The sequence below is a fragment of the Carica papaya genome, chromosome 2 (assembly GCF_054855325.1).
Source record: "Carica papaya isolate Zhongbai chromosome 2, ASM5485532v1, whole genome shotgun sequence".
Lineage (NCBI taxonomy): Eukaryota > Viridiplantae > Streptophyta > Magnoliopsida > Brassicales > Caricaceae > Carica > Carica papaya.
Window position 1 is genome coordinate 31509952 of NC_142310.1, and position 121882 is coordinate 31631833.

Sequence of the window (121882 nt, forward strand, 5' to 3'; positions counted from 1 at the left end):
ATAAGAACTGGTGACATTAGAATGACAAGCTAACTACTGACAATTTTTAAACCAGTAATTTCACAGATACCATCCATTATACGCTTTTTTGAAACACAGTTCGTTATTTATAACAGAATGAACGAGCTTCAGACATATGGATGGAGAAGATATCATGCGTGAACAGAACTTTTTAGAAATAAAACTTCCACTACTTCTGACAAGGCTGAAAGACACAAGATCCCTCCATGATCTTGTCAACAATTTTTAAGTACTGAATGAAGCTTTTCTTGTTTTAACTCCCAATATTCTTCATGAAACTAATAATATTAATATAAAAAAATGACAACAACAATAATACTATTAAATCCTTGGTTACAGCTAAGTGTTTATAAAAGAAGGAAGAAAACTACAGATGCACCCAAGTTTTTTAGCTGAATTATATCAATAAATATACTGAAAAGGGTTAAGCTCCGCATTCGTCTCTTTTTCTATGTTTTGAGGGGGTTGAAAACCCCTCACTGGGCTTGAAATTTTTGGATTTATTCTCTTTATTCTTGGATTTTAGTCACAGTCTCGCCAACGAGGAGGAGTTGGACCTCATAGCTTCTGTAGACAGGTAGCAACTCACTGCTCCCAGTGCGTTGTGAATGCATTCTCGTTTCTATCAAAGAAAAAATGCTATTGTATCCTTATTCTATTAATGTGATACCACCTAGATCTGCAACTTAGCCTCCTAAGGGTTATGCAACTTCCTCCTTTTGCACTCCAGATTGGAAAAGCTTAAAGTGAAATCCACCAAAGATGAGAATATGCAATAACCCCACCTCTAAGTTCAAAAAGTGATGCAGGCTTTCTTAAATTCCTAAATAATCACTGAATGTTTCTGTCTCTCAAGGTTTATAACATGCTGAATGAAACCTAACCAAGTTTAGCCCACCGCCAAAATTATTAGGTCCTCCAGCCAAAATGAGCTCTCGAGACTCAACTCTTAAGGGCGTCTTTCTCAAGAGTTTCTCCCTACTGATAACACTGGAAACTCCTCTTGACCTTGTCATAGAACTTGTAATATGCTAAGAGTAGAGCAAGTGCTGACTACATTTATCATACAAGTACCAAATATATAAAAAATTTAATTATTTCAGACCATCAAACTAGCTTAACTTGAAATATTTTGCAAGTCAGCTTCATCTCACAATTTTAGATCCAGCAAAATGAGAACCATTTGAAGGTTAAAGAGACATAATTTGACAAGTATTCCACTCTAAATGCTTGGTGTAACAACATTCTGAAACTGAAATACATTTGAATCCTCCATACACCACCCTAATTGTTCAGAAAAAACAAAAAATATAAAGGTAAGAACAACTCCTCTCAAAAACTATAATACCGTCAGTCCTCCACAAACGTCCAAAATTATTCAGAAAAAGAAAGGAAGCGAAGAGACTTAACATCAAGTGGAAACTAGGAAAGAAAGTATAGCTGAAGCTTGTTAGAAAAAATATGAACGCAAGCGAGATAAACAAGTCCAACAAATCAAGAACTTAATGCTAACAATGCATTAAAACTGTTACCGAAATGCAGATAGAAGCTATCACTCTTCGATCACCTAAAAGCATTCAGTACACGTTCAAGAAAGTATCTTTAACAAATAAATTTCCAACAATATTTCCAGTACATGACATAGAAGAATTAGAACCGATTTCCCAACCATGCAATGCAATGAGAATAATTAAAGATAAGCTAACTTTAATTTCCAGAAGAAAAAGGAATTCTCGATAGATCTACAGAATGCTTCTTAATATACAAAATAAAGACTTTTTTTTTTTGAAATAAAATACAAAATAAAGATTAAGCTCTCCGAAAACAAATCGCGTAAATTGATAGCACCATTACCGTCCAATTGTGAGTCTTGGCCAATCGCCGGGACAGTGCATGAATGCAGTAAGCAACATCTGCTCGGGGCCGAATCGCTGATGTGGCCAACAAGATTTCTAAAGCAGGATCAAATGAAGAGAAAAAAGATCAGAAAATCTCATATATCTCCTTCAATTATTCAAGACCCAGAGAACAAATTTCGATCTTTGTCATTAAAATTTAAAATTTTAGAAAAGAAAAGAAAAAGAATCACTCACTTCTGAGGTGCCTTTCTTTGGGCGGGCACTCAACATGGTTCGTAGCTTTAACTATCGCCACATCCAAATCCTAATTATAGAACATCGAATCAAAGAAAACCCACCAAAAGATTAATTCAAAAAAAATTTAAAATCAAATCTATAATATACAGTTGTCGAAAAACTAAGGATTTGAGTCGTTTTAGATACATAGACATATATCGATAAAACAGAGATAAAAAGAAAGGAAAAAAGAAAATAAACAAATGAGAAGAAATGAAGGGTACTGCGTAATCGCTGTTGACATGGGCAAGGCCGACTTTGGTGGTGTCCTTGAGGGCGCCATAGGCTTTCCTCCACGTCTGTAGCGTTCCCATCTGTACCCGCAAACCGCTCAGATCGGTCTCGTCTGTGTCTTTCTCTCTCACTTTCTTGGACCAAAAAAGAAAGAAAAAAAAAAAAAAAAGAAGAATAGTTGGGGGTTGGTTAGTTGTTTGTTTCTTGGGATTGATACGTGGTTTCGAGGCCTTGATTTTCTCTGTACAAAGTCTGCGAGATAGAGAGAGAGAGAAGAGCGATTGAATTTTGATCAACTCGAGGGAGAGAGAAGAGGATAGATAGATACTCTTCTTCTATTGCCAAATATAGGCTGTTATTTGTTCTTCTTGTTGCGATCTTTTGTGTGTTTATTTTTATTTTTTATATTTTATATTTTGGTTTAGTTTTGATTCTTTCTTTCGGTTGAGGATTTGTGACCTGAAGCCTTTTGGCGGCCCCCTTCTGACCCTGTTGTTTCACTTTTTTATTATTCTATTTTTTAAAAAAAAAAATTAGGAGCATTATTTCTTTTAATTATTAGATATATTATTTTTCAATAATCAGATATATATATATATATTTTTTTTTTGCTTAAACATAGATTTATTCCATAATCATGTAATATACTTGCAATTATCAATTAAAATACAAATACCATTTTCAATAAATAAGGTTGGGATAAAGTATTTTTTGTAGAAAAGATACCCAGTAATAATGTATTAAGATTTAAAATCTCACTCGGATAAAAGGGTTTTTATTAGTAGAAAATATAAGATTTAAAATTTCCACTAATTTGTTAATGTTACCGTAAACAATTAATAGTTAATATTTGAGAATAAATTTTACGAGATTTACCTATAAAGAAAACTATATGTTACTCTCACATAACTATTTATATAAATTTAAATTTTCATTTACCTACGTTAGAAGGAAAAGAAAGTTAGGAAAAATAAAATTAAGTAAAGAAAAATGGGAGTAAAATTAATTAATTAATATTTATTGAGTAATTTAATGGGGATAATATTATTACAGAGCCAACATAATCATTCAACTTTTTGAAGAAAATTAGACCAATCAACCATTACTAGGAGAAATGAAGAATGCCATTTCATTTTAATGGTTGAAAACTGAAATTTACTGACAGTTTTATGTTAATTTACTTACATAAATTAGTGAGAGTGATTATGAATGTTAATCGTAAAAGAATTCTTTCTCTTTCTAATATATATATATATATATATATTTCTGGAACGGTGTTTTTAATATTTCTTAAAGAGTTGAGAGAGCAGGCCACCTCGATTTATACATATCATCACATGAAGCAAAAATACAGAAGTTAGCTGGCAACCTACCAAGCAAGAATAATCTGGAAACCATACAAAGTTGTGTTGACAATGTGTCCCACTTTATTTTCAATGTTATGAATTATATTCATCAGAATTCAGAGGCTGTGAATTTCACATTCAACCCACAATATTTTTCAAACTAAACAAGCATATATATATATATATATATATATATATATATATTCAAAGTTCAACTGGAACTTCCCATTTAGAGAGAAAGAGAAAGAAGCAATAATCTGTGAGTTCACATTCAAAAACATAAATGCTAATCAGGAAATGTATATACTAAGAAAATGAAAATACTTCCTTTTACGAAAAGGAATCAGAATTTTTTTTTTGGGTGGAGGATTTCCTGTACATCGTCCCCCTTTATTTTACTTTCCCCTGAACAATTATAATAAACTAATTTATATACATAACATGTAACCTCAAATGCATGATTAGGCTTTTTTTGTTGTAGTGGGGAACAAAGCAATTAAACAATGCTGTTCTTTTCTTTGAGGAGCAGTTTTACTTTTACCCTATTGGTAAAAGTTTCTTACTAGTATGATGAGCAATTCACATACATTAAATTAATAAGTTTCATTTAAATAGAGGAGGGAATCCCACCAAAATAGAATTTACCCATTCATTTTGAAAATTATTTTCCTCTAATTTTGGAAGTTATTTATTTAGTTGTACATTTTAACTAGTTTATTTATTTATTTTTCTAGAAAAAAGATAAAAAAAAAAAAAAAAAAAAAAAAGTCTACAATCATTTTAGCAATGTTTTCACATAGATGTTCGGTTGATTTTAACTGTTGAAGAGTGTATTCAGGCATAATAGACGGCGTTACAATGACAACACACGACGTTCGTGAAATGATGAAGTAGTCAACTACAAGATACAAAAAAAGAAAATCAGTCAAATCACGCATGAATCATTTTAATGTTGTGTTGGGCTCTCACACTTTTGTAATTTTATTCTTTTAAGCCAAACAAACAGCAGCCATCAGACTTGGCTGCGCTCTCAAAATTCAAATGGTTGAATACTGTACACATACTACACACAGCTAAAGACCAAATACAAATACTATTGTCAATTCACAATATATATATATATATATTTAATAGCTGATTCTGCTCAAATATACCAAGAAACTGTGCTTTTCAAGGTTGGGTTGATTTTAAGGGAAAGAAAGAGTAGGCAACTTACCAGTAGCTATGGTCGTTAAAAACTCAATTTCAATAGTGTACTCTACAGCAGCCTCATCATATGCTGCTTTCCTGTATCAAAGAAAAAGAAATCTTAAAAAACAATGGTAGTTGGGAGCTCAACTAGTGATCTGATCTGTGAGCTCTCTAAAAGCCAACTCATTCCCCATCAATCTCTGCAGAATTCCCAAGTCTTTCTAAAGCCATATATACTAAACATGCATTAATAATTAGGCAATATTACCAGTGCTATACTAGGTAAGTTGTTGAGGAGCACCAACTCCAAGTGCAGCTTAAGCTTCCTAGATAATATGGTCAGTACCACCAGAGAAGCCTTGGAGGCGGGAGGGTGGAAGAACAGAGATTTCAGGTTGAATTCCATACTCTGAAAAGAATCCGATTCTAAATGGTTTCACTACTGTCTCTAACGATAACTGTATAGCTTGTGGACATCCTCTTTTTTCTTAAACATAGTTTGTGAACACCTTATTGTTTAAGGCCACTTTTGGTATACCGAGTAGGGTGGGATAACAGAACTTTACCCCTGCCCTGCTCAGGGTTTGGAACTTAAAAATAAGAGTGGGTGGAGTAGACCCTTATCCTATTCCCACTAGATATGAACCTTATTGGGATGAACAAAGCCTTCCTCATTTGCTTAGGGTAAGCTTATCCACCAACCCCTCAAAAATTTTAGTTTACTCCTTTTCTACTCTGTTTCACAAAGCATCCATCATTTGTCAAAGACCAAATTGGCAAATCCATTGGAGTTCTCACCAGAAAACTATAAACTTGGTCATCAACCACCAAATCATCTCCTTAATTACTTTTTCACCCAACTCCCTCTTCATCTTGCTGCCCATTGCACAACCATGCTCTTAAACCTACCATCTCTCGGTCTCAAACTTCACCGTGCTCCATCACCATCACGGAAACCCACAACTCCATCTTTAGATCCTTACCCATACTCACCAAAAAGCCTCCAGCTTGGCCCCTGACTCCCACCAGTACAGCTCCACTGTCATGCCATAGCTTCCTCAACAATCTCGATTTATGGCAATTTTGTATTTCTTGTTGTTATGCCAAGGATTTCAAAACCTTGAATTGATGGAAAATATTGCTTCAGGATTTGTACAATGGATTTGGGGATGATAGGATTAGTTGCAAACTTCTGCTGTGGAAAGGGAGGAGAAGATAATAATATTTTTAGATTGATTTAGTTCATTTATTATTGCGAGTATCTTAATATATTTTATTTGTTCTACATTTAAACTTTTCTAAAGCTATTTTTCCATTTTATTATTATATTAGTTCTACTGGTGTTCTCTAAATATATTGGTTAAAAGGCATTATTGACATTTTCTAGTATGTGCTTGGTGTATCACCGGATGCATAAGTAGAGTAAATATTGGTTACTCGCTTGCTTACTTCGTGTCACAAACTCTATGATGAGTAGCTTACCTCCTAATTCAGCTATCTAGCACTGTACTGCTTAAAATGGCAAACATAGCCCAATTATAAACGGAGCACACAGCTACAAGAATAATCTTATAAATGAGCATCAGTATCTTGCATCACAAAGTCTGAAATTTAAAACCTTGGCACCGAGGTACAAACCTGAAGTGATTAGACAACAAGAACGGTGAATTCTCGTAGTGAACTTTTAACATGTTAGATTAATGATAATCGGTACCTTACACCCCACCTATGATGTGGTTGATGACTAGAATTTCCTCTCTTTCTCTAATCGCAAAAACAAATAAATGGGCTACCTAATTAGAGTTTAAAGTAGAAATCTAAATGTAGGATTATGGGGAATCAATTGGACCCTACTCAATGGCTCGTAAATCAAAATATAACGTAGATAACTACTCAACTGTCAATATTAGAAATGTCTATAAGCTCATAACACTAATGGATCACAAATAATTAGGCTTTTCATCCATATCATATAGAGAATCACCATACGTACTTAGCATATCAAGAAACCTACTTTTATTGTCTGCCAAAGATAAAAAAGATAATAACTCTAAGGTTACATTTGGTACCTGGAAGGTAGTGGGTATGATATGATTGGGTAAGGTAGTTAGATTAGGTAGAATACATTTCCCATGGGTATAGATAAGAATTTAATAATATAAATCTTTTTCGTAAGTCATATTAATAATGCTGGTGGTAATGGTAATAACAGTTATAGTGACCAACATAGAAGACAAAGATGAGTGGCAACTATAAACTTTCAGAATAATCTCACTTGGTGAATCTTTATTCCATTTATGATGTGTTTATACATGAGTTGCAAGGGAAAGTCCACCTTGAAGGGGAACTCGTTTGAAATAAAATCTGGAAGCAAACAGAATATTGATATACCGTTTTATTCCCCCTCAATCTAAGCGTAAATGTATCCAAAGATTGGCTCTCAATTAGTGAAAACATCTCATGGTAAGGATTTTGGGAAAGACATCTACCAATCGTCCTTGACTCCGGAAATGATGGTCTTGTAGTTGACCAGACCGGACTTTCTCATGATCGAAGTGAATATCCAGCTCAATACTTATCCATCTCAATACATTTTGAATGGGTATGTTGAAGTGGAATAAAAGTTATGTATCTAGCATTAATATTGTCACACTAATTGGTAGGTTTAGCCTCCAAAATAAATTCTGAATCCAAGTTAAATCAATTACAGCAAAGGCAACTTATATAGTAGCAAGGGAGCATGTTAGATACGACTGAAGGCCATGATTTATAGTAGTTCCTCGAAACATATGTCAAAATGCATTTAACAGCATGGAGGCCATGATTCTCCCAGGATCATGCATATGTTGACATGTTTAATTGACAGCAAAACAGAGTTCTACGCGAGTGAAAGTTAAGTACTGCAATGTCCCTGATTCTACATAGCTTATTCAAACCAAATAAAATACTAACCACTCGCTAGGCATGCCAAGAAAATGAAAAAAAAAATTCATGATCAAGCACATGCTCGAGTGCTCCATCTAAAGTCTGTATTATACAATGACTATGACGTGGCAATAGTGATAGCGACGGAGATGGTAGCAGCTGTGGGAATTATGTGGAGCAAGCCACAATGGAGGCGATAGTTGCAGCTGTTGCTACAACAACAACATTAATAGCAGTAACAGTAGCATGGTAAGTGACAATGGCAACAACAATGATGATGACAATAATGAAAATGATAAAACGGTAGTGGTGGTAACGGTGGTGGTGACTCCAGTAGCGGAGGTGCTAATGGCAGCAGCGGCAGTGGTGAAGGTAGAACAGATAGTGGTGACAACAGCAGCGATACTAGTGATAGTAGTGGCAGCAACAATAATGGTAGTGGCAGCAGTGGCAATATGGTAGCTGCGATGATGATGACAGTGAGATAGAAAAGGTGGCAATGGTGAAGGCAACAAGGGTGGTGGCTGTAGTATTATGGATGGAATTGATAATAATGGTGATGGCTACAGCTGTTCTGCTGATAGCATTAGCGGCAGTGGCAACAATAGGAGTGATGGTTGTAGTATTGGGTGTAGAAGAGACATTAGTGATGGTGATGATAGTGGTTATGATGGTGGCGGTAGTGGCAGATGCAGAAACAATAAGAACAGCAATGGCAGCAACTGCAGGTTGTAGTATTCTTATTAAGGAATAAATATAGAAACAAAAAATTTAAAAAGGAATTTTAGTCTTTTTAAGAAGCACTGTGCTGAATGAATACACCTCCCATACAACGAATAACAGTCCACCGTAGAACAAGTAGTATGTTACACTATACATAAGAAATTATCTCCTAAATTGACATTGGATACCTTATCTACATAATGTACCAAACCTAGCCTAAAGTCTAAATAATTTTTCAACATGGACTAGACGGGAAAAAGGTAAATAACTCATTTACATAGCAAGGGAGTAACTTGAAATTGGCTTTTTTCAGATTACAGCAGACATTACCTTAGAGTAAAAGTTAAAGAATAACTTAAGCATAAACTGACCACTTGAACTATGCATATAAAATGTAAACACAAAATCTGTATATAGTCTGGCAATTACCTGGAACATCCAGATGCTGATAAAATTGTAACTTGTAACATCATCTTAGAGGTACGTCATCCTGTAAGTTGGATATTCTATACAGCTGTGTACAATAGATTTGGTTCGGCCTGGAAAATGTATTCACATAAGCAGGTCCTCCAGTAACTGCATGCTGAATGGTAACTTTATTACTCCAGCAGCCACTAGTAGTGATAAAGTCCAAATTGGTAGAATCCATTGAAATACAACCATCAAAATTTGTTTCCCTACAGGATTGTAAACCATCAAATGGAAAAAATATCAACTGGAGTTCAGAAGCAGGCAGATGCAAGTTGCATCTTGATTGAACAGTTATCAAATTTAACTCTGATTTAGTGAAGCTTCAAAGGTGCGTCTCAATTTTGGTGACAAGTAATGTGAACGAGCAACAGAACTTTAGGCCACTTTGGAACAAATGAACAGAAAATTTTCACTTTAGGAGTTGACAAGCCGAACTCGTAGACTTCTCTACCTATCACAAGAAATAGACCTTTTGTATATTTACAATGACTATATTCTGACAAACTATCTTTCTCAGTTACCGCATAATTAAAGGTGACTTCAAGAACTACATTAGGAAATTGATGAAACTGATGATTCTGAGTAAATAACAGTTATGTCAAGAGGAATGATGGTTTTCCCATTTCTACCTCTTTACCTAAATGAAGGGAAAAATTCTTTGAAATGAAAAACAAAAAACAAAAAAGAAACTTCACATTCGTGAAAACTAATAAAACCTGCATTATATCAGTTTGTGATACACTGTAATCAGGAAAAACTCTTAAAAATGCCTCTCCAAGATCTAATTTGAACCCTCAATGATACTCCTGCATGCTAAACTCTATAGAAAACCTCCCATAGAAGAACGCTAAAAACTGTTGAATTGCAAAATGCATAAGCACTTAACCTCAGGAATCCTGAAAAAGTGATTTCTGACCTTCGGTGTAATCCTCAAAGTGATAAGAGGAATCCAAATATGCTAAATTGATATATAAAAGAATTATCAGTCAACAATTCTGTAGAGTGAGCAAATGACCCTAGACACAAATGACCAAAATATAGCAAAAAAAGTAAATCTTAATATATATCAACATTACCACTTCCACAATTCCAAAATAGCAAGAGAACCAAAAATGAAAAGGAAAAGGAACAATACCAGAGGAGCGAAACCGCGCTTCAGTTCGACTGCTAAGCCATTCTCCAGTTTCTCTGATTTTCTTCTCAATCTCCCCTTCAAATTTATCGCCTCCAGTCGGCAAAATCCCATCAAACACCGTGTTCCTTTTCCTCAATTCCCTAAAGAAGCAATGTGAACAAACCAACCTTATAAATTCGAAAGCAACATTAATTACATACAAGATCCAATGTTATTCGCTCATTCCCAGTCTATAGACGAACCATTTGCCACACAGAAAAATCCATAACCAAAGGAAAAAAGAAACAAAAAAAGCATTACTACGGACTTGGGGAAAAGAAAGCGAAGCGTATGTTAAGCATGGAAACGAAGACAAACCCAGGGTCAGTGTCGCGGTAGGAGCCAGCGCCAATGGCGCGTTCTATTTGAATGATGGAAGAGTTTGGCGAATTATAGGACTGCGACTGTAAGTGCGGTGGTTGTGGTTTGTTTCTTGTTCTGAGTTTTGGTCTCTTTGCAGGTTTTGAGGTAGGAAGTCGAGGACTAGGAGTCTCTTCTGCTAGAGACGCAAAAGTTGTGGGTTTAGTTGTGGAAAAGAAGGAAATGCAAGGCATTGTGTGTCTCTCTACGGTTTGCTTTCCTCTGGTTGCTCTTCTCCCCTCTGCAAGATAAACGATTCAGTCAGTAGTCGATGACTGGGAGAGCCTACACGTGGAAAATAATATCAGAGCACAAAAATATCTATAAAGATAGATTTTATTTCCTCTTTAAAAGGAATTCCATTGCTTAAGGGCAAAAGGGTAAAATACTAATTATGTATATTTTTTTACATAAAAATAATATATATTTTATTTATTAAGTGATATGTAAATTTTAATTATAAAAATATTTTAAATAAAAATATAAAAATAATAATCTAACTTGAATTAAAAAATAAATATTCAAAAAATAATTAATAACTTATATATTTTATTTTACGAATATATAAATATCTCGTTTAAACCGAACTTATTAGTTTCACCAAATTTTTAGATCAAAATAGATTTAATATCTAACAAAAATTATGTTCAATATTTATAGAACAACTAATATAAAAATATATCCGAATTGAAAATAAATTTTGTTAACATTTTTATCCTTTTATCGCCATATTCTTGGCTATCTAGGCACAGTAAAATGCATTAAAGTTTATAAACCATTACACTTTACAATTGACAATCAAGTAAACTGCTTGAATTCTTTCATTTTGTAAAGTAGAAAATGAAAGAGAAAAAACCAATTGTACCTCGGGTGTAACTAGCATGTCAAGAACATTAATAATGTTTGTACACCCTCAGCAACTACCATCGAAAGATATAACTTTCAACCTCACATCACGGGTTAATACATTCAACTCTATAATCATTTTCAAATTATTCAAGTCATTTACTCCATGATTAGCCTCATCATGTAGGTAAAGTCCTCAGCAACCGAAGTGCTCGTCTCCACTGTGGCCTCTCTGATAGAACGATCCTCCTCAGCACTGGCACTGCTCCTGCAGCTATAATTGCCAAATGGTTCTCACTGTCCATGCTCATGTTATACAATATAGCCAAGGCAGCTTCTACAGCCCTCTCACTCCCTTGTTCGAGAAGCTTCACGAGTGCAAATATACCCCCCTCTGCGGCAACAGCATGAGTGAGATCCACCACCTCTTCGGATATTAATCTGTTGAGCTCCACTGCAGCAGCTTCCTGTGCTTCTGGCAAGAATGAGGACTTTATCTGCTCAATAAGTCTTGGAATTGTCTCATAACGAGTTACCTCTATGTTGACTGGACTCTCAGAGTTGAGGTCAGGACTGGACAGAGATCTTAGTTTAACTAGACAAGCAGCAACCCAGTCCTTGTTATGGAGCGGGATGTTCGACTTGAGAATTTTCCGGAGCAAATTAGTTAAATGAGGAAAACTTGTGGTCCGGCAAAATTGCTCAGAATCAAGCAGTTTTATTAGCAACCTTGATGCCGCAGAGATAGCAAGACCAGCTTCTTCAACTTCAAGGGCATACTTTTCCGGTTGCTGGGCTTCTATATCGGATTCCATGTCTGGAAAAAAAATGTTAAGATACATTGTAAAAGTTCACACATCACAAATAACCAGGGGTAATCAGATTTCTATTAGCAGGCCGGAGATAAAGATGAATTGTCCAAATAAAGATAAGCTCACACAGGAACTGTGGTTTAGCCACCATATATATATATGTAGAAGAACTTTAAATTTGTCAAACAATCCCCACCTACACGAAGAAAAACTAAAAACAAAATGAAGAAAAAAATTATGTTCACTGGCATGGGCAAAAATAGAAATGGCAATCCAACATATCCAAGCATGAGTAACCAAATATGTATTTTCATGTGGTTGCTTATCTATCCCTGGCTATTTTTGGCGATAGGAAATGAAACTTATTTGAAGTTGAATAGGACAAGGCCTTTTAAAGGAAAGAGAGAAATTACGCAATTGGTTCCCAATCCAACAGATCCAAGCATGAGTAACTTATTTGAAATGAAACTTATCATGTAGTTGCATATCTATCCAAGCATATGTATTTTCATGTAGTTGCTTATCTATCCCTGACTATTTTTGGCTATAGGAAATGAAACTTATTTGAAGTTGAATAGGACAAGGGTTTTTAAAGGAAAGAGAGAAATTATGCAATTGGTTCCTATACCTGTAAAGACCTTCTGTTGGAAAACAGCATCTAAACCAGATGCAACCTCCTCTGAAATGATAGCATCCATGCTTGGGTCAACAACTGACACAAACTCAAGGATGGAAGTTGCTTTTCTTTGCAGATTTGGGGAAGCAATCTTCATAATCTTGACAAGTTGAGCAAGGAATGCAGAGTCCCGCACATCTTTCCTAAACCAATAAACAGTCAACATTTTAAACTTTTAAAGAGTAAATCTGTAGAATCACCATTGCACTACTTAATCATGTGGCCAGATCACACATGAAAGATGAAATAGCATGGTGCATGCATACAAGATAAGGCCTCCCCTCAAAAGGAAGAAAACCCAATTAAAATTTGCACTTGTTGCGTTAATTTGAGAGTTCCTGTAGGGAAAAAAGTCATCTATATTCTAGCCTAAATCTGGAAATTCTTTCCCTCTGACTATAGCCAATTAGTTCCTCTTCTCTTCCAGTAAAATGGGAGCAAAAAAAGAGACAACAGCTAGGGAAGTATAAGTGTCTGACAAGACTTCAACACCTTGCATAAACACAGAGAGGAAATAAAGTCATCTATTTCGTAGGAGGAGGAGCGGGAAAGGCTAGGGGTATTTTTGCAAAATCGCACTCGTGTCTGAGTTGTCATTCTCTTTTCTGTTTTAGTAGTTAAAGCAGGGATTCTGTTTCCTAGCAGTATAAATAGGGATTAGCTAGTGGATCGAGTAAGCAAATTCATTCTCAAAAAATAATGCCAAAAACTCAGCAACTCAGAGAACTCCCAGAATTTTCTCACTTGTCTCTACTTTCACCTTCACCTCATCTATTGTCCCTCTTCTACTCTTCCTATCCATCTCCATCAAGAGTTAATGACTAAGGCTCTTGACAAAGTGGCACCAAAGATTTGAGGTTCGGAGAAAACACAAGCTATTGTGGTGCCGGTTACAGGTAGTAAAGGTAAAATTCCTGCCTTGGATCAACAGGAAATGCAGCAGATTGATGAAACAGTTAAGGAAATGGATCAACGACTCAATAACTCATGGTCTAGATGTACAAAGTCCAGTGATAGAACCAGTTTGGCTTTGAGCAAATCATGGAAATGGTGCAGGGAAATGCATGAAACTGTGAGACAAATGCTCAGGTAAGTCCTTGTGTTCCAAAGAATGATAGAGGAATTCATGCTATGCCTAAGGCTCAGGAGGCCGGGGACAGCAGTAATCCAGATCAATCATGGACATGTGTTCCTCACTTAGCACCTAAGGTCGAAATTCCCGCTTCCTACAGCAAGAATCCACAATCTTGGATTCGAAGGTGAGTTTAATTATTTCTATGTCCAAATCGTTTCAGACGATCTAAGAGTGGAGAACGCCTATTTATTTTCAGGGGATACTGCTGATTTTTGCTTTCAAGGCTGGATAACTGGTAACTAGGAACAGGAGTCGGATGTGTTTGTAGTGGAATCATGTAGATGATTTGGTGGGTCCAGTCGTCTCGATTATAGAAGAATTTAATAAGTTGGTGCAAGTAAGATCAGTGATTGATTACCAAGAGCAGTTTGAGAATCTGCGAGCTGATAATCCAACTCTTACAGAGAAGTATCTCCAGTTTTATTAGTGGTTTTAAGGCGGAGGTAAGGCCTATGATCAAAGTTTTGAAGCTTGGCGCTATTGCAGGAGCAACCATAGTGGCAATGTCCAAAATTCAATCCTTTACGGGTATGGGATAGCATACTCCTTCATTCAAGTACAGTCCAGCTACTAATTGGCTTGTCTAGAACGACAAAAGAGTCAACGGGTGTTACCTTTCAAAGGTAACCAAAACAAGGAGATAGAAGATAGAAAATTTTCTAAGTCTGTTTTAGGTGTGGTGACAAATATTTTCCAGGTCATTAATGTCAACAGAATGACAACTCACACACATAAGTGCAATTTTACAAAAATACCCTTAGCCTTTCACATGCAACATGGGACACGCACTTGTACTTTTAGAAACACGTGCAACATGGGTATATCAAAGTTACAGTCTGAGAAATATAGCACATGAGCATGTATTACTCTGGTCCCAAGTAGAACATTTAGATGAGAGATTAACTTATTCAATTTGCTTGCCTTTAAATTCTTTTGCTTTTCAAGTTATTCAATTTTCTTGCATTTCAATTTTTTTGCTTTTCAACTTATTCAATTTTCTTGCCTTTCTCTCTGCTTGCTTAATCCATAGCAACTGTTAAAATATATATATATATATATATATATTTAAATAACAACTATAGCAACTGTTGAAATGTAAGTCAAAAAATTTTGGTTTTCCTACAAGCTAGAGCTTTTGGAATAATTAGTCATCCAATTCAATTATTTCATAGCAACACCAATTACAACCCCCCCATGAAAAACAGAAATTAGACAAAGAAAAAAGTACTGACATACGAAAAGATGCTAAAAGAAGAGGATTAAAGGGTGTGGAAAGGACCTGGAAATGCCTTTTGATGTTGAAGTGGATATTTCAGTCTTATCCTCATCTAATACAATAGAATCATCACGGTTTTTCGCTGCCTCTAGCCCTCTTTTACATCCATTTACAGGTCCTTCATAAAACTGGAAAGAATTAAAATACTTGATAAGTCAATAAAAAAATGTATGTTCTTACTATATCCAGAACGAGAGGAACAACAAACCTTCGATCTCATTTCCCTAGTAGGGTCTAAGATCCGAGCAAGTATATCCAAGGTCTGCAACCATCATGAAAATTTTTATACCAAATTATCCCTCTTGTTTTGAAATATACCCGTTCAGACGTCATCTGAAAATTTTGATGGGAAAAAGAAGCTATACAAGACCTTTTCCATTACATCTTCAGATATCTCTGCACGCTTTAGGATATTAACTAGAGGATGGATGACATCTGCAGCTTCAATTATCTGGCAAACGACATGACTGCACAAGAAAGTCAAGCACAGATGACATAAATTAAGTTCAGAAATTATCTCGGCATGGGATAACCTGGAAATTACATGCATACGCATTTGTATGCATCATGCATTAACATGCACATGCACATGCACATAAACACTCGTAAATGACAGCATTACATGTATTGAATAGCTACTTCACAGAAAAATGCTGAAAAATAAGGCTCTTCAGAGATCCTTCACAGACAATGCTCTTTTACAAACTGCAGCAAATGGGAACAGCAGAAAATAGAGAGACAAGCTTGTCCCTAAATCCAGACAGTGATCTAAGAAATTATATCCATGATAAAGATTAAGCAAACAGAAGAACTAGACCACTATAAACTTCCTCCTCCCCCACTACCCCTTTCTGCTTCGATCCAACCAGAAGGCCAGATGAGACTGTTGCATCAGCATCAAAAACCACAATACTCCTATCTGGTTCAAGAATATTCATAGTTATTGATTGGAAAATTATCATCTTTCCAAGAGGAACATCATAGGAGTTCTTGTTGATAAAAAGCATTACAAAGGAACGGAAAGGAAAAATATTGGGGCTTTCCTCACTTTTCTTTTGAAGCCAAAAGACCGTCACACACTTGTGGCTGGTGATGTTGAAATAGACTTAAAAAAAAGGGGGATGGTAATACCTGATGGATAACCTCTCCAAAGCCCGTGTAACATGCAATATTACAGCATCATTACTATGGTCCAAGAGCCGAACCAAATGCTCGATAGCCCCAGCTTCTTTGAATGAAACTCGCATATGTTCATTGATAGACGCATCAGCAATTGATTCTGCGGCTCTTGATATCGCAACCTCATCTTCCAGTCCAAGAATTAAAACTAGTCGAGCCACACCATCCATCCACGGCAAAAGGGTACGCCGCTGAACAGTTGGCAATTCAGATTTCTGTTTTTTTTCATCTTCCAATTCTATAGCTCCAATACGTGCAAGAAATTGTTGCTGTGTTCGTCCAACTATTGCTTTCATCTTGGCTTCTTCCATGTGCATATTCTCATCAACATTCAGCCCAAGAAGCAACTCAGAAGCACCAAATCTGGAAGGACCTTTTGAAGTCTGCTCGATCTCAGTGCCATCAGGTAAGCTGGGCCAAGAATGCAAACCAGGTTTGTAGGAACTATAAGCAGCACCACCAATTATTGGCACAGGAACCAGACCCTCCTCTATGACAAGAATGCGATAAAATTTATCATTTGCAAGTTCCAGTAATGCATTTCTAGCTTCCTTTCTTATCACTTTAGATCCTTCCAAGTCAGTTTTTAAGAACTTTGCCTGCAGACAGCACTCAAGCTAGTGAATATGCTAGAATATGAAAATCAACAATCTAAACAGGCATTTCACATTATCAGATCCAATAGAAGAGCATTTCAACGCAAATCCATTTGAATCTCAACCATGACTCGGAGCCAATGAAGGAATTGGTTCCCAAAAGTACTATGATAAGCTCAATTACGTGCTTCTACATAGGGCAGTTAAAGACTTGCAGCCTTAGTATGACCATGACCTCAAACTGCAAGATTTAGCACCAGAAATTCCCATATAACATCGAATTAACAAGGAGGAAAAAATATCCTTGATAAGACATAGATGATAGCTAATGCCTACAGAAAAGAAGCTATATGACAAGAAAAAGTAACTAATCAGATTAGTCAAACACACATTTCAAAAGAGAATTTCTAAGAATTTTGCTAGATGCCACACTTCAAGCATACAACAACAACTAATCAGATTAGTAACAGGGTGGCAATAAAACTTCCATGCACATCAACCTCAAAATACATTGCCTACAAGAATTTTTTGATAAAAAAATTACAAAGAAAACAAGCTTTTAAACCCCTATAGGTTCACCATTGCAGAGTCCCTCCGCCCAACTCATGCACGCGCCATCCAATTAAAAAAGCAGTTGAAACGCACATCTCCTCTTAAAGAAGGTTCTGCGTTAACACCTAACAGTTTCCAACTGACATATTATCATCCATATTATGAGTATGCTACTTCATTCAAAACTAATGAAAACTGCATCTAACTAAGCTTGAAGTTGATAAGTGACTACTTTTTATTAAAGACGAAGAGGTAATTTCCACTTCCAATTCCCATACATGACAAAGATTGTACTAATGAAAACTGCATCCAAATAAAGTTTGAAGTTGATAAGCAACTACTTTTTATTAAGAGAAAGAGGTTACTTCAACTTTGGATTCCCATACATAACAACAATGATGAGAGCTTTTATTATAAACCATTTTGAATCTATAGAATCTTTTTGGGAAGACTTCTTGCTTACATGGAAAAAATTAACAGTATAAACCTCAATCAGTGAAGTGTCACTGTTGATCGAAAGCAAAAAGGAGGCTCTGTGAATGAGAGAACTTAGAGAGAGAAAGTTGATGAGAGAGAGGGACAGCAAAACAGAGAAAGGTTATGCAACAGCCTCTATTTTGCTGTTTTCTGAAAGGCAGTGTTTTTGGAGAAAGAAGAAGTGCGTTTCTTTTATTTCTTGCTTATTTATATATAGGAATGCAAATTGAAGCAGATTACGTCAACTAACCGATCAAATCAGATAACCCGAAATCTATGCATACACGTTGCATGGTGTTTTTCATATCCTACCATGAAACAACTTCACGGTAGATATTTTGAACTAAAATTGAAACTCAACAGAAAAAAAAAACATTAAATTTAACACTCCCCCTTAATGATTTTTTCACCAATCCCCACATTTCCACGCAATTCTTCAAATTTAACTTTAGACAGGGCCCTTGTTAGAATGTCCGCAAGCTGATCATCAGTGGAGCAATGTATCAGCTTGATTTCTTGATTCCTCTCAACCTCACGTATAGCATGATACTTAACGTTGATGTGTTTAGTTCTCCCGTGCATTACAGGATTTTTCGCAATGGCAATTGCAGACTTATTGTCTACATACAACACTGTAGGTGTTTGTTTGTCCAGCTTTACATCATTGAACACTTTCCTCAACCAAATTGTTTGGTTAGCTGCTGTAGCTGTAGCTACATACTCAACCTCAGCTGTGGACTGTGCCACAGTATCCTGTTTCTTAGACGCCCATGAGAAAGCACTGGAGCCTAGTTTAAACAAGTACCCAGTTGTACTACGTGCATCTTCCACGCTTCCTGCCCAATCACTGTCACTGTAGCCGACCAATCCACCCTCAGCTCTTGCTTTGAATTGAACACCAAAGTTCCAGGTTCCTTTCAAGTACCTCAGCACATGTTTAGCAGCTTGTAAGTGTGATTCCCTCGGTGAGGCCATGTACCTTGAAAGCAAACTCACTGCAAATAGAATGTCTGGTCTAGTAGCCGTGAGATACAGAAGGCTCCCAATCAGACTTCTGTAATTCCCCTCATCAACTTTGCTACCTTTCTCGTCCTTTGACAACTTCAGGTTGGATATCAGTGGTGTAGACACTAATTTACAGTGATCCATGTTGAATTTATTTAGGATTTCTTTAGCATACTTGCCTTGTGAAAGAAAAATACCCAAGCTGCTTTGATGAATCTCCATTCCCAGGAAGTAGGTAGCCTCTCCAAGATCAGACATCTCAAATTCATTTTCCAATTTCAGCTTGAACTCTATCATTTTTCTTTTGTTGCTGCCTGTTACTAGTATATCATCAACATATACTGCAGTAATAAGTCTGTCTTCATCTTTATTCACATACAATATAGTTTCTGTCATGCTTTTCTCAAACCCATAGTGAAGTAAATATGTATTTAACTTATCATACCAGGCTCGTGGAGCCTGTTTGAGGCTGTATAGGGCCTTGTGAAGAAGATAGACGTGTCTCTCCTTTCCAGGTTGAATGAACCCCGGTGGCTGCTCAATATAAATTTCTTCATTCAGCTTGCCATTCAAAAAGGCTGATTTCACATCCAAATGCATCACACTCCAACTAAACTGAGCTGTCATGACCAGAATGAGTCTAATTGTTTCATATCTGGCCACAAGAGCAAAAGTTTCTGTGTAGTCGATTCCTAGAAGCTGGGAGTACCCCTTTGCCACAAGCCGTGCCTTGTGCTTGTTTGTTGTCCCGTCCGGATTCAGTTTCACCTTGAACACCCACTTTACTCCAATAGACTTTCTGTCTGCACTTGATTTTACCAGAGACCAGGTATTGTTTTTCTCGATCATCCTGATTTCCTCTTCCATAGCAAGTTTCCACTCTTGCTGCTAAAGTGCTTCCTCAACAGAGGAAGGTTCTTTTGAAGCAAAGCTGCACCTCTCATAGATGTCAGCTAAACTTTTCATTTTTGTTCTCCCTTCTGCTTCACCTTCTTCATCTTCTTCATCTTGTTCCTCAGCCTGAGTTGGGTTTAATACTGATATAAATTTCTTTCCTTCTTCCACTGTCACACAGTCTGGTTCGACTTTCTGCTTCTCCCAATTCTAATAGTTGTTTTCGTCCACTGTTATATTTCTTCGAATCATGAGCTTGTTGGTTTTCAGGCTTAGAATTCGATATGCTTTTGCTTCAGTACTGTAACCCAAAAATACTCTCAATTCAGCCTTCACTTCTAGCTTAGATCTCCTGTCATCCGAGACATGGCAGTAGCACACCGAGCCAAACACCTTTAGATACTTAGTCGATGGTTTGATGCCACTCCAGGCCTCCGCCGGTGTCATCTGCTTCACAACCTTTGTAGGCAACATGTTGAGCAGGAACACGGCAGTGTTCACTGCCTCAGCCCACAAGGCTTTAGGCAGGTGCTTGTCAGCAAGCATGCTTCTTGCCATTGAGGAGAATATGGTGTTGTGAGCTGCCTTTTGATCCCATTCTCAGAACAGAAATCATTGAATTTGCTAGAATTGAATTCAAGGCCATTATCCGTCCTTAGGCACCTCAGTACACTGTCACTTTCCTTCTCTACAATAGCCTTAAACTTCTTGAATTCACCAAAAATTTGAGCTTTATTCTGCAAGAAATAAACCCAAATCATTCTGGAAAAATCATCTATGAACAAGCCAAAATACCTGCATCCACTCATGGATTTTTCTGTCATTGGACCACAGATGTCAGAATGGATAAGTGTCAGCTTCTCTTTTGCTCTCCAATCTGCTTGCGAAGGAAAGGAATTCTTTGCCATTTTTCCCATCTGACATGCACCACATACTGACTCAGTGACTGCAATATTTAGGAAGTCCTTGGTTATGCCACCCTTCTGCAGTTGTTGTAGCCCAGCCGCATGAAAATACCCAAGGTGCCTGTGCCACTTTTCACCTTCTGTTACAGAGGCAACACTGGCCCTCTCGATTACTTCTCTGAGCTTCAAGGAGTAGACTTGATCCTTCCTTTGGATGAAAGCGATCAAGTGATCCTCATGATCATATATTCTGCAGCAGTTATCCTTGAATCCGACCGAGTAGTCTCGATCAGTCATCTGATTCACACTCAGAAGATTCTATGAGAGGGTACGAACAAAATTCACATTAGTGATAAGCTTCCTACCTTCCCTGGTTTCAATGGCTATGTTGCCTTTGCCCTTAATGGTTTCCAGCATACCATTTCCAAGTCGAACCTGGCCTGAGATTGTTTTGTCAAGTGACACGAACAAGCCCTCATCCTTGCACATGTGGGAGGTGCACCCACTGTCCACCACCCAGAGAGTAGCATCCTCCACTGGCAGCTTACTCAGCGCAACGAGAATTGTGTCACTTTGCTCACAGGACACCTTGGTGACATTGGCTTGCTGTTGTTCCTGCTTTGGCTGTGATCCTTCCTGCTTCTGTTTCTGTCTACAGAATTTCTCCTTATGACCAAGCCTTTTGCAGAAATTGCACCGAATGGTTTTCTTTCCCTTGTACCAGCACTCATTTTCAGAATGACTTGTTAAGGAACAGATACTGCACTGAGAATATTTCTTTTGTTTACTGAAATTTTGATTTTCAGTTTGATTCCATTCACTCCTTCTCCCTTGATTCTGTGTTGAAGAGCTGTCTTTGATCTGAGTTGAAATTAAGGCTCCCTCAGTATGTTGTCGAACATGCATATTTACCCGTTGCTCACTAGATTAAAGCTTGTTTATCAGCTCAGCCGAGGAGATAGACTCAATATCTGCAAGCTCCTCCAAGGCTGAGATTTTATACTCGAATTTGGGGGGCAAGCTGATAAGAATCTGCTCTATTACCCTTGATTCCGGAAAATCCTCCCCAAGCAGTCTCATTTTGTTTACCACATCCGAGAGTTTGGATGCATAGTCTTTCCCTGATTCATTTTCCTGCATTCTGAGTAATGCAAATTCACTCTTCAGTCTCAAGATTTTTACCTTCCTACTTCTGACCCCCCCATCAAACTCTTCCTTAAGTTTCTCCCAAGCAGCCTTTGGTTTCTTGGCCTTGTCTTCCTCGTGCCTTCTGATTTAGTTTAGAGTGGCAGTGTCCCCTGGTGGAGGAGGATCACTGTCATCCATAATAACATCCCACAGACTTATGACTTTCAGATGAGCTCTCATTTTGATTGCCCATACATGGTAGTTTTCTCCGTTGAAGTTGGGAGGGGGGGGGGGGGGGGGGGGGGGTTCCAATGGATGTCATCGAGTTTTTCAAGGGTATGTTGGTTTACCGGTCCCTTAAGATAAGGGCTCTGATACCACTTGTTGATCGAAAGCAAAAAGGAAGCTCTGTAAATGAGAGAACTTAGAGAGAGAAAGTTGATGAGAGAGAGGGACAGCAAAACAGAGCAAGGTTATGCAACAGCCTCTGCTTTGCTGTTTTCTGAAAGGCAGTGTTTTTGGAGAAAGAAGAAGTGTGTTTCTTTTATTTCTTGCTTGTGTATATATAGGAATGCAAATTGAAGCAGATTACGTCAATTAACCGATCAAATCAGATAGCCCGAAATCCATGCATACACGTTGCATGGTGTTTTTCGTACCCTACCATGAAACAACTTCACAGTAGATATTTTGAACTAAAATTGAAACTCAACTGAAAAAAAAAAAAAAAACATTAAATTTAACAGTCACTATGATAAAACAATGTTCAAAGTAAATATGGACTCTATTCAACAAGTTATGAGTATAAATTTGGTGGAAGTTAACTTGCAACTTATTAAAAGATATAGCATTGACAGAGGGGTCCAAAATCCTTACCAATTTTGGAATAACACCTGCTTCAACCATTACTTTGTGATTAGAGTGGCTCAGTGCCAAATTTGCTATAACCCCCCCTGCAGCTTCCTTAACTTTTATGTCTTCATCATCCAGGAACTTGATGAGTAAAAGCAATCTATCTTCACTGGCAATTTTCATTCTAAGCTTCTCATCTACTGACAAATTCCACAAAGTACAAATACTTTGCTCCTTTACCTGAGAAAAGCAAGTTCAACATATGCATCAATTTCCTACAACCAAGGGATACAGGAAAAGAAATTCTAAAGGTGAAATACCTCTAGTATACCTCAGAAGTCAGAGAAGGGCGATTCAGCAAACCCATTATCTCTTCAACTGCTCCACTTTCTGCTACTGAAACTCTATACAAATTGACAGAAGATATTGCCCGTAAGAGGCCTGCAGCCGCTTCACATGTAGCAGTGGAGTCTGACTTCAGAAGGTTTATGGTGAGATTTAAGCAGCCATGAAACTGCATAATGTTATCAATGCACTTCTTCCCACCAAAGGAATACTTCCATAGAGCCACTATTCCCTGTTCTCTATCAAGAGGATCCTGGTCTAACCCAAGCATCCGAACAAACACGGCCACATAACTGTCACCAAAAGTAGATGAGCTACCATCCTCAGTATCCTGAAATTAGAGCGAAAGGCTGCATCATTATGTAAATTTTACGTGTAAAAATAGGAGTATTTCTTATCCTTATAAGAGAAAAGAGTAAAAGAATAAGGTAAAGAAAATAGCAACGAGTATATAGGAAAATGTACATAGTTAATCAAATAAAAGTATCTCAAAGAACAAGAGCAAGAAACTCAATCGATTCCGTGTCGAATAAGCATATCATTTATCCACTTAGGAAACGTCTAGATATGCAAACCTATAAGATAATTACCTAGTCCTTTCAAAAAACTTTGTCAACGTGGCCATTGCTTGACTTCAATATATTCTTGACTTCCATACATTGATTAACAGTAAAAGCAACATCCAGAAAACAAAATAAAGAACAGAGAAGGCTATAGCAGGATAGAAAAAAAAAAAAACACCCAATAAGCACTTACAGGAGTTGCAGATTCTTGTTTGTTGGCATTAATGGCGCCACCACCATCACTACTGACCCTTGTGAGGACTGTACGAAGAGAGTATGATTTGGACTTGAAAACATTTCCACGATGATAAGGAAAATGACTCTGGTGAAAATTTATCGAATACGGAGAGGCTGTTGGTTTTCTTGTGGTGGTTTTCCTGGGGTTGGCAGCTATAAGCTCGACCTGGGTGCTTGGGATTATGTGTTGAACGAAGCAAGGAAGCTTAATGATGCTTACACAAGTTGGAATTGCTGAGGCCGCGACCATTTTTGTGGCCGAAAAATCAGAAGAGAAATTGAATTCGAACGCAGAGTTGTTGGTTTCCTTTTCCTCGAATGAATTTTTATGGTTTTACAGCAGATATAGTGTTTAAGTTTTAATCGAAAACAGGAATTGAAATTCAAAGACAAAACAGGGTTGTCGAGTACTGCGAAGATGGAGAGGACTAAGGATTCTGCTGCAGGCAGTGTTCTGTGCAGACCGTCTGGATTTTTTTTTCTTTTTTTTCTATATTACCAAATTATGTGGAATGGGCCGGGATGCAAGTCTAGAAAGATCTGGATTCTTGAAGCTTTCTATCTTGCTTGTGAATTCTTCAAAAAGTAAAATTATAATGTATAACAATTTCGATCAGGTAAACTAATTACCATTACAACAAATTTAGGCTTTCAATTTTAAGAAAAAGTGTTTTTAACTTTTGGACTATACCTTTTCAACAAAGTAATTAATTATGATTTACTTAAGACTGTTTAAGTAGATAAAATATTTTAAAAAATTTTAATTTTTTTTATATTTACATATTTGTTTCTGATGTAGTTAATAGGTGGGATTTTCACATTAATATTAAAGTTGTATTTTTTTTTTTTCAATTTTAATCGTAAAGTTTTCCATTTCAACATATTATTTCATTTGTTCAGGCGCAGAACTGACATAATTCAAGAAGACTATATTAAATTATTCCAAGAAAATTTCAATTTTCATATACAAATATTAAATTTTTATATTTTTACCTCTAAATTCCATGTCCATAAACACTAGATTTTACAAACGTAGTTAGCAGCAGACAAGCGTACCACAAAACCGTAATTAACAAAACCAAGAGAGTTAATTATATTACTCATAGTGAGGTGATCTTTGGGACAATTATGCCACGTGGTGCTCCTAAATAAATTGCAATTTAATAAACTACGGAAATTCATTTCTCCTCCAAGAACGTATGCCATGAAAAAGTAGTGAAAAAACTAGATAAGGAAGGCAAAAAACCCAGAGCTCAAAGATGAGCTGCTATTTCGGCCTCCAACTCCAAATCCCAAAAGCTTTACCTTCTCCTTCACCTTCTCAAACTAAAGCTCCTCTGTGTCTCACATCCAAAGACAAGCCAACTCTCCACATCAAGCCTAATAAGGTAACTGAACCTCCCCTTTAAACTTTCAAAGCTAAAAATTTATGGGCACCCATGGATTTTAGATTTCACATCTGGGTTTTCGTTATAACAGGAACCTCCAAGGATCAGCCTAAACTCAATTCACTTCTATGATGCAAAAAAATGCAGCTTGGCAATTCAAGTTGGTGCACTTCTGGCCACCGTAAGACTAAGCAATACCTTATTTTTATGTTTGGTGTTTTATTTAAAAGACAAAATAGAATTCAAGGTATCATCTTAAGATTGTGTATCTTACAAGAGTTTTTCTTCACATTTTGATCAGCAACCAGCCTTGGCAGTTACGGGTGTAAATCATGAGCAAGATCTCCTTACTGTTGTGATACAGCTGGGGATTGTGGCTTTTGGGTACTTCATCATCGCGCCAGTAAGTTTTAATTGCTTGAAAATTTTGTTTGTTGAAAATTTCTGTAATTGAGTTTGGTTAGTGTGTGATTTGGGTTTTTGTTTTTCGGGTGAATTATAGCCAATCATAATGAATTGGCTAAGGATAAGATGGTACAGGAGAAACCTCTTGGAGATGTATTTGCAATTCATGTTTGTCTTCATGTTCTTTCCTGGGTAAGTACCTAACCTTAACTTCTTCTCCATTGCTTATTTTAAATTTGAACAAGTAAAAGAAAAGCTTATCTAAATTTTTCTTAATTTTTAAAAAATAAAATATATATTAAAACTAAAGTGCAATAACTTCTAAAAAGCTTCAGGGTTTAAAGTGCATTTAAGCTTTAAAATTTAAACATAATGAGTTGTAATTTTTATCAACCATTGCTGTACGCAGTTTACTGGTTTGGGCACCATTTCTGAACTTCAGGAAGTTTCCACGAGATCCATCCATGAAGTACCCTTGGGACACACCTAAAGACCCTTCACAAATCAAAAATGCATATCTGAAGTATCCCTTTGCTGAACCTGAAGATTATTCATGAAATTCTACACAATTCCAATTGTTCCTCCTCCTGGGAGTCTCATTAAGATTGCCCTTAGGCAGGATACTGCTTGTATAAAAATTAAACATGTGCCTTTCACATACAAAACTGATATCCATGATAACACCAATTCAATGCATAGCTTTTATCTTTTGTCACCTGCTACTATGATGTCCATAACTACTAGATCAAGTAAATAAGATTCTCACCCTTTATTCTTTAATTGATCTGAATGTTCTGAATCTAAAACCAAGTGAAGCAACGCACAACACCATAGAACTTCTCAAAGGACCTGCATCAAACTGAACCACAAGATTCATTCTTCAGAAGCTTAAAACAAAGAACAGAGTGAAACTTGATGAGTTTCTTTGACACTTTGTCAGTACTTTTATTTGAAAATTTATTTCTCACGAGATTCAAATTGATTTCACCATCCACATATCCTTCGCATCTACAAAATTCATCAAATTATATAAATATCTAATACACTTGACAATTAAGCGAGCTTGTCGCATGATTGTCCTCATCCTTATTTTCTCAAAGAGAGAATATGCCTTTTTTTCAATAAATTTAACACCCTGTATTCTGATACTATGAGTCATTCCACCATGTCCCTAAATACTGTCACTAAAAAGACTTGTCTTCCCCATTTTGGTCAGAGTCAAAAGTTCAAAATGGAGGAAAGCTACTATCTAAAAACAAACTGATGATTTCAGTTGCCGATTGGATTGAATATCATTCTCACTAAGACTGACTGAAAAGCACAGAAAGTTTCTTCAAATCCAAGGACTCCATGTTCGGGGAAGACAAGAGAGCAGCACCGACAGCCAATGCAATGGCCAGAAAGGCCATGCTTTTCATGCATCCATTGCCGCGTGATAATTTGCCCAATACCAGTTTACAATACTTGTCCGCATCTCTGTAGACTGCTTGATCAGTAGAATCAGCTCCACCAACCATCTCTTTCTCATTCTATATGCAAAAATTACAATCAAGACAGAGCGGTAAATGTATTTTCATAACTAATTAAATCTGTAAAATATCTAATACCTTGCGCCTGAAATTCTTTATAGTTTCCCTCAGAGGTTCCAGTGGAGATAGTTTGTTGGAGTGGACCTTCCACTCCTCTGAAAGTTTCTTCAAAATAACAACACTAGCTTCTATATTGTCCCGATAAACCTTGTCCTATTCAAATCAGGTTGAACACCAGAAAGCTAAATTAGTAAACACTAATGGAGCCTAAAAGGGGAAGAATGCATGATTAAAGCAACAGTAGCTCACCCATAGCTTGCAGCAATCAGCATTTTGGATTAAACACCAGATGGCAATCCCAGCTGCTTCCTTGGATAACTCAGGAATGCCTATGGAAAATAGCTAAATCTCAACCCAAGCTCTAAATTTTAAAATATAGTTTTCCAGGTCAGAGAAAAGAAGAAAAGAGAGAAATGAAGAAGATAAGAGAGAGAGAGTCTGCATCTAGTATGTATACTTTCTCCAGCTGCTTTGATGGCAAAACTGAATATCTGCTGTGAAACTTGCTTCATTGCTTTGCTTCCAGGAGAGCCAGCAAGAGCAACTTCTTTGAGTGTAGGATAAATAGCTTCAAACCTTTCAGTTGCCTGCATGACAACCATACCAAAAGAGTAAAAACGCATATATCATACGCCTTTAACTTCTACTGCAAATGCCCTTGTGACAGTAACCCACCTTCACTCTAGCTGAAGATGCAGGGAAAGTAACTCGCATTAGTATCTCAAATGAAGAAGGAGAAATCAAACGTTCCCCCTTCCTAACAGCACCATTTACCAAAATTGTTCGAGCTTTCGGGCTGGACAAGATCCTGAAAATTGATGAGACAAAATGAATATTGAGAAATTAAACAATTTTAAGCAAGAAAAGTAAAATAAAATTATGAGGAGCCTTCTACCTCTCAACTAGCTGCAAAATAAGATCCCTAGACTGCGGATTGCAACTTTTCTCACCGATTGTGGGCAATAGGTTATGCGCCCATGAGTATAACCCCACTGCTAGGTCTCCTTGGGATGCCTACAGAAGCAGTTTTCAGTCGATCAATTGGGAAGGAAATCTATGAAAAATGAACAGAGGGCTGTATGAAATTGCTAATGTTAACCTGAGCCATCATCCATATAATAACTGGAAGCTTATCCTGTCCCCGATACTTTGGAGCTTCCCTAAGTGTTGGCAATACACTAACTAAGGCATCAGGTTTTCGTCGCAATACCATTGCTAAAACCACAAATATAGCAACCTGCAATTTAATAATACCAAAACGTACAATTTAATAATGCCAACTAAATAAATTCACAAGAAAAAAATAACTTTAAATTCAATATCAATTCATAATGCCAGAAAGCTTCAACAGAAAGCATGCTAAAAGTTTGTCTTATGGGAAAAAAAAACAGATAACCACCTTAGTTTCACAATTTAATGATTCCAGCACAGATGATGGATATAAAGGCATGCAAACAGAAATAGAAACAAGGAATTTATCACTATCCCTGTCCAAAGCTAAACCAAAGAAGATCCTTAGTACTTCATATAAAATCTTGAATCCTCAATGACTTCATTTTATTGAAAGAAGAGGTTACAAACATACGATGCAAGAAGAATGCTCCGGTAGAGAGATATGATAAAATTACAAGCCAAGGAGGAACTGTAACCAAATAGGTTAACCCGAACCTCCTTGGAATTTAGGGAGAGAGTAAGAAAGAATATATCCTTTTCCCAATTTCCATTTCCTATTGTTCTAGATTTTGAATTGAGAGTATATTTTTTAGTAAAGTCTTGATTTTTCAGACTGCCCTACTTCATACCTTTTTTCTATATTCCGATAATTGATACAGAAATGCTCCAATGAAACACGTGATTGTCAAAACTTAACTAAAGGTCTTTTCATTAGCTATTGCCTCTTTTTACAGCCAATATACAAATACTACTTTGATTAATTTATTTTTTCCTGTAGAAACTCTGATTAAATTATAATACAACCTTGGTTATAAACTGGGTAATGCATACATCTACATATCTATAGAGATAACCTTATCTTATTTCTCAGCTAAACCAGTATCAATATTTTCATGTTATATTATCATTACATCATGTCCAAGCCATTCTCACCACTATAAAGGAACCATCATAGACATGTTAGTAGCACATGAATAAGATCATTGTAGATGCAAAATGGTTAGGATAGTGATTTACATACACAAACAGCTTACTAGACTGAACAAAGGAGCCAAATGTTCACAATAAGAAGAAACCTCGTTAAAGCGATACTCCCATGGTGAACAAAAAGAAGTGACTTTACGTTTGTTGAACAACACATTCAGAAAAATTAAAGATACTCCAAGTCAAAGCTGCAAAATTGAGCAAAACATAGAGAAAATAACAGAATGGGCAGTCAAAATGTGAAATCACCTTAGATTTTGAAGATGCTTGCTGCACACCCTTTTTAGAGCCCTTACCACCAGTTTGTTGGCTTGCCAGGTCTAAAATAGTGCTGTCTAAACACCATAGTACAAAAGAACCGAGTGCCTCAATCGAATGTTGATTGATCCAATCAACTGATGTCTTATAAACAGCATCAGAAATATGAGAAAGTGGAATCTGTTGAAAATCATATCAAGTGATCAGCCAGAATAAATCGAGAGGACGAAGGGCAGAGAAAAAGCAAAAACCAGGTATTTCAAGATTTTCTCCGAAAAGAGAGAGAGAGAGAGAGAGACGGAAAAAAAAACTAAGGTTAATTGGTCAAACAATTGAAACTCAAAACAAAAGGCTTTCTTTAAAGGTGTAAAAAACAGAAAGTAAAAGTTGACCATCAGAAACCACCCAAAATCAATTCATGGAATTATGGACGCGGGGAGGGGGGGATGATGGAGGTAGACGGAAGGAATGGAATTACACGAGGTATTAGTTGTTGGAGATGAGAAATGGAGGCCAAAAATTAACCTTTCATTCTCCCTCTATTATTAATCATGTAATCCCCAAATTTGGATCAAATGAAAAAGAAATAATATATTAACCCATTAAAAAGGCCAACTATGCTTCCTACACTTGTAAAATTGTAAAAGAAGTAGAGTTTTCCCTTTTTTTCACCCAATGACCAAACAATAAATAAAGTTCTCTACATTTATTTTCTCTTGCAAATTTTCTAATATTCAAACAAGAGGAAAGGAAATAATACATATCTTCCTTTCACCATCCTCATTTCTTTTCTTTTGTCTTCCCCTCAAATTCCATAAGTACCTATATGAAATGATCTACCTGCTTTTCTTCATCTCCTTTTCCATTTCTCTTCCATCTCTCTCTCTTTTTCAGGAGCAAAAAACCCAATTCAACATAGCCAATCATTATCCCGAGCCAGCTGGAGTTCCAAAAAGCAAGTACTTTTGCACCATACTTCAGGACAGGAAATTTTCCCCTCACCAAAGATAAGTAAATTGCACGATAGTCTCCAAAACGAGTTCGTGTCAGAAAAATATAATGCACTCTTTAATGAATTTCATCACCAACAATAGAAATAACTTGACAGTGAAAAAAATCATCAACGACAACATTGAACAAATATGATGCAGATGCATGATTCATGGTGCATTATAATTTCAACTTCAGTGGATAATTGATCATTATCTTCTCAATTAATAGTAAGGTTTGTGTATAAACATGCATAGCTCATCATAATGCAGAAGTTAAACAACAAAAGACATCTGCATTGACTATAATGCAATTTAAAAAAATCAAATATCTCTTATAACAACTCACATCGGCCATTTTCGCTAAGGTGCTCTCCCTGAAAATCTTTAACCATGGAAATTGCGACGCGGGTACCCCAGAGAACGCCCTCCCGAAGTAATCCGCAAACCTCATCAGCTGTATCTCCTGCTGGTCCCCATAGGATCCCTGCTCGGAAAAAGAGAATAAAGATTGGTACATCAATTAACAATTAAACCATGCAATTAGCAATTCAATTTCCACCTAAAACAAACAGATCAACCCAAAACGTATTTCTATACTCACAGAAACTTCGGCTAGGAAAGCCGCGAGATCAGTTATATCGATCTTCGCAGCCGCCTCGGCGACAGTCACCTTGGGCTTCTTCGGCTTCTTAGTTTTAACCTTCTTGACCTCTCCTTCCTTCCCATCTTCCTTTCCGGCTGCAATCTCTGCGTCGCTGTCGTCGTCGTCGTCGTCGTCGTCGTCGTCGTAGTCACGGGATCGACGACGCGATCTCGGCGGAGCAACACTTTTTGGATCGGAGGCGGCGGCTGCTCTCTGCGCCTCGAGGATCCGGCGGCGGCGGTCCTCGGCCTTCTGGTCGAGCGAATGGAAGACATTTTCGCCATTGGCTAGGTTTCCATTAGGGAGGAGCTTGGCGTTGGCGGAATTAGCAGCGGAGGCATCAGGCTTGGGCTTCCTCTGGCGCTTGGCGTAGGTTACCTTTTGCCATCCATGGTCGCTGGTGTGAGTCTGAGTGTTGTTGCTCTCCACGTTGCTTTCCGTTGATTCCACGGGCTCCATCGGTGATTTGATTTCGGTCTCCTATCTCTTTCAGGTTTCGATTTTTTTTCTGCTTCTCCGGGTTTTAAGAGAGGAGAGAAAAGGGGGAGGGGGAGCAAAAAGAAAAAGGCAAAATAGAAGAAAAGAGAAGGATCCAAAAGAGTTTGACTTGTAAGAATTGAGTACGGAATTACCAAAACTGTTCTCTTGTCTTCTCTTGTTTTTGTGATAATGTTGGGAGTTGGGAGGAGGGTTAGAAAGGAATTTCAGCTTGTTCCCAATAATAACCGGATTCACCTACTAACTGTCAAATATCTATCCACCATTTTTTTTTAATTTTTTTCAACTTTTAAAAAATAGTCAATTTTTTAGTTTTTGTTAATGTTATCTATTTTTTTTAATAATTAACAAATATTTAAATTTAATCATAATACTAAAATTCTTCTCCTACCATATATAAATGCTCAAAATTCTATTTGTATCTTTTTAAAAAAATCAAATTTAATCTTTTACGATATATCCAATTAATATTGTTTAAAGTCTTAATATAACCAATTATGTATCAAGTGACAAACTATCTCATTAAAAATTGTTAGTGTCATGTTAGTGTCCACGTCACTATAACTATAAACTTTGTAATTTGTTGAACAAAGCATCCACATCAGTAACTTTATATGAAGTGATGGATCACTTGACAAATTACTTATTACATCAATAATATTCGAACGACGTTAACTATATTTAATAAATAAATAAAATTTTGTTTAGTTTTAAAATTATAAAATAAAATTTGAACTAAAAAATAGTTTAAGATAAAGTTTGAATATTGTTACATAGCATATGAAAAAATTTGACATCTTAATTAAATTTAAATATTTATTACTATTAAAAGATTAAATAGTATTAACTGAATCTAATAAAAATATAAATTTTGACTATTTTTTTAAAAGTAAAAAGAGAATTTTGAGTGAAAAAAGAATTTAAAAGATAGTAGAAAAAATTATTTGTTTTAACACGAGTAGATAATATTGTTATTTTTGAAATTAATAAAAATAATATTTAAAACTAAAAAAAAAGTTTACGAAAAATGAGAAAAAATTTGAGTATTTTAGTTTTAACGAATTTTGATATTAATGAAGACAATGTTTTTTTCATTTGCATTTTTTAAATTCGGTTTTCAATGACTCTAATTTTGTCCTATAATATTATGCATTGTATTTGGACCTTTTTTTGAGTATGCACTTCTACTCCATTTTATTTAGCAAAAAAAATAATAATAATAGAACCAAAATTTATTATTATTCTCATTATTATTATTACTACTACTATTATTATTATTATCAATTTGCTCTGATATATTGTGACAAATTCCATTTTAATCTTTTGTGGTTTGTGATTTTTTCATTTTAAAACGCTGTTTTTTTCGATAAACATCTCAAACATGGCCTGAACAAAATCAAAGCCTAGTTCCAAAGCCTGCTTAAATCTGGCCCAGAATAGGAGGATCGGCCCTTTAGCTTCCCGAAAGCAGCGCCATTTTGAAGCAGCACTTTCGTCTATTCCTTCTGCTCGAGAGAACGACAGAGAGAGACGGGGTGCAGAGAAGCAAAGAAAGAAAGAGAGGAGCGAGAGAGGAAGAGTGAGACAAGAGCAAGGTACGAGCGGGAGAGAGAAGAAGCACTTCCTGTAGGCAGTTTGACGAACAGACAGACACCTATGCGCAACCACGGGAGAGCCTGAAATGTACGAGCAGAGACAGACGCGTGAGAGGAAGAAGGCTTGCTGCGATTGGTTCAAGAAGAAAAACAGAGCTGCGTCTAGAAAAAGAGGCGAGGAAGGAGAAAAAATAGAAGAAAAGGGAGGAAGGAATTTCGGGTTGAGGTTAGTGAGAGAACTAGAGACTTTGAGGCAGAGTTAAAAGAGAGGGGAGGAGTGGACGGAGAGAGTAAAAGAGAGGGTATAATTTTTGGGGGACTAGGGTTTTGTAGAGAGAGAGAGAGAGAGAGAGAGAGAGTTCGTCAGAGAAGATCAGAAGAATAAGAGAGTAGGCAAATCAGAGAAAGAGGGCGAAAATAGAGGTGATTTGGAGTAGTAGTAACAAAAGGAAAGAGACGGTTCTAATTCCAGAAACCTTAGGCAGAAGGAGATTACTTCAGGTTCGTGAAAGAGGAGCTTCATAGTCTGCTCACCATTTGAAAGTCTATATTTTCTCCTCAGGTAATCTCTTCAAGTCCAAATATTATAAAATGAGGATATGTACAAACTTGAGCTTCTATTGATGATGAATTTGGATTGAGTTATTGGCTGAAACTGGCGCTGTGTCTAACTTCCCTATTTGAAAATTTGAAAACAAAATATTCTGTGTTTTAATGTTGCTGAGATAACGTGAGTTTCAAATAGACATGCATACGGATTAGTCTTCTAGTGTAGGATTCAGTTTTGGGCTTTCTGTTTGGGATATATTGAACAAGTGCCGAGGACTGGACTAACCATATTTTTTCAGTAATATGTGTTAGCTCTTTTACTCCAGTTGCATCCATTATAGTGTAGACAATATTGGATGTGTACAAGCATAATTTTTTAGACATTTAGAAGATCTCAATATGCTGTGAACGGCAAATGTGGTTGTGGACAATGAATTTTTTCTTTCCCTAGAGAATTGCTCTTAGAAATTGGGTATAAGATCTTTTAGAGCTGAGCCGTGAGTGACCATGGAAAACCATGTTGACATGGAACTGTAATATTGAGGGTCATTTAGGATCTGAGAGAAGGATGTTTGCTTGAAGTTTGCTAACCCAACTTGATAGTTTCTACCATGCTTTCCTTTAAATTCTTGCACTATTTAGGAAAGGATGTTCAGTTTCTGTTTGGATTATGAAGGTTGTTTACACTTATGTATGTCTTAATCGGCTAACTTTATTTGAACCTTGTGTTGATGTTATGAAAATTCTTGAAGTATCATTTCATGATGATCTAAAATGGAACATGGAGATGTTCTTTTTAATCAGTTAAGTTTTGAATCAGATAGGTATAACCTTGGGAGTTTAGTTTGATAAAATTCCATTGTCATTTTATGCTTTGGATAAAGTGTTTAACTCTAAACTAAAAGGAAAGGAGAACACTTTTTGGTCTGTTGTCTTGACACTAGTTTTGTTGAATATTGTAATTAAATTGCTTTAGTAATTGGTTAGTTGACAAGGTATCATGTACTCAAAAGTTTAGAGTCCTTCCCATCAAGTTTTCCCTGAGATATATCATCATGCAGTAAGCCTAAGGCTATATGTTGTGAGATAATAAATATCTTAATTTTGTAGAATAATTAATTCTAAGTATCTTACTAGGGTTATATATATATAATTTATTTAGTTATAAATTAATTATAATATTATAGGCTGTGGGATTGTATTTAGTTATGAATTAATTATGTAATTAGTAGGCTGTGGAACTGTATTCTATTTGTATTTTTATTGGTTGCTAGTTTTTGTTCTCAGTTTTTAGTGTGGGAGGTTAGTAGAAACTGGAGGGAAGCTGATGTGGTAGGCAGCTTTGGAAGTAACTTCCAGATAACTGCTTCCTCTGCAGATTTAAAATCTGCTACTGTCCTTGTATAGAAAAATTTATCAATAAATTGAGTACTTAAAATTCTAGTAGGTCATTGGATTCTCTTTTAACGAGCCCATACATGTTGGATAATAAATATCTTAACTTTGGAGAATAATTAATCATAAGCATCTCAATAGTATATAAATATATATATATATATAGAGTTGCAAATTAATTATAAAATTAGTTAGGCTGTTGGATTGTATTTAGTTATAAATTAATTACATAATTTAGGCTGCGGAAATTGGATTCTATTTGTAGTTTTAGGTTGTCGGTTTGTGCTTTCAGTTTTTAGTGTGGGAGGTTAGTGGGGAGAAACTATGGGGACGCAGATGTAGTAGGCAGTTCTGGAATTAACTTCCAGATAGCTGTTTCCTCTGCAGAGTTAAAAAACTGCTGCTATCCTTGTAAATGCTCAGTTTTTATGCAGAAAATTTATCAAAAAGTTTCTTGAATACTTTAACTCTAGGAGATCGTTGGATTCTCTCTTAACGAGTTCATACATTTAGATTAAAATATACAAAAGAAGAAGAATACAAAAACAACCTTTGACACCTATTGATTTTTGGGTTAGCCTTCCCATAGCGACATCCGAAAATTGGGACCGTAACAATTTGTTGTTAGAGTCAGAAGTTATGGGAGATTTGCAGTTTATGTTTGAATTTTTTCTCAAAACTTTCCAGGAAGATCATGAAAACGATTGTTTAAAGTGGAAATATCTGGCTGGTTGGTTGGAAGAATTGTCTTCTGGCCGACCAGGTCTGCGCATTCAAGGAAAAGGGTCCTTGCAGGGAGAACCAGTGGATACTAGAGGCTGAAGTAAGGGACCTTTGGGGAAACACGAGTTTGTTTTCACTTTTACATAGTACTACAGTAATTGTTATTTGGATGTATGTGGTTTTGCTTTCTTTCCTCTTTGGCCCTGTAAATAGGGTTAAAATTGAATTTTAGTGGAATCAATAGTGAATGATCCTTCACACTCTTGCATTTTAGTTAGGGAATTAATAAATTGCATGCAAGTTACAGTTTGACTAATTAGTCTATGCCACATGATAGGTGTCTCGCAGCTTTCTAGCTTGTACAATTTTGAACCTAAAATTTCTAATTAGGAGTAATGCTTAATTTTGGTGTTGATCCTACTTCAAATAGGATCAGTGATGAATCAAAAGAACCAGAAAAAAAAAAAAAAAAGCAGATCTTAAGAATACTATATTTTGCCAATCCTCACCTTGTGTCACTGATTGTGGCATATATAAACTCATATTTTTTATTATTAGGGAGGAACTTTGGGCTTGGGGTTTTTTAAGAGATAGATGCTCTTTTGCAGAGATTATTCTGCTTACTATTTGGTGATTGGTTTGGAAGGAGAGAAATAGAAAGGCTTTTGAGGGGTTGGATATGGTTAATGGTTTTGATATTCTAAAAAATAGATGGGCGAGGACCCTAGAATTTTTGTTGCTGGGCCACTCAACTGCAGTCATGGAGAATTTTTTTGCTTTGTTTATCTCAAGCTGACTGGTTTGTATATATTTGTACATGGGGTGCACCCCTTTTTTTGGTGCTTATGGTAATACAGCTCACACTTTTATCTTAAAAAAAAAAAAACTTGAGTTTATATGTGTGTGTTTAATTGACTACTCTTATGTCCTTAAAAAGGGGCATTTTAGTCATGTTTTAAGCCGTACGGTAGGATTGACATTCTGGAAAACTGTTTAAGGCATGTAGTGTTGGCATTTTAGTCTCTAATATTCTAGACATGTTTGTATATGCTAAATGAATTTCTCTATTCATTGAAGCATGTTGGTAGATTTGTTCAAGTTCTACTATCTCTGTACCATGGCCAAATATATATTTAGCAAAGAGAAAAAAGACACAAACATGGAATGGAGAACAGTTTTATTTTATTTGTACATTTATGTAAATTTAATTTCCCATTTCCTCATAGTTTGCGAACACAATTATTAGTAAATTTTTATTTGGAGATAAATGTCATGGTCACACACCTCACATAGTTAGGCTACTAATAAATTCATTCTAATCAAACCTAAATTAGTTAGTCTACACCATAAGACAGGCGGTTTACATGTTCCAATCTAATAAATTTTCGACCCTAAGTCTCTAATTATGACAAATGTATGACTTTGCATCTAATCTTGTCTCAAATAGGATTAGTGGTGACACCTAATTTTAAGGCTATTTTCCAAACTTTGTTGTGTCAAGGTTGTGATAATCTCATGGTAGCGATATCTTCAATTTTTGATGGCATTTTGCCACGTGGTCACTACACTCTATTTAAAATTTTACCTAGTTTTAAAAGATAAAAAACTTGTTAAAAACTCTCTTCTCCCCCTCTGCCTCCTGTGTCTTTCAACCAAAATCTTGTGAATACGCTCTGTTTTAAGTTTCACTCGAACTCATTTTAAATTTAATCTATGTGGTAGACATTTTATCAACTTCTGATGACATGACTGGCACATGGTGATAAGATGTCTATAAATTTATTTACTTTAATATTAACTGATAAGTTTACTGTCAGACTGATTTAGAATAAAATCAAAGGGTCTGAGATTTAATTACAGTAATTGAAAGGTCATAGACCAAATTGAAAAAAATGTCCAAAGTTACATACTTATTACGATTAACCCGTCCGAAATATGAAAGTAAGATGATAGACATCTTCAACGTATGTTAAACAATGTATTAAGATCAGAAATGAACTTGTTAATTGTGTTGTGTATTCAGATAAAATCCAAAATAAGTTTTTGGATTTAATTGAGGCCATCTTTCGGTCTAAGCCCCCAAGACCGACTGTGTTTATGTGGGTCATAATGTCCATCTCCAGAATCAGCCCCAAATTGACACTAGATTAAATAAATATGAAAAAGAAAGCTGGTAGAATCTCATATAAACCCTAGGCCTAAGATTGAAAACCACAAGGGTTATTCATTGTTCCAGAATTTTATCTCACCATTGCTTTCAATATTACCTGTAATTAGACTTTTGTTGTTTAAGTGTTATGTAGTATTTTTAACACTTTCCACACTACCTCTAATGTTCTGTTCCTCCTCATTTCTTTCCATTTTTTTGTCCTCCTTACCATCTTGGTCATTCTCAGATTGCTTCCCTTGCCATTCATGTTCTCTTCTTTCATTCATCGCTTTAGATGGCAACATTTGGAGCCTTCACGGCTGAGCCTCTCTCTGCTCTTTCCTCCACCATTACATTCATTTATAAGGATTCTTTCATTTACTTTTAGTTTTTTGTGTGAATAAATCAGAGGCTAGAGTATTGAATTTTGGTTCCTGTTGAGAGAGGGAGATACGGGTTGCTTGTGAATTGTTTCTTTTTGAAGGATAGTGTTGGTTAGTCATTTTACTCTCTACACATTTTGTGTGTTAGCTTTCAGCAGACACCAGTTGCTTTCAAAATGATCCTGAAATTCTTTTTTCTTTTCCTTAACTTGTAGTTTGTTTAGTTGATTATAATGTCTCTTAGTTGAGGCCAATAACATGGTTACTTTCTTGTTGCATGTTGTTATATGATTCTCATTTAATTGCAGTGATACCAATGGATATGTGAGGATGTTGTTAACAATATAACTGGTGGCTTCTTGTTGATGTTGTTTTTCGATTCTCATTTGATTAACGGATGCTAATGACTATGGGAAAATGTTGTTAACAGTGCATTCAGTTGATTTAGTTCTTTAATATCATGTGAGATTGCTGGGTTTGACTACTAAATTCCTAACCGGATTTTGTTAATTGCTTTGTGGTTTCGTCACTTAAATGGAGGATCTATTTTGTATATGGATTATATACTGAACTTTACAAATGATTTTTGTTGATCTTGAAGTCTGTTTCTCATCAATATTTCACTGAATTGGTCTTTTTTGCTATATGTATCTGTTTCTGTTGGAATTTACTAACAGTGTTTTGTATGTATCATGGAATATGAAAGTAGTACTTTAAGCATGCTCGATTTTGGTCGATGATTTTTGTTTAGAATAATTGTTCCTATTTTACTGTTTTCTTTTTAATTTTCATTTTTTTATCTGGATTAGGTGGAGTATTCATGAGTATATTGTTAATTCTATATCAATTTCAAGAATGAGTTTATTTGTTCTGTTTGTTTGGCTGGAACTCGTATTTTTTTCTCATGTTAGCTTGTATAGGCCTGCTCATATGATTTTTTTAATTATCATTTTGAATATTGGCTGATTTCTGTGTCAAAGCGTGGTTATCTGAGGAGAATTGATGATCTGATTCAGTTTATTAGGATGGAGGTGTTCATTGACTGTTGAACTGTAAATTCTGAATTACTCTAAAATTGCTTGACACCCGTGTATTTTTTTTCTAATTACGTATACCAATATGCACTCTGTTGTGATTGTTGATTGCAATTATTGATTGCTTTTGGCAATTGAAAAGTGCAGCTTTTTGTAGAGGAGACTTTCGATCCAAAGCTTGACTGTCCAAGCTTCTATTCATAGTTTTGTTTTTATTTTATTTTTGAATATATCCCCTTCTCTGTAACTGACAATTCTGGTCAATTTGTACTGAGGCCTTGAAGCCACTTGATGACCATTTAACACTGCAAAGATGCATTTAAATAGGACTTTCCTACACGATCTAATTTAGGATTTACTTGGTAACACCCTTTTATTCTGGGTTAATTTTCCTTATTCAACGTCTGTGTACAATCAGTTGTAATCTTGGTGTTCTAACCCTACCATCAACTGGGTCAATGGTGACTCTACAACAAATGTAATTTCTTTTGTACAAATTGTTGGTATCTTTTAATTAATGTGAGAATGCTACGATATGAACAGAGTTTCAGCTGGAAAAAGCCTGAATGGAGCCCTGGCCCAATTGAAATTTTCATTGTTAGGCTAAATAAGCAGGTATTTAGCTCAATTTGGTTTGGCTTGGCTCTTGATTACTCCCAAACTAAATTGTTTCTCTCTCTTCTGCAGTTGCATTCTTTTTGCTTTATTTCTTGTATATGCCAGCTCTTTGTTTGAAATTTGATCTATATTCTTATTTTATCTTTTTTTTTTATAAATAAAATGCAATCTGTTCTTCTGATAGCAAGGGGGAAAACCCATTTAATATTTAGAAAAGCCCTTTCATTTTGTGCCTTTTTGTCTGAGTAGTGTTTGTTCAGCTTTATGTTGCTGGTAATTTGAATCTTAAGCTTCCCCCATCTCTCTTGCCTTTCTTGCTCATATTTGAGTGTGCTTTCTCCTTTTGTTAGTTTCCTTTAACTCTGATGTTTATATGTTCCATATCAATAGTTGCAGTTTTTGTTTTTATTTTCTTTCCTTTGTGAATAAATGGATCAGAATTGGGTTTCTAAAGGTTCAATGTAATTTATACATTTCTCCGGAGTATTTTTATTTATCTAGTTTGATTAGATAGAACTCTCTCTCTCTCTCTCTCTCTCTCTCTCTCTCTCTCTCTCTCTCTCTCTCTCTGTGCTGGTACTTAATTGTACACTCATTCTTATTACCAAGAAAAGAAATTCTATGCTAATCTATTATAGTTTTGGACTTTTTTGATTGGTTTTAGGCAGTTACTGAAGATTTTGTGTAGCATATGGTAAATTTGACAGCAGCTTTGAAATTGTAAATTTCCTTTTTCCCCATCATGTTTCACTTCAATTTCTTTGACCTGACTTCTCTGGGTTTTTTATTTCCCCAGGTTAAAAAGATGCCTCGAAGGCCAATAAGTGCTAACAGATTGTTGAGATCTAAGCCTTTAACCTTCTCTCCCTTTGCACGTTCTCTTGCTTATGCCGTCTCTGCTTACTTGATCAAGCAGCAATTATCTAATTCTATAGCGTACAGGAGATCTGCCCAAAAATCCATTGGTAAGTTCTTTTTTATCTAAGGAAGCATTTAATTTTGCATTCTATCTGCTTTAAATTTATGGTGCTTGCATGATCTAATAATTGCTTTCCATCCTTTTAAGATAATGGATTCACCAAGGAATCTTTTGAAGAGAAGAATGAACAGTATGAATCATCAGAGGAAGAAGAGTTTGAAGTAAGTATTTGCTTTAGTGGCATAAATATTTTGTAGTCAAGATTTGCTTTATCAAATTAACATTTAGTCATTTTACATTATATTTTTTTATTTTTAGCTTCTATTTTACTGTGAATTTTGTTTTTGTTATTTCAAGGAAATTGTTCAAGCAGACTTTGAGTTTTTTGATCCAAAACCCGACGATTTTCATGGTGTGAAGATCTTGTTGCAGACATATCTTGACAATGAGGAATGGAATTTGAGTGGTTTTGTGGATTTGATATTGGGACAGACCACAGTCGGGACTGTTGTTAAAGTAGAGGATGATGAAGATGATGGACTCTTCTCTGTCATTACAGCTCTTAACTTGGCGAGATATAAGGCAAGTAGTGTAAAACATTGTTTTGTCTATTTGCAATGGTCAGCACACTGTTGATTAACTTTACATGTAGGCCTTTGGCAGTTCAAATTCGTAATTATAATTAATGGTGGTGACAATTTGAACTACGTGGTGCTGAGGATTCGTTAATTTCGGGAGAGTCAAGATTGGTGTAATTTTGGTATAGTCCAAATGATTTTATAAGTTTCAAAGTGGGAAAAGTTTGATGACGTCTTTATCACAGTTTGCCAATTCTAGAGTTACCTAAGCTACAAACAATCAACATTACATGTAATAGCTCAATGTTTTTCTTTTGGAAATAAATGTAATAGCACAATGTTATTTGTAGAAATCTCAGATGTCAATTCCCACCAGTGTAGCAGGGTGGAGAATCTTCCCATAGATCCTGATTGTCTTACCCTGGATCTCCCCTAAGGAGTATTGACAAGTGAGGATGCTAAATGAATTTTGTGCTGTGGCCCTCCTTTTTATCTAGGCATGAAATCTTTGATCATTGGTAACTTCTGGTTATTGCACTGACTATGATGTACCAATTTTCATCTGTCTTTTGTTTCACTTGTAACGGCAGATTAACAAGAATTTTGTTTTTACCAGGATCATAAATGTATTATCCAGCTGAAGGATTTCCTCTTAAAGATGTGCCACGATAAGTATGTAATTGGTGAGTTGAGATTGCTTTTGGGAGAGGAAGGGCAGAATGTTGGCCTGTTGGTTTCTCAGCGTGTGCTGAACCTGCCGCCTCAGCTTTTGCCTCCTATTTATGATGGACTTTTTGATGAAATTTCATGGGCTACTGAAGATGAGGTTAGATGTTATTGCTTTAAATTAGTGAACTTGAGAAAAATATCTAGTTTTTATATAGAATTAACTAAATTTCTATTTTTTCACCTCATGAAGCCAACAGAAGAGCTCCGAAATTCCTTCTGCTTCAAATATTATATTCTAGTCAGTAAAATTTACAAGGTATATTATTGTACCATTATTATACTATTATTGTGCTTCCATTACATGGTTTCTATATGACCTACAGTTTACTTCATTAATTTCCCACTTCCTCTATCCCTAATACCATGCAAAAATGCAGCTTAAGAATGAAAACTCGAAAAAAAGGTCAAGTGGGTCAACTGATGAGGAAATAATATATATTAAACAAGAAGATGAAATTTTTCACCAGGTATTTGTTGTCCATCAGCTGTAATTCAGGTATTCAATATCTTCTCACTTTCTTATTCTCCCTCTTTTCTGATGGCTCTCTTTTTCCTAATACATTCAGCTTAGTCTCTGGTCCTTCATTTTTCCCTTGCATATTCACCAGGTTACAACTCATGAGGCAAGTATCTTCCTTTTCTCGGAATACAATGTTCAGATTAATTCTAACTCAGCTCCACTAGTCTATCTAGTCATTTCTCTTCTTCCTCTTTTCCCTTCATAAATATATTTTAGTGAGGAACATTAACATTTGAGGCTGCAACACTTAATCAACACATGTGGATCTCTCCTCTCTCTTTTGCGTAGAGCATCTTGAGAAATCGAAAACTTTCATTAGGATCTTTTTAACTTTTGTTGCAATTGATGCAACTTACGGCTAAAAGTCTTACAGTCAGGATTCTTGCTCATATATTTAGTGGGTGTTTGGATGGGCTTTTTTTTGCTTTATTAGTACATGGAGCTACTATCTCGAAGGAGCTTTAAACTTGTAGTGCTTTAAGTTGAGAAAATATTCAGATAGATGATTTTTTTCCAGCTTTTACACTATGGGTAGAAATTGGTAAAGGAGAGGAGAGGATAGGATAGGAAAGAAAAGAAGAGAGTGATTTTTAAATGAAAGAGAAGTGAAATTGATTTTTTTGCTTGGATAAGAAAAAATTGAAAAAGTATAGAAAAGTGAATGAATGTTGTAGTATTTTTTTGATTTAGCGTAATAAAAGAAGTAAAATGATTAGTTAGTTATAAGGAAATAATTGATAATGCTACTTATTATGAAAAGTCAACTAATTAAGAACAAAAAGAAGCTTTTTCTTTTCAAATTTTTAAATCCTTTACTTTTCAATTATTTTCTCTCAATTTGGAAGAATTAAAAAAATGAGAGTTTTTAAGGGAAAGGGAAGGTTGCTTGGATGCTCAACGTTACTTTGTTTCCTCTATTAATTATTATTTTTAGGGGCAAACTACAGTTTATAATTTTGTGGTTTTCCAGATTCAGTGTGTCTTTTTTCAACAATTTCAGTACATTTGGTTTTATCATCAATATAACACCGTTATAATGGACAGGTGGATGATGTGGATTTAAAAAATTTTTCACACATGAACAGCAAAGTTCTTTTTTTCTTTGAGAGGTAAGATTAGAATATTCAAGACCACTAAGGAAGTGCAACCTGTCTGTAAAATATTTAGAGGTCAATCGAAGTATCAATAAGGCTTTCAAGATCTTTTGCTAAAATACCTTGTTTACATGAACAGCTTAGTTAATCTTTTAAAAACTTCGAACCACGAGATATTGAACTGTAATTTGCCTTTTTTTTCCCAATCAAAGTAAGTCAAAGGATGGTGAACATGATTCCTTTATTTTCCTTTCACTTCTTTCAATCTAAACATTCTGTTACACTAATAAGATGTTAGATGTTTGATAAAACTAGAGTTTTGTACTAAAATTTTGATAAAATGATTGAAGAAGAGAATTAGGAACTCTTAACTGTAAAGGTAAATCTAATATCTTGCATTTCTTATGGGTATTTATTTAAAAAATTTGGGTCTAAGGAGCTTTTAGTTTTTCATTTAAAACCCTAAAAATAAAGAGCTGGTCTTGACAGCTTTTGTTTTTTTGTCTCTGTGTCCAAACACCTTAAGATTTTTTTACCAAGAACAAAGAGCCTATCTAAACACCCTCTTAGACTTGAGATCCTGTCAATTGGATTCTGTGTTACTAAGCCCATTTTACCTGATTACTAAGTTGCATTAGGTAATCTTTATTTTTCGTCCTTTTTATTTTCTATGTTTAATGATGAAACAGAGTAACTGTCCATGAGTCTGATTCCAATGAAGTTCCTATTTTTTGTGAAGTAAAAAGAAAAAGGAAGAAATGCTGCACATGGGCATAATTGCTGTTTGACAACCATTATTGACATCCATTATGAAACTTTTTTGGGGTTCATGATAGCTAAAGGAAAAAATCCTGCTGAATTTTTTACTTGAGTTCTCACAATTATATCTTGTTGAAATAGTACCTTTTTGGATGTTTGAATTAGTGCTTCCTTAACAGTATGGATTTTGTCAATTCCTCCTTTTATAGTCTTTTGTCCTTTATTGCTCCGGAAGCTTCTTTCAGTTATACTGCCATGTCTTCTGGTTAATGCTGTGTTAATCCTTTTTTGTTCAATAGAAGATAGACTTTCATGACAGAGTATTGTTTTTCTGGTTTTCGATAATATTGCAGCTGCGAAATTACCGGTTAATGGGATTAGTCATGGCCATAGAGGCAGATAAGATTCCTTCATTCCGGCAGCAGTTGAAGTCTTTTATAGATGAATCCTTAAACCCATGAAAGGGCAACAGGTTTAATGAATGATCCTAACCCTAGTTCTAACATTAACATTTTTGCAAAATCTTGTACATTAACTAAGTCCTCAAAAATTTCATGCAGGCGTTCTTGTGATTATTATGATTTCCTTGTGCTAATGGATGGATTACCTGTTTCAGAAGTATGAAGTTTTGTTACGCGGCAAGAATATTTCCTCGACTACAGACAGGGTTTAAATTAACAGGTTACATATGCTGCAGGATATTGTTTTTCCTTTAAGTTCTATATGGCTATTAGAAAGGTACTGCATTTTTTTATTGAAAAAATTCTTATTATCTTCTCCTGGGTTTTATTCTTTGAAATTTTGTCTAAATGGGTTGAATGATGTATTCGGAATTATTTCACAATTTTGTACCATAGACAATGATAATTATCCCAAAGACTTTCTTTTTTTTTTTTTTCTTTTCCTGAGAAGAATCCACAAGTGTGAGTTTACAGTTCAGCATCAATTATTGAATTTCCAGGCACCTGGTGTTTTCTTTTCGGGGGGAGGGCATTTATGTTGTAGTTGCATTGAGAAATATGGATGCCAGGCTAAGTCCATTAACACCAGTACATCCAAATTCATGACACAAGAACAGGAGAACTCACCATGATTCCACTTTAGAATATAGAATTCTAAAATGACTTTTAGTCTGCTGCACATTTATTTTCCAAATAAATTTTGACTTCGTATGAAAGAATAAGCAGAGCGAATTCAGTATTAACCGGGTCAGGCTTGGATGAAAAACGATTCAGAAAGTGAATTGAGGCCCAATTTAGGGTTTGTCGTTTGTGTTTTCAAATAAAATTTAAACAGAAAACTGAAAGAAAAGAGAAAGGATTGCAGTGGACCTGATGTTGAGGAGGTGAAGCAATAATTCCAAAAGCTGTTAATGGTGTTCTTAAGCCACGTGAAGGCATGTTGCTTCAACATCATCAGTTTCGATCCAAGTTATCAACATTATCCCATTCCCTCATCTTCCTTATCCACAAAAAATACATACATATATATATATATATATATTATTATCATCATAAGATAATAATAGTAAAAAAAAAAAAAAAAATCCGAATATAGCATTTAAAAAATTCAATTAAAAAAATTACCCATTATTTGACTCTCATTAATTAAAAATCCAGCTTCACTTGAATAATTCAGAGTTCAGTTAATGGTTGAAGTCAATAATAAATTTAATTGGCGAATTGATCTTTCAAGAGGGGGAGTAAATGAAGTGAAGTATAGTTGAAATGAAAAGGTCAAACATGTATCTTGAGTAGAATTACGTGATGGGTTGAGATTTTAGAGGTGTAGCCAGAATGATAATTGCTTAGATCATCATTAATCTGAAATTCGGAAAATCACATGGCGATGGAAGGTAAGAAGAAGCTGCGTTGAGGATAAACAAATAAATACTCTCCGCTGTCTCTATCTTAATTCTTTAACTACATACAACCTGCTTCGCCAACATCAACAAAAATTTGCATGTCGGACCCACCTGCTACAACCCCAATTAGCCATGTGATTTTCTTCCTTCATTCCTTCAAATTTGCGGCTTAAAAACACTATTTATATGTACATATATTATATGTGTGCGTAAGAGGAATTGGAACATTATAATGATGCACATGGGTGTGGTGGAGACTAAGATTTCACTGCGTCCTCGTGTGGGTCCTTCTTTATCATATGCATGCGCCCAAAAAAAGTAGTCCATAATTACCATTACCTCTTCTCTTCCAACTAATCCTCTCCTTTCATACTTGTATAATTCCATCATTCCATTTTAATCTTTTTTAAAAAAAAAATAAAAATAAAAAATTATTGAAAGTAATTCCTTTTTACCTATTAAATTTAATAAATACAAAATTACGTTATAAATTTTGGGATAACTTTAATTTTATTCATTTTTCCTTTCGTGCAAAATTAAAAATAAATCTTAAATTGCCATTATATATTGACAACTTGTGAGACGAGAATTTTAAGCCTACAATTTTACAGAGCACGAGGGCGTGCCATGATTCAATATATAATAATTAATTGGTGTACTGAATAATAATTTTAATTGTATTCAAGATAATAATATATTGACTCATAAAATCATAAAATTACTAAAAATTCCTACTTACCGAAATGAAAACAATAATTATTTTCCCTGACTACGTGAATCGGAGGGTGTTCCTTTCTACTTAGTTATGTTTAATTTCTAGGTTGAGTTGGATTTACATTATAGTTTTATAGAAAAATAATAAAAAAAAAGTAAATAAAAATAAAATCATAATTTAAAGCCAATTCAAATAATTTGGTGTTCTCCTAATTTCTTACTTTTTAAAAAAAAAATAAAAATTATGTTAATTTTTTTTAAAAAAATATTTTTTATTTATTTATCTATAAACATTATGATGACTTTACGAACGAAATTCAATTTAACTCGTTATAATCCACCGACATATTATAAAATAAGTCTTAAATTTTAAATCTGGCCAAATAAAACATATAGGGAACGATCACTACCGATCTGTAATAAATATATATATAAAGTTGTAATTTTGAAGTACAATACAAGTATATTAAACTAAACTACTGTACTAACGGTTTTTTCATTTCTTACTCAATAATTTAACATAACTTTATAATTATTAAACTAAAATATGTATGAGGTGGACACACATATGCAACAAAAATACGAATCGTGATTAAACACAACAAAAGCAAACATCAAATTAACAATAAAACTGAATACACTTATCTATCCACCCAACTAATATTTATAAAAGTAGTAGTTTTACTTGGGGGAAAAAAAAAAAAAAATAGATGAGCAAAACAATGTAGCGGATTTGATTAGACAAACACAAGCATGGAAAAGTTGAATGGGATTGAAGAGAAAGAGGGGAAGTGAAGGAGGAGATTCATGAATCTAATTATTTCACAAAAGAAAATTAAATAATAACACTAAAACATTTATTTACTCTCTCTTTAAGCAACTAAATAAATATTTTACTCACCCACAAATCTATTTTTTTAATTTAAAAAACTAAAGATTATAGATTGTACAAATCCTTTTTTTTTTTTTTTTTTTTTTAAGAAGAGTCAGAAATTAATTTAATAACCATTGAATTAAAAGATATTAGACAATTAATTTATTTAAAAGAAAGAGAAGAAGAAGAAGCAGGAGGGGAAGAGTGGTGAAATTATAATTGGAAGGAAGGCACGGTAAAAAATGTAGGATTTGAAGTTTGAACAAAACAAAATCATCATTTTGAGAAAGCTAAAAAGTTGATTATTAAGAGATAAGTGTTATTTTTAACTTAAATCAATTATGAATGTTTCAACCAAATTACACGTGCAGTTTTTTGATATTTCTAAATATTAAGTTATTATTATTTTGCAAACTAATATTTAACTTGACAATCCATTAGAATTACTGCTAGTGGGTTATTGGGTCAGTCCAATTCCCAAAAAATATATTTAATTATTGAATAATCTGAAAATTATCATTTTTATTTTGTAATTAAATAAAACTTTGAATAAAACAAAATAAAATAACCAAATTAAAAAATATATATATTTTGCGAAACAGAGATTAACAATCTGTCATAATGCGGGAATGCAGTCAACACTTGTACCTCAGCAGATAACGGTGGGGTCCGCTTCCATTCCATTTCCACCCAAGATAAAAGGCAAAATCATTTGGCGCGTGCCACCACTCTCCGCTCTCCAGAGTACGGCACTGCGCAGTGCCAACCTGTGTCCTCCTGTCCTTGTTAATATTTCAGAATTCAATTCCACTCTCGCCCAGCAGTTCTGCTATCACACGCGCCGCAGTTTTTCTATAGGGTTAAACCGTCCCCATCCATCCATCGTTTATCCTCCCTACTTTGCTGTGTACGTTTATAATAAGATTTAAAAGTATTTAAATGTCCCTTCAATTATTAGAAAATACATCAAATTCTACATAATTGTCTTTTTTTTTTCCTCCAAAATTTCCTCTTTAACTTCTAAAAAGATTACAAGATTCTTTTTATGTATATATATTCTATACTTATACGAGTTTTGATTAATATATTTGAGAAAATCTATTTTTAATATATCTAATCAAAAAAATAATTACGAAAACGTTCAAATTACTTCACTTGTGAAAATTTTGTTTATCTTTCTTTAACTTCTTTGTATCTCTAATCTCTTAGTATATATATCTCTCATAAACATATTACGATTCTTATAAACTACGAATTTGAATAATTTAATAATAATAAATAAAATAGAAAACTTACTTGGTGATGACACGAGCACTATGAATAAAGAAAGCTCATGTAAATGAGGAAGACATGTGCGATGAGAGCAATGTGTATATAAGCACTATTAGAGCACATACAAGATACTACTTGCAAAGAAGAAGAAAGCGCGTTTAAAAAAAAATAATAATAATAATAACTTATTTTTCTCTGATATTGATAGTGAAGTAATTAGTTGACAAGTAAATTAATGAATAATAAGATTATAAAACTCAAAATATTACAATGTTGTCAAGCGAATGGGTACGTAGCACAATAGATTTTTCCAACATCTTCTGTAAGAAACATTCTAAATCATGTCATTAGCTGAGGTTCGACCCATATGCTCCACTAGGTAGGTTTGTTTTTGTAATAGCTAAAAGAGTGCGATACTCCAAAATTGCATCACAATAATTTGGTGTGTAAGTACACATTCTAATAAATGTTTTAAAACTTATGTAGTTTTGGTAAAGATTGATGTGATTAATTAAATGGGTTCATTATCTCTAGTGTCATTTATAGCACCAAGTCTACTTGGTTTCAAGTCTTATTTTGGAAGTACTTACATAGATACTGTCTGCTCTAATCCCATGTCAACCAACTTTATAATTAAAATCAATACATACACCCATGTCCTGTAGCTATATCATTAACTCAATACTTACAACCCAGTACACTTCAAAAGTTATATATTTATATGGACATATAGTACTGAACACTGATAAGGCAAAAGCAAGAATCCTCATACCTATATTACATATATAGATATTTGTAAGTAATTAGTGTGTGTGTGTGTGTGTGTGTGTATATATGTATATGTATGTATGTATCTTCCAAATTATCCATCAACTTTTGCTTTTTGTGGTCTGCTAACCCACCCAACTCATGAGGATTTAACTGTCCTCCCCCCTGTCTTGTATTTTCGAATTATTATTTTTGTTTTAAATTTTTAAAAAGGATATTTTAAATTTCAAAAACTTTTTAAGTACAATTATTTGGCACCATCTCCTCTCTTTCAATTACTCGCCCGCCACGGACAGTACCACTCAGTTGCAACGACGACACGAGTTTTAAAAGGAGTAATTTATGCCTTGCAAATATTCCAATTCACCATCTTAAATTTGAAAAAAAATAAAAAAAAAGAATTATTGATTTATTATACTAAAAAAATTATATATATGTATATATAAATAGTTGGATTAACATTTAATCAAGAATGATTTAATTAACAATTTTCAGGTGTGTACGATTATAAAAATGCATAATTGTCTGTTGATACGCTTACATCAAAGTATTCGAGGTGTATTATATATGATTTTTATTACTAATAGTTAGTATTAATTTACTAAGTAATCGCCTGTCCATATCGTTATTCGCCGGCTTAGGCATTCATGATATTTTAATTATATAATTAAAAAATTAATAGGGTCATATTCGATTAATATTTTTCTAAAATTATATTCTTAAATCCTATCATGCACCGATATTAACAACTTAATTTTTTATTTTGTTTGCAGTAATACGTGACTCATCGAGATAAACCACCTTTTTTATTTATTAATTTGTATTATTTAATCTTAAAGCTACCCCCACGAGGCTGCCAACTTCCTGTAACGTAAATAAAATTAAATTACCCTCTAAAATCATTAATTATATTAGTAATTCACAATTATACTAAACAACCGAGTTTTATTTCGTGATTATCTGAATTTTAGTTTAAAATAAATCAAAATTTAAGAATTCAAAAAAAAAAAAGATTTAATACGTATTATTTTTTTTCCTTATATAACGGCTGCTGGTAAAAATAAAAAATAAAAGGTCCAAAAAAAAAACTTGTGTCGGTAAAAGGGAGCCGAACGGCCTCCAAGGTGGGGATGGGGCCCAAACAAAACGGGGGATCTGAACACGTGTAAATATCACATGGTAGGTGGGGCCCAAGAACAGCAAAAACGCAGTATGGTGGTACTTATGCAGGAGTGGGGCCCGATACACGTGTAAAAATCACGTGGTGCCGTGGTCGTGTCAGTTCAGTTGGGGAGGGGGGGGGCCTTTTTGTGCTCCCTGCTACTACGTAGTGCGCGAGGATAGGTGGGGCCTACTTGAAAGAGAACGTGACGCTTCTATCTTTTTTTATTTAATTAAAAAATTATTTAGGTTTTTTAGGATTACAAGGCGAGAATGGCCGTTGTTAACGGCGTCAAGCAATTAGAAGCTGAGTGGTTTTGCAGAAAGCAATTAGAGCTGAGTGGTTTCGCAGAAAGAAATTGGGTTTGGACGTTGACGGCGGGGTCAATCGGTCTCCTTCATGTGGGGCAGGGCTGACATTTGATTTAATCATTTATTCCACGCGCCTTTTACACGCGATATTTCGCCTATTTTGCCAAAGCATGCCGCAGGCATCACCCAATACTTCATTCCATCTCTGTTTTCCTTTTGTCATCTTTTTTTTTTTTTTTTTCCCAATTAAATCAATCAATTTCCCACTAAGGAAATTATAGCACTTAAATTTTGATTAAAAGGGTTACAAATTGAAGGAAATATACATGTATATATATATATGTATGTATACGTGTATGCATAGGATATTAGGAATCCGTAGTTTGTTAATTACGAAATTAATCAATAATCATCATGGTATGTGTTTGATATATAAAAGTGTCATCGACTAGCGTGTACATGTGATGTGAACTAATAATTGATATCAAACATGATTTTTACTTTATATCATATGGTTTACAAATACTCCAACTCCGTGACCTAATTAACCAAACGAGATTCGATTCCCCTTTATAAATATATATATATATATAGTTAAAAGATTTCATGGCTCGAAAAAAAAAAAGTTATTTAATTAAACAGTATTCTAAGTTATAAAATTTAGATTTTAATCATTTAAAACTAAAAAATTAAAATTATATAGTTCAATATGTAAATATTTTCTCAAAAATAAATATACAACAGATTTCCTCTGTCTATCGTACCTCTCATCCATTGCTAATATTATAATGATAGCAATTTTAGCTTACATTTGTATTAATTAATTAATTTGTGATAATACGAATAAAGAAATTTACATATAATGACATATATATATATATATTAAACCAAAACAGTAAATACCAATCATATGATATTACAATATTAGCGAAATAATATTTGATAATTGGTAAATCAATTGAGTACATTACATATATTTTGACCCAAATTCATTTGTTTTAAAAAATTATATATATATATAAATATATTCTTTTGAAATCGTAAGTGGACGGGGTACGTCTCAAGTTAATTTGGACGCGTATTTAATCTTTTTTTTTTTTTTTTTTTCTCTTGAAAGGTGGATATGAATATAATTGGTAGTCACTTTCTTAATCTCTCAAATTCCAAATTATTTTATTCTTTATCAAAATGCTTATAAAGAAAATTATGCGCTATTACTATTATTCTTTTAGCTAGTGCCCTGACATCTAATTATATATACATATACATATATATATTTTTAAATATGTTATGGTTTTTGGATAAGTAAATTTTTTATCTATTTATTATGATGATAATATTAAGATTCGTAACTTATATTATTAGCGAATTTAATCTATTTATTTTTGTGATAAGAATATAATTATTTTTTATAAGGATAAATCTTTCGATTTTATTAAAAATATTTTTTCTATTTTATTATTATTGATTTATATATCAATTATTAAAGTCCAATGAAAAATTATAAATTAAATAAATTGAAAAATTAAATATAAAATATGATTATGGTCAGAAATTATATTAAAGATCGGTGGGACAGGAATAGATTTCCATGGTGTAATTTGATGCGTACAACTTATCGTTAAATGATATTTTTAGTTAATTAAAAACTTAAGTAAGTTGCTTTTTGTTTGATTAACTACTAAATCTTCATTATTTTTACTTAACAATTAGATTATCGTCTCCAGCTTTATTAATTTAAATATCTATTACACCATTTAGTTGGATGATGATCATACAACTACATATATATATATATATATATAAAAACATATTAAGCATTTCAAATTCAAAAAACTTTTGTGGTTTTAGTAATAAATAAATAAATAAGAATAAAAAGAAGTCCCAAAATTGTCGTGTAAATGGTTCTACTGTTGGGCCGAAATTATGCACGGTGGTGGTCAACGATCATACTTATACCAAAAGTATGCAATTAATGAATTTCTATTATTAAATAATACCAATATTTCATAAATAAGTTTATATTATTATTATTGCTTGGGTCAAATGCTTGGACTTTCTTGTTTCTTTTTTTTTTTTTTAAAAAATATTAATTAAATGCCATAAAGTAAAGTGAAGAAACGAGTGATGTGGATAACCATTAACATCCACGTCCAACCCAAAATTTAAGTAAAATAAAATTAAAAAAAAAAAAAGAGACTCAATTATTGTGTATAATTCTTTAAAAGAAAAATATTTTGGATTTTGATAAAAAATTGATCCTAATTTTATATTTACAAATTACAACCATAAGAAGAATTTTTAAATTTGAGAAATAAATGGATGGTTATGGGTCTCATCAACCCAGTAGATTAAAAAAATTAAAATGAAAAATATAAATAATAAAACTCGTAAAGGACATTAAATTTGAGACTCTTATTATTATTATTACTCACCCAGCTAATTTTTAATTACTGTCTGATTTTGTTTTTATAACCTTTCCTGTCAATAAAACAGTGCGATTAGTGAACCTACGAACTAAGCTGATCCCTAAATTCAGCTCTACTAATTATATTTTACTTAAAAGATTCTTAAATATTAAATTTTACGTAATAATTAACATTACTCGTTTCCTTTATTTTTATTTATTTTTTTTTTAAAAAATATATATATATTTTTGCATCTTATCTGTTTGAGCTGTAGTTGTTGTTGGTAGCCTCAGATGTTCCATTGAAGCTCGCGCCCCATCACGAGCGTTTTCTCTCTGATTATTATGTTTTTTTTTTATATTTAAAATTTATGTTTAAATTTTTTATTCTCTTTCTCCGATCGTCAAGTGTTTGTAGTGGTGAAAAACCAAGCAAAGCTCTCCAATCCCCACCCCTCCCCCCCTCCCCAATGCCCAGATTCTTCACTCTCTCTCTCTCTCACTACTCCTTGATTTTTCAACACCTATCCAAACTTTTTAACCGCAAATCTCAACATCCAGATCCCTAACACCGCCATAACATTGGAGGAAGGACCATAATGAAGAGAGACCATCACCATCTCCATCTCCATCCCCATACCCATCCCCATCCCCATCCCCAACCCGACCCTTCATCCTCTTCTTGTCTCGCCGGAAAGTCCACCATGTGGGGATCCGGAGATGAGCCGCCGGACGATGGCGGCATGGATGAGTTGCTCGCTGTGCTTGGCTACAAGGTCAGAACTTCGGACATGGCAGATGTCGCCCAAAAGCTCGAACAGCTGGAGGAGATGATGGGTAGTGTTCAGGTCGACGGCCTCTCTCATCTCGCAACCGACACCGTTCATTACAATCCGTCAGAGTTGTCTAGTTTCCTCGAGAGTATGTTAACGGAGCTTAACCCTCCTTCTACTTCCGCTTTGGATCCCATGTTGTCTGTTCCATCCATTGACGATTCGTTCCTTGCTCCTGCTGAGTCGTCTACTATCACCTCCATCGATTTTGGGGCTCCACCGTGTAATCCGTCCCGGGTTTTCGATGAGTCCTCTTCTTCCGATTACGATCTCAAAGTAATTCCGGGTAAGGCTCTCTGTTCTCAAACGCAGGCCCATTTGGATTCCTTATCGTCCAATCAAGGTAGCAGCAATAAGCGCTTGAAACCCTCGTCAGCCGCCCCAACCTCAGAAGCATTTTCGTCCTCGTCGATGCCATCTTTTGGGATTCCCGCCACTGCTGAATCAACTCGCCCGGTTGTCCTGGTGGATTCGCAAGAGAACGGGATTCGTCTCGTGCACGCGTTGATGGCCTGCGCCGAAGCCGTTCAGCGTAACAACCTCAATCTAGCGGAGGCGCTAGTGAAGCAGATCGGTTTCCTGGCTATTTCTCAAGCTGGGGCTATGAGGAAGGTGGCCACTTACTTCGCGGAGGCTCTCGCTCGCCGGATTTACAGGCTGTACCCGCAAAACCCACTTGACCATTCTCTCTCCGATATTCTTCAGATGCACTTCTACGAGACCTGCCCTTACCTCAAGTTCGCTCACTTCACTGCTAACCAAGCGATTCTCGAGGCTTTTGAGGGCAAGAAGCGTGTGCACGTGATTGATTTCTCGATGAATCAGGGCATGCAGTGGCCGGCTTTGATGCAAGCTCTCGCCCTTCGACCCGGTGGTCCACCCGCTTTCCGCCTCACTGGCATCGGGCCACCCACCCAAGATAACTCTGACCATCTTCAGGAAGTCGGCTGGAAGTTGGCTCAGTTGGCGGAGACGATTCACGTTCAGTTTGAGTACAGAGGATTTGTGGCAAATAGCTTGGCGGATTTGGATGCATCGATGCTTGAACTAAGGCCGGGTGAGGAGTCGGTGGCCGTCAACTCAGTGTTCGAGTTGCACAAACTCTTGGCTCGACCTGGGGCGATTGAGAAGGTTTTATCGGTGGTGAAGCAAATGAAACCGGAGATTGTTACCATCGTCGAGCAAGAGGCGAGCCACAACGGGCCGGTTTTCTTGGACCGGTTCACCGAGTCTTTGCACTACTACTCGACTCTGTTCGACTCGTTGGAAGGATCGGTGAGCAACCAAGACAAGGTGATGTCGGAGGTGTACTTGGGGAAGCAGATTTGCAACGTGGTGGCATGCGAAGGCGTTGACAGAACCGAGCGGCACGAGACACTAGCTCAGTGGCGGAGCCGCCTGGGATCGGCCGGGTTCGCGCCCGTGCACCTAGGGTCAAACGCGTTCAAGCAAGCAAGCATGTTGTTGGCTCTGTTCGCGGGAGGCGATGGATACAGAGTGGAAGAGAACAATGGGTGTCTGATGCTGGGGTGGCACACGCGTCCACTGATCGCCACCTCGGCTTGGAAACTGGGGGGGAAACCCGTCGTGGGTAACTGAGTTGACTCGGGAGTGAGTTGAATTGATTCGGTTGGTGCCCTACCAAACCCTAGTGGGGGGTTGGCTGTCAATGTGCTCGTCTGAGCTGGGTGGCTGGGTGAGGCTGAGACCCACCACTCCCAAGCCTGTCTCTACCAATTTTCTTTTCTTTTTCTAATTTATTATTATTATTATTATTTTTTTAAAAAAATTTCTGATGTAGCTTTTCTTATTTAGGAATTTTTCTCGGATCTTTTGGGCTCGGTTGGAATCTTTTGTAATTTTCGGGGTGAATGAGAGAGAAATATCAATGTGCATTTTATATATATATATATATATAAATATAAAAATATATATATAAATAGTTTTTGCTGCAAATGAAATGGTTTTTTTTTTTCTTTAATGTAAATTTATGCATTGTTTTAATTAAAAAAAAAATACATCTGCAAGAAAATACGACTTCGTAGTAAATATTAATTAATTTTTTATAATAATGAAATGTTGATTTTTTTTATTAAAAGGCGGCATTGCAACACTAACCAACAAAAATTGGGAGAGAAGGCCACTAATTTCTACGCCTCAAATTTCTAGTTTACATATTTTTCCTTTTTAAGTACTTTCCATATATATATATATATATTTCTTTTAATAATTAATATAATATTAATTTTAATCGAAACTTCAATTATTATTTTAAATTAAAATTAAAATAGTGGCATAACTGAATTTCGATTTAGTTTCCACACCTCACTTGATCCCAAATCTCCACATTTACTTGAATAAAATTACTGATTTTTTTTTCTAAAAATCTCCAAATTTACTTTTAAAAGAGAAAAAAAAAAAAATACACACACTTTATGTTTGATTGAAATTTCACATTATAATCTTTCACACATTTTTGTCTTTAACTTTTTTTACATATCAGTATATGATTGTGGTTAATATATATCTAAACTGTTGGGTTTAATACCGTAATAAAAAAAAATATATATTTTGAACTATCATTGATAACTAATAAATACTAAATCAAAGAAAAAAATTATTTTATTTCATATGCATTTATTGTCTTGATTCAACAATATTGGTCTTTACTATTTTTATATATAAATTGAATTGATTATATAAAAAATTAAACGGATAAATATGAAGAAAATTTTTTTTACCACGTATGAATGACGAAGGTATATAAATATATTTGTTCATATAAAATAAGGTGGAGAAACAATTGCTTTGGGAGCTTTGAAATTATTAGTAGTTGGAAATAATGTGTTAGTTGTCAAAGAAACTAAGTATCATTTTTTTTTTTTTGCCCATAAAATTTGAGTGGATAAATTTAACTTTTAAGCGTAATTACCTAGCATTAATTTAAGTATTAGTAATTGTATTTAGTTTAATAAATGAGTCTCTTTGTTATTTTAATACATAATTGAATACAATCAGTACTTAAAAATATATTGTATTGTTATTAGCAGGTAAATTATTATTATTATTTTAACCAAAATTTAGTAAATAAATATATATATATATTTTTCCGGTTATTCAACTTTCAACATATAACAGATTAAGAGTTCTTCATTTAAATTTGAGGTCTTTAGGCTTCATTTGTCCTAAAGACTTGTTTATGAGTCAATCATCAAAAATTTTTTGAACTAGAATTGAATTGGCCTAGACGACACTTTTGATGAGACGAACATGATATAAGTGTTACTGATAATTTTTTTCTTTTTCAACTCAATTTTTAGTCAAACTTTTTAATTTTAATGTAACTTATTAGGTTAGGATTTTTTGTTAGTGAAATTCAATTCTAAATGGAAATTAAATTTTTTACATAAAAACGTTTATTGAGAGTTATAAAAAAATGTAAAAAAATATATCACCATCAAGCATCTTAAGATGAGAATAAGAATAAAATCTAAAAACGACACTAATCTAAGCTTTAAATTATACACACACACACACACACACATATATATATATATATATTAATGTAGTTGTCATTTAATTACGACGTTCCGCGCATGGAATATTGGGGAAGAAAAATTTACACCTTCCTAATTTTGATTTTCTTTAAAGAAAAATCTTTGTTCACTCACTAGAAATAGCATCCCTTTTCATTTTCATTTTTTAAGTGGAGAAAAAGATGCTACTTTCTTCGACCTTAATGCTTTGTATTTTACTCGCACGCACACACACACATATATATATATATATATACATACACACACACCAGGATTCTCTTCTTTTTCTTTTTTCTCAGCTTCGGGTGTTTTCTGAGATCTTTTTTTTTTTCTTCTTCTTCTTCTTTCTTAAAAAGGAATTAGCAATCAAAATAATTTAATTAATTAATTGTAGGAAGATTTGCATCAACTTTGCCTATAATTGGCAACTGCAGAATAATATATATAAACACAGACATCAAGTTTTAGTGAGTGGCAACATTCAAAATGGGTTGGAAGAGTAGAACCCACTGAGTTTTGGTGGATTCCAAATCAAAAATTGCATGTCTTTTGCATCAATTTGATCCCAATCGGATCAAATTCTTTTTTAAATGCTTCTAAGAGAAAAGAAATTTGCTAAAAAAAAAAAAAAAACCCAATGAAATTAAGAAATGACGAAGAATGCGTGACAGACGACAGAATGGACCCAGATCTCCTCTGCTTCATCATCTTCTTCACCATGCATAATAAAAGAAAGATCCAAACGACACAGAGAAAGATTGCTCAGGATTTGTCAACACAGAAGGCAGACATCAAATATTAAATGCACACAGACAGCAAAGAATGAGATATAAAGGAAAAGTTTAATACGCCCATCCTTTCATAATAATTTTCTCTATTAAATAAACAAAAAACCCTCTTCTTTTACAGTAATATAATTCCATATATATATACATATATAAATTATCGTAGGTTTATTCAAACCAAGTGATGGGTTTTTCTTTATACTCCCAAAATTTGAAATCTTCCGCATCAAATTGATGTTAACAACGAAGAAAACTATTTTTCGTTCAACTATTATTATTATCACTAATTATGATTAGATTTAGTTAATACAACAAGTTGGCACGGTTAAGAAATGAATAGGGATTATTACTTGACTAATTAAGTGTATTAAGCAATTATATCACATCACATTCCAAGCCCTGATCTTGGTCTTGACATTCTTAATCATCTTTTTAGAATTTATTTTTTTGGTTCAAAAGAGAAAAGGAAATGATTTTATTTAAAAATAATTTCTGGGTCCACCGTGGGTTTGCAATGTTTTTCAAGCATTAAAAGAAGGCAAAGTCAAAGTAAAATTGCAGAGAATTATTTTTATTTTCGGCAAACATTCTTTTATTGATTTATACGGTTTTTGTGAAGGGCAGTCATTGTTAAACAGGATTTGTGTCGGGACTTAATAATGAATTAATAAATACAACATGTGTAATTGTGTGTGTATATATATATATATGGGAGTGAGTCATGAATAGTGGTATTATATAGACAAAAGGATGGTTGTTGCCATAATTCTATAGCAAATTTTAATAATTTCGAAACAAAAAATGAAGGGTTAATAACCAATGACAAAGAAAATAATATACATATACATATACATATACATATATATGTGTGTGTGTGTGTGTGTTTTGTCCAATGAATAAGTCCTGATAGACTACATCTAGCTTCAATGAATTCGACATTGTCAACAGCTAGTCAGACCATGTCAATCTACATGAACATTTCACATTTCACATTTTCCTTCTCTTCTTTTAATGTTTTGGAAGTAGAGTTTAGATAGTCGGTGCATATATAATTAATATTGTATTTTAATTTTAAATATATTTTTATTATAAATTAGTTCTTAAATTTTTAAAATTATTTCAAAAATTTGATACTAATAAATTTTGAATGGAAAAAGCATATATAATTTGGAACTCAGTTTAAAAAGAAGATATAGACCCATAACAACGAATTTCTTTTCAAAAAAAAAAAAAAAAAAGACCACAAAAAATGTTCAATAGCAACTTCAATATATTAATTAAATTAACTATGAATCTACTAATGAAAATTCGTATAAGATTAATTTTTATTATATCATAGTAAAGTTTCCATAATCTATTAATAATTAAACATAAAGTTTGTAATAAATTTCGTAAAATTTCTAACTTCGTTCAAAATTATCATTTTTAACCTTAAATAAGTTTCTTGTCGAGAGAATATTGCTTTCGTATGTTTTTAACCTAAAGATTTCTCGGGTATAGTTTCGAAATCAATTATTAAGTAATTTTATTGTTAGTTCCTAAAATTAACCCATAGTTTATTATTATTATTATTATTTTTTTTTGGGGCCTCAATTCAACTTTTCTAAAACTTTTAATGGGAAAAGAAAAAGTGGGTGAAGAATATTTAGTAGAAATAGAATATGGATAGGTGGTGTTATTGGGTTACTTTGGTTGGAATAAAGAGAAGGATTCATTAGAAAGTTGGCGGATCCCAATTTAGAAAATAGGGTAAATGCTCTATTGCCTTTTGATGCCTACTCCTACTCTTACTCTCACTTTTTATGCTTACATTATAAGTGTGGTGGGGAAATCCATATTCAAAATTTTCAATTTAATCTAAGCAAATATATATCATTCAAATAAATGATTGTGATTGGAAACCCCAACAAAAAAAAAAATCAATTTAAAAATTATTTTGAAATTAATTTTTAGTATTATCAAAAGAATAAAAATTATAAAAAATATAATATAAAAAAGTTTGGTAGAGTTTCTCTTTCATAATTTATTATGTATCAATGCTAATTAAGAAAAAAAAAAAAAAGAAGAAGAGAGGATTTAGGTAGTAAACTATTTATATTGATTATCTTTTTTCGTTTGTCCTTTCACTTTTTTATATTCGATACTAAAAATATCGTCAACATATATTCTAATTTTTATTTATCTTTCAAAGATTTTTTTTTTTTAATTTTAGTTCAAGATTTCAAGTTGAGACTTAATGCAATGAACTGCAGAATATTTATTGATTGAAAAGAATAAAAAAAAAGATGCAATGAGTTACCAACATTGCTATACTTTAATATATATATGAAATATAAATAAATAAATAAATTCAAAATAAAAAATTACATTCTAACAGTTTATATATAAAAAATAGTGAATCTATTAAAATTAATAAGTTATTATAAGTATTGTTGCCCTCATTTATCATTCAACTGTATAAATTTAGACATATACGTAAAATTATAATCTAACATGTTATCATCTAATGTACTATATAAATTAAAAAAAAAAATGAATGAATAAGTAATGACGAAAAAAAACTGGGGTAACTCATATATCAGAATTGAGATTGTCAGTATCAACTAGTCCTACAGTAAAGACTGTGTGTGAATACCCATTGCAATTATGCAATAACTCATATATCAGAACTGGGGTTGCAAGAATGAATATATAATATAGATGGTATGGTGGCTTCATTACAAAAGGAGTCAGGGTTTGGAGCCATTATTAGAAACTCAGAGGGGTTGTGTCGACAATCTTCACGGGTAGATTTCCAGAGTGTTGCTCACATTTTCTTGCAGAACTGCTTGGCTATCGATGTTCTCTGCAATTTATTCTCAACAAGGTTCTGGATGCTGGGGTGATGGAGATGGATCCACTCTTAGTTTACAAAGCATTAATCTCTATTGACGAAGATCAGTCCGAGTTTTGTTTCATTGTAGATGGCTATAGGATGATGTTACAAGCAATATCATATGTATCTATTAGATGAGTGAGCAGGTAGAATAATAAAGTAGCATACTATATCAGAAGATGTACTTAATTTGCTTAATGATTAATGAAAGTGACCAATTTAAAAAAAAAAAGTAACGACGAAAAGAATAAAACTTATAAATATTAAGAAACTCACGTGAAAATCCTTACTTACAAAATAAATTGTGTGAGGAGTCTTGTAAGAAGAAGAATAAAGACCTCTAGTTTTGATCTTGTAGTCATGGCCGGAAGTAACATGCCTAGTCACGAAAGAAAAATATTAATTAATTGAATTAACACTATAAATGAATCAAAAATCTCGTTAAATATCTATAAACATGATAGTTTGAGAAGTCAGAATATTAAAGTAATCAAGTATGAAATTATTTTATTTTCATAGAGAAAATTTGAAGCTACACTTGAAAGATGGGTTCATGTTATAGATCATAAATTTGAACATACGAGGGTTCACATACTCTCAACTTCTTTAGAACGAAGTATTTTAAGTGTACACGAACTTTGTTTAGTACATATTTCACTCTAGTTGGCAAAGTTAGCAAATAGGCATAAAAAATAAATTTTAAAAATACGTATTTAATTAAGTTAAACGTTAATATTCATATTTCTCTTTTCAGTATTTATTAAAAAAATTTATATATATAAAAAAAACATAAATTAAAACATATACGAAAATAACAATATGCAGAGCACTTTATAGAAAAAACTTAGACTCTTTAAAAAAAAAAAAAAAATTGCACAAAATCACAAGAAATCCCTATTTTTGAGAAACTCTTTCTCTTTTTTTTGCATGCCATTTCCTTCGTTTCTATTAAATTCTGACTTCTATTTCCCTTTTTTTCCATTTTACAATTTATTTGTTCATTGTTCTTAAGCTGAGAATATATTTTAAGGTGTACCTTGAGCCCATCTTTCATTGGGTGTATCTGAAAATTGTTGTGTTAATTAATGGAACCCTAAAATAATGAGTCCATGTTCCTAACTACAAGTATGTGAAAAAGCAATTTTCAATGATTTTACCATTGGTTAGGTGGTCAAGTGTTCAGTATACATTTTAAGGTGAGGATATGATAATTTGATCTGAATCCAAAAGAGATGATGATGGGCTCTGCAATTGAAAAGTCCAACCCAGTATGTCTCTCCCAGTGCTCTCAATTCCACAATTTTTTAATTCCAAAACAGACATATATATTTCTGTATATTTATATGTAGTGTCTATATAGATATTTCAAAAAATAATAAGCCCTTGAAGTGATTATGTATTCATTTGAAATGTCAATGGCCCAAAATTAAATTATGTGGGTCTGGGCTTTTGTTTTAAAAAGATAAATTGTGAAGCTTCTCTATTTATGCTGAGTGAGTGAAGTTCATTCTAACTAAAGAAACAAATGTTAAATTCTTTTAATTAAAATAGTTACAACGAAATAAAAATCGAACTAGTCTTTTCTTTCTATTAAAAAAATAAATTAATTGAATAACTGAATCTGACATCAAATATGGAGGATGTGAAAAAAAAAAAAAAAAAAAAAATCAAAACAGGAGGTGTTTCAGAAATGTTTGGCCAAAATAGAGAGAAGATAAGGTGGCTATAAAACTTGTATGTATCTGGACTTGATAAACGAAACAAACAGCTGTGGAAAAGAAGCAAACAAACCGACTGAGTTGAGAAATGAAATGTCGTTTTAATGGCCCTCCCAAAAAGAGAAAAGAAGAAGAGAGATGGAGATACACGCTTCTTCCATCTCTGTAAAAAGATGATGAAGATTTAGAGATAATCCATCCTTTTCACACACCCACCACCGTACCTCTCGGTACACATTTCCGATACTCTTGCCCCCACCACCATTACACTCTTACAACTTTTTGATTTTCATAAAATTTATTTTTCTAAATCCCAAAAGATCAGGGCAAACTACGAATTCAGAACAACGCCGTTACCATGGATGGTTTGTGGGGTGGTAGAAATCTCATTATTTTCTCTGAATTTCAACTGGAATTGCATGATTTTTTTTTTTTGGCATTTATTGGATTTTGTTTCTGAAAAGCTTATGTTGCAATCACTTATAGACGCAATCTCATGACATATCCTTTAACAGAGCACGTGGCAATCATCAGAACAACACCGCTAGTGAAGTAGAGTCACTTTTATGGGCGCCCACTTTGCATACGCTGCTCATTTGGTTTGTGATCTTCACCTTGCAGAACCGGAAAAGAAGAATCCGATCAAAGCCGTGGGAGTATACTCTACTTGCGGCCTTGGACCGACCAGTTCTCCCTTTTCCAGTTCATATTCATCAACCCAGGTCCTTCCCAACTTCATCATTGAGATAATGGCTTATCATGATAATTGTTTGACCCACAAATGTACTTAATTGGGCCTCTTCAAATAACTATGAAAGACCTTGTGCTTATTCATCCAATAAATCTCTAATTCTTTGATAAAAGATATGCTGATGGTGAAGGTAGATGAGAATAAGTCAAACTAAGGGAGAGAGAGAAATAGACATAACATATGTAATATGTAGTCTCCTGTTCCATGTGTATAGATATGATGGAACCCATTAGAGAAGAAAGCTAAATTTCATTGGAAAAAGCAAGTGGATTATTTGTCTAGACAAATGGGTAATCAAAAGTACAATTAGATTACAAGAATCAAGGGCCTGGTTTTACGCAGATCACCTACCTCAACTTACTGGTAGGAACCCACAAATTCTCTCACATTGATACTTTCTCTCAAAACAAACACCCGAGTCCCCACTAAATTACTAAAATGGCTCTTCTAGACTAATACCGCAGCTCAAAAGCAATTTCATTGTCACACAAATATTATTTAATATTCAAATTCCCAGATGGGTTCCAATTTTTGTGGCTCAATTCATACTTCAAAGCATACTAGCCTTCCCACCTGCCATAATCTCCATGTCCAGAAATTTCCCGAGTTGCCACTTGCCAAATTGTGCAAGAAAAAAAAATCATCAAAATATGATCAAAGAAGAAATTTTATTGCAAGCCAAGCCAACCGGCTCGGTGGAATTTGAAGTTTATTCATAAAGAACAACAGAGGTTCTTTCTCTTCTAATCATAATAAAGTAAAGTCTTAAGTGACATTACCAATAGTAGTCTTTAACATGACTAATCAAAGAAGGGTAACAAAAGAAACAAATTCAACAATGGCATGATGATTCCAATAGAACAAAACAATGTTCCATTTAGTGGGAAGAGATCTTAAGATTCAGGGACTTGTTAATCCATGACTTCCAGCTACCTGCTCCCTTTCGGGAAGTAATGGCCGCACTCGATCTACCATCGTCTTCCAGTTTCTGTGTCTGTGGCTTCTTGCAGAGCATGAAATTACGAGCTCCGTGAGATCCGATTGCGTCCCAGGGGCTAAGTGCTGCAAATCGGATACCAAAACGAAGTTGAAATAAATCCAACATAAATTCACTTGTAAAATCTAAATTAACAGTTCTGATCAGATTTGGATTATCATTAGAATGAAGTTAAAACCCAACGGGAAATCCTAAGCACGCAAAACGAAGATAAAGGCTGAATTGTGTGAAGAATTTAACCTAAACCCGAGATGGATTTGGATTTGCAGCTACCAACAAATCACAAGCTGACAAAGGCCGAGCAAATAAATTAGACAGACAATCGAGAGGGGTCTGGCATTATCTAACCTTCAGATCCGGCATTGGGGCAGTAAAGCAGGAAATCATTGAGATCAGAGCCGAGAATCGGAAGCCTCCCCTCGCGTGCGTAGGACTTCAAGGCGGTGTCAATAACAGCTGCAACAAGCTCCTCCTCGCTAACCACGAAGCGGATCGGTCCTGCACTTCCCAGCACATTGATGCTGATGAGGAGCCTATTGCCCTTGGCGTTTTGGTTCTTCTTCTGCTTGTTGTACAGCAACATCTCCACAGTATTCAAAACCCAAATTCCCAAAACCGACAAATCTTAATCCCTCTTCCCGACAACGAAGAAGATATCAAGAATAACAACAAAGAAACGACTCGCAAAAGAAAGCCAAGAATTGTACAGAGGAGGAATCTTGAATGAAAGAATGACGAGAACAAAAAATCAGGAGCGGGTCGGTTCAGTTTACGGGTCGACGCCGAGGCAGCGGTAGTACCAGCCTTCCTTGCAGGATCCGAAAGCGAAAGCAGAAGCTGCAGATAGAGGAAGAAGAGCGCTCACCCTTGTTTTACAAAGGGAGAGCATGAAATTACTACTACTCAAGGTTGTTTCCACCATTCACAACAGCAACAAGGATATATCGAAATCTGGAGGCCAGAAAAGAAGAGAAAAAAAGACTCAATTTTCTCTCGGATCTTCGTTTTCTCGGAATCTAGAGAGAGATTTCTCGGTAAAAAAAAAAAAAAAGAAACAGAGGGGATTAGGTAGGGGGGGGGGGGGGGGGGGAGAGAGCTTTGAAAGCCTGGGTCTTGTGATTTGTGAGAGGAGAAAGATGAAGTATTTAAACGAATGGAGGACGGAGAGAGAGAAGTAACCGAGGCTGTTAGAATTAGGGTTTATTTCCGTGTTGCGGTTAAAATGGAGGAAATTGTGCGGCGAGTGACTCTCTCTCAACCCTACACTAACACGGCTCTGTGTTTCCCCACCGAAGGGAACGTGTTTCGTAAGTATCATCCCGTTTAATTTTAGAGATTTATTTGTTATAATTTGATTTAATAATTTTAATTACTAATTTTAAAAAACCGAGTATCTAGTCAATTAAAGACGACACGTGGGGAAGTTGTCTGCTTCTTTCGTAAGTTTATTCAAATTAAATATTTGCCAATTTACTTTCCTATTTGATTTTCATACTCTCTAACTTTTCTGGTCAAGTGCTCGCGTTACTTTAACCGAGTAACAAATTTGTATATTTATTTGTTTGTAAATTTATATCTTTCTTTATAAATATATATGTATAGTTTTTATATTAACTTATATTAATTGTTTAATGATTTTTTTTTTCCCTATATATTTTTGAACTTATTTTACGCTACTAGTTTTTATGGGAAGACTATATATTGTTTTTCTTTTAACCGAGAGAAAATTGTAGTTATATTTATTATAAAATATAAATGATATCATTATATGCATTATTAGAATTAGGGGTAATCATTTAATTCAAATTAGATACATATAAAAATGGTGATCACATGAGAACGAACGAATAATAGAATTATTTAATAATAAAAAATTATTTTATTTTGTAGAGAAATCATATTTTTTTAATGATCATATCATTATAAACTGGAACGATTTTATTCTTAATTTTTAAGTTTAATGATAAGATTTGAACATTAAAATAATTTATATTTGAATGAAATATATAATTTTTTATTATTTTATTATATTTTTGAATCATATTTTTATTACGTCGATAGTGTTTAAAATTAAGTACGTAAATAAATGTAATTCTTACAATTTAAATTTACGTCTCATAAATAAATTCGTTACTTTCAAATGCTCTCTTCCTTGCTTGGGGTGGTTTATGTGTGATGTAATATTTTGATGGGTTTTTATTTTGTTGCCGTCCATGCAGATTTTGGCATCCTTCACCAAATAACACCAAGAATTTATTCTTAATAAAATACAAATATTTTGATGTAATTAACGAGATATGCCTTGGAGATATAATAATAATAACTAACGGTGCTAATTTTATATTAATGTAATTAAATATATTTGGGCAGGTTTTTAGGCTTTTGACTTTTTACGCCTGGATCCCTCTGCCTTTTGACAATTTTGTCCTTTTCCTATTCATAGTACACCCGAGTCGTACAATTTGCATTTGTTTTTTTTTTTTTTAAATACCCACTATTTTGTCGCGTTGTTTTTTTTGGTTAAAATATTGCAGGAACTAATTGACTTCTTGTTGCAAATTGAAGAAAAAAATTAATTATTATTATTTTTTTGGCTGCTAATGAGAATATTTAACGTATATTAGATGGTAATTTGGAATGGGTTTTGATTATTAATATATTTAGGTGCTGATGAGAAGGAATATATAATAAGCTGTAAAAAAATTTGAATGGCGTGGAAAATATGATGTTCCATGCAGGGGAAAGAATAAGAATATATACATACATATATATATATATTTATGTATGTATGTCTGAATAAGTTTTAATTTGCATTTTCAATGGTCTGAAATTGACGACTCATCTCCCCCCCTCCTTCCATTATTTTAATTTATCTCTTCTTTAAGTTATGCTTTTCATAAATCTGTCTTTCCACGACCCACGTTTCTTTTTTCTTATTAGTTGACTGTTATATGATGAGGGAGGGAGGGATATACCTCAAAATATACCTCAGCATCTAGCCATGGGCTTTGAAAATTGGGACAAGTTGGTTACTTACTTACCCTACTTCTAAACATATTTTAACCAACTCATCTTATGTCTCCTCATGACCTCAAGGGTGGAGGGTTTCCTAACCCATTAGTGGCTATTAAAGGAAATATCGGTTGATGTAATCTGATACCAGGTGTATGTATACGTAGTTTAAGCAGATGGGAAGAGTTTCTGACGAGAGGCTCCTGGACGTCTTTGCTTTCTGAAATAAAATATCCTTCTCACACCCCTTTGTGTGGTTCGTTGATTAGACACGTTCGCATCACATGCATTCCTATGATCTGCTATGCAGCAGAAGTAATGGCGAATACCCTTTTTAATTAATGCCTCGCCCAGTTATCAGACTGTATGTATATATATATATATATATATTTATATATATACACTATAAAACCCTTTCTTAATTAGAATATTCCATTTGGTTAAATCGTGATTCTTCTCAAATCCCATGTGAAGCTGATTTTTTTTGACTTCGGACGAGTATGTCAGTCATCAAATCCAAGATTTGATCTCTCCGGCTCGCTCGCAGACAAAAATAGCCGAGTACGAACAAATAGATGATTTTAGTTTCGTAAAAAATACAAAAGGTAAATTATAAACAAGTTTCTGAATTTGGATATTATTATAATTAAATATAATGAAATTAAACTGAGGTCTTAAAACAATTTATGAGAGTGTGTTTTTATTTTTCTTAGTTCGATGACTCTTGGCTAAATTCCTTGAATGAAACTATTATTTACAACTTGACGTATACAATTAAATGATATATTAGGAATAGGACAGAAGGTTTGTTGATAAGCCCAACAGAGGCTAAAATAAGAAAGAGTGCAGCGGAAACACCGGTCAGCCACACAGAGCTTAAAATGGTTATGATGGTGATTGTTTTTTTCTGTGGTACTCGCATTTTTGTCTTCTAATTCTCCTCTGCAAATTTAACATTCGCATTAATCTAATATATTATTACCCCATTAATTACGTCTGCAACCACGACTTCTTCCAGAATTAACATTTTCTTCTTCTTCTTCTTCTTCTACTCGTAAATACATCAAAATTTCCCAGTTGAAATTGATAATTTCTTCTTTGTATTATTTCGGGTTTTTCCTGTGATTTCTGGGTATGGATAGCACGTTGGGGCTTCTCAGAATTCGGCTTCAAAGAGGATATAATCTTGCCGTTCGCGACACCTGCTCCAGTGATCCTTATGTCGTCATAACCATGGGCGAACAGGTCGTCTTCTTCTTTTCTTTCCCTAATTTGGTTTCAGTTTTCCCACCGGTTTTCTTTTTGGGTTTGACGTCAAACTCTAAATTGTCTCATTAACAAGGGTTTAACAAGCACACAAGACCTGCAAATGAATCTCCCCATTTCTACTGTTTACAAAAATCCCATTAACAAGGAAAATCCATGATTGATTGATCACTTTTGGTTGTCTTCACATGATTTGTTATATACCAAACCCAATATTTTCTCCTTGCCTTGTTCTGATATGTTCTTCACCCAGTTTTTCCATTATGATTCAATCAATTATTTTCTCCTGATGCTCAAACTTCACATTAATTCTTTGTTTGCTTTCTGTTTTACACCGTGGACTAAACCTTATTTTTAAGTGTTACAGAAATTGAAGAGTCGCGTCGTGAAAAAGAACTGCAATCCTGAATGGAATGATGAATTCACCCTCTCCATTACAGATCCTAATATTCCCATCCATTTGGTAATACATATATACACACATATATGCATCTCATCCCTTTTTATATATCCATTATTCTCTTCGCTAAAACTAATATCAATTACTACCGTGGAAATTCTTATGTGCAGACAGTTTATGACAAGGATACATTCACTGTGGATGACAAAATGGGGGATGCAGATATAGACATTAAACCCTACTTAGCAGCCATACAGATGGGTTTGTCAAATCTACCAAATGGGTGTGCAATCAAGAGAATTCAACCCGGCAAGAACAACTGCCTGGCCGACGAGAGCAGCGTCGTCTGGAACAACGGCAAGATCACCCAAGACATGCGCTTAAAACTGCGAAACGTTGAGTGCGGCGAAGTTGGAATCCAACTCGAATGGATTGAAGTTCCTGGTTGCAAGGGTTTGGGAAGTGAAGGTACCATTATCGTATAAAATTACTCTGCTTAATTGGTCATATTAATTAATTAATCAATTTGCAGATGTAATAGATACTGCTTCAACTTATTATAGATGCTTGTTATGAAGAACATAAACTGTAATGTGTGTGTTCTTACTATATACAATATGGTCTGTACGTATGTACCAATATTTCTTCGGCTGGACTTGGTATATTTGCAGTTTCTGTCGTAAGATAAATAAATGATTGGTTTTTTCTTAATTACTTTTTATATTTTTAAACATTTGTTATTTTTTTTTAGCTTAATAATTGTTATTATAAGTTTGTGGGTTGGAGTTGGATTAATATGTTGATTTTTGTTAATTTTTTTAATTAGGAAGTTAATTGTATTATTATTGATGAATAAATATTATTTAATTTTTTAAAATATAATTATTTTTAAAAAAATTATAAGGAAAAACATGATTAATTCCCAATATTAATATAAATCTCTACTATTAATTACATTGAAGAAAGCAAAAATATTTGATGCACCACAATTGAATTTTTTAAAATTTGGGAAGAAAAATAAAAAGGTAAAAGATGAGGTTGAAAATAATTTATTTATTATTGAAAATAATATTTTTGGGTGGCAGGTAATGGGAATCATCATAAGAGCGGTTTGATGGAATCGGATATTGAAGGGGGAAATCTTTGTTTCCCTCGTCCACATCGCAAGCCATTTCACCATGGTAAAAGCCGGTTGACCTTCTAAAAACCCTTGAAGATGGAGAACCAGTTCCATCTCATCTCCACAACCCCATTTCTCAACTCTTTTGTATTAAAGCTTTTTTAGGATCCTTGAAACATATATACATATATATGTGTATGTATACAACCCTGTAAAATGTCAGCTATACCCAGTTACTATTCGCTAGTTTTCGCACTAACTATACATACTGATTATCAGTCTTCTTTATTATTGACATTGTATGATTTAACGTATTCAAATAGATTGTAACCTACTCATTTTCATTTCCAACCGTGGGATGTAAAACTTTTATATATATATATATATATATATATGCATATACATATTATGATTCCCTGCAGTTCTTAGAAATTGTTCTGAAGCTGGTTGAACTCAAAATTATACCGTTATCATGTCTACTCACTCTTAATGTTTCAGTTTGCACTTTGCATGCAACAGACATGCATATACATATATATATGTATATATAAATATGTGGTACATACTTAGAATATACCAAGATTGATATTTTTCACATGGGAACTGGAGAAGTATCAAATATCAATTGCACATCAAAGAAAGCAACATAAACAGAGGGAACTCCACGGATATGTAAAACAAGGAAAAAATCAAACTTGTTTTGGAAGTTTATTCATAGATATTTTTTCCATTTGAATGTAAGGTTACAGTTTTATTTTAGTTCCAACTCTTATCTTCCCCAACTTGGCTTTTGCCTGGTTCTAAAAATCTTTAGCTCAACTCAAAATTAAACACGACTCCCATGGCGTCCAATTCAACACCATCAATGTCTCTGCAAACCAGTGCCCATAAAGCGAGCTTCTTATCATCGTCCGCATCAACAAAACCAAACAAAAACAACATTAAATTCTCAATCCCGTTTCGTTCAACTAAAGTTCCAATACATGTTAAGTGTTCGAGTACCAGCACCGCCAAATACAATGAAGTGGTTATTGACGAAGAAATGGATAAGATTAGAAGGCTGCAAAACGGGTCGGATGTTCGCGGTGTTGCACTGGAAGGAGAAAAGGGTCGGACGGTGGACCTTACACCGCCGGCGGTGGAGGCCATTGCAGAGAGTTTCGGAGAATGGGTTATCGGCGAATTGAAGGAGGAGAAAGGACAGCCTGTTGAAGATGTTAGAGTGTCGCTCGGTAAAGATCCCCGAGTGTCGGGTCAAGCTCTGAGCGTAGCTGTGTTTTCGGGTCTGTCTCGTGTTGGATGCTTGGCGTTTGACATGGGACTTGCTACAACTCCTGCTTGTTTTATGAGCACATTGCTGCCTCCATTTTCATACGATGCTTCAATAATGGTAATTGAAATTAAAACATCATAAACAAATGATTCACTTTAGCTTTTCGGGTTTCTTATGAAATGAAAATGATGCAAGAAAATATGAATTTTTAATTGCAGATGACGGCATCCCACTTACCCTACACCAGAAACGGGCTAAAATTTTTCACGAAGAAAGGAGGACTAACATCGCCAGAGGTAGAAGAAATATGCAGCAGAGCCGCCATTAAATATGCCAATAGGTTGACTGAAGTGTCTACCATTCTCAACACTCCGCCAGCCAGAGTTGACTTTATGAGTACTTACGCTAAACACCTCCGTGATATCATCAAGCAAAGAGTCAACCATCCTCTGCATTACGACACCCCGCTTAAAGGCTTTCAGGTCTTCTCTCTCTCTTTCTCTCTTCAAAATTTTCAGTTCATACGATAAAATCTGGAATTGGATTTGAGTTGCAGATAATTGTAAATGCTGGAAATGGATCAGGAGGGTTCTTCACATGGGACGTTCTCGACAAGCTCGGTGCAGGCACATTTGGGTCTCTTCACTTAAACCCAGATGGGATGTTCCCTAATCATATTCCAAATCCAGAAGACAAAACCGCCATGGCACTCACCAGAGCTGCTGTACTCGAAAACTCTGCTGACCTCGGCATTGTTTTTGACACAGACGTTGACCGCAGTGGTGTTGTCGATAATAAAGGGAACCCCATTAATGGCGACAAACTCATAGCTCTCATGTCCGCCATTGTGTTGAGAGAGCACCCTGGAACTACCATTGTCACCGATGCTCGCACAAGCATGGCACTCACCAAATTCATCACCGACAGAGGAGGTCACCATTGTCTGTATCGGGTCGGTTACAGAAACGTGATTGATAAGGGAGTTCAGCTTAACAAAGATGGCGTCGAAACACATCTCATGATGGAAACTTCCGGACATGGTGCTCTCAAAGAAAATTATTTCTTAGACGATGGTAATTTTCACGGTCAACTTTCTGCATGGTGCTCTGTTTATTCAATCTGAAAAAGAAGGAAGAAAAATGAATTTGTATTAAACAAAACAGGGGCTTACATGGTGGTGAAGATTATAATCGAAATGGTGAGGATGAAGCTTGGAGGATCAGAGGAAGGGATTGGTAGTCTGATAAAAGATCTTGAAGAGCCTTTAGAATCCGTAGAACTGAGAATGAACATAATTTCAGAGGCTAGACATGCAAAGACAAAAGGAAGTGAAGCTATTGAAACATTTAGGCAATACATCGAGGTAAGTTAATATAGAAGATTAATTCATGATTTCTGAGTTAATTATAATTAACAATCTGATTGATCAATCATCTCAGGATGGAAAGCTTAAAGGGTGGGAACTAGACTCGTGTGGAGACTGCTGGGTGAGTGAAGGTTGCCTGGTTGACTCGAATGACACGCCAGCTGCCATCGATGCACACATGTACAGGTACTGTTGATTATTAGGAACATTAATCTGTGGTTTTTTAGGTGTATTTGTTTTATTATTCATTAATTAATTATTATCATTATGTTGATGATTCAGGGCTAAAGTTTCAGATGAAGAACATGGGCAGTTTGGATGGGTTCATATACGACAGAGCATTCACAATCCGAATATTGCAGTCAACGTACAGTCAACAATTCATGGAGGCTGTCTGTCAATCATAAGAGTTCTACGACAGAAGTAAGTCTCTACGCCTGGTTTTACTGTTTTTAGCATAAATTATTAAATTATTCTTTAAAATTTAAGTAGATTAAATTTGAATTTTTTAAAAAAATTTAAAATAATCCGTTAATTTTTTTTTTTTATAGAACATTTGAAACAAATTCAGTGTCAATTTTAAGAATTATTAAGAACCAAACTATAAAAAAGTGCAATTTTATAAACTAATTTAACAATTTAACCTTATTTTTATTACTATAATTTTGGTTTTTGAATATTTAAAAGATTTCTTTTGGAAAGAGGGATGGACAAAATCCTCGACATCTCTCATATAGACAAGTATGTTGATGAACATTGAGAGGGGTTATGTGAGACTTTAAATACATATAATTATATCAAATGTATAGTGAAATTCATGCTATTGGAAAATGAGAACTGTGAATTCAGAATATATGGAATCTTTTAAGCACAAATAAAACTAATGATATAGTGTTAGAAAATGCCAAAATATTCTTTTTTAACTAGTTTTGTATAATATTATGTGTAATTCATTAGAATTAAAATTTTTAGCATTTTAAAAATTTGTTAAAAAATTTGAAAAACCAAATAAAAATAAATTAATGCCTTAAATTTTTTAAAAATATGAAAATTATACCCCCCCTGTTGTCAACAATTTTAAATGTGAAATAAAGAGTTCTTTTGGGGTTAAATGGTAAAAGAATGGCTCTCTCTTTTGTATGTAATCAAGTTATACTCAATCGACCGTTGGTTATCAAATAATCTATTTTATTAAATAAATTTATTTAATTAAAATAAAAAATTAACAAGTAATTCAGTATCCAAAATTTATTTATATGAATACATTTTGGAAAAAAATATTAATGAAAAAAATTAACAAATACTCAAAGTTTATATAACCCGATATAAAATCTAAGAGAAAATTATCAACATAAGGTTAGACCAAATCATTTAATTTTTTATTATTTGAAGGAGTAAAAGAAAAATTACGTTCAACCGAAAATTACGTCTCCGAAAACAAGAATTTTCTTAGAGACGAGGTCATATATTCTATAAAATTTAATATAATTTCGAATACTGAAGGAATGTTGAATAAGATTTTGAAAGGTGTCTCATTATTGATGACATGAAAAGATATGCAGCCAATTAAGTAAACAACATGAAGCAAACAAAAAATAAAAATAAAAATTCGGCCATGCGAATGTTTAATCGCTTTTTCACATTACTAACTTTCTCTTAACTAAATGTTTGATACTTCCACCTCTCTGAACGAGGGTGTAGATTCGAATTAGGTTATGTATCTCGTATATTATTGTTAGAAAGTTGTTGTATTATTGATCTGCACGTGTTACTTAATTATTTAAAGTGTATGAATTTTTATTTAAAATATTTATTTTTTTCTGCGTGATAGGAAATACAGGTTTTTGTATATGTGGTTTGTTGGAAGAAAATTATACATAGAAAGCAATGTGAATTGTGGGGTGCACAATGATGATCTTTTAAATCCAAAAACAAGGAAGTGACTATTCTTCAACTATTTTCTATAGGAAATACAGTTTTGAGACTGCTAAAATTTTCATTCTAAATTTGCTTATTGATTCAGAATTGCAAGTTCTTCTTATAGTAACAATGAATTAATGCATTTTTTTGGATAAAATGTTGGTTGATGAAATCATATTTGATGTTCTACTGGATGACACTTGCAGTTTGAGTGGGTGTGGCGGCATCCAGCAGAATCAATGGCGGTAAAGCAGGAAGCTGCAAGTTTTAAATCCTTTTCTGGAGTTGCTAATAAAGATTAAACTTGCATATACAATGCCCTGCGTTCCAGCCTGGAATAGTATACATCTCGAGTTTTGGCCTAGTTGTGGTTTGATCCAAACCAGTAATTGATCTTTTTTGTTTCTGTGTTATCAGCTTGAACATCACTGTGAACTATTTCTCGACAAAATACGCACATAACGGTGCTGTTCGTCCATGCTTGCCAAAACACATGGAGGCCCAAGTTTGCTCCATGGATGAACTTCCCTGCTATACCAAAGGAGATGTGAGAATACGTTTGAGGGTGAGAATGAGTTGGATAATGGAGGAGAACATGATGAAGATAGCAACTCTGAAAAAGCTGCAAATGAAACATATGCAGACGGTAACACTGGCGAAGCTGCTCTGGAGACATTTGCAGATGTGACAGTAGTTCAACAGATCATTCCCAGAGCATTTCATATCAGCATTTCGGATGGTCCGAAGAACATAAAGATTTCATAATAGGGCCGGATAATACACGTTCGTTTAATCATTATCAATTTCTGATGTCTAATTCTCCAATCTCCACGTTCCACTACACTAATCCACAGGAATTAGGTAGGTCAGATTGCAAAAGTAATCCACTTTGAATTTTCTCATTCACATTTTTTTAGAAATTTTCTTTTAGAAAAAAAAGAAGAATTATGCCAACTGAAATTGACAAAGCTTCGAATGCATCCGTCACTTTCTTCCATTTAGATTAGCTTCTTCAATTTCCAATCTAAAACCCACCATTGTTTTTTCTCTCTGTTTCTCTCTCTGCAAGCACCCTAGATAAATCACACAGAGAACCAAAGCGACTGGCCACAAATGTGTCCATTGAGGCTAATTCTGATTTTCCTCTGGGCTCTTCTTGCCGGACTCTTCGTCCTCAGGGACCTCAATCCTGAGCGCCAACAGCTTACAGATGAATCCGACGTTGCCGACGAAGATTCTTCCGCTTACCCACTCGCTTCTACAAGCTTTTATTTCTCTCTGCATTTTCTTGTGTTTCGTATCTCCTCCCTTTTGAGGGAGTTTAAATTTTCTTGAAAGTTAGTTTAGGATTTTCTTATTGAGTAATAAGTGATGTAATTGATATGGGTTTAGGTTGGCTTGGCTTTGAAGTCTGGAATCTAGACGTTTTTGTTGATATGGCAAGTGATCGGTATCTATGGAGGCATCTGGTTTCTTCTCCGAAGTCCTCTTGATCTTTTTCCTCATTCCCATCCTAATCCTTTTCTTGTTAGCCTCAAGATAAATAATCACACTTTTACCTTTAGAGGAGGTGGGTAATTGCTGTTTTTTGTCAGTATATACTCTGTAATTTCAGATTGATCAGCAAACACTCACGTTGTTGTCGTTGTTGCTGGTGAAAATACATGAACCATAATATCACTGTGTAGATTCAGGATTTTGGTGGAAATGCAATAATGTTATGATTCTCAATTTGGAGACATTTTTTTTTTTCTTTAATCTTTTCTGGGTTGGATAAATTTGTGAATTTCAGTATCGGGGGTTTGCTTCCTTGTCTGCAACAAACGCTTTGCTAATTGGAAACTGGGAATTTGTGAAGAGTCAAAGTGATTCTACATTTAAGTGTTTGTTTCTTGAGAAAGTTTTGATCCAGAAAGTGATTTGTGGCTTTTTATCTCTCTATTTAGATTTCAACATGAATTTCCATCCGCATTTACAAGTTTGATTTGGTTTCGAAGTTTACCCCAAAAATTTTACGATAAAATTAAAAGAAGAAAGAAAAATTTAACCTAAAAAAATATACAGAATTTTCAAATTTGAAGTTCGGTTTACTCGAATTTTAAATCGAAAATTTAAAAGAAAATATAAGATATAATTTTTTAAAATTAAAATTAAATATAATATATTGATAACAGAATATATTATATTAATATATAATTATTAATTGTTATAAGATCAAGAACTTAAAATCTGTGAAGATAAAAATAAAACGAACAAAATTGATGCCTGAAAATGTAATTAATCCACTTTTGAAATCTTGGAATCTTATTTTCATTTACTCTAACTGGCACGGAGAGCGACGTACCGACGGTCGAATTAGAGCGACAAACAAGAAACAATAAAGAAAAAAGAAAGAACACAGCAGATTCAGGCAAGAAGGAAGGAGCAGATGTAATTAAAATCCTAGAAAGATGAGAAAGAGAAAGGATCGAGCAGAAGAAATTCCTAAAACCCTAAATTTCAAAGAAAATGGAGGGAAGGAAGAAGAAGAACAAAAGGGAAAGGGGTTCTTCGCTTGCAACTTGTTAACATCTATCAACCCACGTCGTAAGGGCCAAAACCTAAATCGGGTTGACATCTTCCCTGATCTTCCTTTAAATTTAATTCGTTTGCTTTCATTTTCTTTCAAAAGATTGGATATTTTCTCTTGATTCCTTTTCCCGCCTGGAAATTTCTGTTGAATGCTAAATAGCGAGATGCAAATCAACAGATCATTTTTGGATCAAAACTTTCTCGACAAACAAACACTTAAATGTAGAATCACTTTGACTCTGTAAACCAGACATGATATGAGCAGCGCCTTGACTCTTGCACTTCCTCCAAATATCTTGAGAAAATACTCCAAATAGAACATCATAAAATTGTTGCACTTCCTCCAAATCCAAAATCTATACAGAGATTTTATAGTTCATGTCTTTTCACCAGCAGCAACAACAGCAACATGCGTATTTGCTGATCAATCTGAAATTACAGAGTATATACCGACAAGAATCATCAATTAACACCACCACCTCCGAAGCTAAAGCGTGATTATTTTTCTTGAGGCTACCAAGAAATGAATTAGAATGCGAATGAGGAAAAAGATCAAGACGACTTTGGAGAAGAACCCAGATGCCTCCATAAATACCGACCACTTGCCATATCAACACACGTTCAAGATCAAGACTTTAAAGCCGGCCCATAATTATATAAATTATTACTCAAAAGAAGAAAATTCTAAACATTATTAATTCAAGAAAATTAAAACTCCCACAAAAAGGAAGGAGACATGAAACCCAAGAAAATGCAGAGAGAATCAAAAACTTGTAGAAGCGGGCGGTGGAGTCCGAAAAATCGTTGCGGGCAACATCGAGATCATCGTCGGTAAACTGTTGGGGCTCAGATTTGAGGTTCTTGATGACGAAGCATCTCGGCAAGAGTAGCCGAGAGGAAAATCAGAATTAGCGTCAACGGACACCCTTGTTGCTCGTCTCTTTGTTCTCTCTGTGATTAATCTGTGGGTTGCTTGCACAGAGAGAGAGAGAGAGAGAGAGAGAGAGAGAGAGAGAGAGAGAGAGAACAAAAATGGTGGAGTTTGGTTTGGAAATTGAAGAAACTTATATAAACGGAAGAAAGTGATGGGTGCACGTGCGGCGTTTTCTTCAAAATTTGTAAGGCGTAGATATATATATATATATATATATATAGTAGAAGGGAGTAAAATAGAAGGTATAAAGTAAATAAAAATTAGATAAAATTTTTATATGTAACTTTGCTAAAAAAAAAAAAAATACATTTAACAGTTTAATGTAATATTTTGAATGAGTTGTTGCTCTATAACTCAATGCAGGGCTTGCGCAACAAGTTTGGTGGTTGTTTTAAATATTTCATTACCAAATTAATTAATTAATTTAAATATATATACATCATATACTATTCTCTCTCTCTCTTTCTCTATATATATATATATATATATTTTAATTTATATATTTCAAATTATGTATTTACCTGATATCATCCTGACGTTGGTACAAAAATTAATATAAATATATTAGAAGCGCATATAAAAGTATTTCTGCCTAAAAATATGAATAAAATATTTTTGAATATTCTCCAGATTTTACTCAAAACCTGTTTAATTATTTAAAAATAAAAATAAATTTTGAGACTATCATTACATTAGGGAGGTGTACTTGATATTGACTTGTTAATCAATAAAAAATAATAATTTTTGGATTAAAAATAATAATGGCTAATGGCTAATGGTCAGCCTTAGTAAGTAAATACATATTTTAATTTATAAAAAAACATTAAGTTATTATTTTAATTTATCAGCCCAACTACCAAATGAAACGGGCCGCTCGTGACGACTGACAAACAGAGTGGGCTAGTTGTCTGGTTCGTGTTAAAAGGTACGCCTTCGTACTCTTCTCTCATCTGTTTTGTATTCTAATGGTCCAAACACTTCAACATTCTCTTTTTTTTTTTTTTTTTCACATTCCGCGGCTCCGCCCACGGGTTGTGTAATGCTTTTGGATTCTCTGAGATTTCTTGGAGCCTATCTGTTTGCAGATTGAAATCGATAAGCCGTAGTATTCAAGATAATTCTCCTGCAATCTCAGTCGACTCCTCAAAAAGTGAGGTAAACCTATTCTTCTTTATTCCTTTCTCTTCTTTCTGCTATTATCTTATGATATGAGATGAGACGCCAATTGGTCACCCCTCCTTTATTCTTATTCTTATTCTTATTATTTTCCTTTTCTTCTTCTTCAATATATTAATTTGATCTCTTCTGATTGCTTCGTTCCCGTTCTGCCGCTCTTTTCATTATCCTAAATTTTTCTTACGTGCTGCGAGGTTTATCTTTTCAGCTTTCCCTATTTCCTTTTTAGTAAACTCTCGCTGTAGTCTACTTAGCTTTGTTAATCGATGCTCATATCTTCAGAAGGACAGCAGAAGTTTTACTTGCTGGTGCAGTGTTGTAAAAGTTTATTCAAGTTTTGATTTCGATTATGTTTATATGGTGTTACTGCTGCAGTTTGGTTTGGCTGCCATTGTTATTTTGACGCCGCATTATGACGGACTTGCCTTCCCCTACTGGTTTTATGTTCATCCATGACCCCAGCAAACTACTTCTCTGGCTAGCGTCTGTCTTTTCTGGTATCATCATGTGCAAAATTGTGAGTCCATTTGCTAATTGTCATCCGGCGCTGTATGTTTCTTCTTGCATTTCTTAAGAATCTAGCCTCAGACTGCAGCCTGCGTTATTGTCGATAAAAATTGTTGTTATTTATTCTTTTTCTTTGTTTGAGCAAGGTTGTACCTACTACCCCAGACCACTAGAATTGGATCCTATACCTGTTAAGGATTAGCGGACTGAAGAGTTTCTTTAGGAATTCCAAAAAAAGAAAAACGTAGAGATCTGCTTTTGGCTGCATGATAAAACTTTCAATTCTTTACAGAATACGTTCATTTTCAATTTCAGTTTTTGGAACATCCAAATAATGTTTATTTGTTAAGCTTCTGAGTTGTAAGAATTTTTCTGTTAACAAACACTAATCAATTGTAAAATAAAGGAAAATAATATTATTGAGGTAGAGTAGTTGAGAAAATATGTCCTTAGTGCTTCTTAGCATGGTAGTACCTGTTTAATTAATTTAATGGCTTGGAGCTATTTTGTGTTTATGGATAACTAAAGCTTCATTCTCTTATTGTTTGGAGGACTAGAGGAATTATTTACTGCTTTAGGGAGGTTGTGAATCAAAGTTTGATGCTCATCTGGTTAAGCTTGATGGTAGGTTTTGTGGCTATTGCATTATTTGCTACTGGAGAAGGTTCTTTTTTCTAGAGCAAAGATGAGGATACCTAAACAACATAGGTCGCAATGTTGATAGTCTGAATATCTCTAACAATGTTTTCATTACTTAGGCCAGGATGAAGATATCCAAAGTACCTAAGGTTTTACTGAAAGGAAGTTCTCCTGAATTTAATGCATTGCATGGACCGTGATGGTCTCAAGATCCCCTGCAAATGCTCAACAGGATGAGAAAACAAGGGTTGGGTTGAGTGTGAAGAAGATGAGTGTATGCAGTGTTGGGTGAGAGCTTGAAAGCACAGGAATTATCAAGACTGTTGTTACTTCAATTTATTCAAGACGTAGCAAAAGAGGCCAGAGTGGGAATAAGACAGATTTGGTATGACAAATTTCTCTATTTGGTTGAGGGAAAATTAAGATTTCTTATAAAATGTGTCACAACGTTACCTTTGGGAACCGAAAGGCCTTTTTTAGTCTTGCTCTTTTTTCATGTTCTCCCTGATTCTTGGAAGAAAGGCCTTTTTTTCTGTTATATTGAAATTATGGGAACAGAAAATAACTGCTATTTTAGCTATTATGTATGAGACAGCTAATACTGTGAATACCTTTGAAGACATTCTTTCTTTTAGTAGTGACTGTCATTGAGTTTTTTATTTTGTTCTGCGTGGATTTACTTGGCTTCTGATCGAAGTTAATGGTTGGCTTTATTTTGTGAAAATGATAGGCAATAACAGTTATTATTGTTTAGCTAAGAATGCATTGAAGATAATCTTTTGATTTAGTTCCATGCAATTCAACAAAAGAAATGAATTTTTAGTTTTGTTAGGATCCTGCTAGTGCATATGCTTTATGGCCATAGCTTGTTATATTCAATTCCTGCTTTCTCAGACTTCTGTCTTAAACAAAGCTCCTCATTGTTTATTAGATATTTTTGTGTCCTTAGTAGCCAACTAATTGTATTTTGTCCTTGAAGGTTTATGAATTGACAGGTTTGGTAAGTTTTCTGTGCTTCAGAGTATATGGAAAACTGCGGGATGCAGAAAAAATAGAATGGAACAATAGGTGATGTTCTTTTTCAAATTGACTATTTACTGACGGTCAGATTCTGGATGGACCAAATAAACATTAATGGCTCTTGCTGTGCAGGGGTTTCTCAACTTTTCATGCACTTGTTGTAGCAGTGGCTTCTTTATACCTACTATTATTTTCAGATCTTTTCAGCGAGAACTCTCTTGATGATTTAACTGTCAATAGAACATCAACTCTGTCAGAGACTATATTGGGGGTAAAACTTATTTTCAGAAAGAAGAAGTGGTTTTTAAAGTTTTATATTAATTTTTACCCTCTACCTTGACAACACACAAAGGCTTAGTTTATTCAAGAATGTCAGTTACACAATTACTCTACTTTCAAGAAGGCCAAGTTTCTGTCCCATGTCACAATTATTGCTTCCCAGCTGGGTAGCATGAACTCTGAATTGCTGCAATCTGTATATAGCTTGTAATTTCTTTTGCTTATTTGGCAAGGATGGTAAACCCGTGTAAATGGTTATAGAACCCTACACTTTGAGAATTCCCCTTAAGATGTGGGCAAATATTAACCAGTCAGACTACTGCCTAGTGATATACTTATTTAAGTTACATACTGAGAAGTGTTTTCTTTTACTTCCCTGCTTCTACTACTTGAATTAGAAGCATTTCTGAAAGGAAAATAGGAAGGAAAAGGGAAATTGAACATGCATGTAATGTATGGCATGCAGTGCATCAAAGACAAATTGAATTTGGGAATTTTCTATTTACTGATTTTGAAAGCAACAAGCATGAAGAAACATATAATAGTTGTCTATGTATTGTTCTGGAAGCTGTTCCCTCCTTTTTTTTTGTTCTTTCTTGTTTTTTTGTAAAAATATTCTATATTTTTTACTTTTGGCCACTCTTGTACAGATCTCCATTGGTTATTTTCTGTCAGATTTGGCGATGATCCTTTGGCATTATCCATCTTTAGGTGGTCCGGAGTATGTAAGTATGAGGCATAAAATGGTTACTTTTTGGAGAAATTTTACTAACTAGTGGTATGGAATTATTATTCCACAGTTCAACCTGGTTTCAAGTTGTGTATGGTTATTCGGGTTCTGAATTTTGTTTGGCTGAGATTTTTAATACATCAATTGACAAGGTAGTGGTTGTTTGAACAAGTTCCTTGAGCCTGCTGCTTTCCTTTTTAGGTTACTTTACTGGCCAAGATTTGTGTTTTGTTAGTTCCATTTAAACTCCTTTGCCATTTTAACTTCATCTTTTGTGGTCAGATCCTACATCATGGGCTATCCATGTTTTCCATCTTCCTTTCTGTCATAAGTGGTCAAGGACAGATGTACATACTAATGGTTCTCTTCTCAGAGTGTACAACTCCTTTTGTAAACCTAAGATGGTAATGTGGAGTCACAAAACTCCTTCCTTTCGATATTCTTACTTGGTTGTCAACATTGACTTATAATTGTAACTATCATTCAGGTACTTGGATGTTGGTGGTCAGAAGAGCTCCAAAATTTATGTCTTCAACGGTGTTGCATTGTTCCTTGGCTGGCTGGTAAGTAGAAGCTTGATTTATTTCACTCTTGCAACATTTGTGTACCTTAGGTTCACTGGCATTAATGAATATAATACTTATCCAATTAGCCATGAGGCATTTTATTTAAGTAGAAGTCCTAAACTTAATAATATAATCGTATCAATGTTTTGCTTGTTGTACTTACAACGTTTTACTGTTGCATTACTTCTTAGTGCTGTTTTAAGGAAAAAGTGGTTAGTACTTTTAGTTAAAATAAGAATAAAGATTTATCAAAAAGATCATGTATTTTATCTCATTTAAGTTTAGTAGAGAAGTCGTAATATTTTCCAGAGCAGTAGTTAAAATTAACCAGAACCATACTAGAGAAACCAAAAGTAACAAAGCCCAAGTATCCATTTGGTTCAGCTCCAGCTTCTGCTGGAAAAGCACAAAACTGAAGCATAATTAGCTTTTATTAAATATGGCTTTTTGAAAGAATTTTTTTTTGAAATCAAGCTTTTAGAAAGAATTTATTTAGTGTTTGGTAAAGTATGTTCTTTTCAGCACAAAAGTGGCAACAAAAAGCTAAAATAAGCAAAAGCTCTAAACATAATATTATAACAACAATGGCAGAAATAATTTGTATATGGAATTTCTGGAGGTTTTCTCTCCCCTTTTCTTTTTCACTTTTAATTTTTTATCTGCTGTGAAGGAAGAATTAGGAAAACTTCATTTGTATTTTTACCCCTTAAAATTACGTTTCACTGTGAATTTACACTAGAAGTATGTTTTTTTTTTCAACATAAAAGTGGCGGTAAAAAGCTAAACTGAATGAGCACGTTAAACATTGTAGCCATAATATCAAATAATATGTATACAACCTATAAAACCAGACATCTCAGGTTTGATTCCATGCTGGTGATAAAACTTGCGATTAACATGGAATTTTCGAAGAAAAAAAAAACCTTAACATGGAACATTTATTTGGGAATGTGGAACCAGAGCATCAACGCCAATGTAATGCAAAGGATGGGTGAGATACGGCCCTGTGTGGCTGGTCCCCCCTTTTTTTCTTGAAGTATTATTTATTTTTTTAAAAAACTTGTTTTGTTAAGGGTTTGAATTTGGAATTTTCCTACTGCTTTGCTTGTTTGAGAACAGAGAAACAAGAAACATTTATTATAATGTTGTTATGCATCTAAATCCTCTAAAAGAGTTGTCATGCAGTTAAATTTTTTTATTTTCTTGCCCTTCTAATTTGTGACCAAAAGAATATTTTGGAATTCATATTAGAAATCCACAGTTCTTTTTGTTAGGAGAATTGCGTAAATGATATTAGGATGGAAAAAATCAATCTCATATCGAATTTTAATTAAAACAATGGATTTTAAATTCTATTAGGTATGGAATTTAAAAATACTGTTTCAATAGTGGAATTTCACATGAGCCTGCTTCTTATCATTTTGGAAAAAGGATTTTCACCGTTTTCTAGTTGGATTATGTGCAGATTTTTAATAAATTCCATAAAACTTTTGAGTTCAAAACATATCTTAAATCTCTTGAGATTCTATTTTTTTTAAGTCTAATTCAGGTGATACCATGTCTAGTCTGTGATGACGTTTTGACTGCAAATTTGTGTGGTTATTTCTTGGGCTTCTACTATAAATTGGTTGAAGTTTTTAACTTTTTTCTTGCTTAAATGATTAGGATTCAAGTTGTGAAATTTGTAAGCACTAGTAATCCATTTGATGTAGCGGGAGATCCTGCTATTTAGAAGCGTTACCAAACTTGATTCAGTGGCTAATGATTTTCCATGGATTTGTGTCTTGTTTTCAGATTGCTAGGATTCTTTTGTTCATCTTCTTTTTCCTCCACATGGTTACCCATTTTGATCAGGTGAGTATGCTCTACAGTTCAGTTCACTCATTGAAAGCTTAGCTAAATAAATAGTCAAAGCATTAAGCTTGTCTGATTTTACAACCTCAAAGCTTCTTACCTATTTCAAATGGTTTATTTAAATCAAAATTTCATATCGGGAAACCTCCAATGTTAAATAGCCTGCAGATCAGCATACCAAAATATATGATAATTTACAGATGATGAGCATACCAAAAAATATGATAGTCTATAGTCGATGAGCCGTTAATCTCTTCTCTCCCTCTCTCTCTCACAGTGAAAATTCCTAGGTAAGATTAGTTTCTGTTGTGTGTTTCAGGTGAAGAAGATATTTCCTTTGGGATTCTATAGCTTGCTTACGGTGCCACCTGTGCTGGCAATGATGAATGTGGTTTGGTTCTGGAAGATAACTAGAGGGTTGGTAAAAACTCTTTCAAAAGCAAGACATAATCAGTGAGACGAGCACGTTGTTGTTTGCTGGGTGTATTCAATCATACAAGAATTGCACACTGGATTCTTCCATACATCTTTTGTTTTATTTATACATTTTTTAAATGCCCAAAATTGTAAAATTCCAATAGAAAATTATAAATAGATTGCTCTCTGTTCATGAACTAATAAGTGAGAAATTAGAGTCATAGGACAAAAGGTAGATGTCAAAATCCCAACAAAGTTGGAGTAAGTTACAGTAGGTTTGGATCCAACAATGGGAATTTTTAAGTTGTTAGATACTAATATTCAAAGGATACTATTTAAAAAAAAAATTAAATTATAATATCTCTTTAGTTGTGTATAAATTAAAATATAAATCTACAAAAATATTTTTAATTTTTGATATTTTTTTAGATATTACACATAATGTTCAGAATCTTAGGGGATTGATTTGCGATTCTTGACATGAGAAAGTCGGGTTTTAATTCTCACTTTTTATCAACTTCGATTTAAACACGTGAAACTGAGAAATTATTGTTTTTTTTTTTTTTTTTGTCTTTTTGCCAAATATATAAATCCAAAATCAATTGAGAAAGTAATTTGCTTGGGTGTCTGGTCAGTCTAGTTGACTAATGAATTAAATTATAAGTTAGTTTGGTGTTGGTAGGTTGGAATTAAATTGGATGATGAACTGACAGGTCAATACTAAACGTGATAATCCGATTGTTGAAATTCTATGTCGCCATTCAACTAAATCAGTGTTCCCACGCGGGCCTATTATTTTTTTTCATTTGTTTAAATATATACTGATTAATGTAATTATATTAACATGTATTTATTATTTTAATTTATTATATTTTAAAAGGTAATTATTAAGAAACACAAAAATATAAGTAATTTAAATAATATTTAATGTTTTATATAATTTAAAATTATTAAATTTTCAGCACAATTCGTATTTATTAATACAAATATATTTAATAATATAACTATTTAATTTATCTATATTTTTAATAAACCCCAGCCTCCTCCTTCATCCTACTTAACAGACACTCCTCCTTTTTCATATATATTTTTTCCTCCAACGCTCCTCCTTCATTAGCCGCACCGGTTCCTCACATTCCTTTGTCGAGCCTGCTTCACTAGCCACAACAACTCCTCGTCATCTTCTACCGTTCTCTTCTTTTCTTCATCATCATCCTCTTCGTTCGCGCCTTCGACACTTTAACTAGTTGTTTCATTCAGTCTACCTCTGTCAAGAATAATAGATTTACCTCCATTGGAGATAGTTCGCACATACTAGTTTCACTTCGTCTTCGCTGTTACTCATTCGTCCACAATGGCTCCTTGAAACGCAAAGGTGCATTTCGGCAACTCTTCTTTATGTGGTGTTTTCTGGTTGGATAAAATAGTAACAGTATAATTCAATGTTTAAGCAGGATGAAAGTTAATGTGTGCATTTCTGCCCCAAGATATTAAAAAACAATCACACAAATACTCTAAAATTTTTAATGTAAAAAACTTTTTCAATGTGAATGATAAAAATCACAGAGAGCTCTACTATAAAAATTAGTGTTTACAACAACAATAAACAATAACTATAATTCTTAAACAAATACTCAACAAAAAATCAACCAAACAACAAGAGATAAATAAAGGAATAGAGAAATGTCACCATAGCAACTATTCTTCATGCAAAATAGATGTGTTCTGATTGTTCAAATCCGATCTCTACTGTTCAGATTAAAAAACGACTTATCCCAAATATACTCACCAAATTTCAGCTTCATTAGACCATAAATGACCGTCCGATCATCAGAAAAAATCAAACTGGTCGGTGCAGAAAAGAAAAACATGAATAATAACTTTAAACTAAAAGTATTGAAAATCTAACCGTCCAAAATCGATCTCCACAGTTTAGAATGAAGAACAATGAGTCTTCTAAATACTCATCAAATTTCAGTCTAATTCGAGTAAAGATCACCGTCTGATCGTAGAAAGAAGCAAAATACGTTGGATGTAATTTTTCTACCAAAAATTTCCTTTTTTGTTCTCTACCTTTTGATGGCTGAAAATTTATTTTATACTATTCCTTAGAATTAAAGTGGTATACCCAAAAAAATTCTAATAACCATAATGGGCTAAAAATAAGTGAGCTCAAAAATGATTTGAGTTTTTTTTACATAAGAGGGAACTCAAAACCCAACAATATTCCCCCTTTCGACTATGTGGAGGAGTTTGCTATACCAGCAACCAGTCGACATGCTTCAAATTTTACTCTTGGTAAAACCTTTGTGTATATATCAGAACCTTTATCATCTGTGTGTATCTTCTCAAGTTCAAGCTACTTAGAATCCAAAAATCATGAATCCAATGATACCTCACATCAATGTGTCTGGATCTACCATGAAAAGTAGGATTCTTACCAAGATGAATAACACTCTAACTGTCATAAAATAAGACATATCTCTATTGTGTAAAGCCTAGCTCATTCACAAATTTTTTCGTCTAAAACAATTCTTTATATGCTTCAGTCGCTATAGTGAACTCAACTTCTATAGTAGACAATGCAATGCATTTTTGCAACCTAGATTGTCATGTCACAGCTCCCCCTACAAAAGTAATCAGATACCCAGAAGTAGACTTTCTTGAATCTATATCCCCTACTAAATCAGAATCTGTAAAACCACTGAGAATAGGTTTTTCAATCCCAAAATACAACTTCAAACTAGTAGTACCACAAAGATATATCAAAATCCACTTCACGGCATTCTAATGCTCTTTTCATGGATTAGATAGAAATCTACTAACAATACCAACTGCATGAGCTATATCTAGTCCAGTACAAACCATAACATACATCAAGCTAGCTACTGTATATGCATAAGGAATTTTTTACATGTCTTCTTTCTCTTGCTTGCTAGAATGAGACTGTTTGACACTCAATCTAAAATACATAGCAAGAAGTGTACTTACAAGTTTAGCTTTGATCATATTAAATTGTTGCAATATCTTTTCAATGTACTTTTCTTGAGATAACCATAATTTTTTACATTTTCTATCATGAGTAATTCTCATGCTAAGAATGTGTTTTGCTGGCCCTAAATCTTTCATTGCAAAATATTTGCTTAACTCTTTCTTTAAGCTTTCAATTCTGGAAGAACTAGAACCCATAATGAGCATATCATTAACATATAGTAATAGGATGATAAAATCATTATCAGAAAATCTCTACATAAAAACACAATGATCAAAAGTAGTCTTCTTGTAGCCTTGTTGAATCATAACTGACTCAAACTTCTTATACCACTGCCTAGGTGCTTGTTTCAATCCATATAAACTCTTTCTCCATTTGCAGACATAATTTTCTTTTCCTTTCACCTTCAGGTTGTTCCATGTAGATTTCCTCCTCTAAGTCACCATGAAAGAATGTTGTTTTAACATTCATTGGCTCAACCTCTAAATCAAGACTAGTAGCTAACCCCAAAATAACACGAATTGACGACATCTTAACCACTGGTGAGATAATCTCCTCAAAATCAACTCCCCTTTTCTGACCAAAGCCCTTGACAACTAATCTGGCTTTGTATCGTGGAGATTTAGAATTCTCTTTTTGCTTGACTCTATAGATCTACCTATTTTTCAAGGCTTTTTTATCTTTAGTAAGCTTCACTAATTCAAAGGTGATTATTCGATCAAGACTGTATTTCATCTTTCATAGCCGCAATCCAATCTACCTTTTGCTCACTCTCAATTGTCTCCTCATAACATTCAGGTTCTTCGTCATCTGTCAAGAGTATGTACTCATTAGGTGAATACCTAATAGAATGTGTTCGATCTCTAGTAGATCTCCTAAGTGGAACTTCAAGTTCCTCAACATGTGTCTTCTGTTGAACATCAACTGCTTTATATTCAGTAGCACCAATTTCATATGTATTATGATTCTCATTTTGCACATCATGGTTTTGAACCTCAACTGCATCAGACATATGAGTTATAGGAGATGGATATAAATCAATCAAACCACCAATCTGAGATATAGATTTCTCAAGTTTGTTAATATTTTCAATAGTTTGATCCTCTACAAAAATTACATCACGACTTCTGATAATTTTCTTTTGAACTGGGTCATAGCATATGTAACCAAACTCATTTTACCTAAAACCAATGAAAATATACTGTCTAGTCTTGACATCTAACTTAGACCTCTCATCTTTGGAACCATGTACAAAACATTTGTAACCAAACAATCATAGGTGTTTATAGGAAACACATCTACCATACCATAACATATTAGGAACATCATTTCTCAATGCAATAGTGAGAGTTAGATTGATCACATATACGACAGTATACAAAACTTCACTCCAAAAAGAGTTAGATAATTTAGCATCTGAAAGCACACATCTAACTCTCTCAATTAATGTTCTGTTCATCTTTTCTGCCAAACCATTCAACTGAGGAGTTTTAGGAGGTGTTTTATGATGTCTAAGACTTTATTCTCTACAGTATGTATCAAATGACCCATAATACTCATCACCATTATCAGTGCAAATATGTTTAAACTTTTTTCCAGTTTCTCCCTTAGCAGAAGCTTGAAATTATTTAAATGCACCAAGCATCTGATCTTTCCATAGTCTTATTGAATGATCATTAATAAAGGTCACAAAGTAAAGTGCACCACTAAATGACTTATCCTTCAAAGAACCACAAACATCTGAATGCACCAGCTCAAGAAAATTATCTTTCCTGGACAAAGAATGATATTTGAAAAAAACCCTCTTTTATTTTCAAGCCAAGCAATGAGAACACCTGTCTAATGTTGCACCTTTTAATTCTGAAAGTAAATTCCTTTTAGCTATACAATCAAGTCCATTCTTACTAATATGACTCAGTCTCTTGTGCTATAATTCTGAGGAGTTATCCCCTTTAACTGCATTAATAAGATCTGTAGAGATTGAAGCTTGTAACCAATATAAACCCGAAGTCTTCTTTCCTTTACCCATTATCAAAAGTGCTGCAATAGTCATCATCATCAAGTTTACTAGTGGAGATTAAATGCAACTTAATATCTGGAGCATGTCTAACATTCTTGAGCTTTAACTTTGTTCTATTTTAGGTCTCTAACAAATAGTTCCAATACCAATCATATTTGACATTCCATCATTACCCATCTTTAAAATCCCAAAAATCATCGAGAGTATAAGATGTGAAGAATTCATTCCTTGATGTAACATGAAAGCATGTACCACTGTCAAGAACCCAAACAGTATCATCATAGGCTACATTGATCATATTCTCTTGATAAACTATAGCCAAATTATCATCTAAAGTGGTAGTGGTAACACGATCAATATTATTATCATTTCCCTTCTTTTCTTGTTTCCCTTTGTCTACTTTATTCTCTTTCTTCCACCTGTAACAATATTTATTGATATGCGCTATTTTACCATAATGATGACATTCAAGGTTCTTGTACCTTAATTTTGATTTACTCCTGCTCTTGTCTCTATTTTGATCTTGACCCTTACTTTTACTTCTCAACTTATTTTTAGTAACAAAGATTTTTAACTGTGAACTAGATGTTCCTTGAGTTCTTCTTCTCATCTCTTCATTCAAAATGTCAGTCCTTACATACTGCATTGTTACAAAACCATTAGGAGTAGAATTAGTCAAAAATATATTAAAGTTTTCCCATGAGTAAGGAAGTGTAGTCAATAACCAAAGCCAAATAACATCTTCATCAAATTTGACACCTATGCCTGATAGTTGATCAATGATACCTTGAAATTCATTCACATGATCAAGTATAAAACAACCTTCTGTATATTGTAGGCATATAGCTTGTTTAAGCAAGAATAACTTATTATTTCAATCTTTAAAACATATAAGGTTTCAAGCTTTTTTCACAAAATTTTGGCATTTGTTTCATTAGCAATATGATTCAACACATTATCTTTTACCCATTGTCAAATAAAACCACATACTTGTAAGTTCTCAAATTTCCAGTCTTCATCGGATTTAGACTCAAGTTTTTGAGAAGCAAACAAGGTAAATACAACCTTTTCACAACAAGAAGAACCCTCATTTTTTCTTTATACTTGTAATAATTTGTGTCATCCAAACAAACTATTTTACTCACATTCACTTCCATCATTCAAACAAGTAAAAGAAAATCCATAATCAACTAATAAATTAGTGAATCTAGCTCTGATACCACTTGTAGGGAATCACTTGAATGAATCTATGAGGAGTGAAAACTAAATAAAAATTCAGCTAAAATAAATATGATAAAATCTGACCTAAGATGCTAAAAAACAATCACACAAAGACTCCAAAATTTTTAACGTAGAAAACCCCTTCAATGTGAATGATAAAAACTACGGGACCTCTCATGATCCAAGTAAAAAGAGTTCCATTATAAAAATTAGTATTTACAGCAACAATAAGCAACCACTATAATCCTCAAACAAATACTCAACAACAAATCAACCAAATAACGAGAGATACACGAGCCACCAAAGCAGCTACTGTTCATGCGAAATGGATGCGTTCTAATTATTCAAATTCGATCTCCATCATTTAGATTAAAGAACAATTTATCCCGAACATGCCACCAAATTTCAACCTCATCAGACCACAAATGACTGTCCAATTGTCGGAGAAAGTCAAACTAGTCGGTACTAGGAAAAAAACGTAAGCAGTAATTTCAAACTGAAAGTACTAAAAATTCAACTGTCTAAAATTGATCTCCACCGTGCAGAATGAAGAACAATGAGTCTTCTAAATACTCACCAAATTTCAGTCTGATCCAAAAAAAGATCGTTGTCTGATCGTAGAAAGAAACAAAATACGTTGGATGTAATTTTTTCAACAAAAATTCTTTTTTTATTTATCTACTTTTTGGTGGCTGAAAACTTGTTTTAATACTATTCATTAAGTTTAAAGTAGTATACAAAAAAAAAAAAAAAACCCCTAATAGGTAAAAAATAAGTGGGTTCAAATTTTTTGTGTGTTTTTCCATATAGGAGGGAACCCAAAACCCAACAGTTTTCTGGTTGGGTAAAATAGTAACAGTATAATTCAATGTTGAAGCATATTGAAAGTTAATGTGTGTGTTTTTTATATATCTAGCTTTCATGGTTTTATTTTTATTTCCTCTTCTTATTGGAGGATCGCATATCCAATCATAGCTTGAAAAACTAAAGGTGGGAGGGGATTCAATAAATATTAGTATATAAATTTATATTCGTTGAATTATACTAAATAAAAAAATAATAAATTAAAATTTTAAACATTATGTATTATTAAGTATGAAAATAATAATATATTTTTAAATGTTGTGGCTTAAAGTGGTAATTATTTGGGCATTTTAATATATATGTGTGTGTGTAGTTTAACTTGAGAGTTTATTTACTTGTGTTGTCTTGAAAGGTGTGAAAGAGATTCAAATGAATATAGGTTAAAATACCAAAATGTCATTTGAATTATATAAAATGTTCAATGTTTCTTTCGAAGTAATTTTTTATTTAATTTTTTTTTGAAATTTTAAATTTGAGGCAAAATTCTTTCTCGATTAATTTTTTGTGACGTTAGTGACTTGGTTGACATGTCACCAAAAGAAGCAAGCCACCTAAATATGAGTTTTAAATTTGTTGACTTAAGATCCACGTTAGCACTTATGTCATTGCTTATGTTAAGATTTTTTAAATCATTTCTATCTGCATAGAAAATTTTACATTCTACAATGACTATTAAGGTGTGAGTATTATCTTGTCTAAACTGAATTGATAAATTCAATTTAAATATAATATAACCGAACAATATTTCACTCGATCTTCATTTTAGAAAATTTTAAATTGAAAATATTAGTCCAGTTTGGTCATACTCTAAGTTCTAAAGAGTTCAAACATTGAAATCATGTTCCATCCTCTCATTCCAGATCTTTAATAAATCACTTCCGGCCAAACTGCTGACTTCACTTAGAACCTAACCAATATTAAAAACTTTTCCAACATCTACTTCTGTTACGTTGCCATTGACAACGAACTCTAACCTTTTGATTTCTTCGCACAATTTCTCGTTTTTATAATGGAGAACATTTAGTAGGCGCTTACAAATACCAAAATTATTAACTGAATCAAATTCTCATATGCTAACGATATTGAAACCCTCATCATTTCTTTTGTGGCACAAACAAGTTTTTAAGAAATTATTTTCGTTTAATTCTTGACCCCATCATTATATTCCTGGTCAACAATTGGTAGCAGTTACTAATTAATCTCTATCCTTACGTAAGCTTAATTAATAATATAAGAGACATTTGACTTCGTGAAGTTTGAATGAAAAAAAAAAGTCAATTCATTTCCATTGCCTTCCCTTCCTCTCCCTCCATTATCCTCTAACCACCCATCATCACTCTACTCCTCAATTACATCACCACCTCCAATGTCCCGACCACCAAGATATCCTCTGGTAAGCACCCAATTGTCTTTTTCTTCATCTGCAAGCTCTCTCTTGTAACTCCCTCTAGAGGTCCTTCAATTTTCTTTAGGCATAAGGGAAAAAGAGTTGACATGTGCTGGAAAAATGGGTATTAGAAAAAAGTTAATGTGTCATCCAGGTGTTTGCTAATGTGGATGCGACGCTAGCATAAATTAACACATAACTTGACAATTGTCGTCTCACATTCGTGAGCTTATATGCTATTAGAGAAAGTTAATAGGGAGAAAAAAATATTATTATATTTTTTAAAGTTTAATGGAAAGTTTTTTTTTTTTTTTTTTTTTTTTTTTTTTTAATAAAAAAACTCCAAGGGAAATTTTGAACATTTTGTATAGTTCCGGGGGTGTTTTGGTATTTGGTCAATGAATATAATATTGATATATTTATATTTTTATTGCGTTATATTAAATCAAATATATACATACTAATTTCTAGCACACCCTACGTTTATTAGACTATATAATTAATGTAATTATATTTAATACATATTTATTTTTAAATTTTTAAATAAAAAATGATATATTTAGATATAGGTTAGAAATGAAAATTAAAACATTATTAATTAAAGTAATTTATTATTATAATTATTAAACATGTGATAATTGATAATAATATTATTAATTATATAGTAATTAAATATACATGGATATAAATTAAATTGGTATATAAAAATAAATTAGTTGTAGGTCATTAATATATTTATTTTACTCGAGTCATATTAATTTTTTTAGGGACATTCAATCATATAAGGTAAACACATGATTTGAATTATGTACATTAAAAAATTAGAGAATAATATATAATGTATATATACTTAAAATTAATTAATTCGGAACTAAACATGTAAAATAAAAAAATTATATATTTATTATATTAGCACTTTAAATTATTATATAATATTAAACATTATGATGCAGATAAATCAACAGTAAACTTTTTACAAATACGTGTGCATATATATATATATATATATATATTTAGTATAATTAATGCTTTTGCGATGATGTGGCTTTACAAATATAGATGCGACTATGATCTAGTTACATATATACACAAGTACCCATGTATGTATTGATTTATAAAAGACTATGATTTACTTCCTCCCTCGCCAGGTGTTCCTGTTCCTTCCTCGGTCTTTCGCTCGCTTGGGGTGCCTGTTTTCTCGCCGCCCCATTTCTTCTCTCCGTCTAAATAAATATATTTTCAGAAACACATTATTATTGTTGAAATGGTTTCTTTCTTTTCACTTTTTGCTGTTTGGTTTGATGGCTTTTTTTCTTTGACATGATACATCTGTGAGTCCGGTCCTTCAGGCCCACCCGAACACATTCGTATTTCTGATTCGGATATGGACATGGAGCAGTTGAGTTATTTAATTGCAACGGCATTCGTGCTATATTAATCATATCATGATAAACAGTTGTAACACGGCAAATTAAGAAACCTCGTACTCGATTTGACTCATCAGATCCATTACCTGCTATCTCATCTGACAATACTAACTAGGACATGTTAGTATATCACTGTGTTGAAAAAGATATACGATAAGAAGTACAAAGAGAAAGCAGAAAATGTGGAGGAGGCTGTGGTATGGTGGTGTATTCAAGTTTGGGAGGAGGCATCCCACTTCTTGGCCTCGTTCATGGGGGTTTTTGGTTGGATCTTCACCTACTCCCGCTCATCCTTCTCCGAAGCCTCTCTGGAGAACTATTACGTATTTTTCTGATCTATCCCAGTCCAATAATGTAGGAGGAGGACTGGGTAACATAAAGTTTGAACAGGCTAAGAAACTGATGAGACTGGTGAATGTGGCAGAACTCAAGGTTAAGCTTGGAGCGGAGGAGAAGGAAGTCATCGGCTACTCCGAGCTCCTGCAGGTCTGCAAGAGCATGGGCATTGTTAGATCTCTAGAGGAGGCTATTGCTTTCGCTATCGTCCTTGATGACGCCGGAGTCGTCCTTCTCTTCCGCGACAAGGTCTTCCTTCATCCCGACAAGGTAACTTCCGTTTCGATTTACTTCTGAATCTATTTTTTAACCCCTTTTTCCTACTTTTTCTGTACTACTGCCCCACCACTCTTTTTTTTTTTTTTTTTTTTTTTACTTTTCTTCCTTGTGAAATTAGTAGATAGGATTTGGTACATATTCACATTCTTCCAAGTGGGAGTGTCTAGTTTTTACCTTCTGAATCCAACCCGTGCTCTTTATTGCTATAATCTTATTTAAATCATTATGTTCTCGTTCCTTTCTTCTGGATCCCTGCTATTTACTACATTGGTTATCAGTAAAGTGATTAGGTCCCCAGAATCTTCAAACATGACGCTCTCTGCGTAGTCATTTTGCTGAAAGTAGACAGCCTTTTTCAATTTTGTTGATGGAGTTCATGGGTTAGGTCATCCTTCGGCCTAATATGACCATAAAGCGAGGTTGAAAGCAGGAAATGAGATCATCCTCAAAACAAATTTACTTCTTTCTGGCTCCAACTTTGAACTTTTCTAATAATTAAGCATACACATGGTGATCTTGTTATGTTTTCTAATATGGTTTGAAGTTGAATTCTCTCCATTGTTTGATGATTCTTTCAAATGCAACTTTTAATTGCTCAACTAATTCGTCGACTGCAGCATATGGAATTTGGAGTGGTAGTCGAGAAGCTGGGTGCCTGTCCTGTCCAGCTGTCCTTCTTGGTCTTTCCTTGAATTCTGTTTTAATTGCAATTTGTCAACACTCTGCTGCACATCCACTTGGTCAAAATTGAAAACCATATTTGATGTTGAAAGCTGTATCCGTGATTCTGACCCAAGTTTCGTTTTAAATTCCATAGAAGATTTCTCTGCCTATTTTGGGTTTGACTAAGTTTCGTGATTCTGAAAGCATTTGTTCAGAAACTATGCTTAGCACCCACTTAGGATGTTAATAGTTAACTAGAAAGACAGTGTGTTGTCATAAATTTACCACATTGCAGTTTGACACCCACTTGGTAACTGCTTGTCCGTTCTATGTCCAACAGGTCTATGCCGTCGGTACATACTTTAGAAGGCAAATGTGATTAAACTTTTCCTCCGAAAAAAGTGTGAAGTCAAAATTTAATTATTTATTTAGTTAATTTGGTTAGCACTCATCGCATCGAAATTTATTGGGCATCTCATCCCCAAATATTTTCAGGTAGTGGATCAGGTTAGAAGAGCAGTGCCCCTTGCCCTGACTGCTGACTATGACCCTGTGAGGGATGAGCTGAAGATGCTGCAGGAAAGGAAGGAAGAAATTGATGTGCTGGCACATAAGCAGGTTAGGCGAATCCTTTGGACCGGGCTGGGGGTGGCTGTAGCACTAGTCTCACTCTTCTTCCGGCTGACTTTCTTTGAATTATCATGGGATGTAACGGGACCCATTGCATTTTTTACCACAACCACGGGCATAGTCGTTGGCTATGCCTATTTCCTATTCACTGCTAGAGATCCATCTTACCAAGACCTGATGAAGAGGCTTTTTCTCTCAAGGCAAACAAAACTGTTCAAGAAGCATAATTTTGACATTAAAAGATTCAAGGAGTTGCAGCAAAAGTGCAAAACACCTCTAGGTGCAACTACTTCCATTAAAAATCGGCTAGGCTTGAAAATGGAGTTGGGGGATGCTTTACGTCGGGGCTAACATGATTCCTTTTTGACCCCTCTCTTTTAGGCAGGGCCTTGTACTATTTTTCGTTGCATTCTGTCTCGTTAACCATCTTAGTTCCTGCTGTTTTTGGAGGCAAAGCTTTCTATTTTATGAGACACATGGGTTGGGTTACCTTCTCTTTTCTTTTCAGTTTCTGACGCTTGAGATTGCAGTTTCTCCTCACAAAAGAAAGACCACCCTACTGTCTGTAGTCTAGTTTCGCATCCTTCATTTCTATTTATTGGATAGGAATGACATTGTAATCAAGTTATTAACTTTAGTTGAAACTATATGTTTTATATAACAGCTCTTAAGGTGTGTATAAACATTTAGATTTGGTCTCTAATCTCCATTAATATCTATTGCGGTTTCTTGTTTCAGCAGGTTGTAAAAAAGAGGATTGTTAGAAAAAGTTATGAACTCAAGTCACGTATATTTATTATCAATTATTGGTATATGTATTCTTTAAAAAAATTATTAGCACATTGAAGGTCATGTACATATATGATTAATTATCATACTCATATTTATGTATTTTAATTTATAGCATTTCTTTAGTTTGTGGATAATATTAATTTTAAAGTTATTAAATAGAAAGTACGTAATTTAATTTGTCTTTTTGGGCAACAGATGTCTAAGCAAGAGTATAGAAACAAGTGCTGCTGTGTGTTGGTGGATAATAAATAATTAATCATGTGTTTAGAATTAGATTAGCTGATAATATTCATAAAGAAATAGGGATTAAACTAAGTAATTGTTTATATACTTACAAACACATTATTATTATTATTATTAAAATGGTTCTCTTTTTTTTATTTTCTTTTTTCACTCTAGGCGTAGCCGAGCAGATCCGTATATCTTGTGAAGAAGTAGGAGGTGATGATGGATATGGGCATGGAAGATACACGATTCGGCCATCTAATCCATTATCTACTATCTCGTCGGCCATTACTAACTACTACATATTAGTGTAACACTCACTGTCGAAAAAGCCCTATAATACCAAAAAAGTACGAAGCGAAAGCGGAAAATGTGGAGGAGGCTGTGGTATGGTCTTGCATTCAAGCATAACGTATGTGCGGCTGTTGGGAGGAGGCAACCTACTTCTTGCCCTCATTCGTGGGGGTTGTTGGCTGGATCTTCACCTACTCCTGCTCATCCTTCTCCGATGCCGCTTTGGGGAACTGTTAAATACTTTGCCGATCAATCCCAGTCCAATAATGGAGGAGGAGGAGGAGAACCGGATAGCATAACGTTTGACGAGGCTAAGAAACTGATGAGACTGGTGAATGTGGAAGCACTCAAGGTTAAGCTTGGCGCGGAAGGGAAGGAAGTCATCGGCTACTCCGAACTCCTGCGGGCCTGCGAGAGTATGGGCATGGCTAGATCTCTGGAGGAGGCTATTGCTTTTGCTCGCGTCCTCGATGAAGCAGGAGTCGTCCTTCTCTTCCGCAACAAGGTCTACCTTCATCCCGACAAGGTAATTTCCCTTTCGATTTGCTTCTAAATCTATTTTAATCCCTTTTCCCTACTTTTTCTGTACTACTGCCCCACCCCTCTTTTTTTTTTCTGATTTTCCTCCTTGTGAAAAATTAGTCGGTAGGATTTGGTACATATTCACATTCTTCCAAGTGGGATGTCTAGATTCTACCTTTTGAATTCATCTGGTACTCTTTAATACCAGGTATTAGCAATTGCTATAATCTTACTTAAAATCACCATTTTCTCGTTCCTTTCTTCTGGATCCCATGCTATTTACTAAATTGGTTATCAGTGAATCTTCAAACAGGAGGCTCTCTGTGGAGTCATTTTGCTAAGAATAGACAGCCTTTTCAATTCTGTTGGTAAAATTCATGGGTTAGGACATTCTTCGGCCTAATATGACCATAAAGGTGAGACTGAAAGCAGGGCATGAGAAATTTAATTCTTTCTGGTTCCAACTTTAAACTTTTCTACAAGCATACACATGGCAATCTTGTTATCTTCTCGTAATCTTCTTCCACATTGTTTGAAGTTGAATTCTCTCCTCTGTTTGATGATTCTTCCAAATGCAACCTTTATTGCTCAACTAATTCGTCCATTGCAGCATATAGAATTTGGACTGGTAGTCGAGAAGTTGGGTGCCTGTCCACCTGTCCTTCCAGGTCTTTCCTTGAATTCTGTTTTCACTATAATTTGTCAGCACTCTGCTGCAAATACTTTTTCAAAATTGAAAATCATATTTGATGTGCAAAGCTGTATCCATGATTATGATCTAAGTTTCATTTTAACTTCCATAGAAGATTTCTCTGCCTATTTTGGGTATGGCTATGATTGCTGTATGTCCTTGAAAGCGTTTATTCAAAAACTATTTTGAGCAACCATCTAGGATGTTAATACTTAACTAGAAAGACAAGCTGTTGTCATTAATTTACCTCCATTATGGTTTGACACCCATTTTCTAACTTCTTGTTCTGGTTGTTTTCCGTCCAACTGGTCTATGTCCTTGGTACGTATTTTAGAAGCAAATGCAATGAAATCTTTTCCTCTAAAAGAAGTTTTAAGTCAAAATTTCGTTGTTATTTAGTTAATTTGGTTAACTCATATCATATTAAATTTTACTGGGTATCTCATCCCCAAATATGTTCAGGTAGTGGATCTGGTTAAAAGATCAGTACCCCTTGCCTTGACTGCTGACGATGACCCTGAGAGAGATGAGCTGAAGATGCTGCAGAAAAGGAAGGAAGAAATTGATTTGCTGGCACATAAGCAGGTTAGGCGAATCCTTTGGACTGGGCTGGGTGCCGCTGTGGTACAAGTTTCCCTCTTCTTCCGGTTGACTTTCTGGGAATTCTCATGGGATGTAATGGAACCCGTTGCATTTTTCACGACAACCACGGGCATAATCATAGGCTATGCCTATTTCCTCTTCACCTCTAGGGATCCAACTTACCAAGACCTGATGCAGAGGCTTGTTCTCTCAAGGCAAAGAAAACTGTTCAAGAAGCATAATTTTGACAATAACAGATTCAAGGAGCTGCAACAAAAGTGCAAAACACCCCTAGATGCAACTGCTTCGATTAAAAACCAGGAAGGTCTGAAACTGGAGTTGGAGGATGCTCTACGTCGGGACTGAGTACCGACATGATTCCTTTTCGACCACCCTTCTCTTTTAGGGCCTTTTATATTTTTTCTTCTCATTCTGTCTTGGTAACCATCTTAGTTCATGCTGTTTTTGGAGGCAAGCTAAAGGTAAAGCTATTTATTTTACGGCACATGGTTACCTTCTATTTGCCTTTAAGTTTTTGAAAGCCTGCAATTGCAGCTTCTCCTTACAAAAGAAAGACATTACTGTTTGTACTCTATTTTGGCATCCTTCATTTCTATTTTTATTGGATTGATAGAGGAGCATAAGAATGACATTGTAATCAAATGTATCTCGAGTTATTTAACTATAGTTGAAAGTATATGGTTTATATGACATCTTTTAAGGTGTATAAACGTTTAGATTTGGTTTCTAACATCCAGAATGAGCATTATTGTAGTTTCTAGTTCAGCAGCTTGTGAACTAGAAGGATGTCGGAAGATGGTAACTTTTTATGTTTTTTGAAATGCACGAATCAACATATGTCTGCGTGCGTACTTTTTGTGAATGTGTGTTGATGATATTCATCAGTATACTATTAAAAGTTCACATGCTTTTGTATGTCCCTAAAAGTTCATGCACATATACTGATTTTAATTTTACGGGTGAAAAATAACTTACTATAAATCTTATGAAAATCATAAATTTAACAAAAGATTACATGATTCGATTCGATTTTTGCTGTTCAGTTGAAGATAATTAGTAATAATGGTTCATAAGCTTCCATGCTTTTTAGATAATATGAGTGCATAAGGTGTGCCGGTGTCATCTATGCAATTTGAAAAGCAAGACATGATAAGTGAGGCGAGCATGTTGTGCTCACGATGGAGAAAACGTAGATGTCAAGTTCCCAACATGTAGGAGAATGTTACAGTGGGTTTTAGATATTTATTACAGTCCAAGAATAATATATATATTTAAAAAAAAAAAAAAAACAAATTAATGATTAAAATATTAATATTTATATATTTGAGGTCATGGAATGTTTTCCTAATTTATAGTATCTCTTTAGTTGTGGATAATATTAATTTAATTTTATTAAATAAATAACAACCAATTTTAATTAATATATATATAGTTTCCTATAATTGACTTGAAAAATTGAGTTTTGAATTCACACTTATTTGTCAACTTGGATTTAGACATGTAAAAGTGGAGAATTTCTTTTTGTTGTCTTTTTGCAAAACTATTAATGAATCCAAAATCAGTTGAGAGATTTGCATGGGTGTGTCTACTCAGAGTTAAGAGGCGAGCAGACTTAAACTATTAAAACTTCATGATTCAATTTTTAATTTTTTAAAATAAATTCATACATTATTTAATCGTATAATTTACACATATTAATCATAATATAATATTCAATCCAACTCACTGCATCTTATAAATAAATAAATAAATAATTTGCTCGTCATCGTCCAAAATAAAACTCTGTATTCCTCCCTCGGTCTTTTCCTCCCCTGTGGATTTGCCTATCTTTTCTCGCCTCCCCATTTCAAAATAAATACATTATCGTTATTATTTAATAAAATGTTGGGTTAGTATCTTAATTTTCTTCGACTGGATAAGTTTCCGACTTCTCTCCCCCTAGGCTTATCCAAGCAGATCCGTAGATTGTGTGAAGAAGAAGTAGATGGTGATGATGGATACGGACATGGAGGAGCCGACTGATTTAATCACAACGGCGTATTAATCATTATCATAAACAGTCGTTTCGAGAAACCCTTTACACGACTTGGCCATTTAATCCATTATCTACTATATCATCTGACAATACCGACCGGTAAATATTAGTGTATCACTCTGTTGAAAAAGCCATACAATACGAAGAAGTAGAAAGAGAACGCGGAAAATGTGGAGGAGGCTGTGGTGCGGTGGTGTGTTCAAGCATAACATATGCGCGGCTGTTGGGAGAAGGCACCTCACTTCTTGCCCTCATTCATGGAGGTTGTTGGCTGGATCTTCACCTGCTCCTGCTCATCCTTCTCCGATGCCGCTTTGGAGGACTATTAAGTACTTTTCCGATCAATCCGAGTCCAATAATGGAGGAGGAGGAGGAGGAGGAGGAGGAGGAGAACTGGATAACATAACGTTTAACGAGGCTAAGAAACTGATGAGACTGGTGAATGTGGAAGCACTCAAGGTTAAGCTTACCGCGGAGGGGAAGGAAGTCATTGCCTACCCTGACCTCTTGCAGGCCTGCGAGAGCATGGGCATGGCTAGATCTCTCGAGGAGGCTATTTCTTTTGCTCGCGTCCTCGATGAAGCAGGAGTCGTCCTTCTCTTCCGCGACAAGGTCTACCTTCATCCCGACAAGGTAACTCCTTTCGTTTTGCTTCTAAATCTATTTTAACCCCTCTTTTTTTTTTTTTTTTTTCCTCCTTTTCCTCCTTGTTAAATTAGTCCATATGATTTGGTACATATTCACATTCTTCCAAGTGGGATTTCTAGTTTTCACCTTTTGAATTCATTTGATGCTCTTTAATACCAGGTATTAGCAGTTGCTATTATCTTACTTAAAATCACCATGTTCTCCTTCCTTTCTTCTGGATTCCATGCTCTTTACTATATTGGTTATCAGTAAGGTGATTTGCTCCCCAGAATCTTCAAACAGGACGCTCTCTGTGTAGTCATTTTGCTAAGAATAGATAGCCTTTCTAATTCAGTTGATAAAATTCATGGGTTAGGTCATCCTTCGGCCTTATATGATCATAAAGGTGAGAATAAAAACAGGATATGAAATCACCCCCAAAAGAAATTTACTTCTTTCTGGCTCCAACTTTAAACTTTTCTAACAATTAAGCATACACATGGTTTGAAGTTGAATTCTCTCCTCTGTTTTGATGGTTCTTTCAAATGCAACTCTTATTGCTCGACTAATTCTTGGGATGCAGCATGTGTAATTTGGAGCGGTAGTCGATAAGTTGGGTGCCTGTTCACATGTCCTTCCAGTTCTTTCCTTTAATTCTGTTTTAATTGTAATTTGTCAGCACTCTGCTGCAAATCTAGTTATTCAAAATTGAAAACCATATTTGATGTTCAAAGCTGTATCCATGATATGATGCAAGTTTCCGTTTATCTTCCATACAAGATTTCTCTGCCTATTTTGGGTTTGGCCATGATTCTTGTATGTCCTTGAAAGCATTTATTCAGAAACTATGCTGAGCACCCATATAGTATGTTAATACTTTAACTAGAAAGACAGGGTGTTGTCTTAAATTTATCTACGTTGTGGTTTGACACCCACTTTCTAACTTCTTGTTCCGTTCTCTGTCCAACAGGTCTATGTCGTTGGTACATATTTTAGAAGGCAAATGCAATTAAATCTTTTCCTCAAAGAAAAGTTTTATTTAGTTAGTTTGGTTAACCCTTATCATATTAAGTTTTATTGGGTATCTCATCCCCAAATATGTTCAGGTAGTGGATCTGGTTAGAAGAGCAGTACCCCTTGCCTTGACTGCTGATGATGACCCTGTGAGGGATGAGCTGAAGATGCTGCAGGAAAGGAAGGAAGAAATAGATGTGCTGGCACATAAGCAGGTTACTCGAATACTTTGGACCGGGCTGGGGGCGGCTGTGGTACAAGTCTTACTCTTCTTCCGGCTGACTTTCTGGGAATTCTCATGGGATGTGATGGAACCCGTTGCATTTTTCACCACAGCCACGGGCATAGTCATAGGCTATGCCTATTTCCTCTTCACTGCTAGAGATCCTACTTATCAAGACCTGATGAAGAGGCTTTTTCTCTCAAGGCAAAGAAAAATGTTTAAGAAGCATAATTTTGATGTTAACAGATTTAAGGAGTTGCAGCAAAAGTGCAAAACACCTCTTGATGCAACTACTTCCATTAAAAACCGGGTAGGTCTAGATCTGGAGCTAGACGACGCCTTACGTCAGGACTGACATGATTTCTCTTCGATTCTTGATTCTGTCTTAGCAACCATCCCAGCTTCTGCTGTTTTTGGAGGTGAGCTACAAGTAAAGCTTTTTATTTTCGGGGGCCACATGGTTCCCTTCTCTTTTCTTTTGAGTTCTTGAAGCTTGCAACTGCAGCTTCTCCTTATACAAGAAAGACATTACTGTTTGTAATGGATTTGCATCCTTCATTTCTATTTTTGTTAGATAGATACAGCAGCATAACAATGATAATGTAATGAAATGTATTTCAAGTTAAGGTGTTGAAAGCATTTAGACTTGGATTCTAACCTCCAGAGTAACCATTGTATTTACCTGTTTAGCAGCTTGTAGAAAGATTCAACTTGTGGAATATGTTGGAAAATGATTCAACTTAAAGTATTAACAATTGATAATAACTTTTTATGTTAATATTATCTAAATTAATATATCATTAAAAAGTTACACGGTTTTTTTTATTTTTTATTTTTTATAATGTAAATTGAAAGTTCATATGCGCATATTGTTCGTTGTTCTTAGATTATTGCAATTCACGATTTGAATTTTACAATTTCATTTAGTTTTTATTTATTTATTTTTATATATATTAATTTCTTGGGATAAAAATCACATTTTATTTATTCAAGAATTGATATTTTAATTGTCTATAACCCTTTCCAAGTAAGGATCTAGAGTTTGATAAAATGATTAATAAAAACAATAAAACAAGGCAGGATAGTTAGTGTTAGGAGAAGAGAATATATAATGATATATTTATATGATACTTTATAATTAATTATTAGTACGAAACACACAGTGTAATTACTTCAAAACTTTTTATATTGTCTCATGTTTGATTATTAATATTTCATGAAAAGAATAATATTATTTGTGTTTTTTTATAAATATATTAAATTTGATATTTTCTTAAAAATAATATTTTTTTATAATTTCTTTTTGTTATAAAATAAGTTATATAATTAATTTTTTTTTATAAAATATTTAACTATTCATATTAATAAATTACTTCCACAAAAATAATAGTATATGAAATTTGAATATTATTTGTAATCGTCACATTTGAACACCAATATCTTCAATTATTAAAAAACTTTTTGATAAAATATTACGTGTTACGAAATCATCTTCTCACAACAGCCACCTTAAGTTCAAATTTAAAGAATAGGCCTTTTCCATTTCAAAAAAAGAACATGAAATTTTTGAATAGTGCCCACCAGGAAGTATATACAGTGTATATAAACAGATACAGGCCATACAACTATGTGGCCCAGATGATTTGGGCTCAGTTCGGCCCAGCTTAAAAAAGAAGTGGGATGTAACAACACAACCTCTCGGGTCAAGAAAAAGGAAAACGGCCCGACACTGGCGATGTGAGTTGTAGATAACCCGCGAATCCATAGATAGATAAGGTTGGTGGTGTTCCGTGTGAAGAGCTGAGTTGCAGGTGCGGAAGAAGAAGGAAGAAAGGGAGAAGGTGAATGTCAGGTCCGGTGAGTTTGAGTATAACAGCGGTGGGCGGTGCGCGCATCACCACCAACAATGGTGTCAAAGTGTTAGCTGCAGTCCCCAGCAATGGGATCAGCAATCGGTTTTTACCCATGAATCTTACTCTGGCATCTTCTACTTCGATCTTCCCCTTGTCAACTTCCTCCGCCTCCTCCTGGAAGACTGCCGTGGCCGCCACCGACTCAGACCAGCTTTCTACCGACAAGGTACAAGGTTTTTCTTCTTCGCCATCGATTATATTATTAGATGCATGTTTATGTTTGACTAGGTTTTGATCACATTGTTTTAATATACAGCAAGAAGCGAGTAAGTACTACTTTGTGGTTGCGAATGCGAAATTCATGTTGGATGATGAAGAGCACTTCAAGGAGCTTTTGTTTGAGCGGCTGCGTAATTACGGAGAACGTAATAAAGAACGGGATTTCTGGCTTGTGATTGAGCCAAAGTTCTTGGATAAATTCCCAAACATTGTCAGCCGTTTGCGCAGACCTGCTGTTGCTCTTGTTTCAACGAACGGGCCCTGGATCACGTAATTGCCTAACTAGTTTTACATTTTCAGAAATTTCAGGCTTTGTTCTTGTTTCAACCATTCAAGTTTTCGCTCTTGATTTTGTACTTCGGCAGGTTCATGAAACTAAGATTAGACAGGGTTCTATCAGATAGCTATGAAGCTAACAGTATAGAAGAGGCTCTGGCCTCCAATCCTGCTACTCTGGAGTTCGAGAAGCCAGAAAAATGGGTGGCGCCCTACCCAAAGTATGAGTATGGATGGTGGGAGGCCTTCCTGCCCGCTGGACTGAAACAGTCACAAGTATAGAATATTTTCCCCACTTTTTCTTTCTGTTATCATCATGTTGTATGGGCAATTCGTGTTGGTTGATTTCCATACAACTCTGAGTTAGTGATCAGACAGTCGATATTTTTTTGGTTTTGTAATGTTAATGTTTGATTAGCTTTTTGCTTGTGTGAATAGATCAGGTTCTGCAAAACCGCGCAGAAAACTGCATCTTTCTTCTTACCTTGATAAACTAAACTTGACTCTTAAGAGGAAAGATATGTGAGGTTAGACAAATGTCACAACTATACATATAAAAAATATACAGTTTGATTTTATTCCTAGACAAATGTCAAAATTGCGTCCTTTTATAAGGTAAAATTTTTAGGAAAACCAGTTCAATTTTATTATTTATTGGTGATCAGAGGAAGGAAATGCAGATTGTATTCTAAAGTAAAATAATGGCGATTTCTAGGTTTCCTAACAAATCACGTTACCAAACAATGAAAAACAACTGATTTATCTCTGAGAAAATGGTAAATGATTTCTTCTCTACATATGTTTCTCTTATCTATTGTTGGGAAACAAAACAATAAAACCATTTGCACTGGGAAAGGAAAAGAGATGGAGAATGGTCGACGTCTTCTTCAACAACTAATCAGACCGTCAAGTGAGAAATAAAAGGATGAGTATGAGGATGGTATCAGGAGCAACAAACCTAAGAAACAGGAGAAATGGTGTTGTTCAGTAGATGGGGATGTGTACTTATTACAACTTATGATCAGTGCTGCTTGCGATCCTTGTGGAAAGGAGACATTGGGAGTTTCTGGAGAACCTTTTCATCCAACACAGCATATTTTTTCTTTAGTTCTCCTAAAGCCTTGTCTCCGTAATTGTCCACAGTATCCTCATGCTTCTCATACAGCACTGGCACTGTCAGGAACACCATAAACACTGCACTCACCGGTCACCAAACATAGCAGATCAGAAATCTTGTTTCTGAGTTTGAAATAACGAGCATTGAACTTAATGTATTCAATATAACATTGTTTGTATGTGCAACTGTGTTTGTCTGTGCAACTGTTTTAATCTGCATCCAGTATCATCACGCCTCCTAATTTCTCACCGGGAATGTCTTTTTAAATATATATATATTTCTATTGTTTCTTATCTAACCTCTTAGCTATTCGTTCAACTAACTTTGGCTCGTTAATACAATTTTAGTACCAGGAAATATTAAGCTGAAACCCACCTAAGTATAAGAGGGTTAGAAAATCAAACCAGCTGCCGACTACTGAGATAACCCACAAGGCCACAATTACCTGAAAAAATGCAGCGGAAAGCATAAAGAGACATTGATTATTTAGTGCCAAAGCATAGAGGTAGGACATCATGGAATAAAAAGGTACCCATAGAAACTTCTTCAAATCATTCCCTGAAGCTACTTCTCGAAAAGTTTTGAAAGAATAATTAAGCTCATCTCTGATGAGAAGAGCAACAGTGGCAGGCAGGTCTTCAGGCAATACAACCTTGGGGAATTCTGGCGGGGATCTGAATAAGATATATCATATAACCAAGTCACAATTGCTATTACAAAGAGAACAGAGTCGGTGCATGATAAACGTGAAATGCAGGGTGATTTTTAAGGCATATGATTCATCTCAAAGGCAAACATAATCATACATTGTTTATGTTGAGATTGCGAAATCGTAGTAACTTTATATTTGGTTCTTTTTTCAATTAAAAGTTGAAGGTGTCATTTGGAAACAAAGCAAGTATGTTGAGCAGCTGAGCTAATACCAAGAGCTAAGTAGCAGAAAGAATGGAGAGACTTACATATTGAAGAATGAGGCCAAGTTGGACCATAGGAATAATGTTGCTAATACCAGAATCAGAGAATGGCAAACAAATGTGAGCAAATGATAACCTATCCATTCAAAGAGAAGCCATATTACTGTTGCACCAGCACATATGCATGCCGTCACCTGCTTGTTTCGCCAAAGTATAATGTCAGCAGCTGCAAACACAAAGTGAAACACAACCGTCACACAAATTCGGAAGTCGACAGAAAACAGCCAATTAATTAGATTCGGATTAACATGAGCATAAATTGAGAAGACAATGCAACTTGACTATTATCTAAATAACATTTGAAGAGGTCAATTCGAATCAACCACCAAGTTTCAGAGAAGAAGAATATGCTTGAATTCTCTTACCTAAAAAGACAATAAACTAAATATACATATTATGCAGATATTTTTACAATTGAGGAAATTTACATTTTCCGCCGCCAAGGACCAGGTGAAGAGGCTTATCGCGGCCAAACAAGCGATTCTTGCCGGCAGGATGAGAAGAGTAGTATCTATCAACGTCTGAATCTGATGACGACTCAGTTTCATTATCATGTTTCTCAATCTCCTTGACGAACTGAGCATCAACACCATCCACCGGGTCCAGCGTCGTCATCTGCAAATTATACAATGCAATGATCAGCAAAAAATGAAGTGTTTAATCAGAGTAGAAACTCGGTGCTCCTTCCTCTTTCCCAACCTGGAAATGTCTTCGATTTCGCTGTATTTTTTCAGGAGTTTTTGCTCGTGAAACTGAAAATTCTGAAGGCAGTTAGTATTTTCTGGCAATCTTTATGGTTGTTGTGCCGAGTCAAGCGCGAAATGCCATATTTGAGAGTAAAAATAGCCAACTTCTTTCAGGCAACAACTTTTACCCTTTAATTATATTTAATTACTATTTGCATTAATTTTATTTTCTTTTTCTATAATTACTATGATTTTAATTATCATTTATCACTATTAATCATCCATATTATACTAATAAACTGATAATTAACTAATAACTATTACGGTCCAATAATAAAATACTATAAGACATCAATACCTTAAAATAATTCAAGTTAATTCAATAAAATTTTATTAAATAAAAGTTAGTAATGAGAATATAAAAAATAAAAATAAAGTAAAATAGTAATAGAGGTTCAGAATTATTTGGTAAAAATGAACTTCATAAAAAAATGTGACATTCATTTTGTTATTTACAGTAATTTAAAACTTTAAAAAGAAAATCACAATCTAAATGTAATGTTGGATAAGTTTACAACTTATTCCAAACATAAAAGTATTTATTTACAAATTAATTTTTTTAATTTAAAATTTAAAATAAATTTCTCATATTTATTTATACCGAAACTCTGGTCGAAAAACACGAACATTAGGGTTGCGTAATTGAATTCATCACTCAGCACAGATGTTGGGAAACTATTTTCATTAAAGAAATCAATCCTGCATCACAAGTCTTGTTTATGACTGTATGTTATTTCTCCAAAAAAAAGTCTGAGTAGGTAACATTTTTCTCTCCCTCTCTCTCAGAATTGCATTCAAGGATATCTAACAAGTTCATCCAAGCACCAATTGAAGACCATAACCTTTCAATGACAAGATTATTGAGAGCCTTGATTCTTCAAACCCTGCTACTGAAATTACATTCACTCCCTCTTGAGTCCATAATTGTCTACCAAGTTTTTGGCATTTGTCCGGCGCCAAGCTGCATGGAGATGACTCGTGAAAATTATTGCAAATTTTCATCACCTCTGAAACAAACAAACAAGTCAGACTCTATTTTAGAAGCAGTACAAGAAGAAGAAACCATACTTGAAACATATTTATTAAGAACGATAGACCACCTCAGATCAAGATGTCTTCTGTAATTTCTTGAAAGTTCCCTTCCTTCATTCTTAAAGAAATCTGGCCAGCATTTTGTTGTATGCCACAGGTTTTTGTCATCATTAACTCTTTTGTAGATCAAAATATGATCATCCGAAATATATGGAAACAGGAGATAGCAGACATGTAGATTTATGCAAGAATACCTGAAGACTCAGTAGGTTTCACTACAAAGATGTGATCATAATTGGAATTTAAATCCAAAGCACACGAGCATATGTGATCTAAAAAGCTTCTATGTAATTTAACGTAGGAATCCATTAAAAGTGTGGCAGAGAAAGTAATCACAACAAAACAGATTACAAGATTATGGAGTCACTTATCAGCATGAAGTAAATCATCCACAAGAGATGAGATTGATCGAGGAATACCAAGTGTTTCTTTAGCTTCAGCTAGCCTAACTCCATGAATTTGATCTTTTCAATCGCTTTGGAGCAGGATACTTTTCCTCCTCAAACGAGTCTACTTGTTCTTGCTCCCCAGCGTATATTTCATCATCTGCCTTCTCGGTGTTTAGTATTTCTTCTTCTTCATCATATAGCCCATCTTCATTTTCAATATCTGCTTCCTCATCTTCCTCAGTATCTAGTTCATCTCCAAACTCTCTGTCTAGTTCTTTGTCTTCAGAGTTATCATACCATAGTATACATTATCAGATTTACTATCAAGTTCATTATTTTCCTATGCTGGTGGTTTGCAAAAATCTTCTGGATCATGCAGTAGACGGACCCCACAGCTTTTAACCTTGGAAGAACTTAAAGATTTAATTTCATTCTCTACAATAGAGAACTTAAAGGAAACCTCTTTATAGTTCTCATCAGAACTTTCTTCGATGAAACCTTCTTCAGCGGTCCCCGTATAAATTGATGCATCACACAAAAGGAACATATGCTCTGACTCAACAAATTTAGGTTGATCCCTAAATTTTGGCCATGGTTTTAATCCCCAGTGGAAATCACAGAACTCATCATCTCTGTTTTCTAAATGGTAATCAGCTACAATAACTAAATTGGACCCATCAAAGTAGCCCTCAAATTCAGCCACAATGCAGAGAGCAAAACCAAGAAACTTGCTCTTGAACCAATGGGGAGATAGCTGGATAGTTATTGAAGATGTGTTGCTTTTATGGTTGAACCAGTCTGAAATTTCACTTCCCGGTAAACAGATAACAAATTGACATGTTCCAAACTGTGCCAAGAAGACATCACAAATTAATGCATTTTCCAGAATGAAACGAAAGAATTCTATGCATGTAGGTTGGTTAGTTCATATACCATAAGATAATATGTTGTAGAAGTATCACGAAAAATCCCTGAAGAAAGCAGAGATGCTTGTTTCTAGTATATAACTGGTTTATAGACTAGAATAATATGCAAGGAAGCATGAAACAGTAAATTAGAGAAAGATACAAAACCTCAATTTCTTCGCCATATTCCATCAGATGCTGAATTCTAAACTGTACATTAGCCAGAATGGTCTTGTATTCATTTTGATCCAATTTGAAGCAATTACTGAATATGTACTGCCCCTTACCTCCAACACTAAGGAATTTTTTCTCACCTAATATTCTTTCTAGTGATGAGCAATCATGTGCATGTAAAGATGCTATACTTTGAGGAAGCTCTGGTAGCGATTGAAGTTTATTGCAGTTGCTTAATGTAAGATGTCTCAACATAGAAAGTTGTTTGATGGTTCCAGGTAAGCTCTTAAAGTCATTGCCGCTTAGATCTAAACATTTTAATGACAATAAGCAGTCAATGTCTTCAGGGATTTCCTTTATATGTAAACTGCTTAGTTCTAGACTGCTTAAAAATTGGAAATCTATTAAAGAAGTAAGGTGTAGAGGCACTGGCTCTCGACTTTCAGATCCTGAAATGCATAAGTATGTTAGGTGGTTTGAATCTGTCGAGGTTGAAGGTAATTGTTTTATAGAAGTTTCACTAGCATCAAGAGATTTAAGAGATTTCAACTTCCAAATGTTAGGTGCAAGACTCTTAAGCCTTGTGCATTTATGCAACCACAACTCGCGAAGAGCAGGGAGACAGCCAATAGAAGCCGGATCTTCTTCGCTTGTCATATTCAAATATGAGTCGTCCACTTTCTCTGAAATTTCGGGAAGCATTGTGATATTTGTGCAGCCATTCAGATTTAGGATTTGGAGATGATTCAAATCCTGAATAGAGCTTGAAATATTCACAAGTCTCATGCAGTTTGACAAATTCAATTCCAGAAGGCTACAGATATGCTTAATCGATGATGGCACTTCTTTTATTCCAGTGCCATTCAAGTATAAATATTTTATATTCCTTGAGATCTCTGGAAATGTAGCCATTTTAGTACAGCCAAATAAATTTAGGAATTCAAGAGATCTCAAGTTGATGTTTCTTGGTAGACTCTTAAGCTTTATACAACCACTCAAATCCAAATGGGTAAGTTTGTTGAGATGTCCAATTGATGAGGGTATTTCAACTAGGCTTTTGCAGTACCTAAGAGTCATATCCTTAATATTCCTGGCTAATGAGAGATCTGGTAATTCCATCAAGTTCTTGCACCCAGCAAGATTCATCTTTTCTAAGTTAACAAGTTCCTGTAAAATAATTTAAAAAGAAAAATGATAACATATCTTAGAATCACAAAATATACTTCTAGTAAACAGACAAAACATAAGTCATGATTAACCATAAAAAAAGTTCCATGGAAGTTAAATAACTACTTTGGACAACAAATTGTCCAAAAACTTATTATTTTATATTATATTCTAGCTAATTATGAATAATATCAAAAAAGCTTTTCCTGAACCTTCATTTAAATATCTTCTACTCAGAAAATTAACAATTCAATTACTTGTGAAATCTGCCATTTTTGTTAAAAGAAGCACCATATTGAAATTATACCTGGGCTCCATACCAAAGTTGCTTAATCTTGCTCTTAGGTAGATAAAGTTCCACAAGGTACTCTGGACGAAACTTACATGGCAGAGATTTTAATGGAAATGCGTTCCAGTACAGATACCTCAGCTCCACAGGAAGCGATTTAAGACCACGTGGAAGGCACACTTTAGAGTTTTTTTTGCAGCTTCTATGATAAATCTTGAGGAATTTAAGATTGTACATTTTTGAAAAAGTCATTGGGCTTAACTTCATCTCTTCTACTTTTGATTCATCAAGGAATATGCCTCTTATTGTTTCAGTCCCCTGTATAAACAACATTTGGAGATTGTCATAAGCATAAAGGATAAAATATTGTTTACGTTTAAGCTTTTTAAGTAAGTGTTCAGCAGATTTCTTTCCTGGAACCACTAGAAATGATAGAGAATGATAGTGTTCAGCAGATTTCTTTCCTGGAACCACTAGAAATGATAGAGAATGATGTTAAGATATTTTGTTCTTACTGTATTTTTTGTCAATACATGATAGATGTCCTCGGGAGTCCACAACCGGCTTCTTTTTCCAGGCTCTATCTCAGATTCTTGGCGGACAATAGACCAACCCATTTCTTGCAACAAATCATGCATTTCTATCCTTTTATTTGAAACACTTATGAGAGATTTATCAATGAGAACATCTATTCCTGACAAGATAGAATGACCGTAACAGCCACCTAGAATTCTTTCAACATCATCTCTAAGCTGCCCTTTAAAGAAACATGCAATATCAAGAAATACATCGCTTGATTCTTTATCCAGTGCATCATAACTGACTTTAAGCACCTCCCGAATTTTCAGGTTAGGAACTAATTTCATCTTCCTCAGTGCACTCTCCCAGTGTCGTTCACTTTTATGACGAAGATAGGAGCCTAAGACTTTGAGCGCCAGAGGAATCCCATGAGCATAGTCTATAACCTTCATTGAAAGCTCAATATAAGATTTAGAAGGATTATCTTGATTAAATGCATATTGACAAAAAAGCTGGAAGGCATCATGATCATTCAACTTCTCTACATCATATATGTCTCCAATGTCATAAGAATTTAGTACTTGTTTATCCCTAGTAGTCACTATTACACGGCTTCCGGGACCAAATTTATCAAGCCCTCCAAACAAAAACTCTAGTTGTGCCAGATCATCCACATCATCAAGAACTATCAGTACTCTTTTACTCTGGAGCCTACTCTTGATAAAGGCACTTCCTATAGTGGGAGTGCATACACGTAAATTCTCTTCGTTTAAGACATTTGAAAGAAGTTCGTCTCTCAAACGAGGTAGGTCACCTCTCGTGTCTGCTTCGCGGACATTATTCAGAAAATAACAACTTTCAAAATGACTGGAAATTTTATTGAATACTGCCTCAGCAATGGTGGTCTTACCAATGCCACCCATTCCCCAAATTCCTACCATACGAAAGTCTGGTGATCGAATGCATACTAAAGAAATAACTTTACTGACTCGTGGATATATCCCAACCAAGCTTTCCTTTAGAACACTAGATGAAAGAAGATTCAATTTCTTCAAAATATCACTCACAATTTCATCAACGAGGATGGATTCAGGCCTGCAAGATGGAGGAGTTAATTGCAATAATCTGAAACAGACCAAGCACTTGAAGAGTGAATGTGCTTCATGTTTGACTAGACATTTTGGCATATGATGATAATTTGATCAACAACATCACAGATTCATGAAACTTAGAATGTATCATTCTAAAAATGAATATTCTACATTCCAATAGCATGCAACAAGAAGCCCTCAGGTAACTAGTTAAAAAGAAACGAAGCATGAAAACAGGACCTCTTACTTCTAAACAATTCTTGCATGCTAGCTCAAGTTGGATGGCAAATAATTCTCCAGTTGCATACATATCAACCATCAATGGGATATTTCATACATTGTATTGTCAGCATGATAAACTCTAATCAGTTGCATCAATAAGAAGAGCAAGTTAAAAGAGATACCTAACCACGGACGAGTCCCACCCAGATAGATTTGCTGCTTCTTTCAAAGCAGATCTCCAGCTCTGCTCCTGCTCACTGAAACGTTTTACAGCTTCAGAAAATATATCTCCAAAACGGCCAGATTGGTTGCGAACATGAGAGGGATCTACATGATAGAAGACTGGTATAACAATCTGTCCTTTTTCTTTCCTGCACTCAAGTATCTTTAGGAGTTCTTCCAAGCAGCATTTGGAAGAAGCATACTCTTTGGAGAAAACGATCACAGAGAGGTTAGAAGCTTCAATTGCTTTCAATATTGCAGGAGAGATCGCATCTCCTGTTTTGAGTTTATTACGTATGAAGGTTTGGATCTTTTTCCTACAAAGACCAGCATAGAGATGGCTAGTAAAGTTGTGACCAGTGTCTTCACTTCTAAAACTAATGAACACATCATTACTTGTTTGAGAGGCAAAGCAGCCGAAAGAAGATGAAGAATCATAAGCCATTTTGGGGATTTAGCAGATATTAAGCTGATCAGTTATTGAACTTAACCAGTGTTTTAGCTTGTTATTTCTCAGGGGGAACATATAAGCCTTTTCTGAAATCTTTAGAAAAAATGAAAGAGAGAACATGCCTCCCATATACAAAAGTTCCCTGAAGTTACTCAAAAAGTTTCTTTTTCTCCAATTTTCTTATGGCATTGACAAATTCGGCTGATTTGCCGGGTTCCCTAAGAATAAGTTAATGCCATGAATAATATAAGTTTGATATTCTAATTTTATATTATTCTGTTTCTTTCGTCTCCTGTAAGTCTGGGGTAAATTACGTATTTAGCCCTCAACTTTTGAGCCCATTTCTGAAGAGACTCAACTGGAAATAAGAAATTCTTAAACTGCAATTCATGCCTTTTGACTCAGAGAGGAGAGAAAAAAGAAGGAAGTTTCTTAAATGAAAAGAAAAATGCACATACAAACAACACATTCAGATTTCGTAATCCAAACAGTGAAAAAGAAAAGAGGAAAAAGGAAACAATACCTCCAACAAAGATTATCTTCTGTAATCCAAAATCCAGATCTCGCAATCATTCTTAAGATCTCAAACACCACAAAAACCAAGAAAATTCTTTTCTTTGATTCATGAATAGACTCAAATGGGTCTGGAGCTCCAAACTGACGAGCCAAACGAGAAGCGAAAGAAGGAACTGGAACTCCATTTCGCCTGGAACCAGAACGAACCAAACCCTCTAGTAGCTAGCTTTGATGAGAAGAAGGAATCAAACAGGATTGAATTGATCAGTATGGTATACACTACAGTCTTCTGTAATATTAATTTTTGAATATTTCTATGTATGTAAAATTATCATGTTGCCTCTTGAAAAAAAAATTGTTAAAATGAACAGATTTTTTACTGTGATGTGTTAGTCTGATACATATTAAAAATAAAATTATTTCTCTTGATTTAATTAAATTATTATATATCAATTTCAGTACATTTATTATATATAAATATAAGTAAAGTTAAAAATTAACAGACATCTATTATCATGGTAGTAAATAATTTATAATTAAAAAAAGTAAATAATACACTAGCTCTATTATGATATAAAAGTTTTCTTAATTCACGTAAATATAATTTCTTTTGAAGATGTAATATAAATGATACTCTTTGAATTCTAAAATAAATAATATTGATTAAATTAATTTGTATTAGAATATCTCCCTACACACTTTGACTTTTCAAACTTAAACTCTTAAGAAAGTTGCAAAATTACAAACTGAATCGACTGAAAAAACCAAATACTCACCTTGCGGAATCCAGAGTTGAATGAGAATAATACATTAAGAATGAAGTTACGAAGAAGACGATTGCAATAGTTATGTTCTAGATTTTAATTCACATTATATAAAAATATCATATTTTTTAATAAAAAATTTCGTCACCTCTGACACAAACAAATCATGCTTGATTTTAGAAGCAGTACAAGAAGAAGGAATCCATGTTTGAAATACAAGATAGAATAAGACTGCAAAATCCCCAGTGTGTATATATATATATATACATATGTATTAAGAATGATACACCACCTCTTGTCAAGGTGTCTTCTGTATTTTCTTGAAAGTTTCCTTCCTTCATTCTTAAAGAAATCCGGCTGGCATTTTGTTGTATGCCACAGGTTTTTGTCATCATTAACTCTTTTGTCCATCAAAATATGATCATCTGAAATCTGTGGAAACCGGAGATAACGTTTGTCTTACTTAGATACGTAGATATATGCAAGAATTCCTGAAGAATTAGTAGGTTTCACTACAAAGATGTAACCATAATCAGAATTTAAACTAAAACACTACGTGCATATGTGATCTAAAACGCTTCTATGGAATTTAACATAGGAATCCATAAAAAGTGTCGCAAAGAAAGTAATCACATCAGTACAAGATATAAACAGATTACAAGCTTATGGAGTCACATATTGTTAGCAGTTGAGTTTTTATTGAACAGTGATTGCTGAAGTTAAGAAATTATGATTATTTTTTCTTTATTCTACTTTAGTTAGTAAGTGGTAAATGAAAGGAATGGGTAAACATGTTTTGAAGCAAGAAAATCAGCAACTCTTGCTTCTCTTGATTAACAAAATAACGTGTTTTATTTGATTTTTTTGCTGACAGCTTGTATTTGCCGGAATAAAATATCTTTCCATAAAAAAGCTATATATATATATGTAAGGCTGATGAACTACAATATAGAGAATTCACTTTTCCAGAAGCTCTCTTTAACTCTGCTGTATTCTCTTCTGCATTTCCTCTATTTTTTTTTTTTCTCACTGCAGACTCACACATTTAGATTTAAATTTCTGTATTATTCTCTCTCTGTTTTGAAATTACAAACACAAGAACGATAAGCTTTTGCCTCCAACAATTGTATCAGAGCAGGATTCTTTAAGGGTCTTGAGTTGTGAGTAATCCAGATGCCTTCAAATATCAACTTGCCAACTCCACTAGTATTTACAGGGGAGAATTATGATTATTGGGCAGTGAGAATGGAAGCTTATCTTCTTGCTTATGATCTGTAGAGTGTTGTGGAGGAGTTTTGTACATAATAGTTCCATTACCCGAAAATCATTTCTTGTACATAATAGTTCCATTACCCGAAAATCATTTCCTACTGCAGATTAGGCAAGATGCAAAAGGGTCCATGAGGTTTTTCAAAACTCTTTCAATTCTTCATTTTGTAGAGTGTCTGATGACATATTCCCAAGGCTGGTGGCAAGACAGTCAAGAAAGCTTGGGATTATTTGAGGGAAGAATATACTGGGAGTGCTAAAGTGAAAATAGTAAAATTGTTGACTCTAAAAAAAGAAGTATGAGTTGTTGAGAATGCATGAGGGAGAGAGTATTAGAGAGTATTTTATAAGAGTTATGAATTTTATTAATAAAATAAGATTGCTTGGAGAAGAATTCAAAGATAAGAGAGTGGTTGAAAAAATTCTGATCAGTCTCCTTGATAAGTTTGAATCAAACCTGTCTGTAATCGAAAAAATATGCGATCTTGAGAAGTTTACTGTTGTTGAACTTATCAGTAAGCTATAGGCTCAAGAGCAGAAGTTTTCAATCAGAAATGATGAAATTATTGAAAATACTTTTCAAATAAGGCAGAGTCACAAGTTTGGGTCCTTAACTTTAAAAAATGAAGGTCAATCCTCAACGAGTAAAGGAAAGCAGCCAAAGAGTTAAGAAAATTCGTCATAAAAAGGAAAATATTCTCCTTGTGGAAGTTGTGATAAATCCAATTATCCTGAGAATAAGTGTTGAAAGAATGTACAATGCAAGATTTGCAAAAAATATGGTCATTCAGAGAATGTATATCGAAAGAGAAAAAATCAAACATCACAGCAAAAGAATGAGCATTAACAACAGCAGCAACTACTTCAGCAACAGGAAGTCTATTTTGTTGAGAACTATGAACAGCAGGAGAGTTATCTTTTCATGATGATTGAGGCATATTGTGTGACTGGAAGTGATTTCTGGTATGTTGACAGTGGATGCGCAAACTATATGACAAAGGATCGTATGTTGTTTAGCAACTTAGATGTTAATTGCAAAATTGAAGTAAAACTTGGCAATGAGACAGTTGTCGAACCTCAAGGAAAAGACTCAATACCAGTTCAAACTAAACAAGGTATCAAACTCATAACTAATGTACTCTTTATTTCTGTTTTAGAGCAAAATTTGTTGAGTGTTGCTCAAATGCAAAATAAGGATTATTCTATTTTATTAAAAAATAATTACTGTTTTATTTATGATCCTACAAATATGGTAGTAACAAATATTAAGAAAAATGAAAATAACTATATACTTGATCTGAAATATGCAAATCAACATGCTTTTATTGTCAAGGATAATTTGACCTGCTTGTGGCACAAAAGATTTACCAATGACGATGTTGACTCTTTGAAGTTTATGCAAAAGAGTAGGGATGTGCTTGTGATTAATCAACATTTTGGAATTGGGATAAAAAAAATTGAAGCAAAGGAGCTCATAGAAGATGCAGTTATTGTAGATTCAAGTTCCCAAAGTGCTCCTGTTGAAAAGGTTCAGTTTGATTCTGTAGAATTTGATAATCTAACTGCAGACACACCAAATACAAAAACCAAGTTACTGGCAGAAGATTATGAAAGGTGCAATTTGACAATCATTAAATCAATAAACTATGAAGAACTTGTGGCGTACAAGGAGTGGCAACTTGCTATGCAGGAGGAGATTTTTATTGAACAACCTCAGAGTTTTGTACTTGAGGGAAAGCCTGACATAGTATACAAGTTAAAGAAAGCATTGT

General features: G+C 34.3%; 18 protein-coding genes across 35 annotated transcripts in view; 11 read left to right on the top strand and 7 right to left on the bottom strand.

Annotated features, from left to right (window-relative positions):
- The window catches only part of LOC110823732 (ENTH/ANTH/VHS superfamily protein), an 8425-nt gene extending 5642 nt beyond the window's left edge, over positions 1-2783 (bottom strand). The window contains exons 1-3 of the mRNA XM_022054197.2: positions 2381-2783; positions 2115-2184; positions 1876-1973 (exon numbers count right to left, since the gene is read on the bottom strand). Coding sequence (XP_021909889.1) covers positions 1876-1973; positions 2115-2184; positions 2381-2470 — 258 coding nt within the window. The 5' untranslated portion in view covers positions 2471-2783. The remainder of the gene's footprint in view (positions 1-1875; positions 1974-2114; positions 2185-2380) is intronic.
- A 1890-nt stretch (positions 2784-4673) lies between these two features.
- Positions 4674-10885, bottom strand: CRR3 (chlororespiratory reduction 3). Of its 3 annotated transcripts, none has more exons than XR_002541454.2 (4): positions 10539-10885; positions 10182-10321; positions 9005-9252; positions 4674-5023 (listed from the first exon to the last, which is right to left on the bottom strand). XR_002541454.2 is itself a non-coding variant. In XM_022054297.2 (3 exons), the coding sequence occupies exons 1-3, from the start codon at positions 10772-10774 to the stop codon at positions 9128-9130; spliced, it is 501 nt and encodes a 166-aa protein (XP_021909989.1). In that variant the 5' UTR covers positions 10775-10885; the 3' UTR covers positions 8659-9127. The 3 variants fall into 3 exon arrangements, 1 of the variants encoding a protein (XP_021909989.1); XR_015817239.1 differs by lacking the exon at positions 4674-5023 and adding an exon at positions 7676-8058; XM_022054297.2 differs by lacking the exon at positions 4674-5023 and having other exon boundaries at positions 8659-9252.
- Positions 10886-11341: 456 nt separating this feature from the next.
- LOC110823666 (ARM repeat superfamily protein) lies at positions 11342-24610 on the bottom strand. Its single transcript, XM_088214064.1, has 9 exons — positions 24015-24610; positions 23245-23589; positions 22938-23153; positions 16457-17103; positions 15696-15792; positions 15534-15587; positions 15329-15453; positions 12867-13057; positions 11342-12243 (listed from the first exon to the last, which is right to left on the bottom strand). Exons 1-9 carry the CDS (start codon positions 24306-24308, stop codon positions 11606-11608), a joined length of 2607 nt encoding a protein of 868 aa, XP_088070190.1. The 5' UTR covers positions 24309-24610; the 3' UTR covers positions 11342-11605.
- Positions 24611-25236: 626 nt separating this feature from the next.
- On the top strand, positions 25237-26566 carry NDHL (inorganic carbon transport protein-like protein). Its single transcript, XM_022040702.2, has 5 exons — positions 25237-25446; positions 25538-25627; positions 25748-25849; positions 25949-26043; positions 26261-26566. The coding sequence occupies exons 1-5, from the start codon at positions 25318-25320 to the stop codon at positions 26406-26408; spliced, it is 564 nt and encodes a 187-aa protein (XP_021896394.1). The 5' UTR covers positions 25237-25317; the 3' UTR covers positions 26409-26566.
- A 205-nt stretch (positions 26567-26771) lies between these two features.
- On the bottom strand, positions 26772-32066 carry LOC110813504 (uncharacterized). The gene is made up of 10 exons (XM_088214065.1): positions 31449-32066; positions 31194-31331; positions 29847-30035; positions 28540-28677; positions 28336-28454; positions 28116-28248; positions 27898-28027; positions 27690-27769; positions 27459-27593; positions 26772-27380 (listed from the first exon to the last, which is right to left on the bottom strand). Exons 1-10 carry the CDS (start codon positions 31947-31949, stop codon positions 27153-27155), a joined length of 1791 nt encoding a protein of 596 aa, XP_088070191.1. The 5' UTR covers positions 31950-32066; the 3' UTR covers positions 26772-27152.
- A 1327-nt stretch (positions 32067-33393) lies between these two features.
- LOC110823668 (CDK inhibitor P21 binding protein) lies at positions 33394-45926 on the top strand. Of its 5 annotated transcripts, none has more exons than XM_088214068.1 (11): positions 33397-34145; positions 41099-41154; positions 41231-41399; positions 41501-41574; positions 41711-41935; positions 42548-42757; positions 42851-42916; positions 43038-43127; positions 43227-43283; positions 45387-45505; positions 45594-45926. In XM_088214068.1, the coding sequence occupies exons 3-10, from the start codon at positions 41240-41242 to the stop codon at positions 45492-45494; spliced, it is 990 nt and encodes a 329-aa protein (XP_088070194.1). In that variant the 5' UTR covers positions 33397-34145; positions 41099-41154; positions 41231-41239; the 3' UTR covers positions 45495-45505; positions 45594-45926. The 5 variants fall into 5 exon arrangements, with proteins under 5 accessions (XP_088070196.1, XP_088070194.1, XP_088070193.1 ...); XM_088214067.1 differs by lacking the exon at positions 41099-41154 and adding an exon at positions 40360-40431 and having other exon boundaries at positions 33398-34145; XM_088214070.1 differs by lacking the exon at positions 41099-41154 and having other exon boundaries at positions 33394-34145; positions 41786-41935.
- Positions 45927-54680: 8754 nt separating this feature from the next.
- Positions 54681-57142, top strand: LOC110823749 (DELLA protein GAIP-like). The gene has a single exon (XM_022054212.2). It carries the CDS (start codon positions 55005-55007, stop codon positions 56835-56837), a length of 1833 nt encoding a protein of 610 aa, XP_021909904.1. The 5' UTR covers positions 54681-55004; the 3' UTR covers positions 56838-57142.
- An 8412-nt stretch (positions 57143-65554) lies between these two features.
- On the bottom strand, positions 65555-67012 carry LOC110823838 (uncharacterized protein At4g22758). Its single transcript, XM_022054325.2, has 2 exons — positions 66249-67012; positions 65555-65965 (listed from the first exon to the last, which is right to left on the bottom strand). The coding sequence occupies exons 1-2, from the start codon at positions 66481-66483 to the stop codon at positions 65781-65783; spliced, it is 420 nt and encodes a 139-aa protein (XP_021910017.1). The 5' UTR covers positions 66484-67012; the 3' UTR covers positions 65555-65780.
- A 2673-nt stretch (positions 67013-69685) lies between these two features.
- Positions 69686-72049, top strand: LOC110823745 (protein C2-DOMAIN ABA-RELATED 7-like). Of its 2 annotated transcripts, XM_088214071.1 has the most exons (5): positions 69686-69805; positions 70055-70157; positions 70546-70641; positions 70749-71046; positions 71664-72049. In XM_088214071.1, the coding sequence occupies exons 2-5, from the start codon at positions 70146-70148 to the stop codon at positions 71780-71782; spliced, it is 525 nt and encodes a 174-aa protein (XP_088070197.1). In that variant the 5' UTR covers positions 69686-69805; positions 70055-70145; the 3' UTR covers positions 71783-72049. The 2 variants fall into 2 exon arrangements, with proteins under 2 accessions (XP_088070197.1, XP_021909901.1); XM_022054209.2 differs by lacking the exon at positions 69686-69805 and having other exon boundaries at positions 69839-70157.
- A 350-nt stretch (positions 72050-72399) lies between these two features.
- LOC110823774 (phosphoglucomutase, putative / glucose phosphomutase) lies at positions 72400-77101 on the top strand. Of its 5 annotated transcripts, none has more exons than XM_088214072.1 (9): positions 72400-73088; positions 73190-73453; positions 73528-74044; positions 74135-74334; positions 74411-74523; positions 74620-74760; positions 75025-75078; positions 76464-76502; positions 76675-77101. In XM_088214072.1, exons 1-9 carry the CDS (start codon positions 72540-72542, stop codon positions 76943-76945), a joined length of 2148 nt encoding a protein of 715 aa, XP_088070198.1. In that variant the 5' UTR covers positions 72400-72539; the 3' UTR covers positions 76946-77101. The 5 variants fall into 5 exon arrangements, 4 of the variants coding, with proteins under 4 accessions (XP_088070198.1, XP_088070199.1, XP_021909943.2 ...); XR_015817242.1 differs by having other exon boundaries at positions 72409-73088; positions 76464-76597; positions 76675-76809; XM_088214073.1 differs by lacking the exon at positions 76464-76502 and having other exon boundaries at positions 72401-73088.
- Positions 77102-77285: 184 nt separating this feature from the next.
- LOC110823817 (uncharacterized) lies at positions 77286-77988 on the top strand. The gene is made up of 2 exons (XM_088212273.1): positions 77286-77588; positions 77627-77988. Exons 1-2 carry the CDS (start codon positions 77371-77373, stop codon positions 77748-77750), a joined length of 342 nt encoding a protein of 113 aa, XP_088068399.1. The 5' UTR covers positions 77286-77370; the 3' UTR covers positions 77751-77988.
- Positions 77989-80732: 2744 nt separating this feature from the next.
- Positions 80733-87310, top strand: LOC110823765 (TRAM, LAG1 and CLN8 (TLC) lipid-sensing domain containing protein). Of its 2 annotated transcripts, XM_022054236.2 has the most exons (9): positions 80733-80917; positions 81314-81455; positions 83064-83152; positions 83237-83375; positions 84034-84108; positions 84396-84517; positions 84601-84676; positions 86474-86533; positions 86853-87310. In XM_022054236.2, the coding sequence occupies exons 2-9, from the start codon at positions 81351-81353 to the stop codon at positions 86988-86990; spliced, it is 804 nt and encodes a 267-aa protein (XP_021909928.1). In that variant the 5' UTR covers positions 80733-80917; positions 81314-81350; the 3' UTR covers positions 86991-87310. The 2 variants fall into 2 exon arrangements, with proteins under 2 accessions (XP_021909928.1, XP_088070201.1); XM_088214075.1 differs by lacking the exon at positions 80733-80917 and having other exon boundaries at positions 80928-81455.
- A 717-nt stretch (positions 87311-88027) lies between these two features.
- On the top strand, positions 88028-100099 carry LOC110823827 (calcium uniporter protein 1, mitochondrial-like). Of its 3 annotated transcripts, XM_088214078.1 has the most exons (4): positions 88028-88325; positions 96784-97467; positions 98635-98757; positions 99961-100099. In XM_088214078.1, exons 2-4 carry the CDS (start codon positions 97042-97044, stop codon positions 99964-99966), a joined length of 555 nt encoding a protein of 184 aa, XP_088070204.1. In that variant the 5' UTR covers positions 88028-88325; positions 96784-97041; the 3' UTR covers positions 99967-100099. The 3 variants fall into 3 exon arrangements, with proteins under 3 accessions (XP_088070204.1, XP_088070203.1, XP_021910003.1); XM_088214077.1 differs by lacking the exon at positions 99961-100099 and having other exon boundaries at positions 88029-88325; positions 96583-97467; positions 98635-99644; XM_022054311.2 differs by lacking the exon at positions 99961-100099 and having other exon boundaries at positions 88029-88325; positions 98635-99644.
- Positions 100001-102588, top strand: LOC110823826 (calcium uniporter protein 1, mitochondrial-like). The gene is made up of 2 exons (XM_022054308.2): positions 100001-100606; positions 101756-102588. Exons 1-2 carry the CDS (start codon positions 100157-100159, stop codon positions 102239-102241), a joined length of 936 nt encoding a protein of 311 aa, XP_021910000.1. The 5' UTR covers positions 100001-100156; the 3' UTR covers positions 102242-102588.
- Positions 102589-103650: 1062 nt separating this feature from the next.
- LOC110823892 (calcium uniporter protein 2, mitochondrial-like) lies at positions 103651-106452 on the top strand. Its single transcript, XM_022054390.2, has 2 exons — positions 103651-104564; positions 105665-106452. The coding sequence occupies exons 1-2, from the start codon at positions 104100-104102 to the stop codon at positions 106148-106150; spliced, it is 951 nt and encodes a 316-aa protein (XP_021910082.1). The 5' UTR covers positions 103651-104099; the 3' UTR covers positions 106151-106452.
- A 1106-nt stretch (positions 106453-107558) lies between these two features.
- Positions 107559-108624, top strand: EMB3143 (YCF54). Its single transcript, XM_022053973.2, has 3 exons — positions 107559-107874; positions 107965-108197; positions 108293-108624. Exons 1-3 carry the CDS (start codon positions 107641-107643, stop codon positions 108483-108485), a joined length of 660 nt encoding a protein of 219 aa, XP_021909665.2. The 5' UTR covers positions 107559-107640; the 3' UTR covers positions 108486-108624.
- Positions 108625-108936: 312 nt separating this feature from the next.
- On the bottom strand, positions 108937-111139 carry LOC110823669 (reticulon-like protein B5). Its single transcript, XM_022054106.2, has 6 exons — positions 110994-111139; positions 110723-110909; positions 110280-110460; positions 109853-109994; positions 109696-109765; positions 108937-109397 (listed from the first exon to the last, which is right to left on the bottom strand). Exons 2-6 carry the CDS (start codon positions 110907-110909, stop codon positions 109225-109227), a joined length of 753 nt encoding a protein of 250 aa, XP_021909798.2. The 5' UTR covers positions 110994-111139; the 3' UTR covers positions 108937-109224.
- Positions 111140-111705: 566 nt separating this feature from the next.
- On the bottom strand, positions 111706-118450 carry LOC110823847 (disease resistance-like protein DSC1). Of its 4 annotated transcripts, none has more exons than XM_022054334.2 (7): positions 118085-118450; positions 117071-117427; positions 115572-116670; positions 115075-115374; positions 113595-114767; positions 112141-113368; positions 111706-112047 (listed from the first exon to the last, which is right to left on the bottom strand). In XM_022054334.2, exons 1-6 carry the CDS (start codon positions 118132-118134, stop codon positions 112862-112864), a joined length of 3486 nt encoding a protein of 1161 aa, XP_021910026.2. In that variant the 5' UTR covers positions 118135-118450; the 3' UTR covers positions 111706-112047; positions 112141-112861. The 4 variants fall into 4 exon arrangements, with proteins under 4 accessions (XP_021910026.2, XP_088070206.1, XP_088070205.1 ...); XM_088214080.1 differs by lacking the exon at positions 118085-118450 and having other exon boundaries at positions 112141-112326; positions 112552-113368; positions 117071-117794; XM_088214079.1 differs by lacking the exon at positions 118085-118450 and having other exon boundaries at positions 117071-117794.
- Positions 118451-121882: the final 3432 nt, after the last annotated feature.

Excerpts from the sequence above, each read along its gene's own strand:
- CRR3 (XM_022054297.2), bottom strand. The coding sequence starts at position 10,774 with ATGCCTTGCATTTCCTTCTTTTCCACAACTAAACCCACAACTTTTGCG. Across the intron at positions 10,322-10,538 it reads TACCGCGACACTGACCCTGG|GGAATTGAGGAAAAGGAACA; the intron begins GTTTGTCTTCGT and ends TTGCTTCTTTAG. Across the intron at positions 9,253-10,181 it reads AGCGCGGTTTCGCTCCTCTG|GGAAACAAATTTTGATGGTT; the intron begins GTATTGTTCCTT and ends ACAATCCTGTAG.
- LOC110823666 (XM_088214064.1), bottom strand. The coding sequence starts at position 24,308 with ATGGTCGCGGCCTCAGCAATTCCAACTTGTGTAAGCATCATTAAGCTT. Across the intron at positions 23,154-23,244 it reads GCCCTTCTCTGACTTCTGAG|GTAAAGGAGCAAAGTATTTG; the intron begins GTATACTAGAGG and ends TGCTTTTCTCAG. Across the intron at positions 17,104-22,937 it reads CAGGTGTTATTCCAAAATTG|GCAAAGTTCTTAAAAACTGA; the intron begins GTAAGGATTTTG and ends TGCTGTCTGCAG.
- NDHL (XM_022040702.2), top strand. The coding sequence starts at position 25,318 with ATGAGCTGCTATTTCGGCCTCCAACTCCAAATCCCAAAAGCTTTACCT. Across the intron at positions 25,447-25,537 it reads TCCACATCAAGCCTAATAAG|GAACCTCCAAGGATCAGCCT; the intron begins GTAACTGAACCT and ends TCGTTATAACAG. Across the intron at positions 25,850-25,948 it reads GGTACTTCATCATCGCGCCA|CCAATCATAATGAATTGGCT; the intron begins GTAAGTTTTAAT and ends GGTGAATTATAG.
- LOC110813504 (XM_088214065.1), bottom strand. The coding sequence starts at position 31,949 with ATGGAGCCCGTGGAATCAACGGAAAGCAACGTGGAGAGCAACAACACT. Across the intron at positions 31,332-31,448 it reads CTTTCCTAGCCGAAGTTTCT|GGATCCTATGGGGACCAGCA; the intron begins GTGAGTATAGAA and ends TTTTCCGAGCAG. Across the intron at positions 28,249-28,335 it reads ATTTTGCAGCTAGTTGAGAG|GATCTTGTCCAGCCCGAAAG; the intron begins GTAGAAGGCTCC and ends ATCAATTTTCAG.
- LOC110823668 (XM_088214068.1), top strand. The coding sequence starts at position 41,240 with ATGCCTCGAAGGCCAATAAGTGCTAACAGATTGTTGAGATCTAAGCCT. Across the intron at positions 41,575-41,710 it reads CAGAGGAAGAAGAGTTTGAA|GAAATTGTTCAAGCAGACTT; the intron begins GTAAGTATTTGC and ends TGTTATTTCAAG. Across the intron at positions 43,128-43,226 it reads AAGATGAAATTTTTCACCAG|CTTAGTCTCTGGTCCTTCAT; the intron begins GTATTTGTTGTC and ends TAATACATTCAG.
- LOC110823749 (XM_022054212.2), top strand. The coding sequence starts at position 55,005 with ATGAAGAGAGACCATCACCATCTCCATCTCCATCCCCATACCCATCCC.
- LOC110823838 (XM_022054325.2), bottom strand. The coding sequence starts at position 66,483 with ATGTTGCTGTACAACAAGCAGAAGAAGAACCAAAACGCCAAGGGCAAT. Across the intron at positions 65,966-66,248 it reads CCCCAATGCCGGATCTGAAG|CACTTAGCCCCTGGGACGCA; the intron begins GTTAGATAATGC and ends TCCGATTTGCAG.
- LOC110823745 (XM_022054209.2), top strand. The coding sequence starts at position 70,047 with ATGGATAGCACGTTGGGGCTTCTCAGAATTCGGCTTCAAAGAGGATAT. Across the intron at positions 70,158-70,545 it reads TCATAACCATGGGCGAACAG|AAATTGAAGAGTCGCGTCGT; the intron begins GTCGTCTTCTTC and ends TAAGTGTTACAG. Across the intron at positions 70,642-70,748 it reads CTAATATTCCCATCCATTTG|ACAGTTTATGACAAGGATAC; the intron begins GTAATACATATA and ends TCTTATGTGCAG.
- LOC110823774 (XM_088214072.1), top strand. The coding sequence starts at position 72,540 with ATGGCGTCCAATTCAACACCATCAATGTCTCTGCAAACCAGTGCCCAT. Across the intron at positions 73,089-73,189 it reads CATACGATGCTTCAATAATG|ATGACGGCATCCCACTTACC; the intron begins GTAATTGAAATT and ends TTTTAATTGCAG. Across the intron at positions 74,524-74,619 it reads ATCGATGCACACATGTACAG|GGCTAAAGTTTCAGATGAAG; the intron begins GTACTGTTGATT and ends TTGATGATTCAG.
- LOC110823817 (XM_088212273.1), top strand. The coding sequence starts at position 77,371 with ATGTGTCCATTGAGGCTAATTCTGATTTTCCTCTGGGCTCTTCTTGCC. Across the intron at positions 77,589-77,626 it reads TTGAGGGAGTTTAAATTTTC|TGATGTAATTGATATGGGTT; the intron begins TTGAAAGTTAGT and ends TTGAGTAATAAG.
- LOC110823765 (XM_022054236.2), top strand. The coding sequence starts at position 81,351 with ATGACGGACTTGCCTTCCCCTACTGGTTTTATGTTCATCCATGACCCC. Across the intron at positions 83,376-84,033 it reads TGTCAGAGACTATATTGGGG|ATCTCCATTGGTTATTTTCT; the intron begins GTAAAACTTATT and ends ACTCTTGTACAG. Across the intron at positions 86,534-86,852 it reads TGGTTACCCATTTTGATCAG|GTGAAGAAGATATTTCCTTT; the intron begins GTGAGTATGCTC and ends TGTGTGTTTCAG.
- LOC110823827 (XM_088214077.1), top strand. The coding sequence starts at position 97,042 with ATGTGGAGGAGGCTGTGGTATGGTGGTGTATTCAAGTTTGGGAGGAGG. Across the intron at positions 97,468-98,634 it reads TCTTCCTTCATCCCGACAAG|GTAGTGGATCAGGTTAGAAG; the intron begins GTAACTTCCGTT and ends AAATATTTTCAG.
- LOC110823826 (XM_022054308.2), top strand. The coding sequence starts at position 100,157 with ATGTGGAGGAGGCTGTGGTATGGTCTTGCATTCAAGCATAACGTATGT. Across the intron at positions 100,607-101,755 it reads TCTACCTTCATCCCGACAAG|GTAGTGGATCTGGTTAAAAG; the intron begins GTAATTTCCCTT and ends AAATATGTTCAG.
- LOC110823892 (XM_022054390.2), top strand. The coding sequence starts at position 104,100 with ATGTGGAGGAGGCTGTGGTGCGGTGGTGTGTTCAAGCATAACATATGC. Across the intron at positions 104,565-105,664 it reads TCTACCTTCATCCCGACAAG|GTAGTGGATCTGGTTAGAAG; the intron begins GTAACTCCTTTC and ends AAATATGTTCAG.
- EMB3143 (XM_022053973.2), top strand. The coding sequence starts at position 107,641 with ATGTCAGGTCCGGTGAGTTTGAGTATAACAGCGGTGGGCGGTGCGCGC. Across the intron at positions 107,875-107,964 it reads ACCAGCTTTCTACCGACAAG|CAAGAAGCGAGTAAGTACTA; the intron begins GTACAAGGTTTT and ends TTTAATATACAG. Across the intron at positions 108,198-108,292 it reads ACGAACGGGCCCTGGATCAC|GTTCATGAAACTAAGATTAG; the intron begins GTAATTGCCTAA and ends GTACTTCGGCAG.
- LOC110823669 (XM_022054106.2), bottom strand. The coding sequence starts at position 110,909 with ATGACGACGCTGGACCCGGTGGATGGTGTTGATGCTCAGTTCGTCAAG. Across the intron at positions 110,461-110,722 it reads GGTCCTTGGCGGCGGAAAAT|CTGCTGACATTATACTTTGG; the intron begins GTAAATTTCCTC and ends TTGTGTTTGCAG. Across the intron at positions 109,766-109,852 it reads ATTTGAAGAAGTTTCTATGG|GTAATTGTGGCCTTGTGGGT; the intron begins GTACCTTTTTAT and ends GCATTTTTTCAG.
- LOC110823847 (XM_088214080.1), bottom strand. The coding sequence starts at position 117,555 with ATGGCTTATGATTCTTCATCTTCTTTCGGCTGCTTTGCCTCTCAAACA. Across the intron at positions 116,671-117,070 it reads TGGGACTCGTCCGTGGTTAG|GCCTGAATCCATCCTCGTTG; the intron begins GTATCTCTTTTA and ends TCCATCTTGCAG. Across the intron at positions 115,375-115,571 it reads ATGTATTGACAAAAAATACA|GGGACTGAAACAATAAGAGG; the intron begins GTAAGAACAAAA and ends TTGTTTATACAG.